The 136,394-nt window shown below is 45.7% G+C and overlaps 16 protein-coding genes and 2 pseudogenes across 27 annotated transcripts; 9 read left to right on the top strand and 9 right to left on the bottom strand.

The window, feature by feature from the left end:
* The first annotated feature begins 982 nt into the window (after positions 1-982).
* Positions 983-2,253, top strand: LOC117855196 (uncharacterized). Its single transcript, XM_034737494.2, has 3 exons — positions 983-1,681; positions 1,773-1,832; positions 1,940-2,253. Exons 1-3 carry the CDS (start codon positions 1,112-1,114, stop codon positions 1,943-1,945), a joined length of 636 nt encoding a protein of 211 aa, XP_034593385.1. The 5' UTR covers positions 983-1,111; the 3' UTR covers positions 1,946-2,253.
* A 4,285-nt stretch (positions 2,254-6,538) lies between these two features.
* Positions 6,539-7,255, bottom strand: LOC117859063 (large ribosomal subunit protein eL13y-like; annotated as a pseudogene).
* Positions 7,256-15,136: 7,881 nt separating this feature from the next.
* On the top strand, positions 15,137-20,509 carry LOC117859215 (uncharacterized). Its single transcript, XM_034742420.2, has 11 exons — positions 15,137-15,295; positions 16,765-16,957; positions 17,045-17,130; positions 17,621-17,705; positions 18,341-18,419; positions 18,536-18,663; positions 18,780-18,866; positions 18,961-19,073; positions 19,428-19,558; positions 19,767-19,895; positions 20,139-20,509. Exons 1-10 carry the CDS (start codon positions 15,213-15,215, stop codon positions 19,877-19,879), a joined length of 1,098 nt encoding a protein of 365 aa, XP_034598311.1. The 5' UTR covers positions 15,137-15,212; the 3' UTR covers positions 19,880-19,895; positions 20,139-20,509.
* Positions 20,510-25,010: 4,501 nt separating this feature from the next.
* LOC117858604 (large ribosomal subunit protein eL13y) lies at positions 25,011-27,716 on the top strand. The gene is made up of 5 exons (XM_034741707.2): positions 25,011-25,165; positions 25,893-26,026; positions 26,573-26,706; positions 27,044-27,202; positions 27,300-27,716. Exons 2-5 carry the CDS (start codon positions 25,918-25,920, stop codon positions 27,522-27,524), a joined length of 627 nt encoding a protein of 208 aa, XP_034597598.1. The 5' UTR covers positions 25,011-25,165; positions 25,893-25,917; the 3' UTR covers positions 27,525-27,716.
* A 7,037-nt stretch (positions 27,717-34,753) lies between these two features.
* LOC117855945 (adenylate isopentenyltransferase) lies at positions 34,754-37,598 on the bottom strand. The gene has a single exon (XM_034738346.2). The coding sequence runs from the start codon at positions 36,436-36,438 to the stop codon at positions 35,338-35,340; it is 1,101 nt and encodes a 366-aa protein (XP_034594237.1). The 5' UTR covers positions 36,439-37,598; the 3' UTR covers positions 34,754-35,337.
* Positions 37,599-48,066: 10,468 nt separating this feature from the next.
* LOC117857889 (caffeoylshikimate esterase) lies at positions 48,067-51,670 on the top strand. The gene is made up of 8 exons (XM_034740792.2): positions 48,067-48,495; positions 49,045-49,074; positions 49,453-49,582; positions 49,667-49,813; positions 49,905-50,035; positions 50,571-50,708; positions 50,983-51,081; positions 51,236-51,670. Exons 1-8 carry the CDS (start codon positions 48,241-48,243, stop codon positions 51,443-51,445), a joined length of 1,140 nt encoding a protein of 379 aa, XP_034596683.1. The 5' UTR covers positions 48,067-48,240; the 3' UTR covers positions 51,446-51,670.
* Positions 51,671-52,403: 733 nt separating this feature from the next.
* LOC117857892 (uncharacterized) lies at positions 52,404-55,484 on the top strand. Its single transcript, XM_034740796.2, has 6 exons — positions 52,404-52,563; positions 53,294-53,426; positions 53,506-53,609; positions 53,722-53,893; positions 54,000-54,140; positions 54,872-55,484. Exons 1-6 carry the CDS (start codon positions 52,514-52,516, stop codon positions 55,226-55,228), a joined length of 957 nt encoding a protein of 318 aa, XP_034596687.1. The 5' UTR covers positions 52,404-52,513; the 3' UTR covers positions 55,229-55,484.
* Positions 55,485-55,738: 254 nt separating this feature from the next.
* LOC117857891 (uncharacterized) lies at positions 55,739-59,179 on the top strand. Its single transcript, XM_034740794.2, has 6 exons — positions 55,739-56,381; positions 56,488-56,539; positions 57,257-57,355; positions 58,388-58,452; positions 58,559-58,729; positions 58,811-59,179. Exons 1-6 carry the CDS (start codon positions 55,803-55,805, stop codon positions 58,877-58,879), a joined length of 1,035 nt encoding a protein of 344 aa, XP_034596685.1. The 5' UTR covers positions 55,739-55,802; the 3' UTR covers positions 58,880-59,179.
* Positions 59,180-59,485: 306 nt separating this feature from the next.
* Positions 59,486-62,500, bottom strand: LOC117857893 (large ribosomal subunit protein eL13y). Its single transcript, XM_034740797.2, has 5 exons — positions 62,364-62,500; positions 61,235-61,368; positions 60,545-60,678; positions 59,989-60,147; positions 59,486-59,891 (listed from the first exon to the last, which is right to left on the bottom strand). Exons 2-5 carry the CDS (start codon positions 61,341-61,343, stop codon positions 59,667-59,669), a joined length of 627 nt encoding a protein of 208 aa, XP_034596688.1. The 5' UTR covers positions 61,344-61,368; positions 62,364-62,500; the 3' UTR covers positions 59,486-59,666.
* Positions 62,501-63,045: 545 nt separating this feature from the next.
* On the bottom strand, positions 63,046-67,664 carry LOC117857890 (uncharacterized). 3 transcript variants are annotated; one of them, XR_011898181.1, is made up of 11 exons: positions 67,478-67,664; positions 67,198-67,395; positions 67,009-67,111; positions 66,245-66,315; positions 66,061-66,165; positions 65,448-65,481; positions 65,098-65,198; positions 64,321-64,380; positions 64,067-64,264; positions 63,801-63,948; positions 63,046-63,403 (listed from the first exon to the last, which is right to left on the bottom strand). XR_011898181.1 is itself a non-coding variant. In XM_072293661.1 (10 exons), the coding sequence occupies exons 1-10, from the start codon at positions 67,595-67,597 to the stop codon at positions 63,856-63,858; spliced, it is 1,083 nt and encodes a 360-aa protein (XP_072149762.1). In that variant the 5' UTR covers positions 67,598-67,664; the 3' UTR covers positions 63,547-63,855. The 3 variants fall into 3 exon arrangements, 1 of the variants encoding a protein (XP_072149762.1); XR_011898182.1 differs by having other exon boundaries at positions 63,046-63,392; XM_072293661.1 differs by lacking the exon at positions 63,046-63,403 and having other exon boundaries at positions 63,547-63,948.
* Positions 67,665-68,077: 413 nt separating this feature from the next.
* On the top strand, positions 68,078-69,436 carry LOC117857650 (acidic endochitinase). Its single transcript, XM_034740436.2, has one exon. The coding sequence runs from the start codon at positions 68,349-68,351 to the stop codon at positions 69,264-69,266; it is 918 nt and encodes a 305-aa protein (XP_034596327.1). The 5' UTR covers positions 68,078-68,348; the 3' UTR covers positions 69,267-69,436.
* A 446-nt stretch (positions 69,437-69,882) lies between these two features.
* LOC117857648 (uncharacterized) lies at positions 69,883-75,667 on the bottom strand. Of its 7 annotated transcripts, none has more exons than XM_034740430.2 (5): positions 75,113-75,665; positions 74,685-75,020; positions 71,644-73,084; positions 71,378-71,439; positions 69,883-70,993 (listed from the first exon to the last, which is right to left on the bottom strand). In XM_034740430.2, the coding sequence occupies exons 3-5, from the start codon at positions 73,025-73,027 to the stop codon at positions 70,259-70,261; spliced, it is 2,181 nt and encodes a 726-aa protein (XP_034596321.1). In that variant the 5' UTR covers positions 73,028-73,084; positions 74,685-75,020; positions 75,113-75,665; the 3' UTR covers positions 69,883-70,258. The 7 variants fall into 7 exon arrangements, with proteins under 7 accessions (XP_034596321.1, XP_034596322.1, XP_034596320.1 ...); XM_034740431.2 differs by having other exon boundaries at positions 74,868-75,020; XM_034740429.2 differs by having other exon boundaries at positions 74,971-75,020.
* A 6,776-nt stretch (positions 75,668-82,443) lies between these two features.
* Positions 82,444-84,529, bottom strand: LOC117857967 (small ribosomal subunit protein RACK1z). The gene is made up of 2 exons (XM_034740912.2): positions 83,560-84,529; positions 82,444-82,805 (listed from the first exon to the last, which is right to left on the bottom strand). The coding sequence occupies exons 1-2, from the start codon at positions 84,448-84,450 to the stop codon at positions 82,692-82,694; spliced, it is 1,005 nt and encodes a 334-aa protein (XP_034596803.1). The 5' UTR covers positions 84,451-84,529; the 3' UTR covers positions 82,444-82,691.
* A 3,607-nt stretch (positions 84,530-88,136) lies between these two features.
* Positions 88,137-91,267, top strand: LOC117857061 (uncharacterized). Of its 2 annotated transcripts, none has more exons than XM_034739539.1 (8): positions 88,137-88,501; positions 88,730-89,074; positions 89,812-89,883; positions 90,011-90,174; positions 90,281-90,416; positions 90,503-90,583; positions 90,687-90,779; positions 90,857-91,267. In XM_034739539.1, exons 2-8 carry the CDS (start codon positions 88,811-88,813, stop codon positions 90,944-90,946), a joined length of 900 nt encoding a protein of 299 aa, XP_034595430.1. In that variant the 5' UTR covers positions 88,137-88,501; positions 88,730-88,810; the 3' UTR covers positions 90,947-91,267. The 2 variants fall into 2 exon arrangements, with proteins under 2 accessions (XP_034595430.1, XP_034595431.1); XM_034739540.2 differs by having other exon boundaries at positions 88,138-88,501; positions 90,107-90,174.
* A 175-nt stretch (positions 91,268-91,442) lies between these two features.
* Positions 91,443-94,467, bottom strand: LOC117857062 (uncharacterized; annotated as a pseudogene).
* A 474-nt stretch (positions 94,468-94,941) lies between these two features.
* On the top strand, positions 94,942-104,801 carry LOC117857059 (uncharacterized). 3 transcript variants are annotated; one of them, XM_034739537.2, is made up of 19 exons: positions 94,942-95,099; positions 96,257-96,385; positions 96,974-97,123; positions 97,232-97,348; positions 97,419-97,503; positions 97,811-97,919; positions 98,007-98,074; positions 98,196-98,321; positions 98,413-99,097; positions 99,215-99,512; positions 99,953-100,156; positions 100,252-100,312; positions 100,526-100,639; positions 100,857-100,970; positions 101,042-101,131; positions 102,809-103,152; positions 103,351-103,420; positions 103,628-103,746; positions 104,543-104,801. In XM_034739537.2, exons 2-16 carry the CDS (start codon positions 96,279-96,281, stop codon positions 102,845-102,847), a joined length of 2,367 nt encoding a protein of 788 aa, XP_034595428.1. In that variant the 5' UTR covers positions 94,942-95,099; positions 96,257-96,278; the 3' UTR covers positions 102,848-103,152; positions 103,351-103,420; positions 103,628-103,746; positions 104,543-104,801. The 3 variants fall into 3 exon arrangements, with proteins under 3 accessions (XP_034595428.1, XP_034595426.1, XP_034595427.1); XM_034739535.2 differs by having other exon boundaries at positions 98,413-99,512; XM_034739536.2 differs by lacking the exon at positions 102,809-103,152 and having other exon boundaries at positions 98,413-99,512.
* Positions 104,802-105,988: 1,187 nt separating this feature from the next.
* LOC117857060 (uncharacterized) lies at positions 105,989-111,768 on the bottom strand. Its single transcript, XM_034739538.2, has 7 exons — positions 111,365-111,768; positions 109,735-109,863; positions 109,182-109,370; positions 108,129-108,225; positions 107,062-107,165; positions 106,634-106,685; positions 105,989-106,497 (listed from the first exon to the last, which is right to left on the bottom strand). Exons 1-7 carry the CDS (start codon positions 111,643-111,645, stop codon positions 106,288-106,290), a joined length of 1,062 nt encoding a protein of 353 aa, XP_034595429.1. The 5' UTR covers positions 111,646-111,768; the 3' UTR covers positions 105,989-106,287.
* Positions 111,769-134,748: 22,980 nt separating this feature from the next.
* LOC117855834 (uncharacterized) lies at positions 134,749-135,865 on the bottom strand. Its single transcript, XM_034738229.2, has one exon. It carries the CDS (start codon positions 135,610-135,612, stop codon positions 134,998-135,000), a length of 615 nt encoding a protein of 204 aa, XP_034594120.1. The 5' UTR covers positions 135,613-135,865; the 3' UTR covers positions 134,749-134,997.
* Between the last annotated feature and the right edge of the window lie 529 nt (positions 135,866-136,394).

Genomic DNA, 136,394 nt, shown 5'->3' with positions numbered 1-136,394 from the left:
GGACTAATTATGCTTAAATAGATTCGTCTCGCGAATTAGACTCCATCTGTGTAATTAGTTTTGTAATTAGTCTATGTTTAATACTCCTAATTAGTATCATATCCGATGTGACAGGTGCTAAACTTTAGCACGGGATATCCAAACACCCCCTTAGTCCACTTTTAGTCCAAGTGTTTGGCTATTTAGTCCAACTAAAATGTAGATTTTAATTCAAAATGGTTTTAGTCCATGGAACCAAACACCAACTTTGTTTTTGGCAAGTAGCGACATCAAGCAAAACAAGTTTCCTGCATCGCGAATGAGTCGGTGGCTCAAGCAATGGCAGCAACCAGCCATGGTAGAATGTACTCTGCTCACTTGCTCAGCAGAGATGGAAAGGATTGGGGAAGAGACATATGGATGGTAACTCTACCTTATCCCGTATACAAGGTAAGCGCAACAATTTCTGCAGCCTACCAATCACAGTTACCAAACGTCGTCTCAAAAAAGATTCTACACCTACGTAGCCAGGTTTTGCAGATGCAGGCTCGTCGGAGATGGTACGAAAAAGTTTTATGCAAGCTGCCAAGCGGACGCAGAGAGTCTCTGAAAGAACCGCCCAACGACGCTGCTGGTCCCCCGGAACCCCGCTCGGTACGACCTGATGCTGATGGCGGCGGCTCGACCTGATGGCAACTTGAGAACCCGTGATGTCACTGCGCCCGTCGTCCGCTCCGCACCCGCACCCGACGGGGGGCGGCGACGGGAACGAACGCGACGCCGCCCGTCCGGCGGCCCGCGCCCGTCCCAATCACCCGCGCGCCACACCCCGAACCGAGGAAGCCCACCGCACACACACACCGGCCGCGCCGCGCCGCCGAACGCGAGGGCAAACCAAAACCTGAAGCCCGAATTACAAAGGGTTTGTCCAGAAATAGATGGATCCCGGGGGTCCGTACGGAAAAACGCCTCCCCTTTACCCGCTGTTTAAAAATCTGGCCCCTCTTTCCTTTTCTCTCCTCATCCGGGCCTTCCTCGCTTCCTTCCTTCCTTCCGCCCCCTTCCCTTCCTCCTGTCCATCTCCCTCTCCCACGCGCCCGCCCTGCCCCCTCCTCTCCTCTCCCACCCTCCCATGGTCTTCATGGCCGCCGTCGAGAACGACCACCACCGCGGCGTGAAATTCGCTCCTCCCCCGTCGAATTCCCTGGCTCACGCGGCGCGGCCGCCGCCGCAGCCGTCGTCGTCCCGCACGCGCCTCCACGACTTCTCCTTCCCGACCGTCAGCTGGGGCACGCACCGCCTGCTCCGCTGCTCCAAGAACGGGCCCGGCTCGTCGCCCCCGCCCTCGGCCCCGGATACCCCGTCCCCGGACAAGGAGAAGCTCCACCGCCCCGACGGCGGCGCGGGCGCGGGCGCGGGGGGCTCGCTGCAGCGCCGTCGCTCCTCCGCCCAGCGGCCGTGGAACCTCCGCACCCGCCGCTCCGCCACCGCCGCGCCGGCGCTTCCCGCGAGATCGGACGGCGCGGAAGAGGAGGCGGTGCTCGCGGAGCGCGCGCCTGCGCCGGCGGCGGAGGCCAAGAAGCGCGGGTTCTCCGTCGTGCTGTCCAAGGAGGAGATCGCGGAGGACTTCGTGGCGATTCGTGGGTCGCGGCCCCCTCGCCGGCCCAAGAAGCGCCCGCGCACGGTGCAGCGGCAGCTCGACGTAAGGATCCCTATGCCTGTAGAATTGAAATATTTTGGCTCCCCCACTGAAGTCGGCGTCTCATGCGAATTTCCTTGTTTCGGGATTGCAGTTGCTGTACCCGGGATTGAGCCTCGCAGATGTGACGCCGGGCTCCTACAAGATCGAAGAGGTAAGGGCCTGCCCAATTTGTATTTTGTGGTGGTGTATTTCAGTGTTTAAGTCGTTTTCTTTGGTTTGGCTCTGAACTTCTGAAGGTGCAATTTTGTTTTCCTGCAGAGGTGATTGGGTGCTTTCTTGAAGCTTCGGATGGACGGAGTTTTCAGTTTCTCTCATCTTTTTCTGTTTTCTTCTGATGGCTAACATGTCTGTTTCATATGTGTTTCGTTCTGGGTGGATTAGAGGATGTTGAGGTGGAATTGCCTGTGATTATCTATCGGGCTGTGGTTGGCGAGGAGTAGGTTCAGCTTTTTCGCAATTTGGTTACTGGGCTTGTAGGATTGTCAATTGTATAAAGGATTACGATCCTTAGATGGGGAAGTGTGTTGTCATGTACATGGTCTAATTTATGAAGCAATCTAGTTGTTAAATTACCCATTGTTCTTTTGATTTTGGGCCTGAGATGTGTGATGCTCTGGTGCATCTTTGGCTTCCCTTGCTGATGGTTTTTTCTTTTACTTGTTCAATTTGCTTAGTAAACATACATGAAAAGTTGAGATTCATAGGAAGTAGCTTCTTTGATTTTGAACCCAGCATTCCTAGGTTGTTCTTTGCATCGGATGTTTAAGCGAGGGTTATTTCTAATTTAAGAGCATGCATGATTGCTCAATGGTTCTGCTTCACAAGTCAAAAGTTGCGGAGTGATTGATTTCCCAAAGATAATTGCCTTTTAATCTTATATGTTTAATGTTTTTATATGATGATTGTTATGGAATACTGGTTTTGTAGATGTTGTCTGATATGGACCCCATATTTTATGCTTATCGCATTTGGAATTTTTATTCCGTTGTTCTGTTCAGGCTGTTGGTTTGTTGTATCACGCCATTTAGTATTTTAGTGCATAAGCAAGTCTGCATTTCGTTTTGGTTTTGAAAATGCAGAATTCTGTGGTCTGATCGCTTGTATAAAATGCTGCTTTATCTTGGGTTCATGGATGAAGCACCAAAATTATTGGCATGTCACAAAGGATGCAAAACATTTTACTGGGTACCTAACATTGCTTGCCAGCTACCATCAATGTTGATCACTGATAGGGAGGTTGTTGGTCCCGATTACTAGTCTTTATTCAAACAAATCAACATTTCATACCGGAGTTCTTTTCCTCGTAATCTTGAAGTGCTTGAGGTTTTTAATTGACCAGTAGCTTCTAGCTGCTTGCCTTCCTGTAAAGTGGAGCTGGGCTGTTCCTGAGGTCGCTGCTGGCCTGGTGCTTGGACCAGCAGGCGAAGCCAAAGCCAATCTCTGTTTTCAGTCTACTGTCATATTGTCTTGTTGGGCAAGGCTCTCTATCCAGATGTTGGGCAACTCTCCTACGGTTCGCTACAATGCTAGCTACCCATACAATGCTCCCTCGGTTTTCAATTACAGTGCTTTTGTTTCGGTTAAATTACAATGCTTATCTATCATGAGCGTTCACAGGGCTGGAAATGTACGCGCACGTGTTTTAGTGTTTACAGCGAAGAGTGTGTTTTTTTTATAGCAGAAAAACACTGTTGCGATCTAATTTTTGAGCCCTTCAGCTCTCCATAAAATGTGCGATTTGACAAGTAAGCAACATGAAGCAGACCCTACTCAGTTCGTTCTCATCAATTTGTTTTGACCCGGCTTTGGTGTATGGCAAACTACAGTTTCCGAGCGCCTGCCGTTGATCTTATTCCTCCTGGCTGCTGGGCGACGCCTTATGAGCGACCCACGGACTGCAGCACACTTGGAAGAATCGGAGGGTACTTTCAGGGTAACATGTCCACCGATCAGTCAAACAACGCGTTACAGTCACAGCCGGTGAAACGTGTAGCAAGGAAAAGTCACACGCAGACAGGCAAGAGTCGTGTTGTATTTGGTCAGCCTGCAGAGCGTGCACGTAGTACGTACCGAGGTGAGCTGATCAGCCGCTGCCGCTCGCGAGCATCCTCCAGCTCGCTGGAGCGTCCGCCTTCGTCGCTCCGCACGTCAGCTGCCGCTGCAACCGGCGTCCCGTGATCCTCCTACCCTGCTTCTGTTTCCGGTTCTCCAAACAGACTAGAAACTTGGCGCGGCGGTTGCCGCGCTTGACATGAGTTGGCCATTGTGATCTTGGGCCAGTGTATCTGAGTATCTCTCCTATTTTCCGTCTCTGTTTCCAACTGAAGAAGCTCAACACAGCTATTATCTTGGTTGGAGTTAACTGTTCCAAGTATTGGGGCCATTCTTAATTTCGTATACATGCTCTTTGGATTCAAGTTAGTGATCTGGTGAGCGGCAACTATTTGAAGGCGAGCACAGCAGAGGGAGGAGCATGATTACATGAATCTACAGCTTGGTAGACGGAGGAGCAGACGAGCAGTCGCACTTGATAGCCATCTTGCTGTTGGGGTTACGCACGCGCTCGCCGTCGTCCCCTTGGCACACCTCCACGCGTGCTGCTGCCGTCGTCCACTTTGCGCACAGCGGACACTGCCGCCGCTACCCCGTGCAGTCGCCCGCCGGGCGCGGGTGCTTCGCCGCTGAGGGCGACGATGAGGTAGCAAGCGCCGCTGCCTTCCCCACTGCCGCATCGGGCTCCCTGTGTGCACATGCTCGTGCTCCACCTTCTCGTCAAAGGCGCCGATGCTGCTTCACCCCACGCTCGGGGCGGGGCCCATGGACTCTAGGCTCGCTGTCATCGCCCTAGCAGGCGCGATTGCTCGCGACGGGCATTGCTGCTGCTGCCATATGTAGTCGCCTGCCGGGCGCGGCCACTTCACACCATTGCTGGCAACGACGAGGTAGGCAGCGCCATTGTCTTCCCCACCGCCACAGGGCCCCTGCGTGGAAGCGTTCGTGCTCCACTTTCTCGTCGCGGTGGCCGGTGCTGCTACACTCGCGCTCGAGGCGGACCCGTCGCATCCAGGCTCGCTGAATCTCCCCAGCAGGCGCGGCGGAGCTCGAGTGCGTGGCGCGGGGGAGAGAGAGGGGGCGAGGGGCCGTGCCGCCGCGTGGACCGGGAGAGACAAAGGTCGCGAAGACGCTAGCGGTAGAAGGGCTGGAACCGACGGCTGAGGAAAGCGATGCCTGAGATCCGACGGTGGATGTTTTCCGGGCGATGTGGCCCAATCACGTGCCCGATCTTCGATGCAGGATTCCTATAGAGATACTCTAAGTCATATATACAAAATACTCTTTTTCGATAAAAGAAATTTTATTAAATTCCAATATCGTTATAAGTTCTCATTTTTACATAGCATAATGCACACGACAGATACTCGTGTCGATGACAGATCGAACAGCTCACGAACTGCCACTTTCGTGATGCTTCTACTTTTGAGACGTGGTGCATAGTAAAGCAAATGGCGTACATTTCCTAGCCTGCTACGTTGGGTTGGCATGTAGCACCTACGCCGGTACGCTAGGCAGCCGGGGACTGGAGGAAAGCTTGCATTAGTACAGGAAAGTCGCCTCACCGAGATGTGATTTACTAATTTGTGATAATTGTCGCCTGTTGATCATGATTCATGAGTTTTTTTTTCAAGAAATGATTCATGAGTTCCTGACAACTATAGGCCAGATAGAAGCAAGCACAACGATTTACATATAAGCGTTGATTATTGAGAGACAACCAATTCTACCCTACAAGAATAAGCATCGGCTTTTGACACACATCTCGCATTTTTATTTTGAGAAATATAGTACCAATTTTTTTTTCAAAAACTTTAGAATCAAAGTGATAAACTCAATAACATGGATAGACATACATCATAAATTGAGTGCATGCCTCCTTTTACTGGGCCTTCGCATACTCAGCAAAATAAGACTAATTCAAAAAATCTGAAATTTAGGGGGAGGGGGCATGTGCCCTGATTGGACCCTTCTTGAGTCCACCCTTGTCAATAACATTATGAAGGCGTATGCAAACTGTATACTTTTGAAACCTAGGAAAGCATCAATTCTGAATCACCCAATGACTGGGACCTTATTCAGCTATTAACCAATAGTTGCAATAAAAATCAGATTTGTATAGATGAATGATGCCATGACAAGATCACTGCATAGCTTTGGCGAAGCCCTACCCAGCTTGCAGCAGTTACCTCGCTACCCCTCCTACCACCGCCGTCACCATTGTCGCCCTTGGCTAAATCCGTCCTACCAACCATCCTTCACCACCTCGGCTAGTGTCATAGCCACTGCCTTTCCGTGGTTGCCGCAGACCATCAGTTCGGCACGTCTCCTAATGATCTTCCTTCTAAGCACTCAACCCTAGTCTTGAGACCGCAACCCTACCTCGTTGGAGTTGAGAGGAAAGGCAGTGAGAGGCTCAAATTGCTCAACATGATAGGATTAACAAAAAATAGTTGATGAGAAAGAAAATACGTGGTGGTTGAAAAAAACCCGACTCGGAGGAAGGGAGTTGGAAAAGACTCGTATCATAAAGAGTTCCTCATGGAGATGTAGGATTCGTCTTGGGTGAATCTGAACTTCGGTGAAACAAATTCTTGTATCTCCTCGCTATTTTGCTCTTCTTTGCATTTATTGTTAAACTTGTGAATTTGGTTGACCTACTCTAGTGTTTATGTTTGTGAAGTGCAGGAACTTTGTGACTCTGCTAAGAAACATCCTCTGAGCTTATACTGCAAGTGTTGTTTGATCTCTAGCTCAATTACATCACATAGCTTTGGAGGTCATCTCTGCCTGAACCAAAACCGGAGGTTTCAATTTTGGAAACCGGAAGTTTGGTTTCTGGCAGAGAGTTGTTTTGATTCATTGCATTAAGTGTAATTTCATGTTACGCCTATTCATCCCCCTCTAGGCGACATCAATGTTCTTTCATTCTTCTGCCGCATACCCTAGTGACGCTTGTTCATCCTTTCCAAGCGAAGCTTTTTGTAGGGCCCTAGATTCCTTCATCTCATCCGTCACCTTGACAACTTTGAATGAGCGCTTCTCGCCATGGGTGATAGGCATGTACTTGCCCTAAACCTGGGTGGCTGTAGCAAGTTCCTTAGGGGTGGAATCACCAGCCTGCCAAGGGGAAATTTGTAAGACGTCTTTGACACAACAGAACAAATCATCGTGAATTGAACAAACAAAGAGGAAAGGCTTCCTCACCTTGACCTTGCGAGCACGTCTTGGGAAGATCACAAGCTTGGCCATGTAGGTTCTTGCGGCGGTGATCCACTGAAATGCAAATGGTTGGGGCAAGCTTCTTGGGAATACCAGCTGCCTGAAGTCACTTCAAGAGGTCAAAGTTAATGAGAATAGGTATAGGTATACAACACAAAAGAGCTGCACAAATGAGCAATAGTGTTTACCTTCGGTTCTTCAAGGGTGAGGCCCCTCCTGGCCCTAGACTTCATGTTGTACTTTGTGTGACTAGCACTGAATAATAGGGCGAAGAGGTCCAACAATGGGGTGTGGGAACATCTTTACAACCTTCTTTTACAGAAAAGCATACCGAAGGCAAATAATGAAACATGTCTCATGCGCAACTACAATGGACTAGGTAAAATTCATGCAGTATGCAAATTTATGCACATGACAACAAGTAAATATTGTTTCAGAAACTCAATAGCCACATAACAACAAGTAAATATTGTTTCAGAAACTCAATAGCCACGGAAAGGAAACTAGTCTCAATAAATAATTATCTGGCCTAACTAGCAAAACTATGTGAATACAATCTTGAAGAACTGCACCAATAAGAAACAAGACATGTACACGATCTATCAATTGTGGGTCTCAGATAATATTTGTATGTATTATACATGTACCATTCAGTTCTAGGAATTTATATATGTTTAAAACTGGTGTTCTCACAGGCCAGCTAAACATAGCCACACAGCACAAGCCACAAAACCTGAGTCCATACCTTATGTGAGCCATATACATAAGAATCCAAATATGAGTCTCTTGAACCATCAACTCCATCTCAAGTGTGAAAAATATTGCCATTCCTGCAGGATAAGTTAAAATCGGAAGTTTCGGTTTTTGAAACCGGAGGTTCCGGTTTTCAACGGGAATATTCTATGGGCCTGTGATTTACCCCTTCTCTTTCCCATTCATCCCTATCCATCCAGCCCGACCACTTACTGTTAGGAAGGTTGTGTGATTTTTGCTAGATCTTATAAGTTGGGTAGTAGAGAAGAGCCATTTGTGAGCATTAGAAGAGCACTCATATGCTAGAACACTGGTTCGCCTTATCAAGTTTCAAGTGAAGCATTTTTTACTCTTGGAGGTGTGCCTCCTAGATGGCTAGGCGTCACTCGGATGCTCCCAAGTGTTGACGCCTTTTATTGATACACTTTTACCCCTGTTTATCTTTAATAATGACATGAATTTAATACCTAAAATATTGATCACACCTAATAAACTAGTCATTTTCACATGTGCAACGTATTTTGGAGGATATTCTGTTTTTGCGGGAAATTGGACCTAAAAGATATTTTTGGATAAAATTCTGAACGACCAACGAACCTGTCAAAGATGAACGCCAGCGGGTTCAGAAAGAGCCTAGGACAATCAGCCTGATGAAAGTCCAAGCCGATCGCCAGGGGTCTTCTAACCTCCGTTGACGCTCATTTTTGGTAAGCACTCCTCCAAGATTACTTAAGTATGTGAAAAGTTTGTGAACATATAATAAGAATCACTTCAGAATCAAAGAGTAATCAAAGAAGATCAAGTGGAGATTTGGAAAGTTATTAAAGATCAATCTTATCTCGAAGCTATCAATGTGCTAGGCCCACATGCAAGAGAAAAGAAAACTCCAGAGCACCTGAGGGGACTTGGGAATGAAGCAGGATGCGAGGTGCCAAAAGGAAGGCCCAGGCCGATCGGCTTGGACCCTCCTAGGTTGATTGGCCTGGGGTTTCCTTCGTCCTCTCACCTTCCAATTTTTACCACGCGCTCTCCAGACTATAAATACCCCGAAAAACCACTGAGACCCATATCCAAGACGATGTACTCATTGTGAAGCAGCAGAAAAGCAGAAGGAGCTTGAGGGACACCACTTCGGAGAGCCGAGGACTGTGCAGTTGTTGGAAGTTAGCGTAGCTGAACCTCTACCGACGTGATCACCCTGCGAGGAAGATCACGCTGGAGTTCTGGAGCTAGGAGTCATCAGGATCAAGGTAGGATCCCGGTGGTGATCTTGTGATGTACAATCATTCATGGTGAAGTAATAGATATGTTCATGTTCTTAGCGATATAAATATCTCCTTCGATGGTTTTATGTTTTATCGGGTTTGCTTGCTTTTCAATCTATGAATCAATGATAGATTGCTTATGGTGTTCTTGTGGTCATGGTGACCGGATTTGCATGCCTGATCTACTGATGAATATAACATATTTTTTTGATCAGGTCCTTAACCTGTTTGCGCTGATAGAGGTGATCGTGACAGGATCTTTCTTGTGTAAGGTAGGGGTTTCGGGATCCGAACCGGAGGTGTGGATTTAAAGATGGTTTTTACTAGGATCATATATGTGTTGCTTTGCTATACATGCTTGGAATTATAACATATGCATAGTTTAGGTTTGTAACACTTGCTATTTTAGCCATCAAAAGTGATTCTGAAGAAATAGAAGCAAATCATGAAGAAAAGGAGAAGAAATTGGCTAAAAATCAAATTCGGGTCAAATTTGACCGAAATTTGAATTTTGAATTCACAATTCAGAAAAATTTGGCAAAAATATGGAATGAAGGGATAAGAGTGTTTAGAACTTGGAGATCAAGATTGGGGACAAGATCTGGTCCTAAATATCTCAAGAAAACCAAAGAAAGAAATCAAAACTGAAAATGTACTGTTCCTTACCCGACAATAGAAAATTCAGAAAACAGCACAAGAGCCCATTTTGGAAATTAATTTCTGCCGAATTTTCCGAATAAGTGGACCAAGGCAACTGTACAGTGATGAAGAATGGACTTTGGGCCAGCATATTAGGGTGTTGTTGATCATGAACCACCAAGGGAACCAATTTAAGTTGAGGCCTAAAGTTGGCACTCTGCCATTTTCGGTTAAGACCACTGAATCGGCGATTTCTCTAAGTCTGAAAACCGTGACAATTAGCCATCTTTGGAGCTGAATTCAGAAAAAGGGAGTGTAAAGGGTATGGGTGTTCATGGGCAAAATGGAATTCCTGATGGTTGTAGAGTGTAATTGGTTTGTAGTTGGACTAAAAGGAAGGGATTTGGACCACTGAAATTATTTACAAAGTCGGGTAAATGACCCTACTCAAAGGACTGACGAACTGAATGAAGTGTCAAAGGAGATTCAGTTAACTGAAAGGAGAAATTCAAAATTCCCAACAATTGGATGTTTATCTCGGGCAAGAGTTTAAATATGAAATGTAGAGCTCGAGTTTATCTACAACTTTGCTTAAGCAACTTGTGGACCATCGGATGCAATTTTGATCGTGGCTCAGCTCTGAATTTTCACGCGTCAGAAACAAAAGAAGGGGGGTGACAGAGCCGAGCTCGACGTGTCGCCGCCGGCATTTCCGGTCGACCGCTAGCACAGCAGCTACGCCACCTCCTTGCCACGCGAGTCCATAGCTAGGCCACGGTGTCGACCATGCACACGGTGAAAACTTCGAATAACTACCGCCCCCGCCGCCGTGCTTACTGTCTGTTCTTTTTACCGCCGCCGCCCTCTCTGTCACACCACCGCCGCCGAGCAAATTCCCCCACCACACCACAGCTCCTGTCGATTCCTTCCATCCACACCTCCACACACACCCTTCCGACAACCCTAGCAGCTTGTTGCCCAGCCTCTCCGTCGACATGTCTTAAACCGTCGTCGTTTCCATCCGCCGTCGCCGCACCTCCTGCTCACGGTGAGCACCCCCTTGCTGTCGCTGTTGTTCCTTGTGGTCAGTTTTAGGTAGGCGTCTAGGGTGCTAGGAAGCTGTAGAGGTAGTTGTCGGGGTAGGCCGAGCTATCGTCGTGCTTAGCCACGACCGGCCGTAGGCGCCGCCGCCCGCCGCCGTGGAGGGAGTGGCTCCGGCCACCTCCCGGGGAGCTACCGCCGCGCACGGGTGCGCTAGTGCATGGGGATGCTTCCCCGGCCTAGCCCCGTCGCCGGTGGGGCGCCGGCCGGCGAGCCGCACCGCCCCCTGTTGCGCTCGGGTTTTGGCGGGAGGAGGAAGAAGGCTCTGGTGCTGTGGGCCTGCGCGTCAGGGAGGAGAGGAGAGGGAGGAGGCAGGCCGGGCGATGGCCTAAGTGGATCGAGGGTCCAATCGGCCCAAGTGCCGGTGCGGGGAAGGGCCGCTGGAGGGAGAAAAGCCAGAGGCCCAAGTGGTCCAGCAGGCCGGCTTCGCGGAAGAGGAGGAAAAGGAGAGATAGGCCATTGGGCCGGTGCCGGTCTGAGAAAAGGAAAAGAAAAAGAAAATCGGCCCAGGGAGCCCAATAGAGGAGGGGGTAGGCCGGCGGGTAAGGTGAATAGAAATAGGAGGTGGGTCCGAGCCGCGGGCCCAGCGTAAGAGAGAAGGGGTAGAGTAAGGGCGCGTGAGAAAAGTAGGCCGGGGAGTTTTCCGGGAAAAATTTAGATTTCCTTTGTAGAATAAATAGATTAAATCCGAATTTTACCATTTAAATCACAGAAATTTCTAGGGGTGTCCAAAATTAGTGAAACCAATTTTGTTAGGCTTATTTTATTTTCCTTTATGCATTAAAATTTTTATACCCTAGGAAAAATAATAATAATTTGGGTGTTTATTTAATACCTTTCTTTTAAGGTATTTAAATAAATACTTAATCTTTATTAAATGCATAAAATATGGAATAACATTTTCATAATCACAAATTATTGTTAACTCATAAGAAATTAGGTTTCAAGATTAGAAAATAATTATAATGTCTTGTAAAAATAAAAGAAAAAGCCTTAGGTAAGGTTAGTTAAGGAAATAAAATTGTTGGGCTAATCTTTTCGGGTTTTTGTGTGTTGGCTTGCAACTTTATCATGATAAATTGTATAGTCTTTGTTGGCTTGCAACTTTATCATGAAGAAAAGTTGTATAGTCTTGTATTCAAAAAAATTGCATTCCTAACCCCTGCATATGCTTTGTCATAGACACCGAAGCACCGGAAGGGGATTTCTCGGAATTTTCAGAAGGATCTCTGGAATTCGAAGAGATCATTGAATTGGTTCCCTACGAGGCCAATCCTTCAGACAGTGCTAACTTTTTTCTAGAACAAGGCAAGCCCCGGTGCATTATACCTACTTATTTTGGAGTCGATATTTCATATGTCCAATTATCAGTTATTTGCTATATGACTGCACTAAGTCTAGGAGTTGCTTGAAACCCATTCTAGTGCATTATCGTACCTTGTTTTAAGGACATCTTTGCCACTTGTTCAACAGCTAGTAAGTAACTCAAGTCTAGAAATGCTTAGTTGCCTAAGTAATCGATCTACCGAACCTTAAGGTCAAATGTTGGGTCATACATGTTACTTATGAAAAAATAACTTGGAAGTTAAAAAGCGGACAGAAGCTAAGGATGTAGTTCTGTCTTCTAGATTAATTTGGTTAAGGCCCGATTCGTTGTCTTAACCTTGGGTCAAGTGAAAGACATCTGATCACTTACTGGGTATGGGACCAGTAAAGCCCAGTAGGTTAGTAAACCCTCTGATCGGGAATACTTCGTACCCGCGCTTGACGTGCTGAAGATTGGCAGGGGCGTAGTCTGAAACTCACATGGTGATCAAGCCAGACGTGGGGTCCCATGTGAGGGTGCGTCCCTGGGTCCGGGTAGTCTTATTCCCAATCATTGGATTTGCTAATCGAAAATTCGTTACGTACGACCTGGACAGTCGTATATAACTGGTGATCAGGGTACTCTCCTGCAGGATGTAATTTGATCCGGATCGCCGCAATTCTCGGTTATGAATGCACTTGATCACTGTTGAGCATCGTAGCATAAATTCATGAATGCTATATCTTTCCATTAATATTTTGGTGTATGACTTAATACCTTGTTGTTTGCAATTAATCTTTTATCATCATCTAGAATGGTTAGGTAATAACTTAATTGAAATAAAAGATAAAGCTAAGGACACTCTTATAGTAAGCTCTTTTAGCAAAGAGTGTGTCAACCAGTACACCTAAAAGCTATCATGTAGTTCCAAGAAAAGCTATTATATTGGTTAGTCGGGTAAGCCTTGCTGAGTACCTCGTACTCAGGGTTATCCCTTGTGGCTATTTCAGAGGCACCGCAGGAATCCACCGAGGAGGAAGCCCAGAAAAACTAGGGTATTGTTATGAGTCTCACAATACCCTTAGAAGAAATCTTAAATGCTCATCTCCCACCTGAATCATTTATGTTTGAATCCTAGAACCTCTGTCTAACCTGCATTGTTAAGTTTATTTCAAACTATGTCTTGTAATAACTCGTACCTCGTGTATGTATGTAAAAATGTAATATTTGTTGATGCTTTCCCATCGCGGAAACAATCCTGGTGTATGGCTATGAGACGTAACGTGGATCATTCGAGGAGTCCAAGGGACACTCAACGGACGACCGGACTTATACTGATTTAAGTGCGTTTCGGATAATTGTTGCATCGGCAGCGATTAGGCGCATTTAAACCAGTTTAAGTTGGACGGTTCCGCCACAAGGTTGCTCTAGATTGGTTGCCTCTGCTCTATCTGTTATCTATTTGTACATGCTTAGTAGATTGGATCTCAATCACTCATCAACACCAAGTTAATACTAACAATACTAGTTGCTATAAGTTTCACGGATTGATAAACCTTGGTGGAATACTCTGAGGGAAGAGTTACAACTGATCTGTGCGCTTGCGGTTCACAATTTGGCATGCTAACTGTCGTCAATACCAAGGTGTGGTGAGCCACGGGATAGTTTGTGCAGGTCGAGCTTCGCCTTCGAAAGGGAAGAAGCTAACTAGTGAAGTGGTTGAAAAAGACCCGACTCGGTGGAAGGGAGTTGGAAAAGACTCATATCCTAAAGAGTTCTGCAACAGTGACTCTGCTAAGAAACATCCTCTAAGCTTCTATTGAGTGTTGTTTGATGTCTAGCTTAGTTACATCACATAGCTTTGGGGTCATCTCTTCCCAAACCAAAACCGGAGCAAGCTCTTGGGAATAACAGCTCCCTAGTTATCTGTTAGCTTATCCAATTTTGAACTCGTGCAAGACAAACATAAACCATAGCTTATCCAATTTTGAACTCATGCAAGACAAACATAAACCACAGCTTTCGACCTAAGCTAATTGCATAAATAAACAACAATATTTTTGCAGTTAAAGTGATATATGTTAGCCGATAGCAAGGTGTATATGATGATTTCTTCAAGCTCAAGATTTGCCGATTTAGTCTATTTAAGGTGTTTATAGAGGTAGAGTGTACGTGCGTGTATATGAACGTTCACATTTGTACCATATTAAAAAAACACAAGTTTAACACAAACCATTTGCAAACATGTAATCATTGAACTTATTCCCGAAGACATGCCTTTTCGAAAAAAATAATCAACTTTTGTTAAGCAAATTATAAGCTTTTATTCTAACTTTGACATAAATTTACATCTTAAACGCAAAATCACTTGGGTTGCTGCCCTTTCTTCAGCTGAGATCATTGGGTCAGTAAATAACCTTATTTATGCGCAAGGAAAAGGTTGTGGCCTTGCGGGTTTTCAGCCATTATCACTTACAGAAGCCTTATGTGATTTAGGATACATTTGAATTTGTATTTTTGTAAATTATTTATTTTGCATGTTAGAGATCGTTTGGAAAAGTTTATTTTAAAATGACTTCGCTGCTGAAGTCAAAACCAGTTAAGAAAAAAATAGTTTCATTTAACTTCTAGTTTATTTTGTGCCGCTTTTACGAAACGAATACTACCTCTTCCCGATGCTAGGATATTGATTTGTCGTAGTTAGGGATGAAAACAGTCGGGATGGATCCCAAACCGACCGTTTTTGTTTTCTACATTATGATTTCGTTTTCGACTGTTCCTGTTTTTAGCAAAATATAAAAATTGTCATATTCAACTAATTTTAATATCATTCTACACCATTTTTGTAGTAGTTGATTTTTATAAATGTGAAAAAATTCTAACCATCCCGCTTTCGTTTTCTACGTTAGGATTTTGTTTTCGACCGTTTTCATGCATAGTCGTAATGGCGACCGGCGAGGGAACAATTTTGAAAGCAAGCAGCCGAGTCTCGCACACGGCACACCGTAATGGCGCTATCCCATCTGGAAAGCGGAATCTGTGTCCCATCACGTGCGGCGCAGTGAACGCGTGGTCTCTCACGTGCCGTCGCCGTGACCCCAAAGCGAACTTCACATCTCGAGACCATCAGCAGACCGACCTGAACCGGCGAGTCGGACCAAGCACCAGCACCTAGGGAAGCGACTCCGGCGAGATGATGTCGCCGAAGCCCTCCGCCTCCGCCTCGGCGGACGGCGGCGGGGGCGCCTCCAGCTCTCGCTCGACCCCGACGGCGAGGTGAGGGTCCCCCCCTCATACCTACCCCATTCCTCTAACCACTCCCCCCTGACACGGACGTGGGACGGCGCGAGATCTCGTAGTTGGATCAGCGTTATGCATCGTTTTTTTCCGTTCCCTTTTGAAGCTTAATTCGTGTGGTAACTCTCATAACGCTGCGTTGCTCAGCGGTTTTTAGTCCCGGTGTAAATTTGATTATAGAGCGCAAAATCAGTGGCAACCTGGCGATGGCTGTTTAAGTTCCAGCTTGCTATTTCTCATACTTTTGACAGCTCAGTTCTGTTTGATTCCTTCGGTCTCTCAAGATGTCTGGGATGTGCTACTTTGCTCCAAAAGGAATAGGATTATCCGTTTTACTTTTAAGTTCTAGTTTCGGCACTACTGCCCTGCTATTTCTAGTTCCAATGGTGCTTCGGTAATGCTAAGACTCTGACGTCCAGAATCTTAAAAAAATTGGACGCCTCGCTGTATGTTTCAATCGATGTTGCAACTATTGTTTCCGCATGTTTCACAGTGAATGTTGCATGAAACATAGTGTTCATGTTGCGGCAAGAATTTTCTATCCCGGAGTCGAATGATGTAGTCATTTTTTCGCATATTTTTCAATGTTGCAACTATAAGTTTTCGATGTTGCAAATGTTTTGTTTCAATGTTGCAATGGAGCGTCCGATGGGAAAATTCCCATCGGATGTCCAGGCGCTAGCAGTGCCGATGGTGCTTTATCTAACTAATATGTACTTCAATGTAGATATTTAGATAGTATATCCAGATGTAGAGAAAATGTTAATGTATCATTTAGTGAGGAAAGTAAATTGATTCATAAAAGGATATAATAGCAATACTCCACACCTTAATAAATTAATCGGTTATAAGGACTCAGAATGCACTGTGTAGTTATCAGGATCTAGCTTAAGAGGAATTATATCCCACTCTGTATGAGAGCGCAGATCACTGACACTAAGATTGTCAGTGAACATGCTATAGGTTATAGTCTCAGCTAATAATATAAATGTTATGTTAAGTTAGCTGCTCAATCTATTATTGACTTTCTGGCAATATGGTACTTGCAATTTAGCATTTACTCTTAACCGTCCAACATATTAGCTGGTCATCACAATGTTTCTGAAGTTCTGATTATTGCTATCAGTTTCAAGCACCTTGTGGTTATCCATGTCCTATATGGAGCATTGACCTCCTAGATGCGGACTTATTATGTTGTTATTAATCCATGTCGATATAGTTTTATTTCTTTTAGTTCTTTTGATATGAGAGCAATATAAGAGAGGTGAGCTATAGCAAGATGCGCTCTTGACTTGTATTTCTTTTTCTTCTCAGATGTATCAAAGCTCAATTTCCCTTGCTATCACATTCACATTAAAAAATATTTAAGCTTGCCTTACGAAACATATGTGAAACCAACCAGTGCCTACTTTTCTGTTGACAAAACTGTCGTTGTTTTCTTTTTGTAGGTCAACGCCATTGCAAGTAATTCATATCTTGGGAAACTTCATGAGAATTTGGTCTGTTTACTCCTTATATAGCTACCTATCCAACAGTGGGGATTCAATAGTTGGCTTTATCTTCAGTTGTCTTGTACCCACTTCAGTCATATTCTTGGTCTTACAGAAGCCTTGGAAGGGCCGGCCTTTGCCCAACTCACAGGTTAAATTATACTTTCATTTCTTGAGATATTTCACCCGCTATTAGATGGCCATTTTCTTCTATTCATTCCTACGCATATTATTTCAGGTTGTTCCTACAGTTGTCAATGGAGGAATCCTGGCATTATACTTTGTATTATGGGGTAAAGGACTTCTTGCTTGTGGCCCATTAGTGTAAGTATACTGTTCTTTCAGCAACATGAATTTTCACATACTTGTGTGATCCGTGGCGTGTTGCAAGTATGCCAAGGAATACTAGATTACTAGTCCAAACCTCATCCTAAGTTATACATACAAAGTTTAAACCTTGCTGCGAGCTAATGGCTCATCTCAAAACGAATTGCACTTTATGGATATCTATATGGCTGCACAATTTCTCTGGCATCCCTAGACATTGATCTAATGAATGATTGCCATTGTGACTGGAGATGCTGACATAAAATTTGCACGACTGCATTTAGAGGGTGGCTTGTGCTTACTCTCCTATGGGCGTGCAATCTGTTTCTGAACATTAATTGCAAAACAACATTCATATCATCGTTACCTACAGATCACTTGCATATTTTTCTCTGCTTTGAGCATCCTAATTGTGTTAGTAAAAAAGCACTTGCCAGCACTTCTGTCTAAACTGCATTTTACTCTGTCCTCTGTCTATTGAGTCTAGTGCTCTGCTGGCGGAGTATGCAGGTGCTGTTCTTGGAGTCCTCTCTGCTGCATTATATGGAAGGAAAGTTAATATCTGGAAAAAGGCAAGTTGCTTATTTTAAAAATGGAATTTGTTATATATGTGATATTTCAATTTCTATGTTATATGTTTTTCTATAATTTTTTGGGCAACAGGCATAAGGAATTATTGCTCACATGTGTCACTCTAATCTTAAACATTGTCTAATCACTGTTTTTCATAGTCCATTTGATATCGATCTGTGCTTTTTCTCAGTAAAAGATGTAGATAGGTGAGATAGTATTGGGCACATGCACTGGTAAAGGTATTGGGCCATTGTACAATAAATGTGGATATGGGCACATGCTTCTTATGATCCCATTCCTAAAAGTTTAACATAGTTTAGAATTGTGGTTGATCTAATGGGCATTAAGAAAAATAAGTGTGCATACATCGCACATGATCACAGACATGACCATTGACCAGGGGAATCGGCATATTTTTCAGCAAGGTCAGCAGTCTGAAATCTCATTAACTAAACTATGATACCTGGACAAATATAAGGAATTCTTGTTTATGATCCTGCTGCATGTTAATTGTCAACTCTTCAATTTGCTCTGCATTCAGCGGACTTTATCGAAACAAACTCTGTACTTTGAAGTAGAAACTGCTAAATTTCCTAGGCAATGATACTAATATCTGTTTCCCCTGGATTTGTAGATTGGTGGGCTTGCTGCTATGTTGGTAGCATACTATCTCTTATCAAATGGGTGGTCTACAAGAACACATTCACCACTATGTATCCTACTACAGACATATGTTTCTGAACATAACTCTGCATTTTTTGGCAGTTTAAGTATCTCTACCTATGATGGATTCATGTGAACCATTTTGGGAGACCTTGACTTCATACAGATAGCTTTGGAAGTGAACCACTGGAGAAGGCAACACAAACTATTGGAATGAAAGAAATGGTGGTGCCAATTACTGCTGGCATTTTATCTGCTTTAAGGAGAGTATTAGCTCGGCGTGTTTCTCTCAAGGTACTCAGCCTTCTGTAATATTCTAGCTGTCATAAATGAAACCCTTCAAGGTACTATCAATGCACCATTGTTTTCTTCACAGAATTGACAATCACCATCGTTCTATGCTTCTACAGAATCAACTTAAAAGGAGACTTCATGCTATAACTATTGCTTCTGCAACTTGTTTTCTTTTTCCATTTGCGATGTGGGATACAATCCTAGTGAGTACATACCGTTTACGCTTGATTTTTGTGGTTGAGAAGATTTGCATCTCATTACTTTGATTCATATTGATTGTTATTTTCTTGATTGCAGGGCTCAGCATCTGACAGCATAGTTAAACTACAACTACCAAGTTGGGCATACTTGAGTACTGTTGTGTTTGGGATGGTGCTCATATTCTATGTTGACAATGTTGCTGAGGAAAAGTAAGATATTTTCTCGAACGGAAAGTGTATTTTGAGTTAACTTTAAAATTTTCTTATGGTGTTGTAGGTCAGTTTGTCAAGCGAACCATTATTGTTTTGTTGTCATCGGTCTGAGCCAGATCTTCAGTAGATTATAGATTTGAAGTTATTTATTCCTCAAATATCTTCAAGTGTAACAATAGAAGCAATTACTTTTCTTTTCTTGGATGCTTCTTGAAGTATCTTTTATCAACCTTTGTGCTAATCATAAGACATGAATTGCCATCCTTTAGTTAATTGGCCCTTTTGCTTCACGGTTAGACCCTCACTCCATGTTTGTAACGTGTTTACTTGGTTGTTATTCCTACCTGACAGGTTGCATCTGGTCTTCTCATCTCCAAGGCACTTAATGGTTTCAACAGGCTGCATTATTGTTTTGGAGATATTGTACAAAATGGATTTCTCCCTTTTCGGGTTTCTGGTCTGCTCTGTCATTTTGGGATTTGGTGAGTTTTGAGACCTCATTCGCTGTATCCATGAAAGAATTCTAAAATTACTCTCAGCTGTACTGCTATGCTAGTTATAAAACCTTTTTTCTTTCATGTCCTGAATATTTCATATCTGTAAGTGACTAAGTCGTAGCCACCCCACCAAAACAAAATCATAACCTTGTAATGGTTCTTTCAGTACAATGACCAATGGTATCCTTTTTAGGTATTTTTGAAGCAACCTCATTGGAGCGCTCAAAGAAAAGTCCTTTAGAGGCACATGAACTGTCGAATGGGGTGTTCCACAATCAGTTGCCAATTTCAGAGCTTCCAAGTTGAAGGATATATGACCTTGGTGAGATGCATTGAAAACTTAATCTGTGTGTTTAGTTGAGCGTGAATTTGAAACTACTTATCCGTTAAGGTTGAGGTTGCGGTGCACATTGATATTTGATCAGATGTATCTATTGTGGAAAGAATCTCTAGAAAAGGTCTTTGAATGTTGTGAACAGGTCAACAGTCTTTGCATGTTCTAACAAGTTTATATAGTCACTCGACCAACAGGATTAACCCCCTTTTTCTTATTCTTGTACCACAGTTACAACATGGTGAAAGACTGCGGTTGCACACCTCAGATTCATGGTTTCAATTCTTTGTCCGGAGGTTTGAACCAGAGAAAGCATGGATGACTTTGACCTGCTAATGTCCCTGTCCTCGTGACGTTCCATTCATGTTGCCCAACTGCATCCTGTAACCCCCTTGTAGATGCGTATCCATATTCCTCTTGCAGGTATTGCAATTTTCACAGTACCCTGTCTCCCTGGGTGAGTGTTTGTAGTGCGAAATTATGTTTCTCTCTTGGAGATGCAGATTTTAGCTGTGACCGAGGTGTGCCTTTCTTTTTTGGAGACACTTTAACATTTAGTCCATCCATGAAATGATTAACATGCTGACTCGTTTTACCTGTAATGGTACTGCTGCAGACTGCACTCGCGCGTGTCAATCCGTGTGCAAACTCTACGGGACAGATTGAGGCGTAGCTCTCCCGTTTTAGCGGTAGGACACGCATCTCTCCAAAATAATTTTAAAAGATTGTTAATCTTACTTCTAATATCTTTTTTAGAAGGAAAATGGAAAAAAAGAACTTCAATGGTTCTCTTAAACTTTCCCTAATTTTTTCATGACGCTAAAAATTAGCCTGCTACCGTGTATATTTTAGTGTCCATATTTCTCCCCCAATTCTGCCCCGCACACTCGTAGCTGTCTTTCTCTTTCTTCGCGGTCTCGCCGGACGCGTCCTTCTGGTAGCCATGCTGCCGTACGCCGCCTGCTGGTCGTAGGCGTATGTCTGCACGGCGACGGCAGCACCGCCGTAGCGAGCACCACCATGGCCCCTGTCGTTTTCCCTGCAAGCCTCCTGCTTGTAGCCTTGCTTCTTCACGCCGGCGGCGGCGGCGCCGCAGTGGGAACTGTACCCACCATCGGCCTCGCCATACTTCTCCTGCTTGTAGCCGTGGTTCTTCACGCCGGCTGCGGCACCCTCGCACGTCGTATATGCCTCCTCCTTGTAGGATGATTGCTTCTGCACGGCGCTGCCACCATGGTAGCCGCTGTACGACCCTTGGTCCTGCTGCACGAACACCTCCTTCTTCTCCTTGTAGGCCGCCTGCTTCTGCATGCCCCCGGCGCCGGCGCCGCCGCAGCCGGGCTTGTCGTTGACGCTCATGCAGTTGATCTCCGTGATGGCAGATCCTAATGGGTCCAATACGATGACATGGTCTATTTTAAATTATTGGAGGGTGATTTTTAACGATCTGCTGTGAGTTGATATATTTTATAGCCCCCAGTACCTCATTTTAGGGAAGAAGTTTTTGAGGAACTCTTAGAGTTGCTCTGAATGGAAAACTTGTTGCCTCTCAAGAAAAAGAGCAGCAAACTTGAACTTTATATTACATCCCTCTATTTTAGACTAGAGAACCCCCATTTTGGCCTTGTGGATGGGCCAGATCCCAGTCCAGACTCAGCTCATGCAAGACTACTACAAAGTCACAGCTCAAAAAAAGATCTCTTGCGGGCCAAACATAGCCCGTAGCTGTCTGTACTCTCTCGGGAAACCTATCCAGCTTCAGGAAGCCCGGAAGCTACGTGGCTTCCGGTGTTTCGAGAGTCGTATGATTTCTTCCTCCTCCTCTCACTGCCATTCACTCTGGGTGGGACTGCTTCTACCGCCGCCGCTCGCGAGCGCTCGCCGGAGGGGTAGGAGGTGGGGAGCAGCCAGCGGTGAGGTCATCACCGGCCGGGGTGGTAGGGAGGCGGCAGCGGGGTTAGAATTCGAGGTTGTTGGGATGGGGGCTCTAATGGCCGGCGGTCATAGAAGAAGAGGGCGGGGGCGGCGCGGAGGCCTGGCGGTGGTGGTGGTTCAGCCGGTGGCGGAAGGCGAGGCGGTGCTCAGGGCAGGACCTCCGGTGGGCGGGGCTGGCGGCAGGGGGGCAGAAAAAAGGCCGGATTAGGAAGGACGGGGTCGATGGCTGGCGGTAGGTGGTAGGGGGATATTTAATTATTTGCCATCCTTAGATTGGACACTCCTTCAGATGCTAATTTTAGAATGGCACATACATATTTGCCACCGGAGAGAAATTTTACCAATAGATTTGCCATTTTTGCTGATGTGTCGAGCCACATCCGCGCGCTTGGGTGGATTGAGCATGGCAAATGACCATTATACCCCTGCATTTCTTCTCCAAGCGTCGGTGCTTTTCCTCTCTTCCTCCCTCTCTATCTCTGATCGGTGGGACCCACCCTCTTCTTCCACCTCCAGCCATGGTTCCTCGGCTCGCCATTCCGGGTGGTGGCCGTCGGTCGGCGGCGAGGGCGCGCTGCGGCTGCTCGCCGCCGCAATGGAGGCGCCCAGGAAGGGAGGGGAGGGGGAGCCAGAGGAGGCCAAGAGGCGGTGCCACGAGTTCGTGATGCGGAAGAAGGGGAGGAAGGAGAGCAAGGCGCGCCGCGAGGCATTCGTGGACCTGTGCTGCTCTGCCACCGTCGTGCTCATCTGCCTCGTTGCCGTCACGCTCCGGTGATCGACGCATGCCGAGTCGGGTCGGGACGCGGCGCGTGGGAAGCAGAAGGATAAGGCTAGGGGCATGGAAGTCATTTCACGTGGCGGTTCCAGCGTGGAGGGGTCATTTGGCATACCGCGTCGGAGAAAATGGCAAATGTGTTGGTAAAACTTCTCTCCGGTGGCAAATATGTAGGTGACATTCTAAAACTGGCATCTAAAGGAGTGCCCATTCTAAGGATGGCAAATAATTAAATATCGGAGCGGCGCGGCTGCGACCTAGCCGCCGGCCAAGACGGAGAACGAGGGGACGGAGGTGACGGTGCATCGGGGAAGAAGCAGGGGAAGAAGGCGGGAGTGGCTGGTGGGCCTTAAGCCATAACTCTTATCTAGTTTACACAAGTCAGATAGGAGTCCTCGTACTTTCCCATCCTAAACTTCACTTTGGTTTTTGGACTTTTTAATGGGCATCGCGAGCCTCATTTTTTTCGAGCCGTCAAAATAAGGGCCGCACGCTGGCCCTAAATGAGTGTTAGGTCGAGCTTGGCCCGTTGGGGTCAGGCTGGAATTCTTTTGCTCAGGTCTAAGTCTGGATCAAGCTCTATGAAAAAATATATAAGGATTTTTTTCAAACAAACATGCCTATGAATATACCTCGTAGGTATGAATGTTTACACATACCCTATCTATGAACAACTCTGAGTGGTTAGCACATCTTGAAATATAAGAATCACCACGGGTATATGAGCGGCATGCATAAATAGGTTCTAGGAACTTAACCAACTAATCCATTCTTGATTTGTAATAAACAATTATTTTGTAAAGAACAAATGCGGCCTTGGGACGTGCCTTCCTCCTTATTTATTGACACTTTCACGATCTCTTAGGGTCTGTTTGGTTTTGGAACCATGTGGGTTGGGTTGGAGCTGACCCACTTTTCTGGGTTGGAACCAACCCATCTCTTGTTTGATTGGAGGGATGGGTTGGACCCAATTTTTTGTTTGGTTGAGCTGGTTGAGTAGGTTGGGATGGATATCTGTTTAACACCGTTAGTTGTGGACCCCACCTGTCAATCGTGGGGCCCACCTGTCAATCGTGGGGCCCACCTGTCAACCCCCCTCTCTCTCTTTTTTTCCCAACCTTCCATCTTCTTCCCCGCAAGTCCTTCCCCACCGAGGGGAGCTCGCGCCGGCGGTCCGCCCCCCTGCGCCGCCTCATCCCCGCCACCGGAGGTCCTCCTCCCCCACCGAGCTCGCTCGGCCGCGACGGGGCTTGAGCTCGCCCGGCGCACCTCCCCGTCACGTCGGCATCAGGCGGGCGGAGGGCGGCGCCGGCGTCGGGCGGGCGGAGGGCGGCGCGAGTGGAGGGCGGCGGCGGAGGGCGGGCGGCGCGAGTGGAGGGCGGCGGCGGAGGGCGGCGACGGAGGACGGCACCGGCGACGGGCGGGCGGAGGGCGCCGTCAGGGTACGCGGCCGGACGAGCGCGAGAAGAAACGGACGTGGACGCCGTTCAAGTGGGTCGGGGTGATTCCTTGTTTTTTGAGGAATCGGATGAACCCGGATCTACGAGGAATATTCCTCTACTGGGTTGGATCTAACCCCCACCCTCTCAACCAAACATGGGTTGAAGTGGGTCGGCTCTAACCCAACCCATTTCGACCCCAGAACCAAACACTACCTTAACGTACCATATACAATTTTTTCTCTTTCCATGCTTTACGTTTCCTCCCTTGTCCGGTCCCTCGATCTTTTCCTTTTTAGTTTTCGATAATGCTATATAACATACGTTCAAAATTAAAAAAAATCGAACGCTCCAACATATATTGCAATTATTATTTCTGTATGTTTCACAGTGAATGTCGCATGAAATGTGGTTTTCATGTTGTGACGAGAATTTTTTATCATAGAATTAAATGATTTTTACATATTATTTTTCATGTTGCAAACAGCATTTGATACAAAATTTCTCATCGAACCTCTGGCCTTCTAGCGCCGTTTAGTTTTTACCTTCTCGTTCCTCCTGACACCGCCGCTTCCACCCATCGGCCAAGCCGCACCGCGCGGGGAGCTTTGCTCCGGCCCCGCCACTCGATCAGGCAGCGCGCGCGCCGCATCCGCGCCGACGCCGCTCGTCCAGGTCGCGCGCGCATCGCATCTGCGCCGCCGCCGCCACCCGTCTCAGCTCGCCGTCCTTCCTCGCCGCAGCGGGCCAGCGCGAGTTCGAAGAGGCGGCGAGCGCCCAGCGGCAGGCTGCAGCAGGCCAGCAACCACCCCTCCTCCAACCGCCCATCCTGATGTTTTTTTTTTTTTTGAGGGGGGCAGCCCCGTGAGCCAGCGTCGCGTCGAGTTATTATTGGGCCAAACGATTTAGGCCCACTCTCCCTCAGCCAGCCCACAATTTCTGTGACAGGAACGCGGCGAGATCTCGGCCGTCCAATTTAGGTCTCGCGGCGCCCCCCGCCAATATAAGCACCCAACCCTAGCCCCCAAACACCTTCCTCCACTTCACACTCGTCCGCCTCCTCTCCTTCCGCCGTCGCCGTCGCCGTCGCCGCCGCGCCTCCTCTACAGGTACGGTCACTCGCTCGCCGCCTCCTTTTCCCCCTCAGCTTCGTTTCTTTCCCTCTTCGTTATCCATTCCTCATCTTTCCCCACGCCGCCGCAGTCCATCCTCGCGAGTCTTGAACTGGCCGTTCGCTGCTGCTGACTTGCCTCCGCCTCTAGCCAAGCGATGCTGCTGGCCGCCTCCGCCGATGCTGGCGTGCTGCTGCTGCCTGCTGCCCCTTCTCGCCGCGCCGCATTGAATCAGCATCCCATGCTGCACGCTCCTGCAGCTCCTCCCCTGTCAACCCAAGCCCGCGCGGCCGCGGCTGAGGTGTGGATGGCGGGCGGCGTGCCAGCTCTAGCCGTGGAACAACCGCCGGCAAGCCTCCAACCTTCATGTACGAGGCGATCTTGGGTGGCAATTTCGGGTGTGATTTCCATCAAGTTGGTGGGCAGTTTGGTCTTAGCAGGCGTGGGTAAGGGAGAGCAGCCGGAGGGAGCCATATTGTTGGGCCAAACGATTTAGGCCCACTTTCCCTCAGCCAGCCCATGCGCGGGCGGATCTTGCTGCGCGGTGGCTCCGTATTCTTGTTTGACTCGTTACCTGTAGGTTGTGGGATGCGTGCGTGGTGTTGTGATTCGCTTGAGATTCTGCTGCGATGCTAATGAGGATGGAGCTATGGTGCCTCGTTGGTTTCTGTTCCCGTTTGGTGTCCGGCTTTGCTGATGGCGTGGTTGTTGCGTTGGTGTGCAGGTAAGCAGCAGAGGAAGGGGGCGAAATGGTGAAGCACAACAACGTTATCCCCAACGGGCACTTCAAGAAGCACTGGCAGAACTATGTCAAGACATGGTTCAACCAGCCCGCCCGCAAGCAGAGGCGCCGCATCGGTGAGCTCATCGTCTTCTCCCCTAACTTCATGCTTGGATACAATGTCCCATGTTTGCTGCAGCGACAACTTTGAACTGTTATGTACAACTAATGGGTGATCAACTAGGATTTAGTTGCAAATCAGAAGCTGTGGTCTCCTAATAACTTGGCCTGCACTCTGCAGTAGTCTCGTTGTCATTGATAATGCATCGCTGTACAAATTGAGGGAGGGTCAAAGTGTTCAAGCCTATTATTTGGTGTCCTTCTTGATGCACTTGAAATCCTGATTGTATAGCTATCCATTCTACAAATTGGACGCCACAAGATGTTAATAGAGTCTGATCTGCATGTAAATAATACACATTTGAGCTGTAATATGAGTTACTTGTGTTGTTGCTGTATTAATCTTCTGCTATTAATGCATCAAAAATAGAAATTCCTTGCTTTACTTGATATTAATATTGTCATGAAGATTCGCTCCATCAATTATGTTATGCATCATTTTTCCTTAGTGTTTCTCATACTTGCTGACTTTCTAATTTGATCCTGCTATGTTCTGTATGCAGCTCGCCAAAAGAAGGCTGTGAAGATATTCCCACGCCCAACTGCTGGCCCTCTTCGCCCCATTGTGCAATGCCAGACTCTCAAGTACAACATGAAGTCAAGGGCTGGGAGAGGCTTTACCCTTGAGGAGCTGAAGGTGATATATTGCTCCATTGTTGTCCTCCCCCTGTGTTAATCTTGAGTCATGTTGCTTTCTCAATATCCTAGTTTGTGTATACTGCTGGTGTTTGTGCTTGCTGCTCTGTTGAGTCTGATATGTTTTCATTTGCATCATGGCAAGCCTACTATGTTTGCAAAGTTTTAAGCCAGTAGCTTGTATTTTTTTGCTTCATTTTCCATTTGTAATGGTGATTGAAATTTGTTGCGTGATAGGTGTAAGTTTTTCATCTGTTATCCTTGTCATCCATGTTGAGCCACTCTTTTCATCCATGTATTACGCTACAGCCTTCATCTTGTCTATCTGTTTATTTCAGGCTGCGGGCATTCCGAAGAAACTTGCTCCGACCATTGGCATTTCTGTGGATCACCGTCGCAAGAACAAATCACTCGAGGGACTGCAGGCTAATGTCCAGAGGCTTAAGACGTACAAGGCCAAGCTGGTTATCTTCCCAAGGCGTGCTCGCAAGGTCAAGGTATGGCCATTTTTCTTTTCCTGAATGTGTCATCTCTTCAAAACATTGTCCCAGTTTCTTTCAGCCTCTAATCCTTCGTCACCTACCTTCATTGCAGGCTGGTGACTCAACTCCGGAGGAGCTTGCCACTGCCACCCAGGTCCAGGGTGACTACATGCCTATTACTCGTGGTGAGAAGCGCTCAGTTGAGGTTGTAAAGGTTACCGATGAGATGAAGACGTTTGCAGCCTATGGCAAGCTCCGCCTTGAGCGGATGAACAAGAAGCACCTTGGTGCCCGCCAGAAGAAGGCTGCTGAGGCGGAGAAGGAAGAGAAGAAGTGAAGTGACCGGATATAGTACCTTGTTTGTTACATTCCAGTCTTGTAGTGGGTGCTAATGCCAAGGGCTTTTTCTAAGTTTTGTTTTAGTGCGAAAATAGAGACCAGCTGAACGGTTTGGTGTCCTCGTACTGTTTGATACCTGTTACTCGATTTCTCTATTATATATGTCCTCGTACGGTAATTCGGAGCCTTACGCCTCATGATGCCCATTTGGTTTGAATTGTTTTTTTTTTTGCATTTGTGTTCGTGAAAATGTAATTCCTTCTGACGAGACTGCTAGTTTGTGCCAACTGAGGGGATTTTCGGCAAGGCTCCTGCTGTGGCTTCTGAAGCCCTATGTACCTTCTGCTGGTGCTCTACTGGGTGCTGGAGGAGTACGCAGGTGCTGTTCTTGGAGTTCTCTCTGCTGCTTTATATGGAAGGAAAGTTAATATCTGGAAAAAGGCAAGTTTCTTATTTTAAATTAGAATTTGTTATGTATGTGATATTTCAATTTATATGTTATATGAATTTCTATAATATTTTTGGGCGACGGGCATAAGGGATTATTGCTCATATGTGGCACTCTAACCTTAAGCATTGTCTAGTCACTGTTTTCCATAGTCCATTTGATATTGATCTATGCTTTTTCTCAGTAAAAAAATGTAGATAAGTGAGATAGTATTGGGCACATGTACCGGTAAAGGTATTGGGCCATTGTACAATAAATAAATGTGGATATGGGCACATGCTTCTTATGATCTCATCCTTAAAAGTTGAACGAAGTTTGATCTAATGAGCATTAAGAAAAATAAGTGTGCAGACAGCTCACATGAGCATAGACACATGACCATTGACCAGGGGAATTGGCATATGTTTCAGCAAGGTCACCAGTCTGAAATCTCATTAAATAAACTATGGTACCTGGACAAATATAAGGAATTCATGTGTATGATCCTGCTGCATGTTAATTGTAACTCTTCAATTTGCCCTGCATTCAGCGGATTTTATTGAAACAAACTCTAGTACTGCTAAATTTCCTAGGCGATGATACTAATATCTGTTTCCCCTGAAACAAACTCTAGTACTGCTATGTTGGTAGCATACTATCTCTTATCAAATGGGTGGTCTACAAGAACACATTCACCACTATGTATCCTACTACAGACATGTTTCTGAACATAACTCCGCATTTTTGGCAATTAAGTATCTCTACCTATAATGGACTCATGTAAACCATTTTGGGAGACCTTGACTTCATACGGATAGCTTTGGAAGTGAACCACTGGAGAAGGCAACACAAACTATTGGAATGAAAGAAATGGTGGTGCCAATTACTGCTGAAATTTTATCTGCTTTAAGGAGAGTATTAGCTCGGCGTGTTTCTCTCAAGGTACTCTCAGCTTCTGTAATCCTCTAGCTGTCATAAATAAAACCCTTCAAGGTACTCTCAATGCACCATCTTTCTATTCTTCTACAGAATCAACTTAAAAGGCGACTTCATGCTATAATAACTATCACTTCTGCAACTTGTTTTTTTTTCCCATTTGCGATGTGGGATACAATACTAGTGAGTACATTCCGTTAACGCTCTGATTTCTGTGGTTGAGACACTGAAACATGTAGTCCATCCATGAAATGATTAAAATGCTGACTCGTTTTACCTGTAATGGAACTGCTGCAGACTGCACTCGCGCGTGTCAATCGGTGTGCTAACTCGACGCGACAGATTGTGTGGCACCTGTAGGCCTAATTTTTTATGCGTAGATGTTCGCCACGCATCTCTGATCTCTCTCCAACGCAGCAAGGACCAATGACTAGTCAAACTTGAAACTCCATACATAGTATATTACCTCCCTGTATTTTTACTTTTTTACATTGGTGGACCCCCATTTTCCTCATGCAAGACTAACTAGGCCGGCGATGCCTCCAGCCAGGTTTACAAAGTCACAGCCCAAAAAACAGATCTCCTGCGGGCCAACAACATTGCCCACATAGCGGATTAGCGGTCGCGCACTAAACTTCACTCGAGTTTTTCGGACCTTCTTAATCGACGACATATCGTTTACGTGCAGGATGCCTATGATCCACTGTCCACACGCATCGTATTCGTAGACGCGGATTGCCTTGCTTCGCCGCCAGTAACTCTCTCAGTTACTCCAATCACACCACGTACGCTTGCAAACACAGACCACAACACAAACGCCCTCCCTCGCCGTCAGTAGAGTGGCGGCAGACACCCCAATAGTCGTCCGACCCCTGCTCGTTATCGCCCATCACCAAGCAAGTCCGATCTACCCCGCTCCCACCGCGTTCTCCCACGTCAAACGCAAGCGGCCTCGCCGAGCCGGAGCAGATCAGGTCGGCTGCCTGTCGGCACACACGACCTGGCGCCCCGCACGCGGCGGCCCGGGGCGCGGCTTATAGCAGAGGACGGGACGGGGTGGGCGGCCTTCGCTTGGCGCGGAAGAGTAACGCGCGAAAGCGTGCGTGAACCGCTGCTCCACGTCTGTGTGGGTCTGAAGTCTGAACTGAAGCGAGCGAACGCGCTACGTCTCCCCAGGCCCAGGGCGAGGAGAACTAACCGTGTTCTCCTGGCCGCACGCCACGAGGAGGCTCCCGCGCGGTCGCCGTGCTAGCTTCCTGGCTCCCCGCCATGCGCGCAGCGCGCGCGGCGGGTCATGCCTGCCTGCCGTCGTACGTCGTCGTCAGGTCGGCTTCACGACGCGCGGTTTCCGGCCCGGATGCAGACGGGCGAGGCCCAGGACCAGGAGGGATATAACGATAGTGAAACGAAACATTTACTGCTGGCCAAGTGATCAGCAAATTAAGCCCGCGTCATGGGAGCAAGTTTGTCGCCCATGTCTTGCTTGCAACCATACAACTCCATGTTTGAATGCTTGAGTGTGTTTCACCCTCAGGACGTAGGTCAGGGCTTCAACTTTCAACGCGCTACTCTGCATTCGTGTCGGGATATTTTGGCCATGCAATGGCCCATCGATGAACTAGGTAGCTAGCTAGGGTGTGTGCTCAGCACTAACGACCCATGATCTTTGCTACCACATACTTGAAGACCACGCTAAAGAAAGGAACTGTAGTGCAAGGTTGCTTGTTCTTTCAAATTAAAGACCACGCTGCAGTATATGCCCACCACTACTGATCTGGTGCTACACTTGCAAAAGACGACCAAAATGCCACTTTCGGTCCTCACATCCAACTCATCAAAGACCAGCAATGATCTTTCCGGTCCTCAGTTCGGTGAACATCACAAGTCAGAAAACCGAGGTCGGCTGAGAGAGAGGAGTCTTCCCCACCGACGGCGACGACACGACGCACCAGAATCATCAAAAGGAAAAAGGCTACGCGGCCGATCGGTGGTTTCCCTACGAGTAGGTAGTGACCGCAAAGGAACCGCCACGCCCCCTCTCGCGCCCATCTCCGGTCGCCGTCGTCGCGCTTGCGCAGGAGAACCGCGCGCGTGCCTTCGGCCTCCCGACTCCCGCCGGCCGGTCGCCGTCGTGGCTCCAAGCTAGTCCGCGCGCTGGCCACCCACCACACGGCACCACCATTCCATCTCCACATGCTCCTCCGCCGGTCACATCGCTCTGAATCCAGGGCTCGATTGTCGCGGTTAACCGCTCGATCGCGGTCTTTTTACTGGCCTTGCAAGGTAAGAATACGGCGATATGGATGGATGTGGACGTGATGGTCGGCAGCCGAGTACCGAGTACGGATGGATCTCAGGTAACTGTCGGCGTGGCTTAGCTAACTAGCTAGCTCGTCGCAGCAGCAATGTGAGACCGGAGAAATGTAGCAACGCTAGCTCGTCGTCGTCGTTGCCGCGGGTAACGGCGCGGCCTCTCGGCATCACAAGGGACGACAGTTAGCGCAGCGTGTCGACTGTGTCTGCGTGTCGAGCTCACCGGCGACGATAGAGAGGCGTTGCTATACTACTAGGTCATGCCGCCATGGTATGGGTGATCAGTCAGGTTTAAGGTATCACCGCATCAGTGACTAGATTGAGCACCAACCGTGCTGCCGTCATTTGGATATGGAAGATTCTCAAGAAGTGTAGTGTAGGAGCCACTTTGCTGCCTTTTCGGAGAACGTTGTTGAGGAGTATTTCGCAGAGAGTTCACATGGACACAGCGTGAGCTCTCAATCGATCCCTCCTCGATCGGGACAGGAGAGTGTGGGCTAAGGCTAAAGTCAACTGTGAACCTCTATTACTGTAAAAGCAAAGGGAAACTCGATCTAAATTAAACTGTTTCTCAGTTGGAACAGATTCATCATATTCTTCATGGACAGAGAATTGAAGAAGATGAGCGGAAGGATAACTCTTCCTGATCTAATTAGGATTGCACATGGCAGTACGTGCAGGCATTTTTAGTACTACTAGTATTTTGTCCCGGTCAACATTGCAAATTGCACACTGCAAAACCCAGGATAGATTATACTACATTATTGCCCGTCAGTTTCTGTAGGGCAAAGAGGGAACGACGGCAAGATATCCTACTCTATTCCAGAACGCATGCGAAGTTCAGTTCCGAGACGTACACTACCATCGGTACTATATGAACATACTCTTACAAAAGACCAGGCTGGATCAAAATTCTTTAGTGCCCCGAAGCTGAAAAGGCAGCACGAACACATCATTGATCTACCGAGGGAGAAGCATCTGGGCACCAAGTACGCCCAGCTAGTGGAGCAGCTAACCGCATCTCCTGTCTGAATGCGTACACGGCACACGGGAGGCAGAGCTGAATTCCTGTCCAGCCGAGGCGGAGCAAAGCAAAGGCGAGGAACACGCCTTGAGTTCCCCTGATCGATCGATCCGCTCTCCATGCATGCACCTGAGGCACTCTGCAGAGGCGCGCAAGTGGGGATTAAATCTAGCGGGGGCGAAGCGAATCGGAGATCATGCGCAACGCAAATTGACAATTCGGAGTGGACTTTTTCGGGGGTGCGGATTGTTTACACGCCGTATCCAGGACGAACTCGTGGGAACGGCGACCGCGAGCGCGAGGCAGGAATGTGTTGGCCCAAGGAAAGAAGGATCCAAAGATCAGGAGGAGCAGTGCTGCTAGTTATTCGTTTTGTGGCTGCGTTGACCCTGCATAAACAAGAATGCAGGTTTCAGCTCGAATCTAGCCAGAGCGATGGGGTCCTAGCAGGGGGGACGAGGACGAGCTGGGCGTTGGCGCAAGTGGTTTTAAGTCGTTAGTGAGGGTCCGTCCGAGGGACAATCAGACAGGGGGTAGGGGCCATGGTTGAGTTGGGGGAGAACAGGTGAACGACGGCGAGCAGTTGTATATTGCCACGATGCCGGGGGCCGGCGCTGCCTCCGGCCTCGTACATGCACGGACGGGACACGCGCAGCTGGAGAGGCCTCCCCTCGAGCGCCAAAAACAAGCCTTGGTTCTTGGTTTGGCCCCTCGAATGATGGCCTCTGCCGCGAGACCAGCAACCGCAACAACTACCAAGGCCGGGGGTGCGTGCGGGTACGGTGCGGCTCATCTCCTCTCCTCTCCTCCTCTCGTCCTCAGCATAAAGAAATGCGGCTGCCCATCATTGTTCATGTGGCCGCTTTCAGGGTCAGGTCAGGGGCTCAGGGCTCAGGGCTCAGGGCTAGTCTCTGCATCCTTTTGCGTGCCGCCCTGTTCGGGTTCAGCAGCTTCTGGTCAAGCGTGCGTGCGCTCGCAGCGTAGGGTAGCTGCGTAGGAGTACTTCTTGCACAGCATTCTCACATTCCCCCGTGTCGTATTATAGCATGTACTAGCTTGTAGAGTACTAGTAGTATAGCTGTTCGTACGTGCAGGCCATGCCGTTGTTTGGACCCAAAAGGAAGCTTCTTTTCAGAAGCTTTGTTTGGGATGCCTTTTTGTCAGTACTCCTAGGCTACCATACCTAGGATTAGTAGAGCTTCTAGTCACGATTTTAGGAGCCCCTTCTATGTCCGGGCGAGGGTAAGCAAAGCCAGCACCCAGCATCAAGCAATGGTGGTGGCTGGCCGGCATGCCTGCACGCCGATGACAGAAGCAGGGTAGCAGCCGAGTAGGCATCTGAAATGGCATCCTATCCCGGCCATATTTTATGAGTTGCACACACAGGTGTTAGTTGTTGCGTTAGTAAACATGAGAGGCACAGCTTGGCTGCCTCCCGCTCCAGGGAATAATTCTAGCCGGAATATGGTGACACATCCAAATCAAAGCGCGGGCGCGACCTCATCCAGGCAAGCGCGCATGTGACCGGAGAAGAAGAAGAACAGCTACAGCTAGTACTCCCTCCGTATCGATTTAGATGTCGTCTCCAGTACAAATCAAAACGAATCGAAATAGTTGTCGCTGGTAGTTAAGGGAAAGCTATTTCTCCTTTTTACCATGGAGTCCGACGCCTCCTCCCCTTGACCCCTCCGTCGTCATCTTTGCCTCTTCCTTCAACCTTTGCCTCAGCTATCAGCCCACACAATGCAGACTTCACTTAGATCCGTGCAGCACCTGGAGGTCACAAAAGCAGCCGCTGCCCTCCTCCCAAACTCACCTGCGCATCTTGGGATCCATGTTGCCCCACGCGACGCCCCACCTGATTGCGGCGGTGGAGGGAGGCTTATGCACTACAGAGAAGTCTGAGACGGTAGAGGAGTTCCGAGAGGGGGGGGGGGGGGGGGGCGGAGTGGGATGCCACCATCGTGTTCGGGAGGAGCTGAGGAGCAGTGGCGCGTTCGGGAGGGAGGAGCGGTGGCCTTGGCGAGTTGGCGTGAACAGATAGAAGGCCAAAAGGATAAAATCACCGTTTTCTTAGTTTTATTAAACTGGTCGGAAATGACATCTAAATTGATATGGAGGGAGTAGTTTCCACAGCTTACGATTGCTGCCTGCTCTGACGAAGCTACAAAGGATTAATACGTGAGTAACAATAACAACCCAGGTGAGGCTACGGGAGAAGAATATTTTGGAGGACGATCGGATTGGTGGCAGCGATGCATAGCGAAGCAGGCAGGACAAGGTTTTCGCGCAAGTGGGAGGCACAAACAGAAATACTGCTCGCAACAACAACTTCTGGCCGGCCGGCAGCCAAAAACGCCAGCAACGCCGCATGTATTGCCACATTTGACTGTTGCAAACGCAACTCTGTGATCTATCGTTTTTCCATCAAATCTTTTTTGTGATCTATCAGCTCGATCGGCCCGTATCGTATGATAGTGGTGGAGCCGCACGAATCGGCGAGAGGGAACTAGCAGAGCAAAAGAGATGAAGCCGTTTGTTTCTTCTTTGTTTAGCGAGGAGGGCGCGCGCACAAACACACGTCTGGAGTCTGGCCAACTGACTTCCAAGCTGGCACAGCGCAACCACAACACCAGCTCACGCGTCCAGCACAAGCCCCTCCCCCCTAATCACGCATTAAGCATGGGTTTGCCGCCTAATCAGCCCCGCACGCACAAGCTGGAAGGAAAAAACGTATTCCAAAATTTGAAACCGACTAGATTACGCTGCTGCTGTGTACAAGTGCTGCTGTCTCGCTACTAGACAAAAAAAAGGGATGGAACCGGAAAAGGAAGAGAGAGATTGCTATGCCTCAGAGAATTCACAGGCCCGGCAAAAACTGAGCTGCTGGCCAGGGCAGGGCAGTTGCTTCCGGTGGTCTTCTCGTCTCGCTTCTGTTTCTGATGATGCTCTCGCTGTGCGGCGCGGCGCCACCAGACGCTACGGCCCCACCGACCGGTGCCCGGTGGCCGCCGGGCCTCTCCAAAATTCGGCGGCCTGGCCTATCACAAAATTTTTGAACCCGGAGGAGAGGACGCTCGGCTCCCGGCCTTTTGACGCGTCCCGGCCGAGTCACCCCACCATGCCACGGCATTGCCTCCGCGCCAGCGGCCATCTCTGCTGCTCCTGGTGGCGGTGGCTGTCGAGGAACTGGCGCATGGCGGCGAACCCGGGCCCGCGCACGTCGCGCTCCCACGCGGCGACCTCGGCGGCGCGGTCAGCGCCGGCCAGGCGCGCGAGGACCGTGGGCGTCGCGTCCAGGCGCCGAACGGGCCAGCCCCAGGCTCCGGCCATGCGCCGGATCTTGCGCGCCTGCGCCGCCGCCAGCACCCGCGTGTTGGCCTTGATCTCGTCGATCGCGGCGGCGAGGCTCTTGCGGCCCGCGAAGTGGTCGCCCAGCTCCGGCACGCCGATGGCCTTGCCCAGCCCGGGCGCGTGGGCGGCGCGCTCCGCGGGGGACGTCGACGCGAAGTACTCCCGGAGCTCCTCCACCATGCCCTCGCGCACCATGTCGTCCACGCGCCGGTCCAGGTAGTCGTCAAGCACGGGGCCGTCCACGTCCACCCAGAGGAGGCAGCACGGGAACCGCAGCGCCGGCCGGTACCAGTCGGCGGCCGCGAACGGGTCACTGGGCGCCGCGTCGGGGCGGTCGGCGAGGAGCGCGTGGATGAGGGAGTTGGACCCGCCCGCCACCACGGGCACACGCCCGCGCGCCGCGACGGACGCCGCGGCCTCCGCCGCGAGCGCGCGGTACGACGTCGCCGGCAGCTCGCCCGCGTCGGCGCGGACCGCGCCCAGGAGGTGGTGCGGGACGCCGCGGCGGTCGGCGAGGGGCACCTTGTTGGTGGTGACGTCGAGGCCCGCGTAGAGCTGTATCTTGTCGGCGTTCACGACCTCGCCGCCCAGGGCCACAGCCGCGTCGATGGACAGCTTGGTCTTGCCCGTGCCCGTGGCGCCGACGATCACCACCAGCCTCGTCGTGGCGGGCTCCAGCGCCGCCTTGCCGCTGCTGGAGCAGCAGCACCCGCCGTCGCCTCCCCTTCCCCTGTCCTCCATTCTGACGCTGCTGCTGGGCCGCCGCGGGCGCTTCCGTGGCCCGTCGCCAGCGACCGCCGCGGCCGCCATGGGTGAGCGGACGACGGTGCCGATCCTGGCGACGAGGCCCCCGCTCATATAGCCGCCGCCGACGCCGAGCGCCCGAGCCCGAATCCCGCGCGGCAGCACTCGCTAGTGAGTCGCGTTATATACGCGGCGCGAGGCGAAGCGGGGAGGCGGGGCTCACTTAGACTTGGTGGCTAGGCTAGGCTCGCTATAACCAACAAGTGTTCGTCGTTTATTAGTAGTAGTCGTCGTAGAGGAAGCTGCCGCAGTTAGCAGTAGAGTACTGGGCACAGCAGTGGTTTGTTGCGGGGTGAGGCCGAGGCTGATCTGAGTGAATGCCACGGCATTCAATTCACGCGCGAGCTGCTTGCTTAGGAGCCGGGCCTGCTGCAGCCTGCAGCCTTGCACGCCTGGTCTTTCTTCTGCGCCTGCCTGTTTTTGCCTTGTGCCGGGCGCCTGTTCCGGCGCTGTCTGTCCCTCGTCTCGCCTCTCCTGGCCTCTGGCGCTATGGACGCGGGCTGTCGAACACTATCATTGGCAATTCGCAGGGGCGGGGGGCAAGGCGAGCCAGGGCGATGCATGCTTGGTCGATGGCGCAGGCGGAGGCGATATATATGTACTCCCCGGCGCAGATGCTTCTGGGAGGCACAGAGAGATTGAGACTGTTGTCACCGGCACCGCAGGCAGGTGCCTTCGGATTAACGCATAAGCCATCGTCTGAAGCTGATGCCTGATGGCAACCATGCGACGATGCGACGGGGTCTATCGGGATGCGCGCGTCCATCCGCCCGCCCGGCTCTGCTCCAGTGCTCCTCCTTCCATTCCTTCCTTGCCCTGTTCCTGCGCGCCCCCGAGAGCTGATCGCGGCAGGGAATAAGAATGCGAGCGCCGGGCGGGCAGTGGCACGGGCAGCAAAGGGCCTCGGCTCGCGCAACGGTGTAAGCTTAGAATAAGGTCCGCGTGCCTCGCGGAACAGAGCGCCCGCGGCCCGGCCGCCGGCCGGTGGCCGGTGGGGGAGCGCGCGGTGCCCCCGCACGCGTCTCGATCGCTAGCTCGCACCGGCGCCGCCGGGGTCCAGTGCGCGCCCCCACCCGTTCCCCACCCCCACAGGCATACATACGATGGGCAGTTGTGCACACAGTACAGGTCTGAGCCTGCTGCCTGCCCGTGCCGGAGCCTGAGCGGGTGTCATTACGAGCGAGCGACACGGCAGGACCTCCAGCAGCAGCAGCATTTCCTTGGATGTCATTGCGAGCATTTCCTCGACTGCTCAGCGGCGGCGTCCATGCCGACATGCCGTACTTGCCTGCTTGGAAGAAAACGGGCCCGGGCCCCGTGGTTATTTCCCCTTCTGTTTGGTACGATACGACCAATCTGGGTCCGTCAATGTCAGTGCCTGCTCCAGCCTACCCGATCCAGCAGTAAAAACCTGCGCCGACCTGCAGCCTGCAGGGCTTTACGTGCACACAGTTGCCACTTGCCACGCTGGGGGCGGCACAGAACGGTCCGTGACCGTACGCGACCCTGGCTCTTATTGGTAGCAACCAGCTGTGTTTGGATCTATACATTAATTTTTGATTCGAGTCAATTGAATGTTTATGTACTAATTAGAAGAATTAAATATAAATTAATTATAAAACTAATTGCATAAACTAATTACATTGGATGTTCGGAGACAACAATGTCACCAATTGAAGTGTGCGTAAACCTGACAAGCCTTATTACGTAATAATACCTATATAAACATGAGGGGAGCCTAAATTTGAGATCAATTGGAGACAACACAATGGGTTACATTTTCCCCCATATATTCTCCTCCTACAGATAGGGCAAACAAATAGGGCAAACAAGGGAGAAAGTTTTTTGATCACTTATTCCGCTCACCATTTTTGATTGGTTTTCTTGATGCAAATAGATTTAATCTAATAATTTCTTTTACATTGAGTCATGGGCTTGTTTGACGTATGAAAAATGTCCTCTATTGAAATGAAATGCTCCCGAATTTCCTAAAACAAAAGGAAAATATTTTCCACTGTCCTACGGTAAGAACAAGAAGATAGATTTATATCTTAATTAAGCCTTACTACCTAAGATATGACCAATAAACTGTTGGCTACACTCCGACATGTTTTTTTTAACGCAGTGCGGACATTTACTTTGGCACGGTTTGCCAGAGAGACACGGCAATGTGTTTGAAACAAAGAAAAAAAACACCCCCGCAAAAGTATATATAGGTGATGAGGATCATGGCCGAACACCTGATGTACGCTCGGCAGTGTGCTTCGGCCTGCGGCTGCACGACCTGGTCTCAAGCCCCCTGCCTTTCGGCAACGACGTTCCTTTCCGTGTCTGCTGAGCATACCACCGTTCGTTTGCTCCCCCATCCCTCTGTGTCCTCTTGCCATCATGCCCACCGTCTTTTTGTTTCTGTGCACGAGATAATCTCCTCAGTGCAACGAAAGGGACGTGTGTTCGTAACGCGATCTGTGAGCATGAACTTGGGAGAAGCTTGCCCCATGCAAACAGCCCAGGGTCCTGCATTCGCGGGGTAGCCGCCCAGCTTGCAACGCGTTTCGGTTTCGGTTTCGGTAGGGCACGTACGAGAGAACGGATTCTCCTGTCAAATGAAAACGAGCCTCCTGCTCTCCAATCCAATGTGCTGCAACCTGCAGGTCTCCCGTACGTGCCCGTGTTTCCGTGCCGCCGTCGTCGCTGTTTGCTGGGGTCTGGGGTCTGGGGGCAAGGGCGCGCAGACGCAGCGCTCTTGTTCTGGCTGCCGCCTACCACAGGCAGGGGCGGGCGGCAGCAGGCCAGCAGGCTAGCTGCTGCCTGATCACTGGCGCGCTGAGCTGAGGATGCTCTCCTCATTTTTCTCGTGGCTTCTGCGTCGTTAGGATGGTCCGGTCAGGTGCCACTAGTATTACTCCTACTCAGCTCAATATTCATTTATGGGACGGACTTGCTCAGCCCCGCGATGCCACTGGCCACTGCCTAGTGGTTTCTGCACAAGCTCGACGGCAGCAGTTTTGCCATTCTCAGCGCTAGGGAAAATGGGCGACGGAAAGGTCTCTGGTCTGATACTGTACTGTGTAAAAGGTCTCTGGACTTTTGGGAGGACAGTGTTGGTTTTTTTTCATATCATATATTATGGTCATTACACCTCAATGTGGAATTATTTATTGATGCGAGTGACAAGGAAATTATTGATGCGGAATCTAACTCCTCAAGTTGTACTCGAGCTGCCGAGGACGTTTGTGCTGGAATACAGTAAAGGAACAAGTTGAGATTGACTCTACTGGAATGTTTATTATGTACGTACATGTATGACCCGGGTACAGCGTGACGAAAGAGCTTGGTTTGTTTTGCAAGATCGGCTCTGCAGGCTGTTAGCCCACACGATCAGATTGGAATTGATCTCATATATACAACTGATCATGGCACATGACTCACATATGTGTGCTAGGGACTAATATATTTTAGACTCATTAAACTGACCTGCGATCGTGGTTGGTGACATGGTTTAGGAGTCACACGGATTTCTCCGGAACACAGATGGAATATTTGTTACATCTGGAAGTGGAGACCCTGTAGCCTCATTATACATTGTGAGCGGTATCACGGATAGGGTGGAGGAATAGAGGGTAGATCGCATAGCTTACAATTTCCTATAGACAACACTTATCTTTTAGTGATGGGTTCTCTGTGACTGTAGTATTAACTTCGGGTGGATCGTCCGTCCATACAAAACTAATAAGCTGTTTGCTTTAGGACGTCCGTCTTTATAGCGATGTCTCTATTTATATATATATATATATATATATATATATATATATCCTTTAAGTACAGTCATGTTGAAGTGTTATTATATTCAAGCAAACTTGCCTCAGAATTTCCTTTCATATTATTACCATGGGACTGTACAGACTCAATAAAAAGGGCCTTTTTTTTCGACTAGAAAAGGGGCCTAAATTGGAGTAGCATGTAGGGGATATAGTGGACATTTCTCCATCTTGCATGCAAGTCCTTCTTATTATTTCAGGTCCATCTTGCATGCAAGTTGCACACACGTTTTTTTGCGGGTAAAGTTGCACACACGTTGATTCCCACATATTGAGGTTCATTGTCTGGGGGGTCTAGCATGCATTGCTTGCCATCCAAGACTGCTGTGTTCTTGTTCAGTTGCAGGGTTCTCGGCATTATTATGGCCTAGCCGAATATTGATATCTAACCATAGATTTGCTCGACCTTTATTTTTCTCCATATTCAATCTGCAGTAACCCTAGGTACATTGGTTTCTCATTGCATATGCACCGGTCCTGACTCCAAACGTACCATGAATCCATGATATACTAGCTAGATTTCTTCGAGAATCGGGTCTGTCATAGACCCAGCCTGCTTTCTAAGCAAATGCTTTTTTCAAGAGGACCATGGAGCAAATCAAAGAAATCCATTTAGTTTATCAACCTGCTACACAGGAAACGAGCAAAATAATCTACCGAGTCCACACTAACCTCAGCTGAGAAGCAACTGAAGAAAATATGCATTAAGCATCAGCTGAATTTGTTTAAAATATTTAGTATGGTATTTGACCGTCATGTTTAAAATTAAACATAAGTCTTCATAAGCAATCATTATATATGAGTGTAGTCCTCCATTAAGAAAATAATTAAGGGATCCTCCGCCTTACCATGAGTAGCAAAATGCTCTATCTTTGCCTTTTATTTTCTTTGTTCAACTCTATGACTATATTTAATTAAAATTAATCATTACTTCGTAAAGTGAACATGTACTTCTTTGACTTCAAAAGAAACTCATTGCAACTATTGCAAACAGTATTTTATTTTATAAAAAAGGCCAATTGAAGCAAACCTCTCTTTTTTTTGCGAAAAGACAAAGTATACCGATTTTCTTGAATGATTCCTCGATTTATTCTTATTTCCTGTTTTAGAGTTAAAATATTATTCTTCTTCGATGTTATAATGAATTAATACTTTTATGTGAAACATTTAATATGGATGTTATATATATAACACGAACATATATAAAATCAACATGTGCAAGGAGCCCGGGAGAAAATAAAATGGGGACCAAATATAACAAATACTACTTCATGCACTTGCAGAAAAAGGAGGGTCATATGCGGAGAACCTGAATGCATTTCAGGAAACCTTTTCTAGAGACATATTGCAAGTGGAGGAGAATGAGGATACCTAGCCGTGCATGCATCTATGGCCCGGAATTTCGTACTCTACCTTTTGTCAACTCACATGGCATATCTTGCTATTTGGAGAATAATTGAAAATGAACAAATGGTCAAAGTGCAGTTGACCACACATGGGGGATTGGAGATCAGGTAAAGAAATATGAAGTCAAGGAGATGAAGTTGGGATATAGGCGGTTGGTCGTCTCTGGGCCGCCGCTCATTCTAGTTCTTTTGGTTTACATACAAACACATAAAAAGACATCACCTATTAGTTAATCAGTAAAAAATAAAGTTGCAAATGAGTGTTATGGGCGAAATTTTTTTTAGGAAATGCATATCAAATAGAAAAAAAAAGAAATAGAGGAGTAAAATGAAGTACACAACCAGAATAATTTAGTAATATGAAACAAAGAAAGCATAGATCCATCGGGCATATTAAGATTCAGAATGAGAAGAGACAGGCATAAAGAGCTCTATCCTTCCCCTCCATGATAAAAATGCGATTTGATGGGGAAGAATTAGGAATATGGTTATGACTGCAACTATACTAGGTGTAGCTAGCTTGGGAGGTTTGGAAGCCAGAGTTCTAGGATTGGTTGAGGCGACCTTTTGCTACCAAAAGTTGATCCATCAGGGCATAATGGAACCCCATTTGCACGAAAAGTACCATCTCTTTTTCGCTACCATGCATTGGTGTATCAAGTACCCGACCACTACGACAGAATCTCTTATCAACGCGCCTTAGGCTTGTTATTACCTATGTTGGTAGTGAGTTACGTGTGGTTGCCACACTCACGTAGTGAGCATCCACAATCTGTTGGGAAAAAAAGGTGCACATCTTTTCGCTGTTCAAAATCCTGGAAATTTTTTATCAGATGAAAGATTAGAGAGAAGAACACAGCCTGTTACACTTCAAGTTTGGAAAAAGGACCCTTTTATTTTGAGGTTGACTATTAAGTTCACGTTTATTCTTGTTTGTTATCTGGATCGATGGATATATTCATGAAACTTATACTGCATGATATGCTTGCATGGGTTATTGGTTTTCCTTTCTGTCCAAAAAATAGTATATAGCATATATGCATTTATGACATTGTTTGGTCCATTTTTTTTGCGGATATGTTTGGTCCATGTCCATATCAAAATAGTCTGTGTCAACTTGTTTCATCTCGTAGGAGATTTGTATTTAGGAGATGCGCAAATGCTCTTGCAAAAACTTAAAAGTGACACTACTTCTCTTGTCGTATTAGCCTCCGAAGATATATGCCTTGCCAAGCCACACGCGTAAAGGTGGGTTTTTTCTCTCTGTAACACAGAAAAGATTTAAAGGTGCACAGTACACAAACTTTACCTTTTTAAAGGCCGGGTCTCAAGGATACAAAGGGGGAAAAAAACTTGTCTAGATTTTATCTCTGTTAGTCACTAGGAGACGTAAATGAGATGAGCAATGATTTGCAAGACTGAGCGCAAAGATGCGATCATAACCATTTGGCTTTGTTTCTCCCAGGGATTTCTTTGTCCACAAATTGAAATGGTCCGGTCCGTACCACAAGTACTTGCAAATGCATGCAAGCTGTTGGAGTACGTTGGGATTCAAAGGCTAGTTTAATTGGACAGATTATCTGATTGCCAATCATGCTGCAAGCTTTCACCTTTCTTTCGCCGAGTGATTCCCTCGACATTGCACTGTGAGTGTGAGGCCTTTAATCTGAATTCCGATCCCTCTCCGCAGTGTTTTGTGGTGTGTCCGCGGAATACGTACCATCCGGACATTGTGCGTCGCTCTCTGGAATCATATGCCACCACATTAGCCCTCATCGTTCATCCCTCCATCCAGATGATGCGCCGGTACATGTCAGTTTGATGTGCGACCTTACAAGCACGCACTTTTTTAGCATATATATAACAGATGAACGAATAAATACTAGGAGCCACATCAATTCCGCCTCCACTTCTACCAACTTTGTGTGAGCTCTTAGAGCGAGCAATGGACAGATAGTTCAAAATTTTTACTTTTTCTTGACAGGCATGCAATTTTTTTTTCCCCAATGCATATAGCTGTATCATCCTCTAATACAATGGAAGCCCTGATCACTTCTTCATTGACATATGTTTGGTACCAAGAAATGAAATATGTCTAGGTGAAGTTTTTAACGTGTTGATGCACCACAAAAAAACAAATTTACAAATTACAACTATAGTCCATCAGGAAATGCCTAAAAGGCTAAAACCCTCCAGCACGAAAAGCTGGCCATCACGGTGATGGTGACCCGTCTTAATTGCTGGCTGAGTGTTTCACCAAATTAAATATGCCATGATGATCAAATACCAACGCAAGTACTATTCTACTATGGGCATGCATCAAGGGTGATAATTTGTTAGGATGACGACTACCACAAGCACAAGCATGCTAATCAATTCAATTAACATGTTTCGACGATGACGATGGATAAATCAAATAAATAAGTAAAGTAATTTGGAAAATTACTATTTAAGGTCATGCATGCATGGTTGAGTCAATTGCTACTAGTAGCTTTCAGCGAGACAGAATGATAGAGCTGTGACGGCTTCAGTAAGGTATACTATGTGTCTTCAGATACTTTAATTAAGATGATGAGCATGTACTGAAGTAACTATATATTTTCACTCTAGTGATCGGATCAATCACCCTCTACATATATTTTCCTTTGTGGCTGATAGCATCCAGATCTGCTGTCCTGGTTTGCTTGGCTCTTTTTTAATTTATTTTTCTCTATAATTTTGTCTATCATCAATCTTACTTCAAATTAACAATTGAAGCGAGTGAGGGATCGATCGGAGAACTGAACTGATGAAGCTGATCGTATATGCCGAGTTCCGCATCCCTTCTAACAAGAGAACGCATTAGATGATATCACCTAGTGTAGTCTTGTCATTTTGTGATCAGTGATGTATTTGCTACTAGTTGTTTAGGAGATGAGCTCATATCGTTATTGCGTAGCTAGCTAGAAGTCTAGAAGCACTTGACGGTTGCCATATGCACTTGTATATATAGAAAAAGAAACCAAACTATCAGATCAGCAATTCAAGGACTTGGAATTAATTTAACAATTCAATGAACGTTTAAATTACAAAATGGACCAACATATAGTCTACTTCCTAATCTCTAATTGAAATATGGTAAGTCCCCAGTTTCTTTCAAGATTTGTCTTGGGTGAGTTCAAATATATATCATGGCCGACCATTTAATTTACATATTCTGAGAAATTAATTTACCATGCGCGAAGAAGGCACGAGAAATGCATGAATTACAAGGAAAAGACAAAAGAAACATTCCGAGTGATATAATAACTAAAACTCCCAATAAAAAGGGAAAATAACGTGGAACACAGAAGGGCATAAGAATTCCCTAGCTAGGTGACATGAGGTCCTTTTTATTAATCTATTCTTATTCTGTACCCTTTAAAGGAATCGCTATTTAGCCAATCTTATCATATGTGTGTACTCCTATCTCATCATTTTGGTCCCGGGCACCGCTTAAAATTGTGATCCGTCGAGCCACAGTCGATGTTTTTCATGCAGTTAATTTCCGCACTGGAAATTGCTTTGGAAATAAAAGTTCCGGGATGACGTGGCTGCCGTAGTTTTCTTTAAAAAAAAACTTTTCCTCTTGAGTTAATTATTACCTTCATTCAGTCACAGGACGACGCTTCAGACCATGAAAACAATCTATTTTCTTAGCTTATTTTCTTTGTCTGGAACGTTATACATTATTGACTGGTGATAGTATCTAAAATACTACTCTCACATAGCAGATGGTCACATCAGAGCACCATAAACTAATTAGCATGCATTTTTCAGATCCTGTAGTGCTAGCTTTGCTCTCACATAGCAGTTGGTCACATCAAGAAACATAAATTAACAAAGACTTGTACTCCTTCCGTTCCAAATTATAGGTCATTCTAACTTTTCTGGAGAGTCAGAACATATCAAGTTTGACCAAATATATATAATAAAGTACTAATCAAATAAGTACCATTAGTTTCTTTATTAAATATATTTTTATAGTATATCTATTTGGTGCCATAAATCTTTTTCATCATCTCTATAATTTTGATCAAATATAAAATAATGACTTACAATTTGGAAATAGTATATGCTGACAGGCGCCGATCGTTGGAGAGCTTGATCAGCTCGTACAGCACAACAAATTCAGCAGCGCCGAGCTCGCCGTCGTCATCTGGCGATGCGTTGGCCGGTTTCCCGGCTCGCGAAGGTGACGCTGGGAAGTGCGGACAGGGACACGCTGGCTTTTTAATCTGTCAGCTCGATCAGCCTAGCTATATGAGCTGAGCTGAGCATCATACGACGCGGCGTGGTTGCGTGAACATAGTACGTAGTACGAGGGTGGCCGGTTGGAGTCTTGGAGAGATGATCACTAGAGACGATGTCAATTACTCCGTACGTAGTTGTAAGCGCCACCACCAGCTAGCGAGCGTGTCTTTTTTTCGTAGCTGTTATCGGTCGCTCCCAGCCGGGCCCCCACTTTCCGGTCTGCAAGCTCAACACCTCATCGATCGTGCCAGCTTAGTCTATGTAGCAAGTATACGGCTAAGTTTGGTTGTTTGGGAGCTCCTAAAATTTTTGTCACATCGAATATTTAGATACCAATTAGGAGTATTAAACATAGACTAATTATAAAATCAATTGCACAGATGGAGGCTAATTTGCGAGACGAATCTATTAAACCTAATTAGTCCATGATTTGACAATGTGGTGCTATAGTAAATATGTACTAATGATGGATTAATTAGGCTCAATAGATTCGTCTCGGGAATTAGCCTCCATCTGTGTAATTAGTTTTATAATTAGCTCATATTTAGTGCTCCTAATTAACCTCCAAATATTCGATGTGACGTGAATTTTAATCCGGATCCAAACATCCCGTACAAACGGTTGATAAATTATATGGGTTTCTCAACCATATATAAACTGATTAAGCAACGTTGATTAGTCCCCGGTTAGATTCGCTCCTTTTCACCTGCCGCTGCCTGTTAGACGGCCGCCGATCTCATGTCCGTTTTGTCGAGTTGATTGAGAGGAGATCGATTAAGAACAAAAGCGAACATTCGCATCAATCGTTGCCAAATGGCCAATTGTTTAGCAACACCCGCCGCTAGAAAACGAACGGATCAGGTGAGGATGTGCGGGCACGTTGAGCCGCGCTACTCAAGCTAGCAGCACAGCAAACACAGACAAACGCTGCATATTTCATCAGAGGGTTTGTATTGTGCCTTCAGCGGCACCTGTCAACAAGTTGCGCATACTAACGAGGTTTTATTTTTCGGACTACAGCGAACACACTTATTAAAACTGGATTTCCCCTGTTCTTAAATATATTGGGTTTTGAACGAGCTAGTACACATGATAACAGCACACCTGTAGAAAAGAGGGATCCTATCTAGCTTTCGTATGGTATATAGGGAGAATGGTTTAGAGACACATTAAACCCACAACCGTCTCTATCTTCCCCACCGCTTCCTCTTCTTTCCCAGACTACACCGCCCAGATCGTTCCATCCCCTGCGACTACCAACCAAACACATCAAAAAAGGGATGACTCTGTCCCGTCCCGTCCCTCCATCCAAACACACCCTTAGAGACCCATTAAGCCCACAACCGCCTCCATCTTCCCTACCGCTTCCTTTTCTTGCCCAGACTCCACCGCCCGCCCCTTCTCCAACCCACTCGGTGGCGCTTCCCTCACCGCCGGCCCCTTCCACCGAATAGCCACCTTCTTCTTCCCTAGGCTTCCCCTCCCCGCCGCCACCTCCACCTAATCCAACGCTTCTCCTCACCCCGCCACCGGCCACTGCCCACTGGATGGCCAGCCGCCCGGGCGGCAGTGCTCCCGCGCCGCCTTGCCTCCGCCGTCAGCCAACCCAACACCTCCTCCATCTCCCCTCCCCCTCCCCCACTGCCAACCTACTCTTCTAAGGCCGGTGGGCATTGGAGCCCTCGGCACTCCAAAACCCTAACCCTAAGGTCCCTCGACCTCGACCACCACTGCCCACCCCTTCGACCTCGAGCATCGGAGGAACGGCGTCGGCGCGTGAGGACACGCAGAAGCTAGGGTGCACGAGGGAGGAGAGGAGATCGGACGGTCCATCTGATGTGCACTTAAAGCACCGGAAGCCATATAAGATACTGGCTTCCGGAAGGCCGAATAGGATTGGCGTGCAGAGAACGGTAAGTCGAATGGACGAGCGAAATCCTTGTCCGATAGCCCACAGGGAGATTGAGCAGACAGCCAGACACCACGATGATGGGCTTTCTGTAGTTTAGCCCATCCCCATTTTAGCCCAAACAAACAATCAGCTGCACGGCCCATTTTCTAGCCCAAACATGACGCACTTGCTGTTCTTGCTCAGTTTGCTCACAACTCACAAGTCGCACGGCGACGCGGAGGCGGAGGGGTCAAAGTCAAACAGGCCTCTCCGAGCCGGCGTCCCCACTCCCGAGCGGCGGAGCGGCCAACTCCCGGACAACGGGACAAGACAAGCACCCACGAGCCCACGACCTGCCCACTCCCACGGGCAACGCCACGCGAAAAATTCCCTCTCAAGCAGAGCGCCCCAGCACGTGCGCCTGCCACACCACCGATCAACAGGCCGGCCGAGCAGCGCGGCTCGCATGGCGGCGATCTCGCACCGGATCGCGGGGTCCGGCCCGCGCGGCGCCGCGGTGGCGCCGCCTCGCCTGGGGAGGCGCGCCGCCGTGATCGCGGCCGCCACGGCCAAGGGCGCGCAGCGCGCGCGGGCGCTGGAAGGCGCGAGCGACGAGCTGAGGGCCGCCGCGGCGCAGTGCCTGGACTGGGCCCCCGCGCGGCGCCGGGTGCGGGCCGCCTTCGCGCCCGTGCTCCCCACCCTCGACCACTGCCTCTTCAAGGTTCGTGTGCCCCGTCGCTCATCGCATGATTGGGTTTCCTACGCTGTAGCTGTAGCAAGAGGCCTGAAACTGTCAAAATTAGCACTCGGGAAATGGTCGAATTCGACGCTTGCCAGTTGCCACCTCATTAAAGGTGGCCAGGTGGGCGAGCAGAAATTACTCCTCAACTGGTAGGATTTGTTCTATTGATATGCGTTGATATGCGTATCTCTAGTTCCTGCGTGCCGCTGCAAGCACAACAAAATTAGCAGTATCGCAATGGAGGCAATAAGGATGACGTGTACGTGTGGGCAGCCCTGTTCTTCAATGTGCAATTTGCAGTATCCTCGTGCCATCTGAGAGAGATGGGTTCGATTGAAGTCTTCTTATTGCCTCATCTAACTTAATCCGCTTTACCAATTAGTAAACATAAAATTTAACGGATGATATTGAAAACATAACCATCTGCACGAGTTTTTTAGTTCCGATCGGTAGCCTTGTAATACTGGATTCATACAATATCAGTTGGCCCGTTTTCTCACTTCCTCTATCATGCTTTTCATTTTGCAGATGGCTCCCAAGGAAATCCATATGGAAGAGGTAGAGACATGATGGAATTTCTGAATTGACCTTGCTTTCCATTTGGTTCAAGTAGTTGTGTAGTACCCTCGCAAATATGCAATACATGTAGCACAAGTACAATTTCTGCTGGAAAAGTTGGGATCATGACATCCATTAAATGGTAGATATTTTGAGTCACTGCACAAGCTCGTGATGTATTCAACAAGCAGAACTTTACAGAGATAGGGAGTGACATGATGTTGCCATTGCCACATTAACTAATAACCCAAATTAATTTACTTGTAGACAGTTAGCCTTTGAGTGATACTAACAGATCAGCAGGAAGTTTAAATCCTGAAGTAACTGTTCAAGGGCTTCTTTCCTTGCTTTGGGTATTGATACTACTTGTTTCTGCAGAATTATGAGAAAAATTCAAAGGGAGTTGAAATATTCTGGAAGAGCTGGCTGCCAAGAGAGGGCACTGCCACAAAGGCTGCACTTTTCTTCTGCCATGGATATGGGGATACCTGCACTTTCTTTTTTGAAGGTGACATTACCTGTTCTGTCATGTTTTACTTTGTGTTTAACATTCCTTTGCCTGCATGTCTATTAACAAGCTTGAAAATACCAGGGGTTGCTAAGAGGATTGCTGCTGCTGGATATGCAGTGTATGCTATGGATTACCCTGGTTTTGGCTTGTCATATGGTCTGCATGGCTACATTGCAAGCTTTGATGGAATGGTGGACCATGTCATTGAACAGTATGCACGAATAAGAGGTTTTATTGGCTTATCTTCTGTAGCCAATAGCAGATATATTATGTAATGATGTATTATTTGCATCATGATATAGTGATTATTAATGTTCAGGCATGAAGGAAGTGCGTGAGCTGCCGCACTTTCTCTTGGGGCAGTCAATGGGAGGTGCAGTTGCCCTGAAAGTACACTTGAAGCAACAAAAAGAATGGGATGGCGTGCTTCTTGTTGCGCCTATGTGCAAGGTATTTCTCAAACTTCTGACTATACTAATCAAATCTGGAGATCACATAACTGCATTCTTTTGTTTGTACTAGTATAAGCTGCATAATTTCAAGTGTCCACTAGCACTCTGATCATGACTTACTAGCACACAGATGTGGGTGACTGGCTGTGTAGTTCACAGTAGGTGGGGAAATAGTGCACTGTGAATGGGAAACAACTGAACAAGAAATGACTTCCCATTCACATGTTTGTCAAACAATTTTATTGCATGGGTACTAATAACTGCAAAGTCCATGCCAATTTTAATTTTAGTTGCAGTCGTAGCATATGTCCAGCTTTGCTGCAATATATCACAACTAATCTGTAGCATGCATGAAGGAATCACCTAAGTTTTATTTACTTATCTGTCATAAACAACTAGCGACTTCTATTGGGGTCTTTCTTTGAAGTATGTTGGCATGTTTTTCAAGCCCAAGGATATACGTACTTGATTTATTTTCTGTTCTCATTCTTGTTCAGTAACCTGTTTTCTGAGGCTGACTTCTTTTTGGCAAGATTTCAGAAGAGGTAACACCACCCGCACCAGTATTGAAGGCCCTGAACATATTGTCATGTCTTCTCCCTGAAGCGAAGTTATTTCCGCAGAAAGATATAGGAGATTTGGCATTTAGAGACCCAAGGAAAAGAAAAGTAGTAAGTTTCTTGCAGAGTCTCCTGTGTTTATATTCAACTTGGTTTGCTTGAAAGTAATGTATCATCTAGCATGTATCCTATTACCATGTGAGATTTGTGGTTTGTCTCTCTTCTCTTGTTCAATATGGAACTCCACATTCTCGTACAATTTGCCTTGTTTGTCACAACCTTCTAGTAATAGTTTATGTTACCTCTAGAAAATGAATCAATAGTTCGATACAGCACTGCTGGTTGAAATATTTAAGATATTTACCTCGCTATTTTCATTTTTCAGGCTGAGTACAATGCCATCTCATATTCCGACCAAATGAGATTAAGAACAGCAGTTGAACTTTTGAAGGCTACAAAGGATATTGAATCACAGTTGGAGAAGGTAACTATCACTTGCACTTGTTTCTCACGGATTTGGATTTCTTGTTTTATATTGTTTAAACACGATCCAATGCAAGTCATGCAACCACTGCATTTCTACTCATTGTAGAAGTACCTAAAGAAAAACACTTCTGACACATTTGATATTTCTATAGATCTCCTCCCCATTGCTGATTCTTCATGGAGCCGCAGACATGGTAACAGATCCTCACGTAAGCAAATTTCTGTATGAGAAAGCTAGCACGAAAGACAAGACCCTGAAGCTCTATGAAGGTAGTTACCACTCAATCTTAGAGGGAGAGCCAGACGACCGGATTTCAACCGCAATTAACGACATCATTTCCTGGCTGGATTCACACTGTTGAATACCCTTGGCCTATGGGTCACATCCATTGTTGTTGATCTTCAGTTATTTCGGGCAGCATGGGACTCTCGTGCTTTAAATTTTTGCATTGTGTGTAGAGATTCCGAGTTTAGTTCGTTGGGGGCTTGATATCATGATGCTGTTAACTGACTATATATTTTTTTTGTTAATTTTGAACACAGAATTGTATAATTTTTTTATTGATGTCTTTCTTCTTTTGACCACAGTCAAGTTTCACATGCCAAGGTCTAACCTAGGCTGCCAATTATATATTTTTTTTTATCTGGTACTTGGTGCATGAATTCTACTGATAAGCCGGCTGGACTTATAAGCCGGCTGAAAAGCTGAAACTGAAAAGCTGAAATGGCTGATTTGTTGTGAGAAAAAAATATTGTTCGGTGGCTGATAAGCCGGCTGATATGCTTAGGTTTTCTCTGCACTTCAGAGACCACAACATAATACCCATTCTTATTTTTGAGGGAAGATAATCCATTCTACTGGGGTACAGAAGGTTATTCCCAGGCTTACTATTTATCATGAAAATATTTTGTCAAGTGCAAGTCTAAAGCCATATGTACGCCTATCCTCAAAGCTATCACAAAGAAGACACTTTCTTGAGTTACAAGTTGCAAGCGTTTGATGTTTTTCACTGCCTTATACTGTACTGTGTTTGTAAAATTGAATGTAACTATGATATTATGAAAGTGCATTGTAGGAGTATATGGTATTTTGTAAAATTGAAAGTTTGACCAAAAATATATTCATAAATTTGTACTTTTCGTGGTCGAAGGGATTATAATTAAAAAATTTATGTTTCGTCGATGAAATTTATATTAAAAGTGTATCACAGAGGATACAACAACTAGACCTATTCATACCCTGAAGAAAACGCGGCTAACAGCCTAACACTGACTAAACTTTCCTAATGAAAATCTCCAACCGAAAAAACGAACAACGATAGGGGTATAACTGTAAAAATACATAAGAAGAGCTTGTCTTTCCCGTCGCCCCTACTCCCTTGAGCTGTTGACAACATCGGCAGGTGCATCCGTGGGCGAGGCCGCCGACGATGTCGTCCCTCAACTCGCTCTTCAACCGCTCCACCTTCGGAACCAAATGGTTAGCCTTCTCGTCCGGTTCCATTCACGAACCCCTGCCTTGGAGACAAATTTCTGGTTTCGGTTTCGGGGCGGATTTTATTTTTACCAGGGGCGGATTTTAAGATCACGAATTTCAGCGTGCTTGCTCGGAGTTCTAGATTTAGATTCCTCACTAGAGTTGACTACTTGATTAAGATTCCATATGGTGATGCAAAAAAAAACTAGCAGTACCAGCTGGATCTGAATGATGTCGAGTGCCTTTCTTTGCCCCCTCCCCTCCTTGAGTGCGAATTGCCATTCCTGAGAGCCGTATGTTAGAAGTTGATGAGCAGTTCCATGCATGTTATGTTGCTAAAGGTGTTACATGCTCTTAATCGGACACGTTGTTGGAGGACTGATAGTTAGCTTCATTTTTGGTAGTAAGGATGGCTGCTTATATCTGAAGATTATAGCCACCATGCCCTGATAAAAGTCGAAGTAGTATTGGGGCTGACGAAATTGTACTAGTAAGTACCCCGTGTGCATTAGTCTAGATGCTGCGACAGCAGCTAAGGACTTCGCTTAAGTTGATTTGAGTTATCGAAGTACTCATTAATTATCAGCTATTACATGGCTATGTGCTTGCCCACAGTCAGTTAATCTTTTGTGTTGTCTCAGTGTTTTTCATTTACATGCATGGTGGGATTTGGAGAAATCAAATGCCATGTTATTTAAAACCTTAAAACTAATAGAATTTGTGCTTTGTGTAGCAAAACATGTCTGAATCTTGTCATTTCGAGGATCAAGCTGCTGCGCAATAGGAGGGAGTTGCAGCTGATAAACATGCGAAAAGAGATGGTTCAGTATCTTCAGACTGGACAGGAATCTATCGCAAGGATTCGAGTAAGTTGGAGTGGTAGCTTTCATAGTTCTCATTATTTGATTCTTTTTTGCGTTTTTCTAACCTGTTATTAAATCATAGGTGGAGCACATTATACGGGAGCAAAATATATTGGCTGCCTATGAGATTGTTGAGCTTTTCTGTGAATTTGTTCTGGCACGTGTCCCTATTGTCGAGGTCCAAAAGTAGGTCCTGCTCTATCTATGTGATTGAATTAAAATTGTAATGTCATGACTCGGGATTCTTTTTTTCCCTATCAGAACACTATTAACAGCTTCTAGTTTTACCATGGAGCAGGGAATGTCCCTTGGAACTGCGAGAAGCAATTTCTAGTATAATCTTTGCATCAGGAAGATGTTCAGACTTGCCTGAGCTAATGCATCTCCGTAATTTGTTTACCACCAAGTATGGTAAGGAGTTTGTTGCTGGTGCTATGGAATTGCGCCCTGACAGCGGTGTCAATCGCACTGTAAGTGGAACCTCCAACATGCGCTTCTTTTTTCGGACATCAGAATTGTATTCCTCACAAAGTGAGCATCTTTTACCTCAAAAAATATTGAATATCTTCTATATAGATAATTGAGAAGCTCTCGGTGAAGGCTCCGTCAGGTGAATCAAAGCTGAAAGTCCTGAAAGCCATTGCCCAAGAGTACAATGTTGAATGGGATTCATCTAATACTGAAGCAGAATTCAACAAGAAATATGAAGATCTACTGGTAGTGTTTGTTAACTCATTACTTATTCTCTGATTCATAGACATGAATGCATATGAGAGGTGTTTCATGTGACATCTTCAAACTTAGGTGTTTGCATTACTGCTTTCTATAATGAATGGAACTATAATGCTTAAACATCTACCCATTTGATATTTCTGTGGTTGGGGTTAACATCACTCATTTTCAGTTGAAGGAATTTAGTCAGATCTTTATGCTCATCCTGAGAAACCATTACTTTCCTCTTACACCTTTTTAAGTTCATGCAAGACACTGTTTTTTTTTTCATCGTGCATTCAGCTAGGAATCTTGGACTGCCAGTTGCGTACTCTGCATGTTTTGCCACAATAGGTTTCTGTGCCCATCTTTCTATTTCAGTTTATAGTGTTTTCCCTCCTTTTTCGGCCTTGTGGCATTGGTCCAATCTTCTGTCCTTACCTCAATTATCTTGTTCCTATCACTATATTCATGCCCTTGGCTAGTTGGACTGATTTTGATTCTTACACATTGGCAATTGAAACATTGTCTTTTGTTGCTACAAAATTGTTGCTGCTTACCGATTCATAAGCATGATGCACTTGATTAAGGAATATAGAAGAGACAACCAGAACTAACTTATTTCACGCCTCTGTATGCCTACAGTTAGCGTTGTTGAGAGCTAAATAATTCAGTTAAGTTTGATCAGGATGCTCTAGAACTAAAAGTCACTCCATCTGTTCTGTGCTGGTATGCAGGATGGCTCAGCATCTTCAGTCCACCAGGTCCAGGCTCCTGTTATTGAAAGCTCTCTGGTTGCTTCGGCCTCCAGAGATAAGCCGCCAGTGTTGATTTCACCTGTCGAGGATGCAGAAAAACCCCATGTTCGCGGGTCCCCAAGTTCACCAGCTGGGAGTGCAAGAGCGTACGCTGCCACTAAGACAAATCCGTCAGCCCAGGAGCACCACTCCCCTGCCGAGGAGATATCTTGCAGCAGCCCAAGTTCGTCAGACGCCCTGGAAAAAGCTCGAGTGGCCATTGCTTCTGCCACCCGTGCGTCTGCCGCGGCTCGTGCAGCGGCCGAACTTGCAAAGGTTAAAATTACAAGTCAGTGAGCGTCTTCAGTTTCAGCAAAGGCGAGTCAGGGAATGAATCTTACACAGTTTACGAATCTTGCAATTCATCAGGATTGACTGAATCATATCTCATGGAATAACTGTGTTACTGTATATCACCTTTGTGAGTGTGAGCACAACAAATTAGATAGTATGGCTTTCTGTCACCGTCTTCCTTTGCATATACTGAAAGAAAATGTTGTGGTTTCTGCTTAAGGGCTTGACTGGAATGCAAGAATGGCATGTATACTACTCATTCGCAGGATTGGGAAAAATCATGTGTTCTAAACGGGATTTATCATGGATTATGCCGTTTCAGTCACAACTGTTTTTAGAATCGAACTGATAGTACGTCATTTGTCTGAAATGCGAGAATGAGGCCGGAATGATTTTCCTTTATCTAATCTAAAAGATGAAATGTGAGAAGACACTGTAGCACAAAATGATGTGGATAAATCGTAATTGGTTGCGAATTCCCGACATCAGAAACTGAAAAGGCCCAATTGTCGAGTTCATCTTAACCCGGGCACCCAGCCCACTCACCGTCCGGCCTCCCACACCGCAAGCGGGAGCGATGGAGGAAGCGAAGGCGGCGGCGTACTACGACGAGCTCAACCGCAAGGGCGAGGGCGCCCGCCGCTTCAAGCAGGGGCTCGGCTTCTCCTCCTCCGATGCGGCCTCCTTCCCCTCCAAGCCCGCCGCCTCCTCCTCCTTCCTGTCCGGCTTCGTCCGCGCTGGCGCCGCCCCCGCCCCCGCCCAAGCCCAACCACCTAATCTCGCGAAACCGCCGCCGCCGCCTCCCGAGCGACCGTCCAGCACACGCCACCGCTCCCGCTCGCCGCCTCCGTCGCGTCCCAGGACCCGGTCAAGGTCCAGGTCCCCGTCTCGCTCGAGCCGGCGCCGATCGAGGTCGAGGTCCCGGTCGAGGGAGCGAAGACGCCGGTCCAGGTCTAGGGAGAGGGACCGCAGGGCGTCCCGGAGGCGCTCTAGGTCGCGGTCGAGGTCTCCTTCCCGACGGAGTGGCAGGAGCTCGCACTCGCAAGGCCGGCGGGATCGGCGGCACGACGACGGCCGTGAGAACTCGAAGGGCCGCGGTGGTAGGGACGGCGGTAAAGTGGACTACTCGCGGCTCATTGAAGGATATGATAGAATGGTTGGTCGCGCCCTGCTCTTGCTGCTTGGTAAATTTGTATCTGCTGTACAATTGTGTTGTTAGCATCCTGTTGTTTCGAAATGATGAGAAGTTGATGCTCCTGCAGACTCCAGCTGAGAGAGTTAAAGCAAAGATGAAGCTTCAGCTCTCTGAGACATGTAAGGACCGCACTTAGTTCTTCCTTTTGTTATTATTTGCGCCTTATGAGCTTGGGTGCTGCCTTTTTCAACCAAAAGAAATTTTGCGGCTACTTGTTGGAATACAGTAATGTTTTGGTAGCAATAGTATAGGTTTTTTTTGAGTACGTGGTTCTGGAGTGTAGTGAAATGTTGGAAAGAGATTGTTGATAAGTTTAGGTAGTTTACTTTGCTATGCTAGCTTGATCAGCTGAAATTCATTGGGGTTAATTCTAAGCAGTGCAAGTTTTGGTTTGGATATATAGCTATGCTTTATATGATATAGCTCCGAAACTGAAAATTAACTCTTTTATACCCAAAGGAAATGCCAAATCCATTACAGATACGTCTAAGCAGTGGTGCTTATGTGCATTTCTGTTTGTTTATGTAGCTATGCCTCATGCTATAGCTCCGAGACTCAAAATTAACTCTTGTATACACAAGGAAAATGCAAAATCCATTATATATAAGTCTAAGCAGTATGGTGCTTATGTGCATTTCTGTTTGTCTATGTAGCTAAGCCTCATGATATAGCTTCCAAAACTCAACATCAACTCTTCTTGTATACAAAAACAAAATGCCATTGTAATGTTCATGGGCTTGCAATGTTTTATGTTGATCACACTCCATGATAGGTTTACAATCTTTTTTTGTGACATTTTCATTGTTCTGAAGATATTTTTGCCCCAATGTTGGCAGCTGCAAAAGATTCCACTCTCGGAACTGCAACTGTGCGGTGGGAAAGATTTGAATTTAATAAGGATGCTCCACTTGATGAAGATAACAATGATGTTGAAGGTTAGTATTGAGGTGGTTGCAGTCTTGATTATTCCTTTTGTGGCTCTGCATGACATTGTTCATCAAATTATTATTCAGCTTGGTGTGGTATTATTTTTTACGTCCACACATGGCATACTGATATTGTTTTTATATACCATATTTTTACAATCCTTAGAGTTATCAGATTCCCTCTAGAAAGCTAAGATATCTTAAACATAAGAGATGTTCTTTATAGATGGGGTGGTTTTCCCTTTATTTTTCAGTTTTTATGCACAATGAAGTAGCCCTTCTCTTTAATTTTGAGTGTGGATTTAGAATTCCCACTGTCCCCATGTCAACTGACCACATCAGTTCAACCATTGCAAGAATTATCAAACTTATGCTCAATGCGAGAAAAACTTGCTTCTTACATCATTTCTGTCATAGAATTGCATATTTTGTTGGACTCTGGAGCTAAAGGTGTTGATTGCTCGAACCATAGCTCAAATCTTTAGATTGATGCAGGGAGTGTCTAATGTCTGACAGAACAGTCTGTTGAGCATAAAATACTTTGCTAGTTATATTATGTGCTTAGAAGGAGCATCTTAAGTTTGATACATGAGGGAGGCAATGTTGTTTGATTCAAAACTTGAATTAGCTGCTGAGTATTTTTTTTTTGAAGTGAAAAGTGGTAGATATATGCTCGAAAAAGCACAAGTGAGCAACTGAGCACCGGCATAGATTGCCATCCAAGGCCCATGTTTAGCTATTCATGGAAGCACTGTTCCCATTCAGATTCATGTGCCTCTATGTTGTATCAATGATAAAACGTTCAACACAAACGCTCATATAAAGTGGTTTCCTCAACTAATTCAATTATTTGAACTTCTTGAACTGTTGAAAGTGGGATGCATCACGATCAACCTATTTGTGACTGTTGGTGGTATACTTGGTTGCTTAAGCATTTAAGAAGGTTTTAGTGTGGCAATATATGCAAATTATTTTTTGGCCATTCATGCAATCTGCCTTTAGTCTTGGTAACCCAAAATTTACCTTAATTTTTATTTGTAGTTGCTAATGATGATGCTTCACTGGTGAAGAATATTGGGAAGAGCTTCCGGCTTTCTGCTGTGGAGGTATACAGTCATACAGAGGAACAATGAGCTAAAATTCCATATTCTGCACTATTTCCATTGTTCCTAACTATATTTCCCCCCATTCGTTGCTCTTCACATACCGTAGTCAAAGCATGAAGATAGAGTCAGGGACGCGCATGAGGAAGCTATATTTGGAGTACCTACAACTTCGTATGTTCATACTGAAGCTGCTGAGGATGAGCCTAAAGCCAATGATGAGGAGGAGAAAGCTAAAGATATAGAAGCTCAACCCAGCAGCTCCCTCATTAGCGACAAAGTAAAGACTATCAAGTTCGTTTCCCCTGCTTTTTGTTTATTTCCGTGCATTCCAAAGCCACTCATGAAACGATTTCTCTAGGTTCTGGCAATGCAAAAGGGTTCCTGGAGAGAACGGGCTCAGAAGTTGCGGCAGGATTCTAATACATGAAATTTTATCCTTGATGGCCTGCTCAAGTTCGACTTTGCTCGTGTGCAGCAGATTCTGAAGAATTGAAGCTGAGACTTTGTACCCGAATTTTGAACTCACCCCGCACATTGTATGTATCTCCTGTGTAACGTACTAGCAGTCGATTGTATTCAGTGGTCCCTCCCCTTAGATAAGATTCACGCCTGTTTTTTAATCTCTAGTCAACGCGTTGACCACACTCTGGATAGGTCATACGTGCAACCTGTGGCAATTACGAGGTTAACCAAAAAGAACGTGTTTTTCGCTGCCTTCATGGCTTCATCCCTTGCGCTTTCAAGATGTCTAATCATTTGAACATGGTTATTAAGGAAGGCGCAGGTACACTGCTCCTCCAAACGTTACAAACGCCGATCGCAAAACTAGCCGTCTCGTCGGAAGGAATTACATTTTCACGAACACAAATGCAAACAAAAAAAAATAGATTCCTACCAAATGGGCATCAAGAGGCGTAAGGCTCTGAATTACAAAAGGATGGTTTGAGGGCAATCCAAAACTTTCGACCAAACAGATCTGGTAGGCAACTAGGCGAGCAAACAGATTAAATCCTAAGCCATTCAGAAGCCAAGAGGGCAAGAATCTGATGTGAACATAATAGAGAAAACGAGTGACAGGTATCAAACAGTACGAGGACACCGAACCGTTCAGCTGGTCTCTATTTCCAGCACCAAAACAAAACTTTCAAGCCCTTCGCAGTAAGCACCCACTACAAGACTGGAATGTAACAAACAGGGTACTATATCCGGTCACTTCACTTCTTCTCTTCCTTCTCTGCCTCAGCAGCCTTCTTCTGGCGGGCACCAAGGTGCTTCTTGTTCATCCGCTCAAGGCGTAGCTTGCCATAGGCTGCGAACGTCTTCATCTCATCGGTAACCTTCACAACCTCAACTGAGCGCTTCTCACCACGAGTAATAGGCATGTAGTCACCCTGGACCTGGGTGGCAGTGGCAAGCTCCTCCGGAGTTGAGTCACCAGCCTGCCATGAAGGTAGGTGACCAAGGATTAGAGGCTGAAAGAAATTTGGACAATGTTTTGAAGAGATGACACATTCAGGAAAAGAAAAGTGGCCATACCTTGACCTTGCGAGCACGCCTTGGGAAGATAACCAGCTTGGCCTTGTACGTCTTAAGCCTCTGGACATTAGCCTGCAGTCCCTCGAGTGATTTGTTCTTGCGACGGTGATCCACAGAAATGCCGATGGTCGGAGCAAGTTTCTTCGGAATGCCTGCAGCCTGAAATAAACAGGTAGACAAGATGAAGGCTGTAGCATAATACATGGATGAAAAGAGTGGCTCAACATGGATGACAAGGATAACAAATGAAAAACTTACACCTATCACACAACAAATTCCAAACACCATTACAAATGGAAAATGAAGCAAAAAATACAAGCTACTGGCTTAAAACTTTGCAAACATAGTAGGCTTGCCATGATGCAAATGAAAACATATCAGACTCAACAAAGCAGCAAGCACAAACACCAGCAGTATACACAACAACTACCATACATGTTGTACCAGGGGCAATTACAGCAGGTTACATAAAATTTGAACTAAAATGAAAACAAACTAGGATATTGAGAAAGCAACATGACTCAAGATTAACTCAGAGGGAGGACAACAATATCACCTTCAGCTCCTCAAGGGTAAAGCCTCTCCCAGCCCTTGACTTCATGTTGTACTTGAGAGTCTGGCATTGCACAATGGGGCGAAGAGGGCCAGCAGTTGGGCGTGGGAATATCTTCACAGCCTTCTTTTGACGAGCTGCATACAGAACATAGCAGGATCAAATTAGAAAGTCAGTAAGTATGAGAAACACTAAGGAAAAATGATGCATAACATAATTGTTGGAACAAATCTTAATGACAACATTAATATCAAGTAAAGCAAAGAAATTTCTATTTTGATGCATTAATAGCAGAAGAGTAATACAGCTGCGGATAACTCATATTACAGCTCAAACGTGTATTATTTACATGCAGATCAAACTCTATTAACATCTTGTGGCGTCCAATTTGTAGAATGGATAGCTATACAATAAGGAATTCAAGTGCATCAACAAGTTCATCAAATAAAAGGCTTGAACACTTTGACCCTACCCTCAATTTGTACAGCGATGCATTATCATTGACAACAAGACTACTGCAGAGTACAAGACACCACAGCTTCTGAATTGCAACTAAATCCTAATTGATCACCCATTAGTTGTACATAGCACAGGAAGTAGCAAGACCCCGGTAACAATTCAAAGTTATCGCGGCAGCAAACAAGGAGACATTGTATCCAAGCATGAAGTTAAGGGAGGAGACGATGAGCTCACCGATGCGGCGCCTCTGCTTGCGGGCGGGCTGGTTGAACCATGTCTTGACATAGTTCTGCCAGTGCTTCTTGAAGTGCCCGTTGGGGATAACGTTGTTGTGCTTCACCATTTCGCCCCCTTCCTCTCCTGCTTACCTGCACACCAACGCAACAACCACGCCATCAGCAAAGCTGGACACCAATGGGAACAGAAGCCAATGGGCACCATAGCTCCATCCTCATTAGCATCGTGGCAGAATCTCAAGCATATCATAACACCACGCACTCATCCCACAACCTGTAGCTAACAAATCAACCAAGAATATGGAGCCACCGCACAGCAAAATCGGGGTCAGTCTGAGATACTGGGGGCCTAGGACGAAACTTTATGAAGGTACATCCAAAAGTAATATTCATATATCTACAATAAAACACTTTATACATATTACATCAAAATTTTCTTCTAACAATGATGTGAAGTCATTAGTGATATTTTCTTATCAGGGAATCCCGGTTTTTCATCAAAACTTGCAGATTCTGTCAATCAATATTAGGCTGTTTCTCTTTTTTTTTGGTCACCGCTAGATGCATGTTTTTCTATATACATGATCACGCTATAAAGTTAAAACAACACAAAATGTTAACTGAAAACTAGGGCAAAGCTGCTTCAAAATAACTGAATAAACTACGGAAATCTTATCGATCCATTATCCAGAATTTGTAAATCCTTGTAATATATATATCCTTAATTAAATGTCCAATCAATCAATTATCAATGGCCTCCTGTAATGAATGAGCACGTCGCCCGCCGCCATTAACCCGCCGTCGCGAGCGCGCGGCCCGCCATCCACGCCTCAGCCGCGGCCGCGCGCGCTTGGGTTGACAGGGGAGGAGCTGCAGGAGCGTGCAGCATGGGATGCGGATGCAGCGAGGCGCGGCGAGGCGGGGCAGCAGGCAGCAGCAGCACGCGAGCATCGGCGGAGGCAGCCAGCAGCAGCGCTTGGCTAGCGGCGGAGGCAAGCCAGCAGCAGCGAACGGCCAGTTCAAGACTCGCGAGGATGGACTGCGGCGGCGTGGGGAAAGAGGAATGGATAACGCGGGAAAGAAACGAAGCTGAGGGGAAAAAGGAGGCGGCGAGCGAGTGACCGTACCTGTAGAGGAGGCGCGACGGCTGCGGCGGCGGCGGAAGGAGCGGAGGCGGACGAGTGCGAGGTGGAGGAAGGGGTTTGGGGGCTAGGGTTGGGTGCTTATATTGGCGTGAGGCGCCGGGAGACCTAGATTGGACGGCCGAGATCTCGCCGCGTTCCTGTCACAGAAATTGTGGGCTGGCTGAGGAAGAGTGGGCCTAAATCGTTTGGCCCAACAATAACTCGACGCGACGCTGCTCACGGGGCTGCCACATCAGGATGCGATCGGAGGGGTGGCTGCTGCTTGCCAGTTGCTAACCATGTTTTTAGCACCTCTAGGGACCATGTTTTTAGCACCTCTAGGACTTTTAGGTTAATGATATTTCATGAAACATGTGGCTAGCATGGTCTCTAAAGCTATAAGAGGTATTGAGTTGGAGCTAAGTACGTGCTAATGTATATTAAATCTATCTCGTATTTATTAAATACGGGATAAATACACGTCCATCCCGACTAAAAATAGGATCCCGCAAAAATGGACGGTATAAACTTTCTCCCGCTTCCCGTCCCGTTCTCGAATTTATCCGTAAATACGAAAACGGGCGGGTTAAATATGGAAAACGAACTGTACGGTACGGAAAATGGAACGGGACGGTTCGGGATTTGTCCGTAAATACTGGTGCACGACTACTAAATTCAGTACCAATTGCCAAACGCACCGTTTCGTCAGTTCATTGTCTAGTCTTTTACTTTTCTCGGAAGACATTATCAGTTGATTGTCTAACTAATCGAACCAAAGCAAAAGCAGCATTACAAAATCCGGAGAAGAGCGATCAATGCAAGGATGCATGAGCCTATGAGGTATGCACGGAGATCTACAATATTTGCAGGATGTAGCAGGTTGCCATCTGGAGGCGTTAACTGAGCTGATAGCATCCTCTCTGAACCTGCGCGCAGCTGATCTCGTAGCGAGCGAGTGACTTTCGCATCTCCTTATCTGATTGTCGATCATCCATCGTATCCAACTCCCGCATCGCAGCAGATGCGTTATCTCTACTTCACACCTGCAGAAGATAAGGATCATCTCACTTGTAGACATTTTTGCCAGGCAAGACCGCTCTTCAATTCAGTGGAACACGCCACGAGAAATAAGCAAGCACCTTCCCAGAATATACACTTAAGGCACATCTAGCAACATCCACGAGAGTAAAGATAAATTATTGCCTCAGCACTTACGGAGACAATAATATTTTTTCTTTTTGTGTTCTTGTCCAAAATTCATGAGATGGTATTTGTTCACATCCTTCCTCTCAAGTTATCAAGCAAAATAAAACAAAAGTAGCATTAAATTGAGACCTCAAGTCATTTCTCAATCATAACAACACCTTGTGGGAATGTGGGTGCAGCTAGGATGACGTCAATGCCCCTGCAAAATTTTAGGGGGGCAAGCATGGAATATACCTCTTTGCGCATATGATAGCATCCAGGCATCGCCATGCGAATGCAGATATCCACTCTATGGTGATTTCAACAGCTTCTGACCACGCAAACCATTCCAAAAGTCCCGAGCCGTTGTTACTTTCTTTCCAGGGAGTTGAAGTTCCAACACCTAGTACACACAACACAAAATTAGATAAGCTGAGAGAAACACTGAGAGAAGACCACGAACCCACAACGAAACAACTGAAAGGCAGAACTGCTATTTGTCAGCAAAACTGGACACAAACCTCGAGCCAGGTTGATCCACTGCAAGGAATCAGCAAGGAACTCCCGGAGAATAGTATCTCGTTTTCATCTCCGACCTTGTCACATGATGCCGAAACCTTTGTACTGATAACCTTAATCTCTAGCATATCGGGTTCACCATTTTGATTTATGAGTTGTAGCTTTGCACGAGTTCCAGGCCACCCTGAAAATGCCCGCACCTACCAGAGTTGGTTGGCAATAGCTTTGATGAGTACAATAGGAATTAGAAACTCACCTTGTTATGGAGCTCTTTAGCTTCTTGGTCAAATGATAACCATGACTCCTCAGAATTTAACTGGAAAACATAGGTCATTAAAGTAAATTAGTAAAACAGACCATCATGATAATTTAGTTAGGCTATATGTAAAGAACTATTTGAGTGCATTACCCTGCTGAGTTCTTAACTGCTTGTAGATTAGAATTCCAAGTCTCAGTACTAGGTAGTACAACACATTCAGCAAGTACCTCTTATCTATTGGAAAGTGAGTATGACTAGAAAGAAAATTAACCAGAATGACCTAGCTGAATTTGTACAGTTATACAATGAACTGTAACACACTCAACAGTAGCTTCAGTGCAATGTAACTCTAGAAAGTTTGTATATCAGCTCTAGAACCACAAGTTCTATATATAAAAAAAGGGTGGAGCCCCCAGCCGTAAAATTACATTCTTATATATTCTAGTTGCACCGTTTCCAGTTCATAAGTACAAAGAAACAAATAATTTTATATGTACAAGAAATTTAAGGAGGCCATCTAGAGTAGGCTATGAACTAAACTGCAGGCAGAAAGTAAGAAGCTCACTTAACTTGATCCTTTGTTTGTTGAACATGTTGAATCCAACCATATTATGTTTAGCACTGAGCATGATGCCAAGGCAATGTAATGTTATTTTTTCCTGTAAATTTTAAGTGGGACTAATGCGAAGATTTTCTTCAGTTTCATATTAGAAGACTAAATTAAGTTGCATTATATGACAGCACACATTTAGGACTACTACTGCCAATGCTCACCTTGGGTGCCAACGTAGCTTTGGAGTCATCCTGTGGTTGTGCCGTTTCTTTAGCCGAACCATCAAGAATGGATGGTAGTTCATTAATCAATAGCTTGGATCCTATTGAATACAAGAATCAACATTACCAAGTTCGAAATACAAAATAAAGTGTTAAAAGCATCCATCCTGTTTGTTTGCAAAACTTAATCAAGTAATCATTAGACCCAGCTAAGAGTTAGGACAAAGAAGAGCAGCAAACATGCCATTAGGACAGGTAAGCTTCTAGAAGCTATACGTGGACCACTTTCATGAAAATGACCATGTAGTAATGTGACCTTTCATGGATTATGATTAATTTGTAACCTTTACCTATATCAAACAATATAGCAAGTAGCTCTGGTGCCTGCAGACAAAGAAAATGGCATAGTAAATAATCAATGGAGGATAATAGCAACTTGATAAACAAACATCTGCTGCTTCACTTTTAGTTTTTTAGTGTGAACTAATCAAATTCTGCTTAGGAACTTGTCCTAGTAAATTGAACTAACAGCATACCCTGTTAGTCGAGCAGTGGAAAGTTTTAGCTCTCATCACTAATCAGATGTACAGTTGTACACCCCCCATAAACATTAGAAATGAACAGTGATGATTGATAATGCATTAAATTCTTGATGTCTAACATCCAGTTTCAGTATGAAGCCAGATAATGAACAACCAAAGCATAATTTTGTGCAATCAAGTTATCCGTAATGGGGATGCTGGAACCCTTGGTCACTATTTAAAATTTCCCCGCTTAAGATTATGTGATCGAACAGCAACAGGGATGCCTAAAATGACTGATTGGTACCATACTGTTCATGTAATTCATTTGTAATCATAATTCATATATCCATGCCCTTGTAAAAAAAATGCAGAATCTACTGTATAACTTTCAACTGTCAAGATGATCAATCAAACTAGCAAGACAGTGAATATAAACTACCTTAATGCACTCATCAACAGAAAACCTTTCACACGCAATCACTGGACCTGCATCCAATGCGCGAACAGTATATGCAAGGGAAACACCTGTTTCTTCAACACCATCCTACAGAAATAGTTGATATAAATAAAAGGTACCACATAGTTCCAGTGGCACTGAATTTTAACAAGGAGAGCAATTAAACCTGCAATGCCCTCTGCACAGGAGCTGCACCACGATATAGAGGCAACAAACTTGGGTGTATATTCACTGTACCTGAAATACACAGCAGATGATCAGGGCTTAGGGTTCCCAGAAGCATTTTACTACCTGAAACCCAACACGCTCCACTTGTTATCAACCAAATTAGCGTTTTAAAAATAGCTTGACTATGAACTGACTGGAAGTTGTGCAGTATATTAGTTGGTTTGTGGTAACCAGAACAAAAATCAGATATATGGTGTGAATCATCATGCATGCATAAAGCCTGGTTCCTTTTTTTGTTCTGTTAGACAGGCCCTTGATAGAACCCAGTAGCTATCTAGTTACCATTGAAAAGCAATAAGATAATTCGAGAAGTGGATCAGGATTCCATAGTGAAACCAATGGTAACATGCCATACCAATACAAGCCACATACGAATGCAATGTGTGTGTATATGCCATGCCAATGTCACTTTTTCTTTAGTTTCAAGATCTGAAATACAATTATAGATGTTGCAAAATTAGTGTAAGTAACTGTCACGACCTGCATTTGCTTGTAGACATCAAGTAGTTGGTACTTAATTCTAACCTGCATTACGTGTTAACATTTTGCCAGAAACAGTGAACAGCAGGTCCTACTTCCTAGACAATTATGGTGGGCTCCTAGTGGACTACTTATGCTTGAACATGAGGCAATCCTTGCGCATTGTGCATCACTACATTCAAACATTAGAAGGCAAGGCAAAATTTAGACAGCCAGACGTACCGCATGGTGGGATATCAAGAAATTTCTGGGGAAGAATGTTCCCGTACGCAGCAGTTATGCAAACATCCGGTTTCACTTCCTTCAAGTCCGACAGAAAGGACTCCTGCATTGCATCAGAAATCACTATGAACCCAAACCCTCCATAGCCTTACAGGACCCATACTCAAGAATGGCGGCCAGGAAGGACACCTCCCGGGCCCGCTCTGGCGTGAAGATGAGTTCCTCCGGGAACCCGCGGTCGAGCGCAAGCTGCGCGACGGCCGACGGCATCAGCTTCCTCCCCCTGTTCTTGGCGGCCGGCGGCTGCGTCACGACGGCGGCTACCTGGAACCCGGACTCCGGGGAGCCCGACGCGGCCAGCAGCGTGTCCAGGACCGAGGCGGCCACCTGAGTTGCGAGCCGTGTTCAGTAATCAGACCACGGAAGTTGAGTACGAACCGAGAAGCTGAGATTGCGGGTGCGGTAATACCTGAGGCGAGCCCAAGAATACAAGGTTTTTCTTCCCGGCGCCGCTGCCTCCGCCCGGTGAGGCGGAGCTGGCGGCGCAGCTGAAGAAGCGGCGCAGCAGCGGTGGGGAGTACCGCGCCATGGTTTCCCTCGTGGGGGATTGCTGGGATGGGGAAGACGGGATTTGAGGGTGGAACGGTGGTGGAAGGAAAAGGGTTTGGGGCCTTCTTTACCGGGTGCCTGACGGCCCGACAGGTCCCAGTCTCCTGGGCCATTCTTGGAGAATGGAAACTGCTCCGGCCCGTGGCGCACATAGAAGACGACGCAGAGGCGGCCGGGGGCCCAAGGCCGAATCCATCGTCCATTCTGCATGGTCGAGGCTGACGGCGACGAGCGCCACCGTCAGTCCGTCACAATGGTCGAGTGTGACACCGTTTGGCGAGGTCGATGGGTAGCGGTGAGCAGCGACGTGTGTGGTTAGACCTATGAGGCGACCTGATGTGCCGTGTGTGACACGGTTGACTTGGTTCACTGGCCTGTGCCCGGTGCAATCGCCAACTGAAAGCTCGAGCATGCCTCGCTGTTGTTGTTTTTTTGTTAAAAAAAAAAAGCTAGGATGCCTCGCTGTGAAGGTTAGTTAAGCATGTCTAGAGAGAGAGAGAAAGAGCGACCACGCGCCCACGCCGACCTCATTTTTTCTTTCTTCCAAGAGCACATGCTTCTTCCAACAGTCCCCAGGATCACACGCGCGAAGTTGCTGCCGTGCCCAGTGCGCCCACCGCCCAGGCCATTGCAAGCAAGATGCAACGATAACCGTACACCCAGGCAAACTCTATATAACGAGCCCAACTCACCAGTCTTGAACGTGTATACACATACCACACAGCATCCATATGGCTTCGTCAAGAATCCTTCGCCCTTCACCTCTCCTCGTCGCCGCGTCCATCTTTGTAGCCTTCACCGCCGTCTCCGGCGCCGGCCAGGTCGCCGTTTACTGGGGCCAGGGCGGCAGCGGCGGGGACGGCTCCCTCTCGGACACGTGCGCCACCGGGCTGTACAACTTCGTGAACATCGCCTTCATCAGCTCTTTCGGCAAAGGCAACGGCCAGCCCCCGGTCCTGAACCTCGCCAACCACTGCGACCCCGGCGCTGGGACCTGCGCCGTGTTCAGCTCCGAAATCAAGTCGTGCCAGGCGAGCGGCGTCAAGGTGCTCATCTCCCTCGGCGGCGCCACGGAGACTTACTCCCTCACCTCCGACGACGAGGCGCGCGGGCTCGCCGACTACCTGTGGGACAACTTCCTCGGGGGCAGCTCACCGTCCCGCCCGCTCGGCGACGCCGTGCTCAACGGCGTCGACTTCGACATCGAGAAGGGCGGCGTCGACCACTACGACGAGCTGGCCAGGGCCATCTCGTCCCGCTGCGGCGGCGCGTGCGTGCTCACGGCGGCGCCGCAGTGCCCGTACCCGGACTTGCACCTCGACGCGGCGATCAGGACGGGGCTCTTCAGCCACGTGTGGGTGCAGTTCTACAACAACGCGCGGTGCCAATACGCGTCGGGGGACGCGAGCAGCCTGGAGAGCACGTGGAAGCAGTGGACGGCCACCGTGCCGTCACCCGGGAATGTCTTCCTGGGGCTCCCGGCGGCGGAGAGCGCGGCGCCGAGCGGCGGGTACATCGACGCGGACACGCTGCGGTCGCAGGTGCTGCCGGCGGTGCAAGGCGCGGCCAACTACGGCGGGGTCATGCTGTGGGATCGCGCAAGAGACGCCGCCTCGGGTTACGGCAACAGCGTGCGCGGGAACGTTTGAACGCTTACCAAGTGAACTGCTAGTAGCCTGCTAGTATTAGTGATGGCACGAGCATGCATGCTCAGTTGCTTCTTCCTATCTCCTTAAAATGATGTCATGCACGGCTACATATTCACTAGTCTCTATGCACAGATAAATGAACCCGATGCGGATCTATTTTGCCTTTCTCATTGTTCACTGTCTTCCTGCAATTGTCCTTTTCTTTTTTTTTTTGGACATGATATTGATAATAAAAATCATAAATAGTTTATACTTATGAGAGTCAATACACCTAATTCTTCATGTGTCGATGATCAAAGTTTTAAAAAAACAGCAAGAATCGTAAATAACCTATATTTATTACAATTGGCACTTTGTCAGGAATAGCTGTTAAGAAATAAAGACAAAGTATACAGCACTAAAAAAAGTGGAACATCTGAAGGCAGAGGACACTCAGCAAGATAGCCAGACAAGCATGAGAAAAAACAGTGACCTTACCCAAGATAATTGAGACTGGAATAAGAAGATACGATTATTTAATTTCTTTGCGATTTTCAGCAATATCCATTCAGAATTTGTTTTGCAATGTAATTGCACTGAATTTGGGCACGGAAACTAATATGAGGAAGCACTGAGATTAGAAAAGAACGGAGAAATTATTTCGATAAACTTGGATCTATTTTATCCAGGACCTTTCTGGTGCCACACTGCAATAATTGTGTTACAGATAAGTCACACTGGTGCTCTTCAACATTGTTCAAGGAAGGACAAAGGCGTCCTTACCTTATCCACTATTGTTACAATCTTGTTTTTCATGGAACACAAAAGAAAATTGACAAAATTTAACACATCGTAAATATATTGGCGAGACATTATACTAGAAGAGACAAAACCTTGGGACAAAGAATAGGCTAGGCAATCACACGTTATAATTAGTTTATTAACGCATCTTTTTTACCTGCACGTATCTCACAGCTAGTGGACAGAACAAATATCAGCACACTTGTCAAATGTCACAGCCCTTGTGTCTTCCACACTACCGAAGGACCCCTTTTCTGAAGTTCGCACGGTCGCAGCTTGTTCATTGCTCGTCCCATCATCGCCATTGCAGCAATGCTTGGAAACTGACCTTCAAGATCATCAGGTGGCACATTAAACTTTGGTGTTTGCTTTTCAACATTTGAAGTGCCATGGTAAATAGGGGTGCCACCTTGGCACCATCTTCCTATCCAACTGTTAAGACTTTTTGCCGAAATAAGAGAGCCTTCTAGATTTTGTTGGTTAACCAATCTTCCATACCTTAGCTGGACCTCCTTCGCCTGGTTGATCATATCAACTTTTCCCATGTCAAAATTAAGCTCTTGACCAAAGATGGTACATGCTCCTCCATGTGGTGGACCATCTCCAATCTTTGATCTCTTGGAACAAGGCAAACGAGGATCCAAGACATCGTTTTGCAGACGTTTGAGCCACCTGTCGCTTGGCTCCAAACATACTGGTGACTCAATTAGAAGACTGGAAATTGGATTTCTCATTCTGCTTATCCGAAAAAGAACTAGATCTAGGTTCATACTCGATGTCTTCGATATGCTCCATTCTTGCTTATTAGTGCATGTTTCTTTAAGAGAAGACCTGTGATTTCCTGCAGTCACGTTGAGAGTTTCATTTCCTCCACTGCAGCTTGAAACTCCTCTGATAGATGAAGTTGCTATCTGCTCAGATTGTGCTGTGTTTGGACAGCCAAAGTCCTGTGGAAAAAAATTTAAGCTGCTAACAATCACAACGACAGTAAGAATTATAAGTTTGTAATATGAATTGACATTTTATGATCACGGGCTTCATGACGAATGTGGAATGAGTGGCAAGGTGTCAAGCATATAATAAGGTGAAGTTACTGTAGAAGACTCTCTGGGTTATGTTTTGCATACTGCACTTTCTCAATTTCAGTTTTTTTTGGGGGGTATTAGCTCTAGTATCATGATTTTCTATATGCATGATAGCACAAAGACTTGGTAAAGTTGCAGACACTAAAAAAGCTTGCGTGAAGGAAAAGAAAGCTCTATTTGCAGTTGTGTGTACTATTTGCATGAAGTTAAATAAAGTTTTATGATTCATGGTGTTTGAGCACTAACTCTTTTATGGTTGCAAACATGAGGCTGGTATAATACCTTCTGTGTTGACGTTGAAGCAAAGCCTGCAAAGAAGCCAGAAAAAAACATATCAATAAATTACAGTGAGTAAAAGCTTTAACAATTTTGTGTAGAGACTAGTTTCCTCTCAGTGGTATTATGAGGCACACCTTTCGGCACAAACAACAAAGTAAGTAGGTTTTTGCATTTTGCCATCCAGGTGTACCAGAAGAGCATGCTTTAAAATAGATTATCTCATAATAGCTCACCTGATGCATGATGCGTGTTACTGTACAAAGTATCAGTTTTAGTTGCGAACTGTTTCTGGGCTCCCAGTGAACAACAACCCATGTTACCACAAGATCTACCTGAAGATATGGGATCATTGAAATATGTAACGTGTGATTTGGAAGGTAGTGTTAGCATTTCAAATAAGCAGGGAGCCTTTGGCTTGCCATCTGTCAATATGTCCTTTGGTGGTTTCCTAGGAGCCAATGTTTCAACCTTGCTCTTCATTGCTAGTGTGCTTTCAATGTTACCAGGTAGGTTGTAGGATTTTGTCGACTTCATCGCAGAATTCACCCTGTGTGTATGCAGATTCTCATGTTCACTCTGTAATAGATTAGCAAATACCATACCACGATCACTAGTTCCCACATCACTCCCTTTACTGATGGTAGAAGCATTGACCGGTCGCATCTCACATTCTCTACCAAGCACTAGCCCATGATTTGCTACTTCCTCAAGATCTTGTTGCTTAGGGCATTCTCCTAATGCTCCTAATTGCATTTCCAGGAGTGTACCTTCAGCATTTTCATTCTCTTTTCTGCTTGCTGAGAACATGAAGTTCTCACTAGAACAACAAGGTGCTTCCTTTGAATTCACGACAAGATTGCTAGAACAGAGCTTGTCTGTCAATGAACATGATGAATTAGTCTCATTCTTGCTGCAAGAGCTTGACTCTTCAATTGATAAATGGCCTTTCAGTTTTTTCCCAGCCTGATCAAAATTGAGACCAATAAGTTTATCTTGGTGAGACAGGATGCCACCTGTAGATCTGCACTTACTCATATTCTCATCAGCTATTCGATGTGAGTGGAACTGATATTCCTTTGACGAAAATGCCATCACATTAGATGTACACATGTTTACCTTCAAATCTTTCTGCGGAGCAAAAGACTTATCAGATGAAATACCAAATGCAGTGCGTCTTGGGTTAAGTATACTGTCAATCTTCCTGTTGATTTCAAACATAGGGAAGTGATCCCACTCCATACTCAGATTGTCTGAGCTCAAAACCTTACGAGAATTCACAGATATATCTGAAAGCTTATGAAAAGAATATCTTTCTGATACCACTGTATTAGCAGCATATAAGTTCATATTTTTCTGCATCATGGAACTTTCAAAAGGTGTACCAACCCGATCAACATTCTTGCACTCAACTCCTTGGCAAACATTATGAGTTATGCCACAGGTCTTGGAACTAAACTGATGTGTATTCTCTGTAGATGCACCTGCATTGTTCACTCCCAACATCAGGCTTTCAGACACTCTAGCTTTGATGAGCTCAAAAGGTAAACCAAGATCACTTTGGCCCGACAGAATTTGAAACTCTTTCTCTCCAAATCTTTTGGCAGGACAATCTGACATGATTACAACTTTCAAGTGCGGTTAAGTTTCATGGATGGGCAGATTTGCTTGAATGTTCTGTCAAAATGGAAAGAATGGAGGTGTAGCTCAAATTAGAGACTTCACTGACAAAAGGAAGCAATACATTATTATTTATGCCAAGTGAAAAGGTATCTTGGACTTGGAAATTCAAAATAAAATAATAAATGCCTTTTGAGTAAATGGCTTTTTAAGTAGCTAGTGAGAATGGACTATGGCAAGACTTACTTACGAGAAAGTACACTTATATAACAAGGCCATCACTCAGGTGACTAAAAAATCAGGGGATTCCCAGAACTTCTTTTTGACTGCCATATGGCTAGGTTCATTTCGAACACCATTCAACCACCTTCTAGTGTATCTAATATGTTTGGTTTTTGACTCAAAGGATTTTCTTCTAAGCTTAAAATCCAAATTTTAGTGGGTGCAGCTGATCTGTGTTGCGCTATTTGGTTGAGTAAGGGGACTAACTGGATAAGAATTTCAGAAGTAGGTCGCTGCTATTTAAAGAGGAAGAGAGAGATGCTTTGAAGTTGGGTTACAGGAAGTTGGAGACTACCGTAATGGAACTCTTCAACAGATTTGGCTGGAAGTTTAGTAGCAGGATTGAAGCGTAGCTTTCTCTGCTCTTGTTGCTTGTTTGAAACATTTTCCATTATATGGTGTCTGATACTCTAAGTGCTACTTTGTTTGTAAAGTTTGGCTATATAGACATAGACTTATGTGTAAGTGCCGAGGCCGGAACACTTTTTGCTTTATCTAAAAAGGTGAAAAAGTAAAACCAAGAGTGACAGGCAGAGAGTTTTGCAAGAATCACAACTATTACTGGCACTAGAAATTTCAAAAAAAATTATAAAAAAAACAATATATCTAGTATATTTCGACCCTTACTATTTATATTTGAGTTTATTTTAATCAAAAGATTTTTTGAAAAAATGTAACCTCAATGTTCTTTTCTTGTTTTATTCTAAAGAAAGACTCTTTGATGTGTTCATTTAGTTTTATCCCCTCGGTGAATGGTAAAATCACAAAATATTTTCATATCAAATAGTAAGTCAAAGACTATCTCCACTCTCCGGTTCGTTCTGTCATTTTTTACAAAAACTGTAAATGGCACTTTGCACAATATTAAACGGTTAAACCTACACGGCTACACCCAACCCAGCATCAAATTGTACTATCAGAAGTTGTAAAATAAAACATTACCAGCTTAGATGAATCCACAACGTATCACGATGAAACAAAACTAGAGCTCCAGAAAGTAAAAGTCATCAGCTTTAGTTCAACAAAACAAGCTGACGGCAATATTGCTAACAAAGTAGTATGCAACTTCATTAAAGGATTACACTTCAAAGAATTTATACATCAGTTAGTCAAAACAGAAAGGAGAAGGGTGTGGACGTGCCGTAATAGCCCTGAGAAGGCTCGCTTTGTTTTTTGAAGAAATATTTTCTTTTTGTACAAGGGCAACGGTATTCATCGTACTTAATTATGTTTACCAACCATGTACTAACAGTTAGCCATGAACGTGAAATTAGGAAGACTAGCACTAACTGCCGGTTGATTAGTTGTTAACAGCATTAAGATGGTAGGATCCCCATGATTCTTAGTAAACGGTTTGTGAAATTAATCTTCGTACGTTTACAAGGTTCTTGTTGCAGGCAAGGCTTTGCTGTCGAAGTGTGTTATGCAACCTCAACAAAGGACAGTGGCGAAACTTCTACATCCAAGCTACACGGCTGCAACTGCAACTAGTTGTGAAAAAAAAAAGTAGATAACACTGTATAATTCGTCATTCGTGCATATTTATCCCAACAATTACTTGACAAAAGAGGTGCCTTAATACTCAGCAGAAATTCCAAAGCGCCAACCCAAGTGGACTAGAGGAGAATTCTTCATTTGCCATACGAAGCAGAAGTGCTTACAAAAGAAGAGACCATCTAGTGCCGTCCCAAGCGAAGTTGGCATGATAACGCTGCGGTTCGGAAAACAAGAGCCCAAAAATCAAGCAATCTACACATGAAAGCAGAACAAGAAACCACAGACAGAAGAGGAGACTTCAACTACCTCAGTGATCGCTGGCTCCTCCTCGCCAGGCGCAAGCAAGATTAGCCCACAAACGCCTCCGCCGCGAGAAACAGCAACCAGCCAAGGCTTAAAAGAGCCCGGCCCTTCCCCCGAGGAAGCAGCTACGCGGCGGCGGCGGCACCTGTCCTGTCGCCCACTTGCGCCACCTCTGCCAGGAAGGAATGGATCAAGTGCCGAGCAGCCCCACTGCTTTGCCGCCGGGCAACATCCCCGTCCCCATCCCGACGGCGGCCTCCGCATCCGCGGGAATCAAAAAACATGTGGGCTGGGGACGCTGCACGGGGGGTTCAGCGAATTTTCGCGCGGCCACGGGGAATCCCCCTCTTCCCCGGCCAGCAAAATGAGCCAATCCTGGCGCGCGCGGGGAAGGCGCGGCGGACAGTGAGCTGTGGCATATATGCGGCCGCGTCGCGTCGGCTGGCCTACGAGGCTAAAGGCCGCCATTAGCGGCGGACCAGGCGGCGCGGGGCGAGCGACTGGCGAAGGAGACGTCGGAGCAGCGGGGGGGTGGGCGACGTCGCGGAGTCTCTGCCAAGCGATGCAGGGTATAGATGACCAAATGGGCAGGTCCACCGGGCGGCCCGAAGTACGGCTTAAAAAACACGACGCTATCACGACCCGGCCCTATGGTAATAGTGCCGTAGTGTCGGATTTAGCGACTGGTAGTCCATTAGGGATTACTAGGTGGTAGATTTATAAGCAGAGGAGGACGTAACACCAAGAGCTTGTAACATAAGGGCACAAGGTTTAGATAGGTTCAGACCTCCGAAGAGTAATACCCTGTATCCTGTGTTCCAATGGATTGTATTGCTAGTATGGGATGCGAAGAGTTGATGCACGTTGGGTTGAGATGAGTTGAGGTGCGTTGGAGTTGGATGTCAGGTACCTTGGGGAGCGTCCCTAGCCGCCTTATATAGATAGACAATTTAGGGTTACTATCGGATAGGATCTAATCCTAGTCGGTTGTTACATGGAAAGCAATCTGATTCAGTTTACAACAAGTATCCTATGATATCCGAGCTGAATTGATTCGCCCAGCCTCTTGGTTTGTGCTCCACACGTCTTCATGCCTTGGCCCGCACGTCATGGTCGGGCGGGCTCACTTGTCAGGGCCGACTAGTATCTTGGTCGGTGGGGACCTGTGGGTACCTTTACCCCTCAAGCCCCCGAGCGATGTGGAGTTGAACAGGAACCTGACGAATGCGTAACTAAGCTTGTAATGTACTCGGCTGAAATTGCGGTGTTGTCATAGTCATGGAGAGGCTGCGCAGTGCTTAAAAAAGGAAGAAAAAAAATTTGAAGCTTCCACATGTGTATGACCAAATGCGCATGGCTATGCGACTGCCAAGCTCCGGGATGTCTAGCATCTGTAGATCGAAGGGAAGCATATGCACTCCATATGGAGTAGTCCCTGAGCATTGAAGCGATTAAAATAATCAGTCTAATGGTAAAAAATTTGATGTATTGTTTCCTTCGTAAAATGGATACAAATATAGCGCCTAGCTTCCGAGCGCGAGAACTAGCGGAGGTACACCGACCTAAAATAGGCGTCCAACCCTCGAGCGCGAGGACTGGCGGAGCCAAGGAGGTACGCCGACCTGAAGTAGGCGCCCAGCTCCTGAGCCTGGGGCCGGACGAGCCGCGGAAGCACGTCAGGTTGCCCCTCCTCCCCCACCCAGCCTAGGTCGGCCGAACAGCGGGTGGCATGCCGAGTCGTCTGTGGCGTCCAGTCCCCGAGCCTGGGAGCCGGACGATCCGCGGAAGCACGCCGAGTCACCTCCCGCCTCGAGCCAGAGAGGTCGGTCGGGCAACAGAGGCACGCTGAGTCATCTGTGGCGCCTAGCCCCCCGAACTTGGGAGCTGACCGAGCCACGTAAGCACGCGAAGTCACCTCCCATCCCGAGCCAGAGAGGTCGGCCGGGCAACAGCAGGCACGCCGAGTAGTTTCAGAGCTATAAAAGGATAATACAAAGATTATATAGCATAATGGAGCATTTAATAATTGAATAACTCGGAGTTTTATTCGGCGTATAAATAAATGCTTACGCGTTTTGCTCTTGTGGGCCATGTAATTTTCTCGAATAGTTAGCCTATTAAGTTTAAGCACCTAGTCTTGCTTAGCCAGCAATCTGCTGAGAGCGGATCTCAAGCTTGTAGATGGGGCATCACAACATGAGTCGAGGTTTAACGGATTAAAGCGTATGCTACCCAAGTACTTTAGCAACCATTAAGAGAGATGAACAAGCCGCAAAGCAGTCAAAGCTGTGCGGAAAAGCAGAAATGTGCACTTGGCACCTGTAGGGCGCAACCTCGACTGCCTGTTTAGTGGACGAACCAAGTTGTATGAGTAGTCGGGGCGCGACCAATATGATCGACGAAAGTCACGAAGATATGGGAAAAAGTCGAAATGTATGGAGATATACGGATATACAGAAGCTGTAAAATATTTAATTGAATATATGACTTAGCTTGATTCATGACCAATTCGAATAATGTACCAAGTCGACTAAAGGCCTTGATAAAGAAGATCGCCGTGGAGTGCGCCAAGAATGTTGTGGCACTTATGAAGACGCACTTCCCCTGGCTGTCCGTGGAACGCGTTGGAATGGGAGTTGCCGAGGATTTTGGTGCTGGTAACCTCTCAAAGTTGGCCGAGCAATATCGACAAGCCGCGAAAGACGTAGTTAAGGAACTAGACCTGTAATAAAAAAACTATAAAATATATCAATCTGTGCTGTGGGGTAAGAAAACTTGTTGATTAACTTATGTATAGGCAAACCTCCTTCCCTCCCTTGGTATGTTTGACAGGACACCGTGTGGCCTAGACTTGTAGCCACTAAGTGCCTAGCCTTGCCTGGCCAGCTCTCTGCTAAGAGCGGATCTCAAGCTTGTAGAGGGGTCAAACGCAAGGTTGTTTATGTTTCGCATGCTAGGACGCCGTCCACACGAGTTAGTCGCACAACCTATAGAGAGGTAGGAGAAAAGTTGGGACCCGGAGGTTGGCGCATAGCGGGGGAAGCCCTCGAGCGTAAAGGCGAGGGTGTGGTCTGTCGAACAGGTCGGACAGCCCCCGAGCGTGAAGGCGAGGGTGTGGTCTATCGAACAGGTCGGACAGCCTCCAAGTGTGATTAAGAGCTCGGCTAAGAAAGTGAAAAGGTGAATCTCTGAGGTTTTATTTATTCAATATAAAAATGTAAAGATAGTACATAGCTTCTACGCCCTAAAGGTAGAAGCGTTGCAGGTGTTGGATGTTCGCCACAGTCCGAAAACTGGGTGGGTTCGGGTAGGTCGTCAGATTGGATATGGAAAGACTGCACGAGTTTTTTGAAAAACACGGCAGCGAGGGGTGTGGGGAGAGCCATACGCCGATCTTCCGGGGCGTAGTGCCGCCTCTGAGAGGTTGATGCACTCAGCAATGGTGTTGCTGATGGGATCGAGCCCCGCGATTAGATCGGAGGGCGTGGGTGGGCGGGTTGCTACGAGGATGCGCGGGATCCTCAGAGAGAGAGAGATCGCCAACCTGCTAGGCAAGCTGCGTGATGATCCTCGGGGTGAAGACATTGCTCCGTCGAAGCAGATCCGACGGATGTTGAGCTGGCAGTGGACGTTGAGTCAGCGAAGGAGGCGGTGGAGTCGGAGTCCACCGGCATGCTCCCGAAGCGAAGCTGGATCGAATTGGCGAGGAAGTCCTTCATCTTATTGGGGAAGATGACGCCGAAGCGGGATGCTATCAAGCTCGCTGGGGAGGATCTCACGATCACCCCTACCTAGCACGCCAACTGTCGGATTTAGTGACCGGCAGTCCACCAGGGGGTTACCCAGGTGGTAGATTTGTAGGCAGAGGAGATCGCAATACCAAAAGCTTGAATGGTAACACAAGGGCGCAAGGTTTAGACAGGTTCAGACCTCCGGAGGGTAATTACCTACGTCCTGTGTTTTAGTGGATGGTATTACTAATATGGGATGCGAAGAGTTGATATGCATTGGGTTGAGGTGAGTTGAGGTGCATTGGGGTTGGATGTCAGGTATTCTCGGGGGTGCCCCTAGCTGCCTTATATAGGCTGACGACCTATGGTTACTAATCTAATCCTAGTCGATTGTTACATGGAAAGCAATTTGAGTCAATTTACAATAAGTATCCCGTGATATCCAGGCTGAATTGATTCGCCCGGCCTTCTAGCTTGTGCTCCATGCATCTTCGTACCTTGGCCTGCACGGCATGGTCATGCGGGCCCACTTGTCAGGGCCGACTAGTATCTTGGTCGGTGGGGACCCGTGGGTACCCTTATCCCTCACATAGTGTAGTGCTTGGGCCACCATACCGGCTCATAGTGCCGGTACAGACACAACACGATTCTTGACCAGGCACGGTGTGGCACGATTACCTCAACCCATAGTGCTGCGAAATAGATGTATATTACACTATTTGATGAAAGGTATATATCTCTATATGAATTTTATAATGGAATGGTTTAATTAATATATGTCTATATGAATTTGTAATGAAATTAATGAAGTTTGAGTTGAATGAGCGGATGCATAGTGCTAGGATCGGCACGAGCACAATGGGCGGGCGAGCCTAGAGTGCCGGCACGACACTATGAAAATGGCATAGTGTGGTGTTTGAGCTGAAAGGTCGGCACGGCATCCGACAACAGTGCCTAATAGCGTAGTGGCTAATAATGCCATGTCAAATAGTGTCAGTGTCGAGTAGTATCGGACCACCCATTTGACCGTCTATAATGTACGGTGTGGACTGTGGAGGGTGTGGACCGTGGAGACGATTACCATTTACCAACGTGTTCTTTCTTTGGGTCAACGAGTCAACGGAAAATATCTCGGGGATCAGGCAGCACTACCCTTTTCGTGTGACTCAGCTTGGATTCAGTGCACCTGCACCTGCAGCCACGTCACCTTGGCTCTGTTTCGTACAGTATTTTCCTGTCCACGTCGACGAGGAGAGCAAGGATTCTAGTTCTATGGAAGCTCCTGTGGAGATTTGCACTGTCTGTCTGCCTATAGGCTATAGGGAGGTAACTGAAGAACAGAAAGATACCAGCTCCGGACGCTTCTTGTTATTGCGGAATAGAATAAACAGTAGATCATGCATTCCTCACCTGCCAATATGTCTCCTTAATTTGGTGTTAACCCAAGAAATGGTGTGGATTAAAATGGCGACTCAACAATTTCAGGTCGCCTAAACAATGGGTATACATAGCCAACTGAACCAACGAGGAATCTGCGATCTTGATGATCACATTGGTATATCTGGGAGAGTGAGGCCAGCAATGGAGCGAGCGTGCATTGATATGGTTATCTGCATGATAGTAAACCTGACAACCTGTTATATTCACAAGGCGTGACCCTGTCAGGCCTCAAAAATGGTTCCGCCGTTGGAACTATGGGTTACGATGTAGATGCAGCTACTTTTGCACAATCAAATCGATTTGCGAATGGTAGTGATTAGAGACCAGAACAGCTTATTCCTAGCCGCTTGCAGGCATGGAGTTGAAGGAATCAGCTTGCGGAGGCAACATGCAGCTCGCTTTGCTGCGGACCACTCGTACAATCAAGCAGTTGTTGCTTCTGACTGCTTACCGGTGTTATTGAAAACTCCAATCATTCCACATAAAAACATCGACGGCAAACACGATTCGAGACCTCCAGCGCTGAGTTCCATTAGTAGGACCCAAAGCTCCCTCTCTCCTCGTTCAACAGCGCACCTCCTCCTATCTCTCCGGCTGAGTTCAAACTCCGGGGGTGTTTGGAAGGGGGCCTAAACTTTAGCCCCCTATTTTAGTCAAATTAGCCTCTAGAGGTGCTAAAATTTAGCCCTCCATAATCCATTAGCCCCTCCAAGGGGTGCTAAAATGGACTGAAGAAGCTAAAAGTGGTCCCCGATTGCCTTCTTTCCACCGGTGCCCCCCTCCCCGCACTCTCTCTCTCCCCCACAAACTTCGCCCGGCCCCGCCTCCTCCGCCTCACCTCGCCAGCCCCGCCACCTCGGCTCCTCCTCTGGCGCCGCTTGCTTCGATGCCGCCGCCACGCGACTGCGGTTCCGGGGCAGCTGGCCGGATTCTCGCTCCCCATACTCGGTCTTGGAGCGTGACGCGAGGAAGTGGAGCTCGGCGGCGGCATCCGGGTCGGCGTCCGCGAGCTTGGTGACGGCGTCGCGGCGGCCACAGCGAGTACATCGGGCACCAGGAAGCCGCACTTCGCCAGCAGGAGCGGCGGAGGAGTTGGGGATGAGGAGCACGAAGAAGCTTCCGGCTGCAACACAAGAAGCTTGGGGGGCGGGGCGGCCGTGCCGTCGCCGCCTTCGTCGCCGCGGCAGGCGTGGGGATGAGGGGGCTCTGGGGCAAAGGGTGGATGGTCCGCGAGGGTCGGCATGGGCGATTTGGGTGATTGGTGGGTTTGATAGGAGGGAAATGAGGGCAGTCCGATCATTTTGCACTCTAGGTGCTAAAGTTTAGCCCTCCACCCAAATACCTCGAGGTGTTAAAATTTAGCCATCTATTTGAGGACGCTTAAGTTTAGCCCAGCCCTTTATCTACTCGTCCATTTCAAGCTCTGACACATAAACGTCGATGCTCACAGCGTCCACGGTTCGGTATTTTTCAACTACCATTTGATCACTGGAGTGGAGCTGGCCTCAGTAGCTACGGATCGATCTCGTGTTGGTGCGATTATCCAAGACATCAAGCAGGCAGCGCATGGGTCTACTACCGCTTTTTTATCTCCTGTTTCAGGGAGCTTGGAGCATGAAGCTCCGGGTGTAATCTGAGCTCCGTATATAACGTTAAGTTAATTGACCGCCGCTACTAAAACAAGATTTTGCAGCTATTTTCGTTGCTGCGAAATCTTGTTTGATATTTATTTTCATACCACGGCTATTTTTACAAAATAGCTAAAGATATATTCCCATCCAAGTTTGGGAGAAGAATCGAAGATTAATTCAGTTCTTATGCACCGCGCAAGCGATTAGGCGTATACGTGTTGCGGGGAAAAAGACTTAAAAGCCCGTTTGTGTCGACTTATAAGTGGTATATCGATGTAAATATGTGAAAATCCCAAACACGTGATTATTTTCCCTTACCAAGCGGCTTTAAAGATTTGAATATAAGAAGCAAAAAGCAAGAAAATCTTCGGTTAGATTATAATCTAAGTATGGCTGAGAGAAGCAAAGTCTTAGACACAAGGCAAAAAGATACTACTGCCCACACAACATACCAACAGAAAGCCTATACGAATCCAGCTACTGAAGAATTCCGCACAAAACAGGCAATCAAAATCATGAGCACACCAGTATCACCGGGTTGAATGCATCCTGTAGCACCATCTATTGCATGATTCAGGAAAATTGAGGCAAAAACCAAAACATGGTGCAAACCAAATCCTATTCCGCAGTACCCATGATCTCATGACTGAAGCTACTGACACAAAGAGTAAATTAAGCCGAAGTACTTGGGCAGATATTATGCCTTCAAACAGTCGAAAAGAAAAGCTAAAGATACCACAGCCATTTCCCAGGATAAGACTATCAAAACAGATTCATAATTTAGACCGAGTAGCTGAATCCAGAGATCTTAAAGATCCGGATGGTTCCATCTGTGTAACCGGCATAGAGGGTGCTTCCATCAGCGCTCCAGCTCAAGCTTGTGCAGTACAGAATCTGCATGGCAGCAACAATAATTGATTTCTAATGAGACGAGAATACTTCACCAAAGAGTAGAGTCAGTAACTGGTGCAAGTTTTTTTTACATATAGAGCATAAGATGAAAAACATGTTATACCAAAACTAACAGTAGTTAACAAATAATCTAAACAGGTGAGGTTTTCACATATAAATCAAAATACCTTCTCTCCACATGACAAATAAGACAGAATAGCATTGGCAAGGACACAGCAAGTAATCTTGTTTCTATATGCACAGTCCAATCAATCTAATAACATAGCATAATATACCAACCAACAGATAAGTGGCTCAACAGCATACCTTGCAAATCAACATTTACAGTTTAAGCTGCACTAAGATACTGCAAACTGCAGTTTAAGCATGTACAGGATGTGTTCTCATGAAATTAATGCAAGCAGCAGCTTCAACCAAACAAACTAAATCATACAAACAAACCTTCAAATTGTGGTATGGTTCAATCAGTACAGCTAAAATAGAGAAAACATCAAACTACTAACTTACAAACTACAGTCCACAAAGACAATATAATTAGCATTCCAAACATGAGTAGCATAACAGACCTACGACTGAATGACCAATGATACATGAACTAAGCCATCTCAGATCGATAATAATCGTATGAACAATTGGAAATCAATCAATGACAGAAGATTTAAGACATCATCGCGACCTATCACTATAATGATCAGTAGCAACATCAGAAATGCAGATTGATGGTTGTGAGACTAACCTGGTTCTTGCCAGCGGAAACCTCAGGCCTAAGGTCCTGCACAATGTGCTTCGATTCAAGATCCCAGATCTTGATGGAGTCCTGTGTGGCTGCGCAGAGCCAGTAGCGGTTGGGCGAGAAGCAGAGCGAGTGGATGATGGAGCCCGCGTCCAACGCGTACAGCCTCTTGCCCTCAGTCAAGTCCCACAGCAGGGTAACATTGTCTTTCCCTCCGGAGGCGCACAGAGAGCCATCAGGGCTCACAGCAACGGCGTTGACGTAGCCGCCGTGACCTTGGAGATTGCTGCGGAGCTTGCAGTTGGTGAGGTTCCAGACCTTGACACTGCGGTCCCAGGAGCCGGATACGATCGTAGGCTGGATGGTGTTGGGCGAGAAGCGGACGCACGAGACCCAGCCGCTGTGGCCCTCGCTGGCGCCGTGGTCGCCGCCAATGGTGTACTTGCACTCGCCGAGTGTGTTCCACAGCTTGATGGTTTTGTCGCGGGATGCGGACACGATCTGGCGGTTGTCGATGGAGAAGGCGACGGAGAGGACGTCCTTCTCGTGGCCAACGAAGCGGCGGGTGGTGAGGCCCGTGGAGAGATCCCAGAGGCGGAGCTCGCCGTCCCAGGATCCCGAGAGCGCGAACTGGCCGTCGGAGCTGAGGACGACGTCCTGGACGAAGTGGGAGTGGCCGGTGAGGCGGCGGAATGGGACGCCGTAGTCGGCGGTGGTAGTGCCGTCCCCGGCGACGTGGACGGGGTTGGTCAGGTCCCAGACCAGCAACGACTTGTCGCGGGAGGACGAGACGATGAAGGGGGAGTTGTCGATGGGCGCGGCGATCGCCGTCACCACATCGTTGTGGCCGCGCATCACGCCGGCGAGCACCAGGGTCTCCTGCGCGCCGGCCATGGTTGCGAGGAGGGTTAGGGTTTGCCGGTGCTGCGAATGCGAGGAGGCGGCGGCGGCGCTGGGGAGATAGGAAGGAAGACGGGCGGGGAAGGAGGCGTGGTGTTTTATACTCGGGCGGCGTGGGTGTTAGGGTTTAGCCCTAGCAGGGCTGGGAAGTTCGGGGGGAAAATCACGGCCGTTGAATGTGCGAGGAACGGGGCTGATTTCCTAATGGGCTGCCATTGTAATGGACTTATTTATCAAAGCCCATCTCCACGTTCTTAAGACATGGGCCTAAATACCAGAAAATCGTTTCGAGATATGGGCTTACTACACAGCTTATAGATCCACGACTTCCGTGAATGCACAAGCAATTCTTCAAGAAATTAGCAGGCCCTGTGTTTTCTTTGTTCTTGCTCCTTATTTCCAGGTTCCTGTACTGCATCATGTATGTGCACCTTTTGTTTTAATGGAAATCAACCCTTCTCAAAAAAATCGCTCGTCATCGAGACATATAATTTAGAACGAGGGGAGTAGAATCCAGAGTTTATAAGGCCATTCTAAATACTAATTTCATTTCACTCCTTCCAAAACTGCCACATCATCTCTAGCGTAATGAAATAATGAATGAAATAACTCGTACAATGTAAGATTTCATTTCACTGTTACATGCATGATGTTGAAGTGTTTGATTGGATAAAAGATAGGATGAAATGAAACTATAGCTTTCAATGGATGCGTAAAAGAGTTTCATTGTGTTGATAACCGTGTAAATATAGTTTCGTAGAGATGGAACTCATTTCTTCTCTCTCTTCATAACTTCAATACCATATCACCATATTTACTTACATGGCATGTTATTTATGGAGGATGAAATTCTTATTGAGACTGGACTAATAAACCTTTAGAGATTAGCACTCCACAAATCGAACTATCTTGATACCAACAAGGCCATTCAGCTTTCCGAATGCTACGTTTATTTTGAACGTCAACTTTTTTCATCATATTTTCTCTCTCATGTTCCGTCGAGCAATGCATCTTTAATATTTAGACCATCAGACGCCTACCACGAATGGCTCATCAATTATAAGCAGAGAAACAAAAGCCATCACCTACACACACACACATACTGAGAGTAAATGTCATATATTATATTATATATATATTATAAAACATGCTAGAAAGTTGGTCAGGAAATGTGCACCTTGTCATGTTCTTCAGAAAAAAGAAAATACAAATTGGATCTAAATTTTTGAAAGGAAACACGACATTTTGATCTGAATTTCTCTAGGGAAAGATGAAAGATGGCCCCGTGTCAGCATCAGTTCTTCGGGAATAACAAGGACAGAGCACTGGTCTCTGATTATCTGATAAATCGTGCGATATGGGCTCCATACTTCCATTCCACCTCCACTTAACCCAAACAGGAAATCTGGTGCGAATTGGAGGAGATGCAGAAACGGAAAGGAAATCCAGTAACATTGTTGCAGCCGGAGCAAGTCCAGCGATGCTGCGATGCCCGTGAAAGAGAGCTCCGTGAATCTCTACGGCCGATCAACGTCTGCGTCGAATAGTGATCGTGCTGCCGTGGCAACAGCGGTTTTGGGCCAGGAGGGGGCACACATGTCGATCGTGCTTGGGTGGTGAATCACCACGGCCACGGTCCACGGATGGAAAGAGGCCAGGCCACACACGTACTCCATCCTCCCGTCCATGTCAGGGGATGCAAAGGTGTGCAGCGATGAGTGACGATGGCTGGAAGCGAAGCATCAGGCGGTGCAGTACAACGATGGAGAGCTCTAATCCAACCCCTCCAATTGTCACCTTCTGTCCTTCTCCACTTTGCTGCTGGTGGTGTCACCGTCACCGGAATCGAATGCGAATAGGAGGTTGGTTCGGGGATGAAGTCGCGATCGAGTGCCATGCGAAGTGAGTTGCAAGGTTAGCAAGATAAGGAGGTGTTTGATCCAAGTATTAATTTTTAGTTTGAGTCACATCGAATTTGATACCAATTAGAAGGACTAAACTTGAACTAATTATAAAAACTAATTGCATAAATGAGGGCTAATTCGTGAGATGAATCTATTAACCCAAATTAATTTATAATTAGCACATGTTTACTATAGCATCACATGGGCTAACCATGAACTAATTAGGCCTAATAGATTCGTCACGCGAATTAGCCCTCATTTATGCAATTAGTTTAATTATTAGACTATATTTAATATTACTAATTAGCGTGCAAACATCCGATATCACAGGACTAAAGTTTAGTCTGGAGTATCCAAACACCCCTGAGTGTGGATGCGTCCAAGCCCACCACCAAACCATGCTAATCCGAATTCATGCGTCTATTTTCTTCCCAATTCAGAATAACACATCTTCTCTTGGTTTCATAAAAAAATATTTTCTCTTGAACTTACTGCGTTTTTTGTTTTCTTTTAAGAGAAAAAAGGGCACTAGCAGGATCCGAGGAAAAATAAGAGAAGATTTGGTTATCGAGTGAGTCCATAAATCAGAGTTCAGTTGAATAGTTACGCCATCTGTGTTTAGGACAAGAGGCATCATCGAGCCTTCAACATGTCCTCGTGATCCAACAAGGTAAAATAGCCATCTTGATCTTTCAACTTTGACCCTCGGTCGTCCCTCAACTTTCAGATTAACCAATCTAGTCCCTCAACTTTTATTTTCGGATCAAAGTCATCATTGTGCTAATGCAGTACTCCATGATGTATTGTTAAAAGTCTTTTTTACCTTGGCTCCTTCTTCCCCTTTTCAATTCCCGCCGGTACTGTGAGGCACTGCTAACTGCTAATTAAGCAGATGCTTAACGTGACAATTCTAATGATCCGTGACATGTAAATGTCGTCATTTTTTAGCCCTGTTCGATCAACAAAGGTATAATCCTGCGGCTAGAATTCTACTTCATCTTCTCACGATTCTTACTCCACGGCTGGAGAATTGATGTGGTTTTCTCCAATTTCGTTAGAAAGGTATAATCATAGGGGCATGAAAAATGTGATTTGTCCTTAAGCTAGAAGAACAGCAGGTGGTTACCTGCTTTTTTCTCTTTAAAGTATCGTTCTGCTGGTATTTGACGCGTGCTCCTCCAACATTTGTGTGATTACCGCTAAAAATATTCGTGTGACTAGGTAGTTTCATTTTCCTTTACTAAATTCTTGTTGCTTGTTTTGAGGGGAAGGAGCCAAGGGCTAAAAGGACTTGTAGCTTCAGTTTCATGCTAACATTGAGTAGCTTCAGTTTCATGCTAACATGAGTGCTAAATTAGTATAAGGATGATTTGAAAAAAAATAAAAGTTGAAGGACTAATTGACCAAACTTGTAGGGACCAAACTTAACCCTCGAAGAGATCGAGATGGCTATTTTGCCATCCAACAAATGCCTCTCCGTTTTACAAGTGTCTGGCTCATCTCATCCTCATGAATTTTCACTTGCGTCCTTGACCGCACATCTCCAATCCCCCTCGGGCCTGTTCTAGACTCCAACCCGTCGAATCTAACAACGCTGCGTCGGTGTCGCCATCCATCGATCGGTTACTACAGGTTATCGGAGGGGCCACCGTGCGCGAATCCTGAGGCAGCGTCGGAATCAGAGATTGTTTTCGGGAGCACGGAAGGGCCAAAATGACGAGAGGGACCAGTAGGATGCCGCCACCTAATCCAATCCCTTCCCTTGCTTCTCTCCCCAGATCACCCTGGGACCTGGGTTTTTGGGAATTCGGATATCCTAGTCCCGCCTCGCAAGCCGCCTCCTTGCCTTGTCGTCTCGTCGCCGTTGCCTCTCTGCTCAAGCTCAGCTGAGCCTCTGCTCCCTTCCTTGCTTCCCCTGTTCCTGCTCCCTTGCCTTCTCCGCGGCCTTTGCATCGCATCCTTGCCTTTCCTTCTTCCCCTCTCCGCGGAGAAAACCAGCAGGATCTTTGTGGCGGCCAGAGATCCCTATAACGCGTCTCGTGCCGTGAAAAACTCTCGCGTCGCGCTCGTTTTCTCTCTGCCTCGGCCAGTCGGCAGGGCTTCGGGCTTCCGCTCCCCTTTGCCGTTTGCCCAGGACGCAGGTAGCCTTTTTACACCCACCACCTCCATTCCTCCTTGTTCTCCCTTTCTTTCTACCATGAGCGGGAGAGTTCAGCGAAAAGGACGGTCAAAAGGAGACTCCTTTTCTGTTGTCTCGTGCCATGCTTGTGCTCCCGTGCTCGTAGATAACGCAAAGTTTTCCCCTGAATCGTATCCGAGATGGTGATTGGCGGAGTCTGTTCTGAACTCTGAAAGAAACTCTGTTTCAGCGTCCCAGCGATCGCCGCCGCATGCGGACCCCGGCTCTGTGTTGATCCGATACCCAGCGTCTCACTGGAAGCAGCTCGAGGATGGCGGATCACTTCGCGCTGATGACGGGCCGTCTGATCACGGAGTCGACGCTCCGGTCCGCCGTTCATGAGTCATCTGCCGACGCCGCCGTGCCTTCCACTTCGGACGGCTACGAGCACACCGACCCCTCCGTCGTTGCTGAAGACGTTCAGCTGTGCGTGGGCAAAGCCAAGAGCGGTGTCATGGTGGAGTGCAGGATCTGCCAAGAGGAAGGTGACGAGGCCTACATGGAGACCCCCTGCTCCTGCAAGGGCAGCTTGAAGGCAAGCTTCATTTCCTCTGCTTCTTCTTTTCGGTGTCCCCGTTTGATCCTTGGCTATCCCATGAAGTTTGCATCGAAATATGATTACAGCTCATACGACATTTACCTTTTCATTTTTTCCAAAAAGTAGATTTATTGTGAGATTTTTAATAACTTAGCAGGAGAGCTACCATATCATATAAGAAGAAGGGTGTCCGGGATTACAAGTGCGATATTACATAAATTAAATTGGTCTTGTTCTCGAAATAAATACTAAGCGAACTAAATTTACTGTGAGTAAGAGATTGCAGAGACGATTGCAAATAAGAAAAAAAATACACGCAATAAAATTAGGCTTGATTGATGCTGCCAATAATAACAAGCCAACAAGTTCAGAGCCTGTTTGGAATTCATTACTCCATAATCATGGAATATTGCACCCTTTGATGATATTTTCTTATATTCCAACAAATTGCTGGCTACATTAAATTTTCTTTTCATTTCTAACAAGATGCTACCGCGTAACAAAATTGCTATTATTCTAGAATGCAATCAGGGATTCTCTTGTGTTATCAGTTATCGACTTATCACAATCGAATTGGACCTCCCAATAGATGTCGGTATCGCCATCTGACTTCCACCGCAATCCAGACTAGACTAATTTCTTTCCATGCTATTTTTCCATCACCATGCGCAACAGATTTTTGTACTGCCCCATGAACGGAGGTCTTACTTGAATTAGTTTGTTGCTGGCTGCAGTACGCTCACCACAGATGCGTCCAGCGGTGGTGTAACGAGAAGGGAGACACCATATGTGAGATATGCTTGCAGGTGATGCTTTCCAAAACTTGCTTATCATAACCAACCATTCTCAACAGAATTACATGAAAAGAAGCAGCTGGATATATTTTAGCGCTTTTCTTTTCATACTAGTAATTCAGGTTTTCTTTTACTTAAGCTGAGGATGAGGGGAAAAAACACCATTGAGTCAACGGTGCTGAATGACAGGACATTGCAGTTGGCTGATTTGTTGTTTCTGCTCTTGATGCCACAGCAACTGACACCAAACTACACTGCTCCTTTGAAGTTGTTTCGGCATGGAAGGAACCTAATAAATTTCAGGTGCCACTCGATGCTCCTCTGCATGATAAAAATAAAATGGGCATTCATAGATCCAAAAACTGATCACAGAAGGGTCACCTCATAACTAAAGTTAATCTCATTATAGGAGAGCTGTAGAAAGACGAGAAAATCACGGTGCTAGTTATGGTCACACCTTGGATCAATCTGATGGTGCATCAAGCTTTGATTCTCAAAGTTCCAACCCAAAAAACGTCATATATTGCCGAGTATTTGCCGTTGCTGTAAGTGTTACAAAGCACAGATTTTCTACTTTGACATGAGTGTTCATTCTGCAGCCAACTGACACATTTTTTTAACACACCTGCAGTTGATGGCTTTGTTGGTTCTCCGTGACGCAATCTTCCTTATACTCCGCAGCCACAAAGTGTGCTCAATAGAGCTAATCACTGTAAGGCACTGGAATCTGATATCTCACTTTCTCCTTAACCCTAATTTATATGCAAACTGATTAACTAAAAATCTGAACTGTGCAAATTACGCTGCCGGTACAGCTGCTAATGTTCAGAACGGCTGGAATTGTCATACCTGTCTACATCATCTTGATATCAATTACCGCATTGCTTCATCGGTGTAATCAACGTCAGGTCTGTGGAATTCAGGAACATTTTGCATTCGAGTTCTAGCTTCTATATTCACAATGTGAACTTTCATGATAATGCAGGTTGTGCATGAGACGCCGGTTTCTGAACCTCGTGGAGCAGGGGGTTTGCAGCCAATGCCACCTCAACAGCATATCATCAACATCCGGTAGGAAGCTGCATGGTGATTCCAAGTCAGGCAGGGGCTCTGTAAATATATGAGAAATGTTTGAGGGGCTCTGTAAATATATGATAGATGTTTGAGCTTCAGGCTTGTCACATAGGATTTGGAAGATACGAAATCATTGCGATTGACATGCAATGATTCATAGTAGTTTCTGTGCACAAAAGCAATTCTACGATACAGCCACTCAACTTCACAAGTCAGGAAGATGAAGTTGGCTTGGTGCCTGTAATGTGAAACAATTGTAGGAAAGTTGCATAAAAAATGTACATGCATTTGTGACAAAGATATAGGAAGACCGATTTGGTTCTGTGTGTGATTAGAGGCTTGATTGATGGCAGGATTCATTGCTAGTGCTTTCTTAATTATATTCAGATCAGAGGAAGACCACCTGGTAAAATTCATGCTCGTTTATGCTATTCAAACGAAGTTATCTCTAACCTTGAATCTATCAAACAAACAAACTAAAATGCATTTTCCTAAAATTCTGATAAAACTTGATTTAGGAAAATTGATGTGCAATTCTTGTGACCCAATGCTCATATGTTTACAGCTCGAGATTGAGGTACGGATAAAAAAGGCAATACATGTAGGATGGAGAAAAACACAATGCTACTAGCCAGTACAAAGATGTTCTGTCTCAAAATTTCCATCCATCCGATGTTCCACTTCTGCTCCAGGGCGCTGCATATCCGATTCAAACAGCAGGCAGCACTGAGAGGGTAGTTGCAAACCGCATCAACAAGGAAAGTTGTCAATTTGGTTGAAAGGAAAACAGAGACAGAAAATGCAAGCATTACATTACTGCCTTTACAGCTACAAGCCTATAACACCAAAAAAGAAAAAAAATCAGAGAATGCATCTTGAGACAAGAGGCTAGAAAATAGCAGTTTGTCCAAGCTATGTAAGAATTGAAGCATGTAGTTGTGTGCATTTATTTGCCGGTTTTTGTTCTACAGAAAAGATGATAGAACCAGCAAAAATGGCTCATGCTCAAACTAGCCAGAAGTGGGATAATATCATTATATGAATTTATAAAACAAACTGGTCGTACTTCCAAGTTGCTACCAAGTTAAGGCTAGTTGCTGCTGAGTTGAAACTTTCTAAGAAAAAAAATCCTGGAATTAGAAAGTTTTTGACAAATCATCTGGATAGTAAAATTACAAGGCTGTGTGGACACCTATGACATAATCCTGCACACGTGCATGCGCAAGCGCAGAACTAATTAACACATATAGAATGTCACCCTGACCACTGAGTTGATCTTACTTCTCAGCATCGCTAGTTTTATTGTTTCAAGATATCACTACTTACTTTGGATGTAATCATCAGTGTATTCCTTGTCGATCTTTCCATGGGCCATGGCACCAACCTGGAACAATGTGCAGACAGCATGGGATCAGGCACAAAGATTGGGGGATTAAAACAGTTCAGCTTAATATCAATATCACAGCTTTTACTCACCACAAACAAGGGGTTCATCATCACTGGATTTGGCAACATAGTCAAATAAGTTGACTGACTTGTCAGCGCTAAATGAAAGGCCTTAGTAAAAAAACAATTAGCATATATACCTTATATGGAAACATGTTTTACTTAACAATATAAACTCTCACCAATTTTCCATGCACCAACAGGAAGATAGCGGGTAACAGGATTTTTAACAACATTAAGAAGCTTCTCGCGCTTCCCAACTGCTGTAATGCTCAGCTTTTGCAACAATTGTGCTGCAATATTAAATAGTTACCTGCACATCAGAACTGTCGAATAATACAAACACAAAAGGCAGACAAGGTATACAAGTTTATAAGTATCTTACACATTAAACCTCATAAGCGTTTAAATGTCCGTAGCATGCGGACATGAGGTTTGATTTCAAACAATATTCCCTTTTCAGTCCTCACATAAACAGCCTGTAACCTTCCAGCTTTTGTTAAAGGGCTGTCAAATATTGCCAGTAGAGCCTGCAAAATATTTGGAAGCAAATTCAAGGTACATTCCAACTTTTACAACATAGAAAGCGCCTCTCTGGAGCAACCTCACTCAGACAAATTAATCAGATGCTAAGAAGTTCCAAATTGTAGTAAATCCCCCAAAAGACAGGACATAGGGATGATCAAATGGAAAATGGGAATAGATAAGGCAACAAAGCAATGAAGTGCTTAATGATTTCATACAGAAGAATTGTCTGATTTACACTTACTTTGAAGCAAGGACTTGCTGATCAAACATAAAGGGGACAGCTTTAATCCATAGGCAGTAGTTTCAAGAAATTTACATCACCTGATGAATGATATCAGGCCTATAGTCAGCAGGATTGCGATTCTGCTTCCTTAATTAGCGTGATCATCTGAGTCAAGATTTGCATAGTCTGCACAGGATGGTAAAAGAAATTGTCAAATTACTTCCATATATGACAATAAGTTGTTTAGAAAGGAAGCTTTGTCAAAATTGCTATCCATGTATGACAATCAGTTGTTTAGAAAGAAAGCATCCAGATGTTATGCTTAGATTTTTCTTGTTCTTTTTTTGTTCAAATAAAGCAGAAGCTGTGGATCTGTACACAATCAGGAAATCAGGAAAGCTGGAATAAGCTTTTTACATGATTGAAGGAAACAATCAATCGCACAAAGTCTACACCTCTACACTAGTGAACGGTAAAGTTTAATTAACATTGGTATTCTATAAAATGGCCAAGCGATGATCTTTTTGCTGTGGAAAGAATTGCATTAGCTATAGCCAAAAACCGACGACGATGAGCATACTATGATACAAACACTGCGAACACAAGAAAATATCAAAATGATTAATTGGTCCTGTGCAAAAAATGATAAAACACCTAAAAGTCAAGAAACCAACACCTCAAATGGGATTCTCTTCAGTTCAGCTATAAAATCGTAAGACAGTAAGCATTCTTAATATAAGGACAAACTTAATCCACTAACATTTTAACATCCTTGATTACTTTCATGCAGTTCCACACGATTGCGCAGGTGTCAAAGCTATTTTCTTTTCTCACAACAAGCCAAAATTACTCTATACTTTTCCCCTTTCCCTACTAATAACAGTACTAGAAATGCTTGAGCAAACCAATTAATCGAATAAATCCCCTAATCTAAGCAAAAGATGGAACCCGAGCGGTACATAATCATCCAGCGGAGATAACACGAGTTCGCTGTGGAACAGCACAAGGAAACAGAGCAATTTTCTTGCTAAGCCTAACCACTGTACCTTGCCGACTTTGCCGACCTCGAGGCAGGCCCTCTCGAGCACGAAGATGGCGCCGGGCCGCCGCCTGCCCTCCACCGGCCTGGGCACAACCGGGAGGCCCTCCGCCGCCTCTTCATCCTTCCCCTTGTCCTCGCCGGCAGGCTCTTCCAGCGGCGGCAGCTCCTCAGCCTCTTCGGCGGGCGGCGCGGCGTCCGAGGCCGCCGCCTCGTGGAGCTTGCGCCCCTTCACCGCGGCCGCCCCATTATCAGATCGAGCTATACTAAGCGCGTGTTCACTATTTTTTTATGCGTTTTATTTAGGAATTTTTTTTCTAGCTTCGGTGCAATTGTATTTTTACCTTCATTTTTCTAACTTTGTGATTTTACTCTCGACTATCCACAAATTATTGTGATTTTGCCCTTATCTTTAGTATTTGCCTATATTTAATCGTTGATTAGGGATAAAATCATATAGCTTGTAAATAGTCGAGAGCAAATTTACAAAATCAAAAGAACTAAAGTAAAATCATAATTACACTTCAAAATAGGAGCGAGAACACAACTGCCCCTAGTTATCAAGGGCTGTCAAGCTCAGCGAAGCCGAGTTGGAGCCTTCGGGAGCTTCGTCCGGGCCGAGTTCGAGCAGCTCGAAGGAAATCTTAGGCTCGCTCGAGCCCGGCTCAAGTCATATCGAGCTCGAGCCTGTCCCGTGTGGTCTCGCTCGAGCTCGGCTCGTTGACAGCCCAGCCCTTGCTGCCGGGCGAGTGGGCGTTCACCCCTCGTCTCTACCTTGCCCCCGCGCCACCCCCACCCCCACCGCGTCCACCTCTCTTTTCTCCTGGTCTTCCTTTCGGGGCGGCGACGACTGGGCGAGCGGCGGCGCCCTTCGCCACGTCTTCGCCGGGCCCTTTGCCGCCGACGAGCACCCACCAGGTATGCCCGCCCCTTCTCTTCCCTTCCTGCTGTGCGGAACGGAGCATCCGAAACCCTAATGTAAGCTATCTGTAATCGGATCTGACCCAGTTACATTATATACCTGTATTTATAAGCCTCTAACTTCGATTTTTATGCAAAAAATCATCGGATGTACATGTGTACACCCATATCCTATGCTGGGTCTGCCCCTGCTACCTGTATTCCCCCGATAGAAATAGAAATGGTAAAGTAGAGCGCGGCGTGCTACAATCCATTCAAGCCTTCCTTTGTTTCGTTCCTTCATCTTCGTGGTTGTCTCGGCATTCCCCTTATCAAGCTCCGTTCATTTGCTGATTGGTTCTCAACCCCTTTGGTCTTGACGATTTGCTGCTGAGCTACTTATCTTATGCGTTATGCCTGATTTACGTACCATTTTTGGGAGGTGAACACTGAATCTATGTTTCCTCATGGCAAACTCATGCTGCACGTCTTTGCGACTTGATTTATTTGACATGTCCAATCCAAGAAGAAAATGGTTTGGGTGTTTTTCCCTTCACAGAGTTCCTTGCTGTTTTATGCTAGCACTATAGAGATTGAATGTGTTGCTGAAAATCTGTTGGCAATTCCACACATCCATTGGAATGAATGTGGGAAATAAACTTGATGACCAGATTATATCATGATATATTTGGACAGTTATAGATTCAAGAACATCTAGTAGTGTGAATAAAACAGTTCAAGAGGATACAATTAGATTGTCCAGATGCATTCAAGGCATGCTAAAGTATAGAAATGAGATCTGCACACTGCAATTTGTTAATACACCAATACGACAAAAAGTTATGATAGGTTAACATATGTACTTGATGTCATATGATGCTGTAAGGTGCAGTACCAACGATGTCTTACACTCCTGGTGTACCAGTGAGTACCGACTGGTAGCATAAGGGTAGGTCCAATAGGGTATGTATCACTACTACTATATCAGTAATTTGTGGAACTACACAACTTTACCATGTCCTACATTTTCCATTATTTGGTTATAATTCTGTCTAATTAATTGCTGTAGTATGGAAACTTCTAGTGTCCATTTAACTTTTATCAGCATATAGTCTCAGAAAAAAAGAATTTGTTCTGATCACAGATTTCATCATTTGCTGGCCAAATTATTTTAGGTCAATATATCAAAGACTTGGAATGGCTGAAAATTGGTTAGAACACGAAAAGCATACTTCTACAGCAGCACCATCTTCTGGTTTGGTTTCTAGACGTCAAATTCCATCGCCCAGAAGATCAAGGCAACGGTAAATGATTGTATAAATACTTCATTCCACCATTGTTGGCTTCATTGTCACTTCAAAGTTCAACTTACTTTTTATTTCCAGAATAACGCATTTTTCTATAATAAAGAACTTTTCTATAAGAAGTCAGAACAATATTTTAGATAAGCTGTTTATTCCAGAAAATACTCCTTTTTGAGGAAAATCCAGAAAAAAAACTTGAAGGCTAATGTGGTATAACCTGGATTTAGGCTGCTCTGGAGTAGCCATGACAGATTAATCAATGCCATTAATGCCACTGTAATTGGTGTCCAATTTTGGAGCTAGTGTGATGGCCTATGCAGCTAACTTTTCCTTAACAATTTCTAAGTTTTTACGCACCTTGTATGTCAAAGGGAAGCGTGGTGTTTGCACCTGCTAACACAATTACTTCTGTTACGAGACTCTGCTGTATTGGACATCTATTATTTTGGAAGTTTACTAAGTTGAGTGTTAACACAATTATTACAAACCATTTCCAGAATGTCACTAAAACAGTTATTTCTAGCTGTATCATTTGAAATATGTTCATTTGTTAACATTAACTTTTGCCTTTTTTTTTGTTATTATCAGGAACATCTTTCATTTATTAACTCAACGAGAAGTCTCCCCTCGAACAAAACACCAAGCTAGAAGGATATGGAATAATTCTCCAATATGTGATCCTGATTTAATTGAATTAAGATTTGCAGATGCAGATGCTAAACATGGCATTTTTTCTTGGTAAGGAAAGCTTGTTTTCATCATAATGGTATTCAAGAACTGTTCATCATATATTGACTGTTGAGTCACATGTGAGTTAGTTCACATCTCCCGTTTCACTCTGTACAGGGCAGAATCGCAGTCCCTGCATCGCTGGTCTGCCAAGTATTGCCCTCTTTTGCCACCTCCTCGGTCAACCATTGCAGCTGCTTTCAGTCCAGATGGGAAAACACTTGTATCCACGCAGTAAGCTTATTGACTCACTGAATAACAAACTAAATTGAAAGGCGTGCCAACTAACTCTATGTTTTTTTAGTGGTGATCATACGGTTAAAATAATTGACTGCCATACTGGGAAATGCTTGAAGGTTTTGAGTGGACATCGACGCACTCCTTGGGTGGTATGTATCATACTGGCATATTTTTTTCTATTGTAATTAGTTTAGCATCATGTGCTCCGAGCTATTGCAAAGAAAGGAACCTATTAATAATGTGCTTGTTGTTTTTTCAACAATAATTTTGGCTAGAGCATCAATTTATCATTTCTTTGTCCATGTTATATGGTTGTTGCTTGGTGACAACCTTGCTAGTTGACAGCATTTGTAGATTTCTTTTTACATTACAAGAAGCTATTGGATATTTTTTTTTGCAGCTTTGTTTATCACGTCCCATTATTCTCCAGAAATTTAAGCTGCTAATGTATTGCAGGTCAGGTACCATCCGTTATATTCTGATATCCTGGCTAGTGGAAGTTTGGATCATGAAGTTCGTCTATGGGATGCTAATACCTCAGACTGTATTGGATCACAAGACTTCCGTAATATCTCTCAACAAATTCCTTGCATTCTATATGTAAGCAATTTTGGAACAACATTGTAACTTATTTTTGATATTCCCCTGGCAGATCGGCCAATTGCGTCCATTGCATTTCATGCAAGAGGGGAGATTCTGGCAGTTGCATCAGGTCACAAAGTGAGACTTGTAGTGTCGACCTTGAAAAACAAAAGAAAAAGTTTTTCTGTACTGTTTCTATAGATGGTTGTTAATATATTGTATACTAATGCTCAAATCAATTTGTATGTTGCTGTGTCAGTTGTACATATGGAACTATAATAAGCGAGATGAGTCTTCTGTCCCAGCCATCATCCTAAAAACCCGCCGTTCATTGAGAGCTGTGCATTTTCACCCGCATGGGGCTCCATATCTTCTAACGGCAGAGGTAGAGATATAGAATGCCCTGGGCTCTGCACTTATGCTTTCCCTTAAGTGTTTCATGTTTGCTGCAAACTTACACATAGCTTTGGTTTCAGGTTAATAATATCGAGTCTGCAGACTCACCGCTGACTCTTTCAACATCCTCTGGCTATTCAAATTATCCTTCGGCCCTGTTTGTGACAAACACTAATTCTAGATTCTGTCCACATCTTGAGTCCAACGTGCCGTCACCTTGCTTACTGTTGCCTGCATACCTCAGAGATGATGGAATTTTACATGTGCTTGGCAATGACAGTAGTTCAACCAGTGCGCAACAGAGATCATCGTTGGTTCAAGTTGCTACATTAGATACTGAAAATCAACAGCCTGACCAGTTTGCTACCCTTATGGATGTATGTCCTGGAGAGCCAACTGCATCAAATGACATGGTGGATGTAGTCCCTGTGCCTGCTTCAAATGGAATTGAAATGCATGGTGCTGATGGGCAGTCCAACTCAAGATTGCAGGGCAGCAGCTCTATCAGTAATTTTGAGAGGTTCGGTGCTAGAGATGATTTGCATGTGTCTTCCCCGAGCAACACTGAGCCAATTCCATCAACAGCTGGGCTGTCAGGATCCGATGCCCGCCGTGCTATGCCACTGAATATGCTCATCACTGGTGGATTAGATGTTCAAATGCTCCTAAGAAATGTAGAAAGTGGACAACCGAATCTCTTTGGTAACTCACGTAACTGGGAGTTGCCATTTTTGCAGGGTTTTTTGATGGCCCAAAACCATACAGGTTTGCATCCTGCACTTGTGAACAATAATGTCCTTGAAGACCTATCTATTGATGGTACTGCAGGGACTAATAACTTAACTAGAGAATCACCGCACATGCATAACTTTGGACGTCCAGGTGCTTCATCATCAATTCCCATTACTGCTGGCAGTTCTAGAGGATCAAATCGACGTTATGCCTCACGCTCTGTACCTGGTGTTGGGAGTTCACTCCTAGGTCCTCAAATTGATGAAGCTGAGGTTCATGCTGCTTCACTGGGTGTTGGTTCAGAAATCACTGCGCCGATGTTTACTCCCGGTACTGAATTGCCTTGTACAGTGAAGCTCAGAATATGGCGGCACAATATCAAGGAACCATGCCGTTCTTTAGAACCGGAGGCATGCCGCTTGACGATTTCTCATGCAGTTCTTTGCAGGTGCTTTGATGTGATTTCATTTCTTCTTCGTGATACTTCCTCCATTTTTAAATATGACATTTAGGACAAGCTAATTAGTTCATTTTGAGCTAAAAAGTTATTTCTATTGCTAATATTAATATACTTTGATTTGGTAATATTGCTAATATAACTAATCATAGCCAGCACAAGTATGGATAATTTACCCTGAATCGTTTTCAAACTGATTGCTAATATTAATATACCTTGATTTGGTAATATTGCTAATATAACTAATATTAGCCACCACAAGTATGGATAATTTACCATAAATCGTTTTCGAACTGGTATGTAACTAATCGTAGCCAGCACAAGCTCCACCTCAAACAGATTGTTCAATTGCTTATGTGTCTCGTCATATATGAATTATACCTTTATATTTGTTGCATCTTGAGCTTACTCTGAAGTTATTAATTCTACAGTGAAATGGGTGCCCATTTTTCTCCATGTGGACGATTTCTGGTAGCCTGTGTTGCATGTTTGCTGCCTCAAACAGAAGGTGACCGTGGTAGCCAATTGCCTGTGCCGTATGATTCTGCAGGGGCTGGATCATCACCAACTCGCCACCCACTTCCCTCTCACCGAGTTATCTATGAGCTTCGGGTGTATTCGCTTGAGGAGGCGACGTAATTTTTCTCTTGATTGTCCTTTTACTATTTTTTATATACCAGGTTACTGTTTTGAATGGTCCATGTATCTTGAAACTGGTAATACCTTGCAGATTTGGGGATATTCTTGCTTCCAGAGCCATAAGGGCAGCACATTGCTTAACTTCCATTCAGGTTGTTTTTATTTCTATTTGTTTGTGTTTGTGTGCATTTTTCTATGTCAATAGCTACTTTTTACCTTGCTTTGTAACCTGTAACTCGTGTGTGGGACTCACTCTACCAGATTTTTTGTTGTTCACAGCATTTAAGACCTGAGCCCGATGAACTTGATCTTACAGTTCTGTAGTTCTCATCATTGAATTGGATCCTGTTTCTCTTTTGTTGCAGTTCTCACCTACATCCGAACACATACTTTTGGCATATGGTCGTCGTCATGGCTCTCTCCTCAGGAGCATAGTCATGGAAGGAGACAATGGGATTCCTGTATATACTATCTTGGAGGTAGGTACAACGATCATATTGAGATTTCCAAATCATAGTTTGATTGGTAACTGCTATATCATGTTAATTGTTTTGTGGTGATGGTGGCGATGCTGGTTTTGCAGTTAAATGATACTTTCTGATACTTGGAAGTCGAAACAATTTTTAGCTAATATTTCTCATTCGTTGCAGCATATAAACTAATATATCAATCCCCTTTTTACATCTATTGCTTCAGGTATATAGAGTTTCAGATATGGAGCTTGTAAGGGTGCTTCCTAGTGCTGAAGATGAAGTCAATGTTGCGTGTTTTCATCCTTCACCAGGAGGTGGTCTTGTTTATGGGACTAAGGTGGGTATAGAATTAGTTCAGTAACCAAAGATATTGTGGATTACTAATGCTTTCATTGTGGTGAACTATAGGAAGGGAAGCTCAGGATCCTCCAGCACAATGGTGCAGACACGACAACCATGGGGATGGGTTGCTTTGTTGAGGAAAATATGCTTGAGGCAGTGAGTTTTTTCCCTGCTTTTATTTATTGTCATTTACTTGCATCATTGCATGAATAAAGGAAAAGGTCCCTTTACTTCCCTAAACTATTGCCATATCAACCCTCCCCCAGACTGGTTTTGCTTAGCGGTTTTGATGATGTGGACAGTTGTTTTGCCATGTGGTCCATGTCACCCTTCTTCGGACATGTCCCTCCCCTTGTCACTTTGTTGGGGTATTCTTCCCCACTTCTTTTCCCTTCAGATGAAATCATCCTGGGTGATGCCAAACTGGATGACGCCATGAGACAGAGCCGCATATTAATTGATTTTATGCCCACTATGCTATATAAAGTCCTGCATGAGCTGGAGCTTTGCATGTTCATAGCAGCGGTGATGTTGTGCCTACTACTGTTGCTGCTGCACATGAGTCAAGCGGTAAAGCACTCGATGCCGGCAATGTGAAACAGATAGCAAGTACCCACCATCTGAATGCAAACCGTTCCGAACTAGCTGTATGGTTGTGTGCGCAGACAGCAATTACCCACTCCCCTGAAGATCCAATCCTCACTTCTGAGTCCTGACGCGGTCATACCACTGCTGAAGGCTCTCCTGATGCCTCTCCTTGGCGTACCTCACAGTTGCTAGTTGCTACAGCCTGTGCGTGCTGCATGGCCATGTTGGGCACATTGTGGATCCTTTCCACGTTCATGCTTCTTGATCGTAGTGGTTACTTACAATATCATTAAGGGGTGATCCCCGCTTTCTCTTAACCCTGTATTAGTTGGATGTGATCATAACTAAAACATGATTGCTATGGTCATCCAGCTTGCTTCATGAGGTTGGCTTGGATTATGAAACAAGAAATAAAAATGCAAACGAAAGTTATAGGGCGTGTTTTATTAAGTGTGTCCAACTGTGCTCATTGGTCAAAGTGCCTCTAGCCTTACATGTTTCCTTGGAAATGGGATATGTTCTTGCATGGCAATAAGAACCTTACACTAGTGTCTTCAAGCCAACCGTGAGATTTATCAAGGTCTAACTGCTCTTGGCAAGCCAAGCAAAGTCTAGATACAACTACTCTTGCTGCAGTCTTGGGTTTATTATCCACAGTTCCACACCTTCCTAGGATGATGATAAGAGCTGTAATGAGAGGGGTTGACCAAAATTGATACGGGAGGACATTACGAAAATAACCATGAAGGGGATCATATCCCAACCCTCCTTTCATTATTCCACCTTGAGCCTAGTGTAGTTGGGGAAATGCCATTGGTTAGCAGCACATAAAAACTAGCCATTCACATGCAAGAACCATGAGCTAGTAATTCAATTTCTTCTACTACTACCGTTATTACCAGTTCCAGTACTATATTTCTTTTTTTCTTGTACTTCTCTCTGGGTTTCATCTCTAGCCCGCCTCTGCTTAGGGGTTGTGACTAATAGCTTTGCTGCTGTAGTTATATAACTATGAAAATTTCTCTGTTTTTGCTTACCTTGTTCAGTTTTAAGGGTTAATTGGATTGGTGCCACTGCAATACCCAAGTTTGAAGATCTGCCATGGATTTTCAAAAAAGAAAAATATCTGCCATTACGATTCGTTTAATTAGAGTCATGCCATAACAATTCTTTCTCTATCTTAGATCTGCAAGTTCTATTCCTCCTCTGCCCTTTTCCAAGTGTTTTTGTTCCAAACAAGTGCAGATTGCGGAGCCCACGTCCACCAGTGCCCCTCCTGCATAACGTGAGCAGGCTTGTAGCCTATTTTACCTGAGCAGTTTTTCTGTAAAACTGGCTGGTTGAACCCAGTTCCAATGGTTCAGTGGTGGTTCGATTGCATATCGGTCTTTTACACGGACCGTACCGGCAGAGGCTCTGGTTCCCTGTTTTACCGGTCGGACTATCTGGTCCAGTCCTAATGATTGTAATCTGTGGGGGAATAAAGGTATGCATTGAAGACAGCATGGACACTTTTGTCCGTACGGAAATACCGGAGCCTTCATGTGGGGCCAAAAGCGTCAAAGGCATACAAAATGGCCATATCTCAGGTAGAGAAATAATTGTAATGGCATGGCTCCAATTAGATGAATTGTAATGGCAGATGTCCAAACTCGGTTATTTGCAATGACACCGATCCACTTAACCCCAATTTTAGTTGCCAGGGATGCATTTAGGCATGTTAATATTAGCTTGTATAAACATGATATGAGAGGAGGTGATATGTTTCTTCTGTTCTCTGTTTTCAGATTCAGAGGTATGCATTGGAAGGCTGAATGAATATTGATCGCATCATGTGCTTTTATGCTTACTTCCATGGTAATTACTGAAACCTATTTTTTAATATATACTATCCTTTGTGCTGTGAAAGCTGCATTGTTGTTCCTCAAATATTGTTTTGTTGGATCTATCATTAGCTGTTTATCATTTTTGTTGGCAATGAAGTTCAATGATTTCTATAAGTGAAACTTATGGTGCGAAGAACTTGGCTGTTGATCTGAAAGCATTGATTGGTTGCCACTACAGGAAGTTTTCTCAGCAGGTTTCATCTCTGTGATTCCGTCCAAGGGAAAGCGTTAGGTCCATCTCCAACTAGATTATGACAGATAATTCTCAATGAGTTTGTTCGAGTGCCTTGGGGATTGGTATGTAACTGTTTGCACTCTATGATTAACTAATATACCTGGTATGGATATTAAATATTATTTTATCTGCTTCTAGCTACAAGGAATCTGGTTTCTTAAGCCGTATGGGTATAAATTACTATAATCAAAGTAATTGATGCCGTAGGAAACATTGGCAGCTGATTGTCTTATCTTTCATTGAACCATTAGCAAATTTGGAGTGCCTCTGGAACCTTTGAGCACCCCTGTATGCCTTGTTGTTTTCAATAAAATGTACTATGGCTTCAATGTCAGGCGGTTTGCATGGCACAACAACATATTGTAATAGTTTTTTCCCTAAAAATATTCCTGTCACTTGCTGGTTGAGTCCTGGGTTCTAATGGACCGTTGAGGAAGTATTCCTCTGGCTACTCTTTGGGCAAAAAACTGGTTTCAACTCGGGGTGATGGTTATATACCAGCATTTAAAATTTTTGAGCAATCCTTGCGTTCTATTTTGCTTGGTCACAGAACCTTATTATTTACACATATGCCTGTATACACGAATCATGTACAAATGGATATGGTCATCACAATATCTTAGTGTGCACTTCTTAGTTGTAGATGTTTGGTTCTCCCAATGCTTCTTTAACCTGGAAAAATGTTTGCCATCATGATTTTTTCTGCATTTATTGCATTGTCTGAACCCTAAAGTTATACTTGGACATTCAGCACCATCCAGGGAAAAAAACTCTGTAAAATGAATCGTCATTGCCTCCAGAGAAAAAATATTTGCTGAAGAACGATTCTTACACCTCGCCATTTGCAACTTGATTCAGGTCTGTGCAGAGGCGGTAGGAGATGTGTAAATTTACATGGCCATCGGCGTAGCTGCCATCACGGTGCTGTAATTATACCTTTGTACATGTATCCTACAGTCAGCTTAACTCAATTGCTGTTGTATTTCAGAAAAAATGACGGTGCTGATCCTTTTAATGTGAAAGTGTTTTTTTTTGTTGTATACTTTGCCTGTCCTTACAGGCACTCAAACGATGCAAGGTGAAATTACATTGGCAAAGCTGCTGAGTTGTTTGGGTTTGTTTTTTCTTTCTCGCCCCTTGTTACACGTGGAAACTGTTTAATCTGCTAAATTTTGTTCTCGTATGGGAGTGAGTGTAATGACTCGGAACGTTTGGAGTTACCGTTTTAACTGTATTTTCCATGAAATACCACCTTAGAAGCGATGTCACTTGAGAAAGCTGTTTTCGTGAGATTTCACAAGGAGTGGTCATGAAATATCATGTGATGCTATCGTTCAAGCATTTTTTTTTCCTTCCAGTGGAAATGACCTTACTGATTGCGCGCTGCAAAATCGGACGCTGTAGCGATCCATGTACTCTCCTGCCCGTCGTCTAGGTTTGCTCCCCGGTAGAATACGATCATGAGCATTTTCACTAATATTTTCTGGTAACACTATTTTCAGCAGTGTGTTCTACACCTTCTGAAGCTCTTGTTTGCAGTCAACCGAGGGAGTGGTGTGTCGATTGTTTGTTCGTGATACCCCATTTTAGGATCTTGAGCTGTCTGTCAGGATATGCAGCCTCATCCACTGGTTGTGTTTTACAATGGCAAGATCATTTGTTTTCAATTCTTCATGCATACTACAGATCTAGAGCATTTTAAGGATTGAACTTTGCTGACACCTGACAAGTCCCACAGTCGCGTGTTCATCCTCGTTTCTCGGGGAACTTTGTTGACAATTGGGACTCGGCGTCTTCCCTTCTCGGCTTCACACGGCCACCTCGCCCGGTGATGGCTGGCTCATCCCGGCGTTGCTCCTGTTCGGGCCGCTGCAATGCATGCCCGGTTCCTGCAGACGAAGCACGCCGTCGTTCCGGCCGGACTTCCGGTGATGCTGAGCTCAGGCGCCGCCAGCCTGGCCCACTCGGCCGTCTGCTGGCTGCTGGTGCGCACGCTCGGCCGACGGCGTCTTTTTTTAAAAAAAAACAAAAATCCCGACGGCGTCAACAAACTGTCCTTCCTTCCTGGCGCTCTACGTCAGGCTATCGCCGTCCTGCAAGAACACGTCTGCGAAGGCACGAGTCCTGCCTGTTCGCCGTCCTGCAAGAACATGTCTGCGAAGGCGCGAGTCCTCCTGCCTGTTTGCCTAAACATATTTTGCAATGCGGGCATTGATTCGCCATCGGCTCTCTGTTATGGTCAGGTTCCAATTGCATGAACGACCGCTGTTGGAAAGTCGAAACCTCTTATACCAAAATAACTCATGGATTAAACAACTCTGTATTCAGGATGACCGAACATTACTAGAAGTTCACGGTACATTGACAATACAGCAGTGCCTCTCAAGTTCGTTTACAATCGCACAAAAATGGTTCGGGAAGTTCTCTTACTATCCTGACGATCAAAGAAACAACCCATCTAGGCTGGGCCACCCGTAAAAGTGGCAACCGTGGAAGCCCTTCTAACTTGAACTGTTTCTTGATACAGTGAGAAGAGTCCCACAGGTGAAGTAAAGAACTTCCTTCTGGAGCCAACCTGGTATTATGTGTGCATCAGTTCTCAGTCACATCCGTTGAAAGGCCACGGTGCACACTTGAGACCCCTCAACACCCCCAAACATTATGGTGGGGTATGTTCCGACATGATCTATGTAACGGAATATCTGGGACACAGCTGCACCTTCATCCATGTTCTCCTTTCCAAATTTCCTCCTGCTGAACTCTTCTACTTCTTGCAGAAGCTCATCCTTTGTGTGGTTGCATGATGTTATGACCTGAAGAGATATACAACAAGAAAGTTTCATGCCAATTTACAAATAATGCGGGTACAAGCATTAGGAAAAAAAATCCGACCCTGGAGGATGGAGTCATAAGATTTAGTTTAAAAAATTTGTAGGAGAAAGTACTGACCACAATGCCACCAGGCTCAACCAGGTTTGATACAGATTCCCAATACTTTATTCTGAATAAAGGACATATGGAGAGAAATGTTAAACCAGTGAAGTAGATTGCTGAACTGTTTGCTTCAAAGATAAAATTATTTTTAATTATACGCAAAAGGTCCAACAAGCTAATCCTCATCAAACTACAAAGCCAACTGAAAGTCAAAGAAGACCATACAACCTAAAGGCTACATTGCTACAGCCATTCACTATAGCAGGATGGCTTGTCAAGACTTGCACACTGAATAGTCTCATCAGAACTAATCTGTCTAGTTATTCTAGTACTACCAACATCAACAACTAAGTCCTTGTTCGGTTTAGCGGGATTGAAGAGGATTGGAGGGAATTGAGGGGGATTAAATCCATTACAAGTCTTAATTCAGGTCACAGTTGTACCTTTTCGCACGACCATCTGGATGCAATCCAATGGCATCCAAAGTCCCTTTGTCTGTAATAATTTTGAATTTCCTATCTAACTTTGTCTCTAGTATATCATCAACCTGACAAGAAAACAAAAATACAAGGGATTACAGATATGAAAGCACCACATCAAGAAAACATTAACAGCAAATCATTTGAAAAATTTCAAGTATCCGTGAACCCCAAAGTATGATAGATAAAATAATTCAAATAGAAATGAAATTAATATTATTGAAATGACAGCTGCTCCAAGCCTATGAAGCATTAGTAGTACTCAACTGCATTTAACTGGTAGTGCAAGTCAATTTCTGTGAAATTATCGAAATGATAGCTATTTTAGATTAATGGAGAGTATATGGAGCAGAGGAAATTTTAGCGAATGCAAAATCAGATATCATTACAAGTTAATGTTTCAGTTAACATCCAAGTGGCTATTCTAGATTGTTGATTTCTACAGTATGTTGACTCATTTCATTGTAATTTTTTTTATGGGGAACTACGGCAAACGGTGCTGTCACGCTGACCTGAACCATTTCATAACCCCCCCCCCCCCACCCCCCCACCAACAGAAACTGCACTTTTTGTTTGATATTTCCCACAACAAACGAAAGGTCCGATAATGTGACAATCACCATTACTGGATATCCTAAATACTGCAATTAATGAATAAAATAATCCTTAGTGATTTACATTGCTTTACTTTCAGATACATTAGCAAACTTAAGTGATAAATCCAATTCAAATACCGCAACTATATAGATTCCCATTAACATGATAAGCCTCATAAAGATTGCTATGCAACCTTGCCCCTTGGTGCTATTTGGCATTATATAATCCTAGAGTAAATTACACAAGAGGTGTACAACAACTTGCAGGGGTGCAAATGTCATGGCAGTCCTGCATACAAGTTGTTTTACCTGTAATGCATTTTACTCATAATCCTAAGTCCCAAATGATACCCATAACAACAAAGAATGGAATTGCAAAGAAAAAAGCACAATTGGACAAGAAAGGTACAGTTCAATCTGAACATGTATACTAACCAAAAATTTTATTGAAGTGAAACCATCACGAGTGCTAAGGTTTCTTGCAAGTTCAATGGCTCCTTCACTGTAATCAGTTCCTGTTAAATCTGTAAACCTGGAAAAATAGCCAATGCCATTTGGTCACAATCATACAACCTTCAGAAGAAGAATTATGGAGTACAGTGCTACAATGGCTCTTTAAACAGGCTGTATCAACTTTTTTGGACACATCAACTATCTGCAATCTCCATTTAGATCCATAATGGAAATACTTTACCACAACTCGCAAACAACCAATACAAAACTAGATTCCCACAATATAGCACAGGACAGCAACACGAAACTGGCTGTACATTACAAGTTGTTAGTTCAAAGACAGAAGTTCCAAAACAAAATTGTAATATGCCTATCATAGATGATGACCCCAAACTCCAAGATTATCTCATGCAAGTGCCAACAACAAACCTAGTTGAGTGTGATTGCACATTATCTTACATCAAACATCACTCAGAATACCCCAATAAAATTCCAAGTTATGCACAAATCATTTAAGCTGATTAATCACTTGAATAAACTAGCATATGGCTGTCACTTTGCAGCGTGTTGCTTGAATGATATTCTTTTTCCTCTCAGCACTTGTAGACTATTTATAGTTTCCAAAGAATGCCACTGGAAGGTACCTTTCGATTAAATGATGTTTTTCTATGAAAACATGCATATAGTTTCAGAAGGAGGCTACGATAAGGTATCTTCCAATGAAAGGATGTTCTAAAAAAAGTCTCTAACATTTTCGCTAACATCCAACATTTCAACTAAAAAGTGCTTAATGAGAGTCTCTCTTGGGTAGTTAAGGTATGGTTAATATTAAGTATTTCTTTCAGTCATTTTTAAAATAAACAAGGACTAAGTGACATCACTTTTTAGCATAAAGAACTTTATAAACAAGATTACTTATGAATTATACAGTTACTTAAAGAGATATTCAGCAGACCAAGATCCTGTTTCATTCATCGACAAATACATTATTATAGGGGAGCTGATTAAACATCATTAAGAGAAAATCGATAGTACCCCTGCTTAGCAAGTGCTTGCAAAAGAAGGCCATTCCCAGTTCCAACATCAAGCACAGGGTAGTTGGAGAATAATTTTTCATCGACTTCACTTTTGATGCTGTCATGACCAGATGGAATCCCGCCTTGGATAATGTTACACAAACTTTTTGTCCAAACAGCAACTGTATCCATTACATCTGCACCAAACCTACAAACAGGAGGTTCTGCTCACAACCTAAAATAAAAAAAAACCCTCTAGTTTCACAGTATTATAGGGAAAATTGCAACAGGAAGCTTAAAAAAACAATGAATCATCATTTCCTATAAACAAAGAATCACCTTTAATAACTAAGTGAAGGATATAATATTTTAGCCATGTGAATTCTGAGTTCGGTGTACACAAATGCGAAGTACACCAAAAGAACTTCTTTGAGCAAATGAAACAGTAGATAATATAATAGCATGAAATTAATTAGCATAAGCAACGTGGCCAATGAACACAAAATGTGCCACTGGTTTTACTTAATGTGAAGATTTTGATAGTTGATATCAAAAAGGTGGGATGTGGTCACCATATTTCTCCAGCATGCCCATGTTCCTGAAAATTCGCAAGATCTTCTGAATAAGAAGCATCCCAATAGCTTTGGAGACCCAGCACTGATCCTTCAACATCACCAGGATCTTGATCGTCCTTATCAGAACTGCCTCATACAAGGACAATTTAGAAGACATTAAAAAGGGTAATAATTGTTTATCTATGTAAATACATGTCAAAAACATTCAAGGATACAAATAAACAGGAAACAGCTGGGTTGCCATCTGTACCTGGTAGCAGGAGGCAGATCGAGGAGGTTCATCTGACCTCTAACAAGAGATTCTAAACTACAGGTTTCGAGGTTCTGGAGAATTGGGTGTATTCTATTAAAGAGACTAGACGTATGCCACTTCCATTAGGTGTGGTGGAGTGGCAGTGTGGCACACCTCTGCCTCTTGGTCTCGCTCCTCCTTGCGACAATAGATGTCAAGTTGCCAATCTTAGAAGAGGATCACGCTCCAGGGAAACAAACATGGTCTTACTAAATTCGTAGTCTGGTGGTCAAAGGAAAGATATGCTTATGCCTAGTTTCTTTTTTCATTTGTTATTTGGCAGAAATCATGGATAAGAAACAATTGGGTTTGCAATCCATATCTCTTCTAGTATTTATTCCAACGGTGATGGGTCCATGTGACTCCCAAATATCACTGACCATACGGAAAACTCTTCTTTCAGGGCAAAAACTCTGTTTGGATTTTTATTTATAGAAAAAAAATAGATTAGTCGCACTTAAAAGGTAGTTCTAAGGCCCCGTTTGGATCCTCCCAGCTTATTATGCACTTCAATAGCTGGGGGATCCAGCTTGTAGCTTTATATAAGCTGGGTGGTTGGATAGTTGAAAACTGAACTAGGCTATAAGCTGGGATGTTGTAATGTGATTGATTTATACATTGCTGTTAATGTCACCTAAGTAGGGAGATGAAACTTGTGTAAGACATGGAGGGTAGCTCTGTTATCTTTTGGTACTTGTTGATGCTGGTCAGATCGGCAGCCCTGTGTTGTTATGTGCTGTAGGCTGGCTAGCACTGCTGCTGTGATTGACACAGAGGTAGTTTACATGTGGTCATGAACTTGATTGAATTGTGTTGCTCTTACGTAATGAAATTTCGGGTTCGTCCATTGTAAAAAATAAAATTAAAAATTTTAAAAAAGCTGGGCTTGTTTGGGTCAGCTAGCTTTCTATTAGCTCTAACTGATTTGAATGGGGCCTGAGTTACTCACAAAAAAGCCAAAAGTTAGTTTTATTTGGCACTTATGAACTCAAAAGGATCGATAAACACGGAATAATAAGTAACTGCACATAAAATTTGACATGCATCTGGTCTTCGGATGACAGTAATAGGAAAGTAACCAAAAAGGCATCCATCGCACTCAAAAATCCTAAACATAATCAGCAAGCTGGAATTAATTTTAAAAAGAAGTGCACAAAGCAAAAGGTGCTGACAGCTGCCACAATACTACAATAGACCATAACCCCGGACAGCAGTTCAAACTCTACAATAACAAGCATTATCGGGTCCCCAGCAATTCACTAGATCTAAATTTTGAGTTCGATAGCGTGCAGTTCGCGCCCGAATGAGACAATTCGGACAGAAACGGTATAGTACCAGTAATCGGAGGCGGCGGAGGGGAAGTTAGCGGAGGCCGCGGCAGCGGCGAGCACCTCGGCGGCGTCGGCGTAGCGCTGGTCGTCGTCGAGCGTGCTCCCGTACTCGCTCCGCACGGACCACGAGTCGGCCGCCACGGACCGCTCGTCGTCCGACGCCATTTCCAGGCCCCCGCTGCCGCCGCCAGCACCGGCGAGCGCGACGGAGGGCGGGAGCTGGGGGCGGGGCGGCGTGCCAACGGGCATCTCGGGCTCCTCGGGCGTCAGCCTTATTCCAGCCATGGCGGATCGGGTATCCGTGCGGGAGATCGCGACGAGGGCGGGGGCAGGGCGCGGCGGACGCTGGGATTTGGGAAGGGGGCTCGGACCGGAGGCCGCTTCGACTTTTTTTGCCAACTGCGCGGTGGCAATCCGTAATTGCTGATGGAGATGGAGTTTCCTTGTCGGGTCTGTGTGCCCCCGAACTCACACGTCACTGCACGCAAGACGCGTACAGGGATGTGACTAAAGTTTAATCCGTGGCACGTTGAATATTCGAAGGCTAATTAGAAGGACTAAATATGTAATTATAAACTAATTGCACAGGTGGAGGCTAATCGACGAGACGAATCTATTAAGCCTAATTAATTTATCATTAGTAAATAGTTACTATAGCAGCACATTGTCAAATCATGAACTATTTAGACTTAACAGATTCGTCTCGCTATTTAGCCTCCATCTGTGCAATGGATTTTGTAAATAGTCTATGTTTAATACTCCTAATTAGTATCTAAATATTCGATGTGACGGGACTAAACTTTAGGGGGTGGGAACCCCCTAAATCGGTAAAATGGGTCAGAATTAGTGGAGGGAAAGAAACTTAAAAATAAGTAAGGAGAATTGCAAATAAAATACTCTTGTATATATTTTTAAATTTCTTACATGAATATTAAAACAGCCTACCATTTAATTAACTATTTTCTTAAATATTTTTCATTTGGGTCCTGAATGGGCCAGTTCTATCCAAGCCGAGCCTATGCCCACCCACTATCCTCATCCGCATGCTGATCCGCATTCACCGCTCGTTCTTTCCCCAATTAGGGATGGGCATGATACGTGAAGCCCGTATCCGAGAAACATGAACGCAGTTTACCTGAAACTCGACACCTGAATTTCCCTCTCGGCTTTGAAGCCAAGACACCCAAATTGGATGTTGCACATTTGTATGGTTTCTAGATAATTTTCTCAAAGGCTTGTTTTGGTGTGCATTTAAAAATATTTGGATTTCGGATCCTCACATCTTGGTTTGTTACAATGACCGTGGTTATGTATTGTTGGTTGTGCCTCACATTTTTGTAGTAAATTATATTATACTTTCTCCGTTCCAAAAAGAATGATGTTTTGATATTCAAATTTTGTGCCGAAAAAGAATAACGTTATAGGATTTAAATCTTATGCATGATAATTTTGTGCGTTGATCTCATGCATGCATAATTAAATTGAAACATGTTTTCTCCATTTTCTATATGCAAACTGAACTAACTAAGGGTACATGCGTCTTTTTCGTTCACCCCTAATCTATCTGGAAAAATCTTAGAAAGTCATTCTTTTTGGGACGGAAGGAGTATGCTCCTATATCAATTCTCTCAAAATCTTGATCAAAATCTTCATCAAATCTCTCTTGGGTTCATCTCTGTGTCGGAGCTGCAGAATATTGGCTGAGCCACAAGGTCGGCCAGAAAAGCCTCTTTGAGTAAAACCCGATTGAGCTTGAAGAAATCTCAGCTGAGCATCAAGGTAGGCCGGAAAAGGGTCTCTAGATGTTTTTGAATATATCTCGACCGAGCTTGGGCAAATCTTGGCAGAGCCTCAACTTGGGCCGATTTTCAAGTTCCAGATATGTATACTCTCATCCAGCCCCTTCTCTCCTAGTCCTCAAATATTATCCTCTCAGCCCAACTCCTCTTTTTCTCATATGCACCCCATTCACCTGTGTGCCTCTCTCGCCGTCCCTCGTGCCATCTCCCATTCGTCCCTTGTCCCTATGTCTTCTCGTGCAACTAGGCGGTAGGATGGAGGCCATGGTCCTACGGGCGGCGCTCCAACCGACAGCCCATTGACCGACGGTGGGGGTGACATTGGTGATCGGTGACCTCAACCTCAAGCTTGTCTTCCTCCTTGCTCCACTTCCTCCTTGCTCCACTTGAGGGGGAAATTCTCCTTCTTGGTGGGGTTCTTCCTCAAGGTCATCTACTCCAGTTGAACCGAGATTTTGAATCTCTTTTGCATGGTAACTATTCTTCAAGGTATACCCAATCTTCCCATGACTCGATCTACTTTTCTAAGGTAGTAGAGTCAAATCCCTCTTGTAGAACACTTCCTAGCATCACTCTACTTGGATCTACAAGGGTTTGCAATTTCATTGGATATTTTCTTTGGATTTACTCAACCTCACATCCTAGGTTTCCTAAGCTCGGCTGAACCGAGCTATCTCAGCTCAGCCGGCCCAGTGCTTTGACTTATCACCTTGCTCTTGCACGTGACCTTTCTTTTATGTCCAATCATGTTCCTATCTTGTAGCGTCATGGATCGTGAACGTCACCTCGCAATGTACACTATGAGGAAACAAGTGATGTTGGCTACAAAAAGTGATAAAGAGAAGATAGTTGTAACGACCGACCCCTAAGCCTTTTCAGTTAGTCTTGATCGCAACCCTTGATCCTAGTCGTCTATCTTGCTTGACCGCACCTAAGTGCTCAGTTTTCCGCCTGGTCCCGACCCCTGGATCCGACCCCTTCCCGCTTCGCTCCTCTTCCGACCCCGGCGAGCCCAGCCCACCGTCGGATTCTGCTAATCTTCCTCACCCGTCCGATCTATCCACCGGTGGACCCGTGATATCTTTTTTCCAGATCCCCCGCGACAGCCGCACTCGAGTTGCATGGCCGCCTCAGAGTCTTCCTGCCGCGTGGCTCGTCTTCTCCGACGCCTGCCGCTCAGTTTTGTCTCTGGCAAGCAACAGAGTGGGGTCCCGCGCCCCCTTTTTCCCCAATGCAGCGGAAGCCCTCTGCACCCCTTTCTGCAGAGCCTCGCCTCCCGCGCCCATCATCACGCCACCAGATCCCGGCCCCAGAGCCCGATGTCGCCCATCTTTTCCGTCCCTTCAGCCACAGTTGCGCCGCCCGGTCGCCGCTACACGACGATTCCTCCACCGCCAACCCCGACCGCGGCCGCGACAGTTCCTTTCCCCCGCTCTGACAGAAGCCGCTCGACAATCTGTTGTTCCGCGCTCTCCCTCGCGCCCACGTCCGCCTGTCTTCTCACCTGTGCGCCCTCGATTCTAGCACCGTTAAACCGGTCGCTTCTATCACCTCTTCCGCACGGCGACGCCCGCTTTCCGCCAAATCTCAACCACCAGTCTACCCGCTCCTACGTCGCCCTGACGGCAGAACGCAATGATCGCTGGCGTCACCCCCGGAGTTCTGCAGCACCGCCCTCTTTGCTCAATCGCCGCCACGGCAGAGCACTCCATTGCTTCTCCCTGGCCTTCGCGCCGCTCCCCTTCTCTCTCTCCGCGCCGTTTCCTTTCCCTGCTCCAGCAGCTATAAAAGGAATGCCCCCGTCGCCGGAGTTCCCTCCGCTCTTGTTGCCTTTAGCCTTCTCTAGCTCCCTGCTCAAGCTCCTAGCGCCACCCACCCAGTTCTTGAGGAGTTCTTCTCTCAGTTCTCTCTCAGTTTCCTCCAAGTCACCCAGCAGCTTGCTCCTCCGTGCTGCGTAAAAGCTCTCTTGTGATTCGCAAGAAGCAGCGCCGCCGCCGGAGCATCGCCGGTCTTAGCTTCTATTCAAACCTTAGTCCCTCCGCCCAAGTTCGCTTCTTCCCGACCCCGAGCTTTCCTTTCAGGAAGAAGGTGAGTTGCCGACCCTAGTCCGCCTCGCCCGACCCCTCCTATCCGCCCGACCCCAGTTCCGTCTCGTCCGACCCTGTCTGTTCCGTCGACCCTTATCCGCCTCGCCCGAGGGCTTGGCTGTGATCTTTTTCTTTAACTCGAGGGTGTAGGTGTAAAACTTGGGAGCCCTTCAGCGCTTGCGTCTAAGGACCCCTAGTTTATAACATCCTCTAGTTTAAGGATCAGACCACTAGTTCCCTTCCTACCCTTACCTCTTGATCATCATCAGCTCTCTCAACCCACCATAACCACCTGCTCTTTGTCGCAAGTTTCTGGGCGCAGGCGAACCAGTGTTGCTGTTGAAATAACTGTCTAAGCTAACCCTTGCATTGCATTCGTGTAGAGCTGCACCTCGCCGACGGTTTCTACGAGCTTCACCCGGCGCGAGAAGAAGAAGCTGTAGCCGAGCTCCTGCCCTCCGAAGCCGAAGTCGCCCCCGAAGTCGAGCAGTTCCCATCCTCCTTGCTTAAAGGCAAGCCCCGGTTGCATGAAAATCCTACGTGTTTTGACAAACTTGCGCATGCCTTCCGTAATACATGCTTGTGCATTTACGTATAGGAGTTGTGTGAAACCCTAGATGCATGACTCAGGTAACCCATGATCTGAGCACTAGCTGTTGGACCGAGTAGCTGCATTGCTTAACTAGGAGACGGTAAAAGTCGAGTGATTTCCTGTCACTCGCGAGTTATAGGAGTTGCATGTTTACTCTCCTGTTATAACTATAAGGACGATGGACGGGGCAGGGTTTTGGTAACTCTTTGGTGGTTGGATGGTCGCCCCGTCTGTCTATGAAATTTTGCTAAGGCCCGACAGTGGTGGTGTTCATGATCAAGTGTTTGAAAGTACTAGCCTCATACTTAGTATGGGATGAGGAAGCCTAGTACCGGATTGAACCTAGACGTGAGCGGTCGCCCCATTGTTCTTGGAACGGAGTTTCCCCTGCTGGTTATCGCACGTGGTGGCAAGCGTGGTCACAGGACGGCAGAGGCCGAGTCTGTGGAACCTTGCACCAAAGGAAATGGGCCCGACACGGGTTAGGGGATTGATGGGGAAGGCCGACACAGGAAGCGACCTCCGGGTGCGCGGATGTCGTGAGGCTAGGTTCACCATGCATGGTTAAAGAACTCGAATCGATTCGTCTGCCTCTCACAGCTTGAGATTGCTTGATCGCTATGTCACCCTGAGTAAATGAGGAATCTGATGATGGCAATGTTTGTTGTTATATCTACACATCTTGTTTGACTCTATGATTGCTTAGAATAGGTTGCACAACCTAGACTGGTAAATGAACCTAGAACCGGAGCTAAAAACTTGAAATAGGGTTACTTAGTGCTTTTGGCCAACAAACCCCTCAGCCAAGAAGCCTTGCATGTCTAGAAGGAGGAGTAGTCCTTACTCCTATCGGTTAAGTCTTGTTGAGCTTAGTAGCTCAGCCTTGTTGTGGCTTCTGTTTTCAGGTGAAGTTGCCACGTCCGACCCCTCTCTGGTTGGTGCTTGGCCGCCCCAGCTCCCGCCAGGCTGGACGGTCGAGTGGGACCCCTCCTCGGACGGCGAGGAGAGGACTCAGTGATGTTCTGGCTGGCCTCGCCCGAACATCCGACCCCGACGAAGTCTTCCGCTAGTGTTCTCTGTTGTTTTCTTTTGAATCTTGTAAAACTCTGATGTTGGATTTTATGGCCGAACTAAATGGGTAAAACTTGTTTAAACTCAGTGGACTTGTTGTATTCTCTGTAACCACTCACCTTCGTGTGGGTTTGCTAAACTCGATCCTGTTTAAGTGGTTAAATTGGATGAAATCCGACGGCACTTCGTGTTAGCTCGGTTTAGGCAGGAGTGTCGCATGTTAGGCGGCTTAACCCTGCTTAATCAAGCTAATCCGAGGTGGTTCCGCCACAATAGTGCCGTGCAAGTGACAACTCCTTAGAAACCCAAGCATCAACCAATTCGCAAAATTGCTCATTCTTAGTCCATGGGTGCGAGTTCTTTAGCTATGGGATCATCACCCACTCTTCACCCTAGTGTGGCAGGAGGTGGACGCAAGGCAGATACCAAGAGGAAGGCTCGGTATGTTAATGAAGATGATCTTGATTCTCTTTCTGCGGATGTTGAGTCTATTGATCCTCTTCAAATCCATCCTGTTGAGGAAGCTCAAATCAAATGATCCTACCATTACTCTTCCTTATCCTATCAACTATTGTCATGATGCAATCAAGCTCCACATCGTGAGGAGAACTAAATGGAACTTGAGAAATTCATATTTGTGGTTGATCATCATTTCACTCAGCCCCTCCACATGGATTTCTACAACTTTATCATCCTTCCTCCTAAGAAGAAGCACCCTATACTTCGCCAAAGGTGAATTGATTGGGCCAAGTGTTGTGATATGGATGACCCCGATCTTAACTTAGTATTGAAACACTTGGAAGATGGAGGATTTCATTCTATTATGACTTTCAAGCATGACTAGTGCGATGAAGTCATTATCCAATTCCCCACTAGCCTTTGGATTGAAGAAGGAAATGTTAGAAAGGAGGAGAGGTTTCACTTCTTGATCGAAGGAGAAAAATATCATTGTAGCTACATTAAATTTGCTAAAATACTTGGGTTCACTGACAAGGATTGGGAGTTCAAGAAGCTTCACAGCTACTATAATGTAAACACACACATTATCTTGGTACGACCATGAATGATTACTTTGGAGCTGTCTACATGCTTCCCTACTACCATTAACTCAACTCCTTCTGTTGCCACAAGGAGGTAACCATACCAATGTGTCCAATCCTCCTCTTGAACCTCTCTCTCTCTCTCTCATAAGAGTGGCAAAGGCATGGTCTTTAGTATCTTTGATGTCATTTGGCAAGACATTAATATTACCTCTTGGATTGTTGCAAAAAGTTGCAATCATGCTCCATATCTTATGAAAATGATCAAGGTGGTTACTAAGAAGCGCTATTTCATGGAAGTTAAGCACAAGGGATATGTTCCTTTGAGAATTGATCTAGAAAATCCTATTAGCTTCTCTCGCAATCCCAAGCCAAGACCATCCACTCAATCTATCCCATCTCCTATGCATTTACCACCTCTACACCGTCCTACCTCATCTAGGGTATGAGTGCAAGATGCATTGTCCTGCCTCTACATCGTCGTACCTACATTGTCTTGCTGCCCTTGATAAGGTAGGATGATGTAGAGGTGGTGAAGGCATAGGAGATGGGCTAGATTGAGTGGATGGTCTTGGCTTGGACTTGCAAGAGAAGCTAAGGGGAATTTCTAGATCAATTCTCAAACAAACATACCACTGAAGCTTAACTTCCACGAAATAGCGCTTCTTAGTAACCACCTTAGTCATTTTCATAAGATATGGAGCATGAGTGCAACTCTTTGCATCAATCCAAGAGGTAATCTTAATCTCTTGCCAAATGACATCAAAGGTACTAAACACCATGTTTTTGCACTCTTGTGAAAGTGGGAGAAAGGTTCGAGAGGAGGATTGAATATTGGTGTGGTTACCTCCTTGTTGCGACACAAGGAGTTGAGTTAACGATAGTTGGGAAGCATGTAGACAACTCCAAAGTAATCACTCATGGTCGTACCGGGACAATGCATGTGTTTACATTTGTCAAGTGAAGACTCATAGTAGCCGTGAAGCTTTTTAACTCCTAATCCTTCTCGGTGAATCCAAGTATCTTAGCAAATCTAATGTAGCTGCAATGATATTTTTCTCCTTCGACCAAGAAGTGAAACCTCTCCTCCTTTCTAACATTTCCTTCTTCAACCCAAAGACTAGTGGAGAATTGGGTAATGACTTCATCACACCAATCATGCTTGAAAGTCATAATAGGATGAAATCCTCTATCTTACAAGTGTTTCAAGACTAAGTTAAGGATCAGGGTCATCCATATCATGACACTCGACCCAGTCAATCCACCTTTGATGAAGTATGGGATGCTTCTTCTTAGGAGCAAGGATGACAAAGTTGTAGAAATCCATGTGGAAGGGCTGAGTGAAATGGTGATCAACCACAAATATGAATTTCTCAAGTTCCAATTGGTTCTCATCATGATGTGTAGCTTGATTGCATCATGACAATAGTTTATAGGATAAGGATTATTAATGGTAGGATGATTCATTTGAGCTTCCTCAATAGGATGGATTCGAAGAGGATCAACAAACTCAGCATCCGAAGAAGGAGAATCAAGATCATCTTCACTGACATAACGAGCCTTCCTACCGGTAGTCGCCTTTCGTCCACCTCGTCCACCCACTTATACCACCGATTTTCCCACTGCTTGGTACAATGAGTTCATAGGCTCTATGGAGATACCGAGGAGGTGGGTTTTCATGGATATGATGAGGGTGAGGATGAAGTGCTTGCTACGGTTCTCTCTCACAACAAGAAAGGAAAGGGCAAAGTTCAAGCTTCCACAAGCCATGCACATGACTTCGACGACATGGACTACATCTCCATGCCTTCCTTCTCTTTTTGGTGTTTGACGCCAAAGCGGGAGTCAAAATTTGAAGTGTTCGTTAATATTATCTATATCTATATTTATGTATGGGACATGTAAGAACCTATGGTTGTGTGCTTGTGATGAACTATGTGATGTTATATGTGGACATGATGTGTTTAAATTCCTATGGTAGCTAGGGCTTAAGAACTTCATTTGTAAGAATTTAAATGCTAGGTGGTGAACCATGTGAACTTTTATCTATGTGTGGTTTGCTTTATATGTTGGATGGACGGTGTATTGTTTTTTTCACATTTTTTGGGTGATATATATTGTCATATGCATCACTGATATATGATGTATATGTTTTGGTTTCACATTGTTGCACCCTACGAATTTGTGTATATGTGTTGACTTTCACATTTTATCTCTAATATGTGCATTTATTTGGCATGTTGAAGCCATGCATGGATGAATTGGATGCATATGCGCACATTTAGAGGGAGTCATACATTTACATGAATTTGAAAGCTTGGTAATTGGCATCTTTGCATGATTAGGCATTTCTATATTTATGTTTCAGTTCTAATTATAAACATGTAAATTGAAGAAATTATGAGCTTATGATTTATGAAATTCTTGGACATTTAAATTCCAAAAAGTAATCTTTCCACTTTAAATGGCAATAAGATCGGAAAATTTGATGGTCTGCTTACTTTTCTCTGTGATATATAATTAGGTCATATAAATTGGAGGAAATACCAACACAAGTAATCGTAGTGATCATACATATAGGTGTAATTCAGCCCTAAGTTAGTTGCACATAGTGCCTACTAAATCTGTTCAAAATTATAGGTTGTTTTGGCTTTTCTAGATGCACATATATTATTATGCATCTAGACATAGGGTATATCTAAGTGCATAATAAAGTATATGAATCTAAAAAAGCCAAAACGACTTATAATTTAGGACGGATGGAGTATTTTCGAGAGACAGGTGCAGCATCATTGGGTGTTATTGTTCCTGATGATGATGGGCAAAGGATGATAGCAGGGACACTGAGGAGGCAGAGTGGTAGAGGCTGTTGCATGTCTTCAAAGGATTTGGCTTGCTTCTCGTTGGGCTGACATACCAATGATCCTTGAGTAAGATTGCTCTAGTTTTATATCCAAACTCCGAGTAAGAACGTATGATCGCTCCATGGTGGGGTGGAAATGGTGATGGAAATTCCGACTGACCGAGTTTCGTTTCCAGAAAAATAATTTTGTTTTTGACAATTTCTAATTCTACCAAACATAAAATTTGGTTTTTCTAATCGCTTTCACCTCTACATTGCATTTCTCACATAATAGTTAATTTAGAAATATGGTAAATTTCCAACCAACCGAGTATTGTTTCCGATAATGTGATTTCATTTTCGATTGTTTCAAATTATTTTCATCGTGCTAGTGATCAGGAGGCCCAGCACGAAGGAAATGTAAGACTCCGGGAGAAAATATGAACAAAAAGGTAGGAATTGATTCGTAACCTGCATATCATGGTACTCAGTTTGATCCCCACTATGACCTATGAGCGCGCACAAGATGAACTAGTACACATTGAAAAAATGACTTCTCTTTGACTCTTCACCTCACTAAACATCTTGTTGGTGACAGGACATGAAAACCCGCGATTATTCTGTCGCAAAACAGCAATGCAAATGTAGAGTTTGTGCTTGAAGGCTGAATTTTTTTTCACACATTTGTTTCTGCGTGTGTTTGTAATTTTCTACATTCTTTTTCTGGTGCATTGCCACAGTTCATGCCGTGGATATTGTTTCCTAGGTGCTTAAATAACTGTTGTAGACTTGTAGTTATGCTGTTGAGTTCATCTTTCTCATGTAGTTGTTCGCCCTCATTATTGACATACTTTTACCCCTATTTATCTTCAATAATGATATGAATTTAATACCTAAACTATTGATCACACCTAATAAACCAGTCATTTTTACATATGCAACAAATTTTGGAGGATGTTGTGTTTTTGCAGGGAATTGGACCTAAAAGCATATTTTTGGACAAAACACTGAATGAGCATCAAGCCAGACGAAGACGGAGGTCAATGGGCCTAGGAGGGGCTTAGGCCGATTGGTCCAAAGGAGCCAAGGCCAATCAGCCTAGGGTCCTCTGGCACCCCCTGATACCCATCTTTGGCAAGTGATCCTTCGAAGTTACTTAAGGGCTAAGAAATTGAAGATATGGCAAGGAACAACTCGAGATCAAATAGGAATCTGAAGCGTCCCCACATCAGCGGAGACTAAATGTGATGCAAATATCAGTCCCAGGAGGCTGATAACATATTTATTCAATAGATAGGTCAGTTACCGTACAACTCCCGAGGGAGTGGGTGTGAAAGCCACGCAGCGATAATAAGCAAATAAAGAACAGCGACCAGCCAAGCGATTGCCAAAAGACAGCACTCGGGACTACACGGCAGCAGAAGCATCTTGTGAAGGCCAACACCACAGGCAGCGTTGGGTGCGAACACAACCTCCTACTCGAACTCCTCGGCGATGAAGTCCGGGTCTTCCTCTGTAGCAACGAAGCAAGGGTGAGTACAAAAGTACTCAACAAGTCCAACTCCATCCACGGAGGGGGATACAATCAATAATATGCACAGGATATACCAAGGATAAGGCTAAGGTTTATTTGCAATAAAGCTAGATTTTCAACACATGCACGAGTTCATTTTCAAAAGAGTTTTCGCAAAGCTTTTTCTTTAGTAACCGAAACATTGAGTGGGGTTGAGCCTACACAAAGGATCCAAATTTTATTGCTATCGGACTCCCCGTCCGCCATAGCTCACGGCACAACTGCCAAACACTTCCAAAATCCAGCACACGCCATAAAAACCATTCAACTCCAAGTGCTAGTTATGTGACCAAGCCGTAACTCGTCCAATGCCGTGGACACGGCTACCCGGATAGGTTTTAACTCTGCAGAGGTTGTACACTTTTCCCACAAGTAGGGTACCGCAGCACGATCACCTTAATATCGGTGCGGATCCTAACAAAGCCATTACCCACCTTAGCTAAGACTGACTAGCCAACACGGGAGCACCCAAGGGGTTAACGACCTATCCACGAGGCCGTAACCGGGACCTAAGTCACAAAGATCTCACTCCTTTTCCATGGGCTCCCATTGCTCACCAGCGCACCTGAAGACTGACAGTTTAGCTAGTGGGATTTATGCTAAGCCGTTGCCCATACAACGGTCGAGTCGTTGCACGATGGTTGAATTAGGCAAGATGACACATCAACTCGGTCCTTAATCATGACAAGATGGATATCTCCCAACCTTGCTCAACCACTAAGGTACGAGCCCAATATTCTGGCATTTCACACAAGAAACACCCATCCATCTCATCTAAGCTTTCCTTGCCTTTATTCCCGAAAACCCATTTTCTCATTTGAAAACACTCACACATTTATTCTCTAAATAAACCATTGTAGTCATTATTGAATTTGAGTAACAAGGTCCTAAGCATTCTAGCAGTAATTATCATCTAAACAGAGCAAGTCATATTTAGAGATAATTATAGGACAACAAGGAATAATCATAACAATCAAGGGGTGGCTATCCAACCATGTCTTGCACTAAAACAATATGCAGTTTTATAAAACAGGCCAATAGGTTGTGTTTGAAAAACTAGGAATTGAATACGCATCAACGGGTGAGATTGGACTTGCCGTCCTTAAAGCCTTCCGGGAGTTCTAGCTCGTGCTGCTGGTCCTCAGGCTTGGGCTCGTGGTCAAACTCCTCCTCGTGCTCCTCCTCGGGTACTCCGCGATCTACGACGCACACAAATGAGCACACAATAAATAAAAAGAAAATAAGATTTTACCCGTTGAGCTCCGAATAGAGAATGCGAACGGAAAAATAGGTGGAATGAGTATTTTCATGAAATTTGGATATGCCATGGTGGAAGTATACGGGAGGATGACGTGGTCGAATTTGGGATTAATTGGAGGAAGTTTGGCGCATGAAATGACGAGTTAACGGAGTATTGGGGGCTTAAAAGAGGGTTTAGGACTAAACCGCGAGAAACCAGGAGCCTATTTGTAAATATTTTTGGAAGTGGAGGGGCTGGTCTACGAGAAGTTCTTGAGAGTGGTGGAAGGACTGGGTTGTGAATATAGGAAAAGGGAGGGTTAGATCGGAATTGGGGGAATCTTATCTCTTCTCCTTCCTTCAGGAATAGAGAGAGAGGGTGGGGGAAGATGGTCGGCGGCGGCTGGTCGTGGCTTCACCGGCGGCGAGCCCCATGGCGAGGGGAGGTGGAGGAGGGTGAGGGGAGCCCATTTTGGTTCCCTTACCTTGGGCGGCGGCACCGAGGAAGGGGCGGCCGGTGGTGACTTTCGGGCGGCGGCGCACGACTATGGTGGCGGTGGCGCTCGGCGAGGGCGGCACACGGGAGGGAGCAAGGGGAGGGGCGGTGGCACTGGTGGATGAGAGATGGGGCGACGAGGCAAGGCAGGCGGTTTTTATAGGCAGCGGGGAAGAACGCCATCGGAGGGCCTGGACGGGGGCGCCGTCGCGGGGGGAGGGGGTCCTGAGGGCGCCGCGGTATGGGACGCTGAGGGGGAGGGGCGAGCGGCGGGGCGGCGGCAGCGCCGGCGCCGGCGCCGGGCGCGCTGCCAGCGTGTAGGGACCGGGCGTCGGCCGGGTGCGGCAAGGACCGGGCTGGTGGGGCCGGGCGCAGGCGGGCCGGGTGCTAGGGAGTTGGGCACCGGAGGGAGGGGAGTAATGGCGCCTGGGAGGGCCGGCCAGGAGGTGGCGCTAGGCGCCAGGAAAAAGAAGGAGGAGGAAGAAAGAAGGAGAAGGAAGAAGAAGAAAGGAAGAAAGAGAAGGGGAAAAGAAAGGGAAAAAGGGAAAAAGAAATGGGAGGAAAAGGAGAAGAAGAAAGGGGAAGCCGGCGGCGTTTGCGGCACGCAGTCGGAGCACGTGCGGCGGTCTGTCGACCGGCACGCGGCGAAAATTATGGGAGAGGATAAAATGATGACTGTCGGCTTTGGGTGCCGGGACGGCGAATTCGCCGGGAAGATTTTTGGATTTTCGAGAGCTCAACGGTGACAAGATTTTGAAAGCGATTTTTAACGGGTGATTTAGGTTGGTGATTTTTGCAGATGTTACAGAATCAGAGAAGATCATGAGGAGAATTGGAAAGTCAATGGAGATCATTCTCATCCCGAAGCAACCGATGTGCTAGGCCCACATGCAAGTGAAAATAATACTTCAGAGCGTTCCAGAAGACTTGGGGATGAAGTTGAGCGCGAGTGGGCAAAAGGAAGGCCCAGGCCGATCGGCCTGGACCCTCCCAAGCTGATCGGCCTGGGGGATTCCTTCGCCCCCTCGCCTTCCAATTTTTACCGTGCGCTCTCTAGACTATAAATACCCTGAAAAATCACCAGAGCTCGACATCAGAAACCAATCCAAGATGACGTACTCGACGTGAAGCAGCAGAGAAGTAGAAAGAGCTTGAGGGACACCTTTTCGGAGAGTCAAGGACCGTGCAGTTGTCGAGGGCTAGCGTAGGTGAACCTCTGCCGGCGTGATCACCCTGCGAGGAAGATCACGCTGGAGTTCGGAGCTAGGAGTCATCAAGATTAAGGTAGGATCCTGGTGGTGATCTTTTGATGTGCAATCATTCATGGTGAAGTAATAGATGTGTTTATGTTGTTAGTGATCGAAGTATCTCCTTTGATGGTTTTATGCTTTATTGGGTTTACTTGCTTTTCAATCTATGACTCGATGATAGATTGCCTAGGGTGTTCTTGTGGTCGTGGTGACCAGATTTGCATGCTTGATCTACCGATGAGTATGACATGATCTTTTGATCGTGCCCTTAACCTGCTTGCACTAATAGAGAGGATCGTGACAGGATTTGGCTTGTGTAAGGTGGGAGGTTTCGGGATCCGGACCAGAGGTGTAGATTTAAAGATGCTTTTTACTAAGATCACATCTTTGTTGCTTTGCATTCTATCCATGCTCAGAATTATAACATATGCATAGTCTAGGTTACTCTAGATTGATTACCTTTGCTCTATCTGTTATCTGTCTGCACATGCTTAGTAGATTGGATTTGAATCTCTCATAAACATCAAGTTAATACTAACAATGCTAGTTGAAATAGATCTTGTGCTATAAGTTCCACGGATTGATAAACCTTGGGGGAATACTCTGAGGGAAGAGTTACAACTGATCCATACGCTTGCAGTTCACAAATTGGTGTGCTAACTATCGTCAATAGTAATACCCCCACAAATCTCAGCTGTAGTTGTGATGTTCAGAGCATTGTTCAGCACTTGCTAAGTTAGTGAACCTGGTGCAGCCCCCTACAGATAGAGCTATGTATATGTGAATTTTTGTAATGTGCTGTTTTTTTTAACTCTGCTTGTCCACGGGTAACATCACCAGGGGGATGGAGAGTTAATTTTGCCTAATCTGTCTTGTGTGCAGGAATATGTGTGTATGTCACTGACGAACTTATTCTGATTTTACTTCGTCAGTATCTTTCAGACTGCCAAGACTAACCTAAATGTGGAGCAAGTTCTTCATTGCTCGAGACATTAAGTAGAGACTTTCTGAACCTGATTCCAAGCTGGAGGTATGTTTACACAGATACTTGTAATATTTATGAGCATGCAAAATTTATTTACCCTATTCATAATTTGGAAAATATTTTATTTTTGTAGGATCGGGTAGAGATCAAGGTGCCAAAGCCGGTTATCTCTAAAATCTGCTTGCTGTGGCTCATGAAGAATTATTGGTCCTCATTGGCAAGTAGATGTGTTCATGTTTTAATGAGTTGAGTTTTCTATTTTCTTAAAAGCATCCTAAAGTGGCATTATTCTGTATGTTTTGCTAGACGCATATGTTTTGCTATACATATAGATATAGTGTATGTTTCGATGCATAATAGTATCTATGGATTAAGAAATCTAAAACCACCTGCAATGTATCTTAAATACAATTTTCTCTAAATTCTATCACTCGATCTTTTTTTTCTCCCAATAACTAATATCAGCTAGTTTGCGGGGTACAGGATTGGTGCTCAGCGGTTCGCATCCACAAATCCGACAATTGTCAATGTAGGGTAACTTATGATGAGATTATCCATGGTTTGAGCGTCTGCATCGTGTTCGATGGAGGATAAGAGTATCTCGAGCGTTCCTCCAATAAATATTTTCCAATAACTAATTAATAGGATTATCACGATATCTCTTTCACCGTTATTGGAAGAGTTGCTTTTGCAGTCTTCCAATAGTCTCATTCCAATCCAATTATCATATTAGGAGAGTCACAACACCTCCTTTCTTTAGAAAGAGTTAGGGTAAATTATTAGGTTATCCTAGTAATTATTGGGAAAAATAGAAAGGTAAAGGGAAACTATTAGAGCACTATTTTCTTACTATTTTTTTATCAACTCCCCCAATATAGTAATTGGATTGGGGGAGGGACATTGCTGAAGATGCTCAACTTATGACGAGATTATTTAATGAGTCACGGTAAAGCATACTCCCTCCATCTCAAGTTACATAACGTTTTAGCATTTCTAAATTCATAGTTTACTGTGCACATAGACTGTATATCTAGATGCATAAGAAAAATTTTAAATCTAGAAATACCAAACGTACTTATTTATACTTTTGAGCCGGACAGAAAGGAACCGTAGGGATCACAGGAACATCAGCGTTGTAACGACAAGTTCCCCAAAAAAATCGACATCCACACTACATAGGTTAACAGGGAAGAAACAAAATCAATATGAAGAAAACCGCAAGAGCTAACTTCAATTTATCCATACGTACTTATTTATACTTTTGAGCCGGACAGAAAGGAACTGTAGGGATCACAGGAACATCAGCGTTGTAACGACAAGTTCCCCAAAAAAATCGACATCCACACTACATAGGTTAACAGGGAAGAAACAAAATCAATATGAAGAAAACCGCAAGAGCTAGCTTCAATTTATCCAACCCAGAGGGAATTCAGATGGACTCTGTGAAACAGATATCACCATACCAAGGACACATTTATGAGATGGCAACCACATAGTTAAATTAAAGTCTGATACATAAACACTACATACCAAGGCTTCAGCGCTCGGGGGGCAAGGCACAAGCAAAAGCGCCGGTCCTGTGCCAACCGGTCTGACCGGTTCCAAATCCGGTCTAACCGATCTATCCAGGAACAGTGGAGCCAAGCTTGATTTAAAGAACAAGGCAAAACCGACCTTCAAGGATCTGTTGGTCAAGTATAAAAAGGAAGGGGCCAAACAGAACCAAAGGAGTCAGCCAGATAAAGGTGAAAAATCAAAACTTTCATCAAAACATCAAGATAAGCCTTGTTCTTGTGAATCTCAAGTAAATTATGCTGCTACACCATATTCATGTTTTGAAACGGCTACATCATGGTCTTGGTCATATTCTTACTACTATTCACATTTAGATTATGGTAGTTTATATATGCAGCCAAACATCGTTCAGTACTCTCCTACATACCCAAATTATAGTTCAATGCACAAACCGATCTGGTCAGAAGTGCATCTGTTGCCCATTAAGTTGATAAGAAAGATAGCAAGGAGGGTTCAAAGTCCCCACAGCCGAGGTGGTGTCCCTCGGGCTTATCTCGCACTCAAAAGAGAAGACTACAAAGAATGCGCAAGAAAGAGGCGATAGAGAAACCAACTAGAGAAAAGCCAGCAAGGTCGACATGAATCAAGAAAGAGTGAAGGCCAAAGCAGGTTAATTAAGTTGCAGCTTGAGCACATCAAGTATTATGGCCGGTAAGATGTTATCGTCCTTAGAAAAAATATACGGCCGATGCATTGTTCATCATCGTCCTTAGGCAATTTTGGTCCAGATGAGTATTTTCTGGCACGCATGCGTTGCCAAAAAACAAGAGGGCATGTGTTGGAGCTCAAAATTGGCAGGTTTGGGTAGATCTGGTCAGACCTGTCTAATACTGGTCTCCCAACCGGTCAGACCAGTTTGGGAAAAGTTTCCAAAATACAAATTGGACTTCACCATTATGTAGCTCTAGTCGAGTAGATCAAGATTCATATGTAGAACGTCCAATTTGGAGTTCGGATGAGAGAGTTATGACCTCGGGAAGATTTGCACCCCGGGCAGACCGGTCAAACCGGTTTCCTAATCCGGTCAGACCGGTTTTGGACTGTGTAATCCGAGTTGGAGTTGTATTTTAGCATGAGATTTGTTAGGGTTTTGACTCCATCAGGGGCAAGACCTCCCCACCCTATAAATATAAAGGGTCACGGCCGATTGAGGGGATCCAATCGATTAAACACATCTTTTATCTTTTTTGCCTTTTCCCTTTGCCCTAACTTTTCCAATCTATTACTTGTTGTTCCTCCTTCATCTCTACGTCAATTGAGGGCGTGGCCTGCCGATCCTAGAGCAACCCTGTGTGCGCCTGCCCCGACGGGATCCTTCCTAAGCTAGCGTTCGAAGATCTACCGCCGGGCTCACCAGCGAACTGGTCTGACCGGCATGTGCAGAGGCGCTGCATCGAGCTCCTCCGCACGCTGCACGTTGATTCTAGATTTGCGCCAACAGCATCCAACTAGGGCAGTTTGTTAACAGCAGCTCGTTTTGATGGTTGGTTGCAATGCTTTGTTAGTACGTACCACAAATGGTGGACCTTCACTGTTGATCTTTACGAGCCACTGAATTTGTGGATGGTTGGTAATTGAATTCAATCAAAAAAAATACTTAGTCTCTTAAACAAGACATTCTAAAACTTAGAGAATTCTAGTCATTAGGATTTCCATTTTATATGAAGTAAGCAATATTTGAGAATTTCCTATACTATAGATTTTTTGGAATTCAATCAATCAATTACGAAACAAGAGAGCTCCTTTATTTTAAGAGGAAGAAATACAAAAATGAATAGAAAGTAAAATGATTCAATCTTTTTTTAGTTTAATAAATATTTTTAACTAATAACTAGATAACGAAATTCTTTGATTCACTTTTTGAATTTAAGCAACTAAATCCATTCTTAATTTTTGAATAATTTAATGAGAGAAATTTGGAAAAATCCAGAATTCCAATATTTTTTCTTATTCTTATTTTGTCTTTTAGTTCCTTTAGGGAGGTATAAGTTTGGTGAATCGGAAACAATTCTATTTTATAGAAAAACTGAACTATAAATTTCAGTTGCGGAGATATTGTGGGCGTTGAGGTTCGGAAACAACCAGGCTGATCGATCCTTTTGCACTACTAGGACTTGAAAGCCCAATCAGTCGCGGTTTCTTCGATCACTTTGCACCATCCATCCATCGACTTCCCTATCCTTCCTTACGTTAACGCGAAGGCCCAAGTAATTTCCCTGTGAGGTCGAACAGCGCCAAGGATTGGAATGCCGCTGTGCTTCGATGGTAACAAAATGGCAAATTTGGCTTCATTGATTGTATCGGTCTTCACCACTGATGGTGAGCGGAGATAATGGGTGAGAGATGCATGGTGGCAACTTCACCTCCAATAAACACAAAGTCATCGTATCACCGCATACAGCCAATCAAACATGAGCTAGAGCAATGCAGGCCATTTCAAACCACCGAACCATACACGGATCAGATGCACTAGCCAGACTGTAGTTAACCAAACAACCAAAACACAGAGAACACGACGTAAATCAAATTATCATCCGTACACTGCGTTGCTATTGTCACGGCAAAGGCAGCTCAAAGATGCGAATTACTGACACTGATGAAAATATCACACGTTCAGATGAAAACACAATTTGATAAAGCACACTACCATAGCTGATTAAGAAAAAATCCAGCAGCAGAGGACGCAGATAAACTAGGTTAAGCATTTGCTTTCTTTACAGCTTAAGAGGAAATGTAAAATAGCAAACGTTCAGATGATTTAATTGCCTGGACCCAAGGCCCATCCAATATCCCTGATCAACCACTAGGACATTCAAAGAGCAAAACATCTCCAGAATCAGAAGATTTGTAACCGGGTACCCATCCCACAGAGTAGACTCAGAAAAGACAGCAGCAAATCATCCCAGGGTTGCTGTTCGCTTAATTGTTACTGACTTGTCTACAGCATGCGGTTGCTGGTGCATGAGACTATGCGAACATACAAAATCATGCAACCGGTTTCCTTTTGCCTCCTTAAGCGGAAGCTTTGGAATTGGTAAATGGGACTCAGGCCTCAGCACTGACGCCAGCCCTTTGAGGTTTCATAATCGTTCTAGCGCGCATCTGGGACAGGTAGGGATACGGTGGCTGCTTAGGCGACAGGGACCGTTTCAGACTAATAGGTTCAGACAAAAGGGTAAGTTTCTGTTGTGTTCGTGCATGATTTACCACCTTTCTGTCGATTATTTTACCTGATCAGCTATAGTGCCTTTCGTTTATACGTTCCGCGGTAAGAATCAACGCTTCTGCCTTTCTGGTACGGCACAATGGCTGCTTAGGCGACAGGGACTCTGTTTGAGACAAGTTTAGTACTTAGCATCCAAATACCCCTATATTATTTTACCAAATTATGGGTTTCTGTGTCTATGTACAACCAAAATAATAACAACTTCCCTTAAAGATATAAGAGAAAAAAATGTTCATTTTATTATCCTAGACTAGAAGAAACATTTTGTTTGGTAATCCCCATGTACAATTGACTCGTTTTATTCCCTAACGATTTTCCACCGTTCAAGTTGATTTTTTAAGTTTGCACTTTGTAAAGTGACTGGCCAGATGCTTGTGCGTTGCTACGGCGAAATGACGTTGCTTAGTGTGTGATGTTTTTTATCATGTCGTGTAGCGCACCATATTTTTTATCGTGTTGTGTAACTTTTTTATCTTTTTATTTTAGTAGTATTAGACTTTTCATATACAAGGGGCCACGTGAGCGTGTCCATATCCCAACTGCGCGGAGACCGCTTGCCATCGAACTTGTTATCTCTTTCTCTAACTTGAGATTGGTAGGCTTCTACAGCAACTCTGTCGGTTAGTCCTGCACCTACCCTCTTCCCCTCCGATCCTCCCGCCGGCTCCTTAGGGTCCAGGTCGGGCTCGTGATGTAGCGGCCTGTTATCCTTCCACCGTTGGAAGCGGGCAGTGATTGCTGCTCTGTGAAGCTAGCCTCATGCCGTTCCTACCACTTCAGGTCCAGTGAAGGCCGAGCTTTCGCTTGGGCCACACAGGCCACTACCAACTTGGAACGGGCAGGGTCAGCAAGGGCACATCATAGACCCAAACTCAGAGTCCACACTAAACATCCACACCACCTTAATGGCCCCACTTGGGTTACAAGCCCACGCAACCAAACTCGGTGAGGATGGCTCACAAGGACGAACATTTAAGCTGGTGCGGCGCTGCTTCGGATGGCGAGGTGGTACTAATCTAAGGAATAGGAAAATTTCACGTGGGTCCCACACCGCACCCACCCCTATCCTTATCCTTTCTCATATCTCTCCCGTCCGATCCGATCCTTATCCTCTTTGTCTCATCTCTCTCTCTATCTCTCAAACTCTCTATCTCTCCTCTCCCCTCTTTCTCTAGAGAAGGCGGCGCACGACCGCCCCAGTGGCGGCCTGGGGGCGCGGGGTGCCGGTGGCGGCTGAGGGTCGCAAGGCTGCGGCGAGGAGCCTCCCGGCCGCGGATGCGACGGCCTGGCCACGAGCGCCCGGCTGTGCCGCACGGCGCAGCTGCTGCCGCCGAGCGGGCCGCCCGCACCGCCCGCACACCAGGTGGCTCGAGTGTGGCCGGGGTCGGGGCGGCGCGGGCAGCCGGGGACGAGGCCAGGCGGCGCGGCCGGGGCCGAGGAGGCGGCTCTGGCACGGTCGAGGCGGCTCGGGCGCGGCCGGCCGTGGTGGGTGGGAAGAGGCGGACGGCGCGTGGAGAGGCGGACGTCGAGCACGGATGGGTGAAAGGGGAGATAGGGAAAGAAAGCTGGACCCACCTCTCAATACGTTAATTGTACCTATTATTAAATATCAGGCTCACCTCTCATTGATAGAAGTTGGACCAAACAAAAAAAAAGTGAGTAGAAGCGTTACTCATAAGATATGTGACTTTTGGTCTTTTGCACGCTGTTGCTTATCTATATTTTTTTCCATGATGATGTAAGTAGGACCGGACAAAATGCTTGTGGCTCGTCAGCTCGCTCGGCTCGGCTCGGTCCAATTTCCTAATTTCCTAACGAGCCGAGCAGAACTTTTTGCTCGTTACTATAACGAGCGAGTTCGAGCCGGCTCGCGAGCTTAACGAGGCGCGCACCAGCAAGCTAGCAGATTGATTGTAGCCCGTGGAAACCCAAAACTACGGCCCAATAGGCCCAACAATTCGTCCGACTGAACCCTACACAACTGCATGTCGTCAATCTCTCACCGAGTAGAGCAGCGTCCCCCGCGTTGCGCCGCCACAGACCTGCAGCGGCGGGCGCGCCGGCGCCGCCGTGCCCTCGCTGCCCTTCTCGGCTTCTCCCTACCACTACCGATCTGATCCGTCCCCTTCTGGCCTCCCCCACTGCCCTCCCTCCCGGCGCTTCGGTGCTCCGAGCGACGCGACACCACAGATGGTGAGGAGCGCGAGCGGCCCCCAGAATCAAGGAGCAGCGCACACGCACGGCGGCAGCAAAGAGGACCCTGCTGTCCTCGTCGATGGAACTGAGCAGCGACCCACAAATTGTTTTTTTCCCCCCTACATCCTGATGTACAAGTACATTGTTTTTTCTCAGTTACGTATTAGTGATTTTTTCTTCAAATTGGATCGCTGCTCCTTCTCAATTTCGATTCTTTTTTCTTCTTCACCACTTCATCATGCAGTTTTGGCTTGTATTCAATCTCTGTGTCCACCAAGCTGCTGCGCTGCTGTTCTCAGTTCTGTTAGCTCGCGAGCTTAACGAGCTAACGAGCTGGACCGAGCTCGGCTGAGCCGAGCTCGCTCGTTATCCAGCCCTAGATGTAAGGTATTTTCGACGTATTGTCGGTAAAAAGACGAGAGCGCCAACCAAAGCCACGCAACAGCACTTTCATCGTACTATTTTTCCGAGAGCGGCAAGCCATTGCATAAAAGAAAAGAAAATACTCAGCACTAGCACAGAGCTCTTGACTGACGATCCTTGAAACGCGGCCAAAAGCGTCCTCGTCTAATATCCGTCGCTCCCTGCAAATGTCAATCAGTCCATATCTCTTGAAAAGTCCATCGCGTTCACCATAATTTACCGGAAGTTGGCAATTGGCATAGGCCCATAGCTCTCTCGGAGGAACATGGTTCCTAGATACGCTCTAGATACTCTTAGATACGGGTGCTCGTATTTTTTAAAATTTATTATAGAAAAGTAAAATAGGCGTTATCATTTTAGTGGGAGATGATTTAAACATTAACAATAAGCCACGCTATTTGTTGATTTAATCTCTCAAAGTTGTTCATATAGATAGAGTTTATATCATGTGCATATGAGGATTTTGCCAAAAAGAAAAAAAAACACTCAAATTATATGAATATTGTAGAAAATGTAACACTAGTCTTATGGGAACTTTCCTTTACGCTCGACCACTCTGCTCCGTCTACGCAACCATTTCTACAGTTTTCTTGTGCTTGTTAATTTGTTGTTTTCTTTTGCATTCTTGTGAAAAATCTTGTGTGTTGCTAATACTGCATTCCAAGAGGTACCAGCAACACACTCACCTTTGTCGATATACACGCACATCCTATTCATTTGGGCAGTTTTGAGATTATGAAATCACCATTGACATATCTTGAAATCGACGTTCATGTCGTTTTTATAATTCTGATTCTAAAGGGTGGGGAAAAGATTGCTCACAAAGATGAACACGATGTATTTTCAAAGTAAGATACTAATATATACGTTGATTATGGTAATGTGTCCTAATTTTAAGTCAGGCACAATAATTAATCTTCACCAATTCCGTTCTGTATACCTGGAAAATGGCGAAATCGTGAACATGCTTAAGAAATGACATCTACTACAATACTGAATGAATTGTAAATATATTGGTCTGGTAACTGAACTGCTCAAGTTTCCCTCATTTCTATCGATCACTCTTCAAAACCATTTCGATCCAACTCATGTTTCTCTTTCCTCTCTCCAAAAAAAAGTACTGGTATTTTACACAAGGTGAATAGGGGAGAAGTGAAAAAGGAAAAAAAAACAAAAAGAAGCTATGAGCCTACGAGAGACAGCCTTTCCCATCTTGGTTGGCCTTGACCATTATTGACCTGCATCAGCATCTCGCTGCCGCGTAGCTCTCCTCCTGAATCGTCTCCAGCGTCGGCCGCCTCGACCGGCGCCCGCCGCCGCTGAGCCGCTGCTTGAGCTCCTCGATCTCCGCCGCGGCCTCCGCGTCGTCCACGGCCATCTCCTCCAGCCTCGGGGCCCTCGTTTTGGGCGCGTCCGTCTCCAGAAGCGACGCGGCGGCGGCGGCGACCTCCAGCACCTCGGGCGGCGCGACGACGGCTGCCACCTTGGCCGTGGCGGCGGGCGACGACGCCGGCCTCATCCTCCTCCTCGCCGCCCGCGCCTTCTCCCCGCTGGCGACCACCGCGGCCGCCAGGCGCGCCACGTCCGCGGGCGCCACGGGGGCGCCCAGGCGCTTCATGGGGAGCGCGGCGTAGAGCGCCCCGCGCACGAGGGCCTCGTCCGCCGGGAGCGCCTCGATCCGCCGCCCGGGCCGCAACGCGCGCGCGTCCGCCAGGAAGTGGCCCGGCGCCTCGAGCATGAGCTCCGCCGCCGTGGCCGGGAGCGGCACCTGCCGCACCCGCCCGTCGGGGAGCACGACCCGGGCGCCCCGCCCGGTCCCGGCCGCCGTCGCCAGCGTGCACGACGCGAAGTTGCCCATGAAGCCTCGGGTTACCTCGGTCTGCCCCGCGCGAGGATGAGGAGCTGAGGAGTGTGTGCGTGCGCGCCGGGGCCCGGCTGGTGTTGTGTTGCTTGGAAGAACGCGTGTGATGGACGTGAGGAGGGACGGGAGGTGACGGCGGGGGTGATGGCGGCGGGTTTGGTGCTGGTGACTTGGGCTGGGTGCGTGCGAGAGGGACAACAGAAAGATGAGTCGAGTCGAGTGATGAGTGACGATGGTGGCCCGGTGCCCCCCGGTGGGTGGTGGGTTCAGGTCGCTGTCGAGGTGGAATTGCGCGTGGGACCGACGGACCACGGGTGCCCGCGGGGAGTCCGGGTCGGTTGGGCTGGTCGCTTTGGGGTCGGAATCGGGTACCAATGGCTGCTTGCTGCCCTGCCGCCGGTGGCGCGACGATGCAGCGGACTTCGGGAGGACATGGTGTGTTCAGAACTGTTCCTTTCCCTTTTTGAGTTTTCGTGTCCGCCAGCCGGGCTGAGCACCTGAAAGCTGAATGAAAGCCTGGATGGAAGCTGCTATCATTGGCCATGTTTAGTTCACCCCCAACTCCCAACTTTGGCACTATGAAAAAGAAGATTCACCATCACATCAAACTTACGGTACATGTATGGAGTATTAAATGTAGATGAAATTAAAAACTAATTGCACAGTTTTGTTGTACTTTGCGAGACGAAACTTTTGAGTCTAATTAGTTAATGTTTGGATAATAATTTACAAATACAAACGAAATGCTACAGTGCCAGTACAGTAATTTGGCACCTCCC

Source organism: Setaria viridis, chromosome 5 (assembly GCF_005286985.2).
Source record: "Setaria viridis chromosome 5, Setaria_viridis_v4.0, whole genome shotgun sequence".
In the NCBI taxonomy this organism is placed as follows: Eukaryota; Viridiplantae; Streptophyta; class Magnoliopsida; order Poales; family Poaceae; genus Setaria; species Setaria viridis.
The sequence above is the reverse complement of the archived record's forward strand: the minus strand, read 5'-3'. Positions and strand labels throughout refer to the sequence as shown.

What these genes read in the sequence shown, in the direction of transcription:
- LOC117855196 (XM_034737494.2), top strand. Translation starts at nt 1,112, where the DNA reads ATGGTCTTCATGGCCGCCGTCGAGAACGACCACCACCGCGGCGTGAAA. An exon ending in CGGTGCAGCGGCAGCTCGAC is followed by an intron (nt 1,682 to 1,772) that starts GTAAGGATCCCT and finishes TCGGGATTGCAG; the next exon opens with TTGCTGTACCCGGGATTGAG.
- LOC117859215 (XM_034742420.2), top strand. Translation starts at nt 15,213, where the DNA reads ATGATGTCGCCGAAGCCCTCCGCCTCCGCCTCGGCGGACGGCGGCGGG. An exon ending in CTTGCTTGTGGCCCATTAGT is followed by an intron (nt 17,131 to 17,620) that starts GTAAGTATACTG and finishes TATTGAGTCTAG; the next exon opens with TGCTCTGCTGGCGGAGTATG. An exon ending in AAGTTAATATCTGGAAAAAG is followed by an intron (nt 17,706 to 18,340) that starts GCAAGTTGCTTA and finishes CTGGATTTGTAG; the next exon opens with ATTGGTGGGCTTGCTGCTAT.
- LOC117858604 (XM_034741707.2), top strand. Translation starts at nt 25,918, where the DNA reads ATGGTGAAGCACAACAACGTTATCCCCAACGGGCACTTCAAGAAGCAC. An exon ending in CAAGCAGAGGCGCCGCATCG is followed by an intron (nt 26,027 to 26,572) that starts GTGAGCTCATCG and finishes TTCTGTATGCAG; the next exon opens with CTCGCCAAAAGAAGGCTGTG. An exon ending in TTACCCTTGAGGAGCTGAAG is followed by an intron (nt 26,707 to 27,043) that starts GTGATATATTGC and finishes TGTTTATTTCAG; the next exon opens with GCTGCGGGCATTCCGAAGAA.
- LOC117855945 (XM_034738346.2), bottom strand. Translation starts at nt 36,438, where the DNA reads ATGAGCGGGGGCCTCGTCGCCAGGATCGGCACCGTCGTCCGCTCACCC.
- LOC117857889 (XM_034740792.2), top strand. Translation starts at nt 48,241, where the DNA reads ATGGCGGCGATCTCGCACCGGATCGCGGGGTCCGGCCCGCGCGGCGCC. An exon ending in ACAGTATGCACGAATAAGAG is followed by an intron (nt 49,814 to 49,904) that starts GTTTTATTGGCT and finishes ATTAATGTTCAG; the next exon opens with GCATGAAGGAAGTGCGTGAG. An exon ending in TTGTTGCGCCTATGTGCAAG is followed by an intron (nt 50,036 to 50,570) that starts GTATTTCTCAAA and finishes CTTTTTGGCAAG; the next exon opens with ATTTCAGAAGAGGTAACACC.
- LOC117857892 (XM_034740796.2), top strand. Translation starts at nt 52,514, where the DNA reads ATGTCGTCCCTCAACTCGCTCTTCAACCGCTCCACCTTCGGAACCAAA. An exon ending in TCCACCTTCGGAACCAAATG is followed by an intron (nt 52,564 to 53,293) that starts GTTAGCCTTCTC and finishes TGCTTTGTGTAG; the next exon opens with CAAAACATGTCTGAATCTTG. An exon ending in CCTATTGTCGAGGTCCAAAA is followed by an intron (nt 53,610 to 53,721) that starts GTAGGTCCTGCT and finishes ACCATGGAGCAG; the next exon opens with GGAATGTCCCTTGGAACTGC.
- LOC117857891 (XM_034740794.2), top strand. Translation starts at nt 55,803, where the DNA reads ATGGAGGAAGCGAAGGCGGCGGCGTACTACGACGAGCTCAACCGCAAG. An exon ending in AGATAACAATGATGTTGAAG is followed by an intron (nt 57,356 to 58,387) that starts GTTAGTATTGAG and finishes TTTTATTTGTAG; the next exon opens with TTGCTAATGATGATGCTTCA. An exon ending in GCTCCCTCATTAGCGACAAA is followed by an intron (nt 58,730 to 58,810) that starts GTAAAGACTATC and finishes CGATTTCTCTAG; the next exon opens with GTTCTGGCAATGCAAAAGGG.
- LOC117857893 (XM_034740797.2), bottom strand. Translation starts at nt 61,343, where the DNA reads ATGGTGAAGCACAACAACGTTATCCCCAACGGGCACTTCAAGAAGCAC. An exon ending in TTACCCTTGAGGAGCTGAAG is followed by an intron (nt 60,148 to 60,544) that starts GTGATATTGTTG and finishes TGTTTATTTCAG; the next exon opens with GCTGCAGGCATTCCGAAGAA. An exon ending in GGCGTGCTCGCAAGGTCAAG is followed by an intron (nt 59,892 to 59,988) that starts GTATGGCCACTT and finishes CCTTCATGGCAG; the next exon opens with GCTGGTGACTCAACTCCGGA.
- LOC117857890 (XM_072293661.1), bottom strand. Translation starts at nt 67,597, where the DNA reads ATGGCGCGGTACTCCCCACCGCTGCTGCGCCGCTTCTTCAGCTGCGCC. An exon ending in CGCCAGAGCGGGCCCGGGAG is followed by an intron (nt 67,112 to 67,197) that starts GTGTCCTTCCTG and finishes GATGCAATGCAG; the next exon opens with GAGTCCTTTCTGTCGGACTT. An exon ending in CTGTGCAGAGGGCATTGCAG is followed by an intron (nt 66,166 to 66,244) that starts GTTTAATTGCTC and finishes CTATTTCTGTAG; the next exon opens with GATGGTGTTGAAGAAACAGG.
- LOC117857650 (XM_034740436.2), top strand. Translation starts at nt 68,349, where the DNA reads ATGGCTTCGTCAAGAATCCTTCGCCCTTCACCTCTCCTCGTCGCCGCG.
- LOC117857648 (XM_034740430.2), bottom strand. Translation starts at nt 73,027, where the DNA reads ATGTCAGATTGTCCTGCCAAAAGATTTGGAGAGAAAGAGTTTCAAATT. An exon ending in TAACACGCATCATGCATCAG is followed by an intron (nt 71,440 to 71,643) that starts GTGAGCTATTAT and finishes GCTTCTTTGCAG; the next exon opens with GCTTTGCTTCAACGTCAACA. An exon ending in ATGTTTGCAACCATAAAAGA is followed by an intron (nt 70,994 to 71,377) that starts GTTAGTGCTCAA and finishes TTTTTTCCACAG; the next exon opens with GACTTTGGCTGTCCAAACAC.
- LOC117857967 (XM_034740912.2), bottom strand. Translation starts at nt 84,450, where the DNA reads ATGGCCGGCGCGCAGGAGACCCTGGTGCTCGCCGGCGTGATGCGCGGC. An exon ending in TTTCCGCTGGCAAGAACCAG is followed by an intron (nt 82,806 to 83,559) that starts GTTAGTCTCACA and finishes GCTGCCATGCAG; the next exon opens with ATTCTGTACTGCACAAGCTT.
- LOC117857061 (XM_034739539.1), top strand. Translation starts at nt 88,811, where the DNA reads ATGGCGGATCACTTCGCGCTGATGACGGGCCGTCTGATCACGGAGTCG. An exon ending in AGGAACCTAATAAATTTCAG is followed by an intron (nt 90,175 to 90,280) that starts GTGCCACTCGAT and finishes ATCTCATTATAG; the next exon opens with GAGAGCTGTAGAAAGACGAG. An exon ending in ATCGGTGTAATCAACGTCAG is followed by an intron (nt 90,780 to 90,856) that starts GTCTGTGGAATT and finishes ATGATAATGCAG; the next exon opens with GTTGTGCATGAGACGCCGGT.
- LOC117857059 (XM_034739535.2), top strand. Translation starts at nt 96,279, where the DNA reads ATGGCTGAAAATTGGTTAGAACACGAAAAGCATACTTCTACAGCAGCA. An exon ending in CCCAGAAGATCAAGGCAACG is followed by an intron (nt 96,386 to 96,973) that starts GTAAATGATTGT and finishes TGTTATTATCAG; the next exon opens with GAACATCTTTCATTTATTAA. An exon ending in TATTCGCTTGAGGAGGCGAC is followed by an intron (nt 100,157 to 100,251) that starts GTAATTTTTCTC and finishes AATACCTTGCAG; the next exon opens with ATTTGGGGATATTCTTGCTT.
- LOC117857060 (XM_034739538.2), bottom strand. Translation starts at nt 111,645, where the DNA reads ATGGCTGGAATAAGGCTGACGCCCGAGGAGCCCGAGATGCCCGTTGGC. An exon ending in CCAGATGGTCGTGCGAAAAG is followed by an intron (nt 106,686 to 107,061) that starts GTACAACTGTGA and finishes TCCTTTATTCAG; the next exon opens with AATAAAGTATTGGGAATCTG. An exon ending in TTGAGCCTGGTGGCATTGTG is followed by an intron (nt 106,498 to 106,633) that starts GTCAGTACTTTC and finishes ATATCTCTTCAG; the next exon opens with GTCATAACATCATGCAACCA.
- LOC117855834 (XM_034738229.2), bottom strand. Translation starts at nt 135,612, where the DNA reads ATGGGCAACTTCGCGTCGTGCACGCTGGCGACGGCGGCCGGGACCGGG.